Source organism: Aricia agestis, chromosome 10 (assembly GCF_905147365.1).
Source record: "Aricia agestis chromosome 10, ilAriAges1.1, whole genome shotgun sequence".
In the NCBI taxonomy this organism is placed as follows: Eukaryota; Metazoa; Arthropoda; class Insecta; order Lepidoptera; family Lycaenidae; genus Aricia; species Aricia agestis.
The window spans coordinates 4,480,819-4,624,997 of NC_056415.1; the positions used below are offsets into that span (position 1 = coordinate 4,480,819).

Sequence of the window (144,179 nt, forward strand, 5' to 3'; positions counted from 1 at the left end):
AATACCCTCATTTTTGGAAGAGACGTTTTGACAGAAAATCGTGCTCTCCTAGATTTAAATTTCGAATTCAATAACAGAGCTGCCAACTAAGTAAAATATTCGAAAAGTATAACTTAGGTATAGTTATTTTACATTAAATATTCAAAATATTATAATAGAAGAATAGAAATAGATTTTGCTATAAATTAAATGCTCGGTACAAGTTTTCCCTACGTTATAGACTAATGAATATCAGTCAGAAGAGAAACAGGACCCTTAGCTTACGTTAAAAATACAATGACAAAGTGAGAAATACAAAATATTTAATGTCATTGGTATTTTAGCGCACACAATAACTTAGTGCGTTATTATACCTCACTCTCATACTTTTTTCTTCTCAAATTTCGTCATTACAATAAGCGATAGCAGCTCAACTAAGGGCCCGGATTTTGCACTGCCATTCGGAGTTTACAGGAACATGAAAAAGTCAAACAAACACTTTAAGATCGCAGTCAAAAAGATTATCTTCCGTTTACAATTACAATATTACGTTCTCTATTTAAAATGGACCAATCATGGCAGTGAGGGTCAGTGCTGTCATTGGTCAATTTCTACCACCCTTATATGTCTAGCAGACGCCAGTTATATACCGAGATTTTATTTGCGAATTTCAATGTGCTTTACAGAAAGTCCAGAAAGATTAAATATTTCAATGTGATACCCCTCCCCCGCACTATATCCTATGATATAATTTTCGTCGACTCGATGCAGTACAATGATTAATTCATATATAATAATTACTTTCGACTTACAAATATACTCTACGAATAATATATCGATTTATACGAGTGGGTTGAAATTCGTAAATAACACCTCCGATCTTGAGATCGCGACCTCTCGAAGACCGAATTGCCCTTCCTCCATAGAATCAGCGACACGCGAACGCACTAAAATCTATTTAATCTCGTACGGTAGAATAGTGTAATCAATAATGAACAAGAAATACAACGGTCAACAGTCAACAGTCTGCGAATGCTAATTTGAAAATGAACGTTATCGCTCGTTCTACGGCGGACACCGGCGAGGCGCCGCGAGCGACTCTGATATGGCCTCAGTCTCAAGACGTTCCGCCCGCCCGGTCTTTGATACACCCCTCTCGAGCGCCGCGCGCGGGCGCCGCCCCCCGCGCCCCGCCCTTCGACGCGCCCGGCGCCGCTCGCGCGCTGATATGTGGGACGACGTGTGCGCCGCCGCCGCCCGCCCGCCGCTATATACAATAATACAATATACTACGGGCGGCCGGGGCGGCGGCGGCGGAGGTGGCCGCTCGCGCGGCAACGTACATCGCTACTCGCTCTATATATAACAAACGAAGCGCGCAGCGCGCCCGACGAACAACATAATATACAGCGGAGTCGTCGACCCCAAAAAAATTGACTAGAAAATCTCAACGTCCGCCCCGGCCTACGCGTGCGGTGACGAGAAGATGTCGGCGGCGCGCCAGGCCTCCGCCTCGGCCTCGGCGTCGTACTGCTGCAGGAACGGGTTGGTGGAGCTGTAGCGGGGGCTCAGCCCGCCGTTGGTGATGTTGTTGAGCGTCACCGCCAGCCCGGCGGACGTGCCCGGGATGCCGCGCGGCGAGTCGCGGGCGCCGTCGCGCGGGGAGTCGCGCGGCAGGTCGCGCGGCGAGTCGCGCGGCGGGTCGCGGGGCGTGCGCGGCGAGTCGCGGGGCGAGGCGCGCGGCGAGGAGCGCGGGGAGGCGCGGGGCGAGGCGCGCTCGGGCTGGCGCAGGATGGAGGAGACGGAGCCACCGTGCTTGATGGTGTCGGCGGGGCTGTGGCTGCCGCTGCTGCTACTGGGTGAGGCGGGCGAGGTCGCCTGCCGCGAGCGCGCCGCCGCCGCCGCCGCCGCTGCCGCCGCGGGCAGCTGGCCGCGCGGCGACTGCGGACGATATGGGCCGCCCCTGACTGATGAGAGAACCTGCCGACATCACACGACATGAGTGCCATCTTGAACGAGGCCAATATAACAGGACATTTCCTACTGTTATAAACGGGTCGTGAATTAAGTAGCTTATAATCACCATGATAAAGGTAAGTGAGCTGTAGAGTGTAAATGTGCGAATGACTGATGGTAGCGATTGTAAATTCGTAACGATTAACATTTTGCCTACTGTAAGAATACTACATATAAAAAATTAAGCGTGATAATATTCGTAACGTGTACGCAATTCTACGCATGTAATATGTCTGTGACTGCAAAGCATTTAAACTATAAAGGTGTAAGCAATAATTAATGTATCAAGATATGAATTCCTAATACATATATAATATTATCTGTAAATTCCGCGTATTAGTCGTCCACCTGTCAGCCTTGTGATGTCATCCTAAATCCAAAATGGTTTAACCGTTATTTCAAAACTTGATCTATGAAACTCTATAAATCTGTGAGTCTGTAAACTGTTAGTATTCATTGGTATGCATGCTGTTTTATGTTGTCATATCCAAGGCACTGATTCACAATGCACAATTCGACTTGGATTCGGAAAGTTCGTCGCGCGACATCCAATAAACGCTCCAATGGCAGCACGAAGTTTTCGAATCCGTGTCGAACGAGAATCGCGAATCGCCCTGCTGATATATGTATAATATGGATACTGCATGCTGGTAATGTCACATCCGAGTGTGTAACTTGTATAGATGCATGCTCTATGCTCTGTCGGCTTACATGTGCGGGCGGCGAGCGGTCGGCTCCGTGCCGAGCCGAGAGAGCTGGCGGCGGAGATGCTGCTGATGCTGCCACTGGAGGCCGATATGGACTGACTGAGGGCGGAACTCGGCCTGAGACACAGTAGCAATGTAGGTTGATAACTTAGTGGTTCGATTGTGGGTAGTTAGACAAAACATAGGGGAGACTACTGTCTCGTTTAGTAGGTATTTTGATATTTTAGTGAGAAGTTAGACAAAACATATTTGGGAGACATTAGCATTTAGATTTTAGAATGCAGGTAGTTCGATATTTTAGTGGTTCGATTGTAGGTAGTTGTACAAAACTTAGTTGGGAGACAATACAATCTACTAGGTCGTTTGATATATTAGAGATTTCCAATCAGCAGTATGGAATTGTAGCTATATGGCGCACTTGCCGGGGTGGCGCGCTTTGGCACACTCACTATAACTTACTTTGTGGTGGCTTACGTTGTTGATTGACATTAAGGTGTTGTTAAAACACCTACTACACTGCTATGGTATGTAGGTAGTTTAACAACGCCTAGAGGGCAATTTCTCAGTAGTCAATTTCTGTGAGTAGTTTCAAGTGTTGCCTTCGATGGATGTTTTGATATTCTAATAGGGTTTTTTTTTTCTTTTATATTATAATAAATTTTCTTGTGTCTTTTGCCTTGGTTGTTCGTAGAAATTAATATAATGCTAATTAGTAATCTAATGCCAATTTGAAACACACCAAAAAGCACGAAGTCTAATGCTCATAACGATATGAAGCACATTACACTTTTTACCTATTAGATAATAGACATAAGAATAAAGCAAACAATTTTGAGTGAATTTGGAGCTTCGCAAAGCGGTTGATGTGCCAATGAATGAAGGAATGTTACTCAGGTTGTAAGGTAGGAGTTAGGACTCAAATAAATTTGGAAAAAGGTAAAATATAATGGTGTCTTTTCGAGTCCATACTCCATATTAGGTTGAAACAGTTTTACTTGAACTTGTAACTATGCATTGTTTCGGTGATGGTAAAGTCGAGTCATCAAACAAAGTTTCCATGCGCGGATGAAAAAAGTAAGTAGCCCTAAAACTTTGTACTACCTGTGTCGATGACTTAAAATCTTTACAAGTCTAGCATTTTTTCATTACCAACTTGATTACTGATAGATTTTTCTCAGAAAAATGAAATTTTTTTGTCATATTTTTTTCTTTCTACTAATGGTCTTTTCCATCTCTAACTAAAAGCTGTCTCTTAAATATCTTCCTAAGCAACACCCATAATATAATTAGACGCTTTTCAAGCAATTGTGTGCTAACCCACAAATAATATTGTATTGAGTCCTGAATGCAGTCTTGTTCTTCAGATCATATACTTAGAATAAGATAGGTTAACACACAAATACTAAACAGCGACCTTATAATGGTCCCAGTATTGTCGGTTCTAATTAAGTGTATCCCTAGCCCTCCGTGCACCACGTGGATAAAAGTTGCACCGTGCACCACGTGGGGTTTGTCAAACCCCAAGACTTATCTGAGCAAGTAATGCGTAATTTGTATTTATTTGTTTATTTTATGTAAAATTACTATTCTTTGTCTATTTAATTGTAATGTAAAATAATAGTAAGAGAAATGTCTCCCATTTTTTATCTTTTATAGCGAAAAATAAAAATTTGGTTATCTTTTACCAAGTAAAACATAGACTCTTCTTTGGGTCAGCTCCCACAATTAAAGAGTTACCTTTTATTTCTTATTCTGCTTAAAATTTTAAAACTAACATAATAAACAATACAAATTTAATAATATTAACTTAATATTTAATCAGTCTACACGATATTCAGGCAAGTTGAAATCAGTATATTTTTTACAATGAAAGTGGGCACGGTATGTGTAAGTAAATAGATACATTATTATGCTCACAACCGTATTTGAGTTTCTTCAGTCAATTTAACTTTTGATAAACTTTGACTACTTCTTTATTGATCTTGATAATTTTTTTGATGGTCCAGGGGCTGTTTTGCCAAGAAATTCGTGAAAGCGCTTACGATAACCTCTCAGTATCCATAGATTATATTGTAACGATTTTCAAATCTTCTTATATCAAAGGCATACTTAATTTGTTCTTAAACCTGTTCAGGAATGCTAATTAAGTCGAAACAAATTTAAATACCCGTGAAATATTGATTTTTTCACATTCCACAATACTATGTGTACGTAACTTTTCAACGACGGCCTGAACTACGTGGGGTTTGTGGGACCCCAGCGCACTTTTTGCACCTCTGTTCTTTGCGTCGGCGACACAAATGCCGAACCACTGCCGTCGAACGGTAAGGCAACGTCTTAACTCCAGCTACCTAAAGCGCCAATAAAGTCACACGAGTTTGTAAAAAGTTATGAACATTTTTGTACATCTGGGGTTTGTCAGAGCCCACGTGGTGCACGGAGGGCTATAGATATAGACTAAACTATAAAATATGTTCTCAATACTACCTAAATACAAGTCGTTCCTAGGTAATCTAAGCACCAACGGGCACTATACTCCGATTCAGTTCATTATAACCTACATGTAAACAAAAGTTGACAATCGTTCAAAATAATGTTCTATAATGAAATTTTAATGTTTCACGCTATAAATATAATAATTTATTATATTTATTGCGTGAAACATTAAAATGAATACAAGCCGCGCACATTTAAGGTCGCTCAACAAAAATAGATATGACTTTAGGTGCCTTTGGTGGTGTGAGGAGTGAGCGGGGCGGGTATGTGCGCAAGAGGACACGCCATTTGTCGATCAGTGATCAGATGGGACGTTATTGGTAGATCGGGTGACAATTAATAGGTACATATTGAAAGTAAGTTTTTCGTTGATGAGTGATTAGGGGCCTGTACCACGAAACGGTTTTGAGATTCAAACAATCGTACGAGAATGTTGCGTCCTACACTAACAAACGTGAAATGACGTTGTTAGAGCAGGACGCGGCATTCTCGTCCGATTGTTTGAGTCTCAAAACGGTTTTGTAGTAGGCCTACAGGGTACTTATAGGTAGTTCTTGTATCTGAAGTTATAAGCAGGTCATTGGTAATATACTGTTCAATTTCATCGAGCGATCTTAAGTTATTTGCGAGTTTTTTTCCAAAAAGAGGTCCTATGTTCCCTGTATTTTTCGTTCACATCTAGACCAGAATGAACAGAATCGGAGTATACCTTGGGGGAGGGTGGCTGAGACCACTGGCGACGCACTGGCTCTGTTTCCACGCGGCCCGGGTGCTGGCTCGCCGCGCCGAACTGTCTACAAACAGACATGCGTTAAGGCACCGCTTAGCCATTATTAACACCAACAGACACGACATGCAAATCATAAACACAGAAGCGACGTGACAAACTTATTATCCAAGCCCCTCACTAATAATAATGAAAAAAAAACGGCTTCAAACAAAATTTCCTTCTCAAGTTATCCGCGAACAAATTAAAAAATATATACATACGGTTGAATTTAGAATTTCTGAAGTCAGTAAATAAAATATATATCTAATGGATACGCTACACAATGTTTTGTTATGTCTTTGAAAGTGTCAGAAAGAGCTTGATAGAAGACAAAATATTCCATAGCTTATTCATTATATGTAACTATAGTACCTATTAATAATACTGTATTATTAGTAAGGGGGTTAGTCTGGTAAGGCTGCGTTTCCACTGAAGCGGAGCGGAGCGATAGCAGACCAATCGTGCTATTCCAGCGGAATGACAGCGAAGATTTCGAGCATGGTGATTGGTCAATTCGGCACCGCTAAGCTCCGCTCCGCTTCAGTGGAAACGCAGCCTAGATATAACTCAGATACTGTTTTATTTCGATGACATCTTTGGCATAAAGGTTTTAATGGAGGTAAAAGGAACGGATTGTGCTTAGAACTAAAGGCAAGCGAAAGAAAAGGGGTAAAGAGCAAATAAGTTTGTCACACAAAAATTGAGTAGGTAAAGTCATGAATGAAAGTGAAATTTGTAATCATTAAACTCTTAAAAATAAATTTTACGTTATCAAGATGTAGATCTACTATTTTGATCTATGTTAAACAACTTACCAAGGGGTAACAGTGTATGCATTGTAATATTTTGTTAAAAATCAAAAGTTAAGACAAGTTTGATAGAGAAAGAAGTTATAATTAGGTACACTTGCACCAATCTAGAATAATGTAAATTCAATAATAAAATACATTATTATCTTTCTCTTTCATATTTATATAGAACGAGAGGGAGAGTTTTACTCAGACTAGCGCAAGAGGACATAAGTGAATGAAACATCGCAGACACAACAAAGCACGAATAACACAGAAGCAAATGACCAGTTTCTTTGATAGGAGTTTATCTTTTCATCAATATCACCGTTGATTTATTTACTTGTTTAAGTTTATCCAATCAAAAGCGCTGAAGCTTAAACGGCAATGGAAGTATGGAAATTCATATAATATTTTAAAATTTGTAACAAGTAAGGCTACTTAAGGGCCGGGACCTACGAATAATAAAAGGCCGGGACACAAAAACACGATACGACGTCGTGTCGTGGGGATCCACGACGAGCATCGTAAAAAACTACGACACGACATCGTTACGTGCCACGATATACGGCACGACGTCTTGTCGTAGAAGCTCACGATGAATTTCTACGTCGTATTTTTTTACGATTCTCGTCGTGGATTCCCACGACACGACGTCGTATACTGAAACGACGCCGCGTCGTGGTACGACACGACGACGTATCGTGTTTTTGTGTCCCGGCCCTAAGTTCGTGACATATACGACAGGTACCTACTAATACACAGGAGAGACCCTAGAAATACATAACTCTGACAGTTTTTGAAAACACGAGTCCGTGTCGCTTTTTTGTCAGACCTCCTGGCTCCTAGCGGGAAATATCGAAAACTTTCATTCTGTGCCTCGTCATTTTGTTTATATTATACAGGTAAACTCCTGTTTTTTTTCCTCTGATTAATTTCGTTGCAAGACAGCTTAAGCATGTCCCTCGGGCTCCCTGAGATCATATCAAAGGGTTTTCGTGGTTGGATACCGCTGTCAATCCTGGCGACACAGGAGAAACAGTGGTACGAATGTGTGGTGGGCCTAAGCCCGATTAAAAAAAAAAAAGATAAACTCCTGTCAAAAATCCTCAGGAATAGCATTAGATAATGACATTACCTGAACGTTTCGGCGGCGGCCAGATCTGGAGCAGGCATTGCAGCACATGGATCGGACGCTGATAGTCTAAATCAGTTGGCGACTGCGAGTGCAGCATGAGCGGAGGGGCCATGGCCACTGCTAGATGCTGCGGCGACATCTTATTGCGGTCCTGTGCTGCTACCACCAACGCTAGGTGGTCTAGGAGGAAGACCAGTGTGGCCCGAGCGGGGCGCGGCAGACATTCCACTATCGACGCCATCAGGCGAGCGTTGCCTTCCTTGTCGTCGGGTAGGCAGACGCCTGAAAAGTTATACAAACGTTTTTTAATGCGAGAAAGCAAGATATTTATTATAAAGGTATTAAAAATCCTAAAAGTTTCATACACAATTTGAGGCACAGAAAAATGATAATATAACTAATCGATCTTGGAAGTACGTTAAATTTACCGATTGCGGCTGTCTATAAATATATATATTTATTTATTGATTCACCAACAGAATCACATTTAACAAGGTACAAAATAATACACAGTTTTATATGGATGAAATGTATCGATTAGTTAGAACCAAAAATGGCTCATAAAAGGTTAATTAAAGTACAGCACCAAAACAGTGTCGTTTGATGATAGAAAATAAGCTAAACAAGTTTCTGAAAACACTGCAAGTAATGGCAGACAAATTATAATACATAGCTAGTCTGAGATTCGATGCCATGCTTAAAATCAAGAAATCCCTTTCGGATTTCTAATTTTTCGTATTTATGGAGATAACGTGATAATATGTAATTCAGGGTCAGTTAGCCTAGTGGGCCTAGAAGACTAAGACCCAGTTTCATCAAGCAATGTTAAATAAATAATGGCTTGTTAAATCAGTTAATGGCCTGTTAGAGCTATCGAGCGTTCCACCATGCCCTAATGTCATGTTAAATCACCTAACACGTTGTTAAATTTAATTCCTGCTATGGAGGTCCGTTAAAATATTTAACAGGCTGTTATATGAGTCAAAATAACAACTTTCAAAGACAATAATATGCAATATCAATAAAAGAATCTGTTTTGACTTTTGAGTCTTTCCGCCATGTTTCCGCTACGTCCTTATTATTAATTATTTTCATAGTTATGACTTATGAATAATTATTTATTTTCACTTTGCCAAAAATTCAGCCTTCAGATTTTCCTTGACATTGCAAATATACTAACTTGTATCAAAATTACCAAACCGAAATATGTAAATAAAAGTTTGTAATATGATTCATTTTTTCAGCTTTGACAGTAATAATTATTAACGTGGTAAATTAAGAAGAACTATTATAGCGTAACAAATGTATGCGATCAGTGATATTTTAATTTGGTCGCATTATCTACTATTATACTACTATAAAAGAAAGTGACACATTGCAGCAAACATGTCGTATTAATCTTGTACATTGCAATTTCGTCGCCTTATAACAAGAATGAACGAATTGATAGTTGTTCACTCGTTGTTCACTTAACATTTCATTTACTAATCCGCTGTTGAATTTTTAATGTGGGACATAAGTATTTTAACAGTCTGTTTAATTTTCCAAGGTCCGGTAAGTAATGCCTTGTTAGGATTTAACAAACAGAGGTTGGTGACATTGGGTCTAAAACTAAGCTGGTCAAGTGTGAAACATTAACTCACCCAAAGCATCGAGCGTCATCTGGAATAGACAGCGGCTGAACAACGGCTGCGGCAACTCCCTCAGATAGTCTTTCAGGACGCCAGTGATGACATTTATGTCCGGAACAGAGTCTGGAGTTAACTCTACTCCTCGCGCGTTTCGCTCAAACGCCTCTCGCAATATTCTCTTCTTGTTCGCTGAACCGCATAACCGGTATAGACCTGATAATGTGGGTAGATGTGCCGTGTGAGTAATGTGTCAGTTGTAGTTATGAATAGCAATATTTTATAGGGTACTTGATGCTTCCAACACTCCAGCGGGGCTAAAATGGTCGCTTTGAAGAATCATGATACGAATCATAATATGATTCATTTTTCTAAAATCGCAAAATGCAACTCTGCTTGCAATTCATTTCTGTATTTTTGTACTGATTTGACATTTGTCAGTTTGACAGTTTTGACAATACATTTGCTGAAATGATTGAGAGGAATTGCTAAATGTGACCATTTTAGCCCCGCTGTAGTAAAATTTTCTCACATGAACAATTTCTCGCTAAAGTACGGTCACTGAACAGAGTGAAATTTAGAAATACGCCTGAAGTTACACGTCTATTCAATCGCTCGTGTATTTAACGCTATCGTGTTTTTAAATAGTCCACCGAAAAGACAGAGATTGAAATATTAACGTGCGCGAGTGAAACGTGCACATTTAGAACAACAGGCCTGACGCCACTTGCGTTACGGACTCGAATTTTTTCTCTATCCAATCTTAGCCACCACGTTTATCTTGCGTTACTATTATCCTGACAAATATCCTCGCCTATAATAACCAGTCCCCGTAATTCTAACTCGTAACTCCATATAGCGTCGCACTATCAGCGGTAAGGGCGGTGCGTGCGCGGGACGCTCTTCACACTCCTGCGTCTAACTCCTTGTCTATAACCCTGACAACTTAAATATCCTCACCTATAATATCCATTATCCAGTCCCCGTCATTCAATCTCCTCGTGCGTGCCCGGGACGCACTTCGCGCGCTAGCACTGTTTCTAGCTCCGTATCTATTACCCTGACAATTCAAATATCCTCACCTATAATGTCCAATCCCCGTCGTTCGATCTCCTCCACACAGCGTCGCACTATCAGCGGTACGGGCGGTGCGTGCGCGGGACGCACTTCGCGCGCCAACACTGCGTCTAGCTCCGCCCCGAAGAGCGGTGCGGGCGCCATGCGAGACATGGCGGGCCGGCGTCGGAACAGCTCATGCGGCTCCGTGTGTCGGACGCGCACGTAGAGTGTGCCGCGAGGCTCCATCTAAAATCAAACAGTCAATTTGAATATAAGCGACCAATTAAGTAAGTGGAGTTAAGTAAAAACTGTTTTTTTTTATAAATTACGTAACGTCAAACCCAAGACGTAAGTAAAAAGTTACGTGTATTATTAGTCATCAGTCTCGTACTTTTAAAGGGTTTTGTAAGTACTTTAGTAAAAGGATTCAAGACGTCTGAAATCCAAAATCGTGAATAGTCATTCGGAATAAATTATAATCAAAGTGTGGTCGTGTAGAGTTTTTGTTCACGCGTGATCTATGAGTCCATGCACAGAGCGCCGGCCGTGCTTTGGCACTGTTGTACATGTTCTAAAGTCTAATTCCAAAGAATTAGACTTTAGAACATGACGTCATACAAACACAATAGATATCTAGGCACAAACTTACCCGTATCGCAAGCTGGTGTGACGCGGAGCGAGCCAGCAGGTCGGGTAGGGTGACGGCGCCGCGGTAGCACAGCTTGTGTCGGTGCTGCGGGTCCCACGAGTACACCAGCACGTCCAGCTGACGGTTCTCCACCAGCTCCAGCTCGAACGACTCGTCCCAGTCGAATTGGAGCTCGCCCGTTCGCACCTAGGTAGGAATTGTAATGTAGCATAGCTGAATTAACCAACCAATTCGATAACTTAACTAAGATTCATCGCGGAACCACATGGACGACGAAATATGTGATATACTAGCAGATTTGATGATTGCAATGGCAGAAGTTTTATTTAATAGAGGGTCTGTTATATAAAACTTCTGCTCGTGAAAGTTAACAAATACTGACATTGGCAAATGGTAAGTAAAAAGTGAATTCCATCTTTACATAACTAAACATTAATTGCCACTCCTTATTACAAAAATTTAAAAAGAACTATAAATGTGTAAAAATATTTAGAGATGTCTAGTTAAAAATCATATTATATTAATATGTTCCATAATATTAATTAATATTAACATTCGCATTTATATGACAGTGATACACAAATACTAACCACAGTCCTAGCTTTATGCACTCTGTCGCACTCCAGCACGCAGTACAAGTCCCGCGGGGCGACAGGCGGCTGCGGAGGTGCCAGAGGGCCCGACGGTGGCGACCCGGGTGACGAGCCCGACGGCGCCGGCCGCAGCCCCCGCCCCGCTAGCAGGTGCACCCACAGCATGCCCGACACCCCGCCCGATATGCGCGACAAGCCTGTCATGGACGATGACAGCCCTCCGGAGCCAGGTTTGCTGTCCACCTTGTATTTTAGGAACTCTGAAATAAAAAAAATGCCAATCAGTAATTTATTAACATTAAGCCGGTTCCTAGACGAGCAATTTAATTGTCAATATCACGCTTCAATTTTATTGAACAGTTTATTTGACAATTAGATTGAAGGCGCGTGATATTCAATATCAACCCAAGACGGTCAATAATATTACGCAATACGTGATATTGACGATAAAATTGTTCGTCTAGGGGTCGGCTAACATTAGCTCGAGCACCGCAGTGGGCGGACGGCCAGCTCGACAGCTGTTGTTGCTGCTTGATACTGCTAGCTACGTCGAGTACTCACCATTAGTGTTAATCTCGACGTTTCTCTGGTGTCGCGAGCCCGGTGTGGGTACGGGGCTGGGGCAGTTGAACTTGGAGCCCAGCTCGAGCAGCTGTCGCACGCGGCGGGCGGACGGCGAGCTCGACAACTGCTGCGACGACAGCGACCGTGCTGGCAAATGGCGCGGACGCTCGATGCGACGAGCCAGACCGAGAGACGAACCGAAGCGGCTGCCACTTTCCATCTGGTGGCAAGTTTAAGATGTGAAATAAATGCACAGATGTACCGTCGAAGAAATTTATTAATAGGCAGTTATCGGATCTATACCTATATCATTTTGTCGGGTTATGTGAATTTAGTGTTGGTCTTTCAGATCTGAGATCTGTCAGTTGGACTTGACATAACGTTATGTTTTGATAAAAAGACAATATCATGGTCAAAATATCATGTCAAGACGAATCTTTGGATATCATGGTCAAAATATTATGTCAAGACGAATCTTTGGATATTCCTCTTAATATATTTAAATACTACTGTTCTACAAAGTGTTAAAAAGAGTGACAATTACAAAATAAACGGTTTATTATGCTTAATGAAGTGTAATTTGTGATTAGGACACAAAGTTTGCAATAAAAACTACCCACAATTTTTTTTTCACAATTAAAATTGAGTTAGTTTCAGCATTGGAAAACTTTTTCAAGGTCTACCCGATTCTCTGCCGGGATAAGCTTCACCATAAACCGTTTAACGTTTTTTGTTTTTTGTTAGACCGAAAGTTTTAACTTGCACAAAAGATGCTTATATTTTTGGTAAAAGCCATTTAGTTTTTAGTTAGCTCAAAAAGTTTTACGCTGGATAAAGTTAAGCCGCCATTTCACCGCGGCGCACGCTGTGCACGGCCACGCCGCGCACGGAATTATTAGTTTGACTACGTGGGTCAAGTTTCCACTGCAGCACACGCTATGCACACGGCCACGACTATGTACAACTGTAGGGCAGTACAGTTTTGAATACTAAGTACACGCTTCCATGTAATGTGTATCCCGTACACAGCATGCGTAGCATGGCCAGCGTTGAGCTACGTGTGCACCATATTCGAGCAAGCTACGTGAGTCAATTCGTACGTGGCGTGTCCGTAGGTTGCAGTGGACACAGTCACATATATTTTCTTAGAAAGCGAAGCTTGACGCACGTGCGTAGTCTCTCTGAGCGCTGCGGTGGATTGGCGACGTTACTCACACAGTTTTCATCAACAGATCTATTTTGTCAAACCGGACCACACTTAAATCTTTCAGAGCGTCGTGTATGTTTTCAGTAGAGTAATTTGCTGTATAGTCTGCTTTGTTATGAGACAGAGGATATAGTCTTGTAGATAGATATCTCTACCCGAACATAAGATATAGTCTTGTAGATAGATAGCTCTTATCTACAAGACAATAAGAGTCATCATTACTTCAATTTTTGAGAGCATCGTGTATGTTCTCAGCGGAGTAGTGCGTGGGTAGGCGTGGTCGTAGGGTATCGTAGAAGGCGCTGGTTGACGGCGCCCGCGATAGCCACGCACGTCCAACGTAAAATAATGGGATGGAAACTGGAAGGCGGCGAGCTAGATTAGCCCTTATTACCAACACAATAAGATCATCATCACTTACATTTTTGAGAGCGTCGTGTATGTTTTCGGCGGAGTAATGCGTGGGCAGGCGCGGTCGTAGTGTCTCGTAGAGGGCGCTAGTCGACGGCGCCCGCGACAGCCACGCGCGGTACTCGTCCGATGTGAACACTGATGGCGATGATGGTAGACGACCTAAAAAGGGATCAGTAGTTACTACTTACAATAAAATATAACGTTTAAAAAATGTTCTCTTGACTTATGATCTCTTGAATGTGCAACATTCAAGAGATCATAAGTCTACATACATAAAAATGTAGTAGCTCCCATACCAATTACGAAGACGATCAGAAAATATAAAATATGTGGTCTAATTATAAATGCAGTCTTGTTCTAAAGTCTTAACGATCTAAAGAACATAACTGCATTCATAACTCACAACGTTATTTTTATGTGGGATGGTGAGTAAGTATTTACAACCAGAGAAGTTGATTCCTAGATGGCGGACCTAAAATATAATTTGGTCGCGTTAAGTCAATCCCATTCGACCGATCACAGCTAACATTGAATTTACATAAGCCGACCAAATAACGTAGGTCTGTCAACTCCCTAGGAATCAATTTCCTCGATGGTACATAAATTATGCTTCAGCGTCCGTATATTAAATGAAACCAAGCTAGCAGCATTATATCCAACGCAGTGGTCATTTAATAGTGTCACGTGTATGCACAATACACAAAGATATACAATACACATAATATTATTATTTTAATTATTGTATTATTTACCTCTAGAAGAACGTAGATCTAGCCGCGATGACAGCGGTTCAGGTTCATCCTGCAGAACACTTCCAGCTCGCCTCGACAGTCCTAATCTGTAAGAAAAATTAATAATAATACTAATTTTTATACACCTAATTAGTAATTACATATTATTTATCTAGATCTTCATAATATTAAATCGTTTATATCATAATATAATATAGTTTAATCGGCATCAAATGTAGGAAAGGTTTAAGGTTTGTTATGTTTCCCATTACATCCACTCCACTTTAACTCTATTTCAAAGTAATTAAAAGTATTGTAGTGAAGATAACATCTTATAATTTTCAATAATACAAACATTTTACACTATAGTGATTCAATATTCTACCTTTGTCCAGTATTCCTGACATCTCTCGGCAGTGAGTTGAACTTGGAGCCAATGTCACGTCCCAAAGTGCTACTCCTGTAGCCACTCAGCCCTGAGTAGTATGGGGTTCTGGTGGGCGCAGTGGCTTCGGTGTCCGATGAGTAGTCCAAGCTTCGATTCCGTCTTGACGTGCCGAATTTGCTGCTGTACGATGGCAACCCTAGACCTGCCAAATTCAAATTAAATCAAATATTTAATTTTGGATAAATTAGTTACTAAATTATAGTCTACTTTGTATACTAATAAAATGTTGCAACCAACCTGTGGTTCCGTATCCCGATCCCAGGGTTGAGCCCAGACCCGTGCCAGATAGTCCAGTGCCCAATCCCGGGGTTAGTCCTGATCCCACCAAGCTCGAACCCGTTAAACCGCTTAGACCCGTAGTAGATAACCCAGAAGGTAGCCCCGGACCGCCCAGACCGGCACCAGATAGACCGCTAGTGGTCAGACTACTGCTAGGTAGCCCTGTGCCTGGCATACCCACGCCACCGTATCTTTGATTGTATCTTGATAATGACGCTGAAAATGGAATCTTATTGAGAAAAAAAAGTTAGTAATTGGCACTTTTCATCGATCTTATACGTGGGAGAGCCATGCTTTCGCACGAATGGGCCGGCTCGACCGGAGAAATACCACGTACTTACAGAAAACCAGCGTGAAACAGCGCTTGCGCTGTGTTTCGCCGAGTGAGTGAGTTTACCGGAGGCCCAATCCCCTACCCTATTCCGTTCCCTACCCTTCCCTATTCCCTTCCCTTCCCTTCTCTACCCTCCTCTATTCCCTTCCCTTCCTTTCCTTACCCTCCCCTATTATCCTGTTTCCTCTTAAAAGGCCGGCAACGCACTTGCAGCTCTTCTGATGCTGCGAGTGTCCATGGGCGACGCAAGTTGCTTTCCATCGGGTGACCCGTTTGCTCGTTTGCCCCCTTATTTCATTAAAAAAAAACTTAGGCTTCGTTGCATTGAATTTGCATTGCTAGAAATGTGTTTTAGATCCTATGGAATCGTTTATTTTATTGAGGTCAGGCAAGTGAAGCAAAGACGTTGGAGTGTTTTTTGAGAACTGCGGGGCTAAAATGGTCGCTTTGGTTCATATTATGAATCATAATTGATTCATTTTTTAATCGCAGCAATTCGTACTAATTTGGCATTCGTCAGTTTTGCAGTTTTGACAATTAATTTGCTGAATTGTTTGAGTTGAGAGGAATTGCTAAATGTGACCATTTTAGCCTCGCTGAAATAATTGCTTCTTTTGCTCAGTAATTCTATGGATCTTAAAAACACATACATCGGAAGGCGGAAACGCTCATTTACTCATGAGTATGGCAAAATCCTTATGACACTGGAACTTTTACAACTTAGCTTGGGAATTCTTAAGGTAATGAAAAATCTGTATCTTACCTCCTCCATGACTAGCAGCAGCGGAAGCCTTCAAGCTGGATCTCAAGAGCGAATGCCTACCGAAGTCAGAGTGCGTCTCGGCTCGCGGCAACTGTTGCTCAGACCCTGAACGTGGGACTCTGGGACCGCCAAATCGCATGCTACAAAATAAAAAAATTGGTGTTATGTTGGTGAAAATTTTGTATATAATCATAGGGCCAGGCCACAACACTGCATTGCGGCGTCGCATCGTATAAATCTACGACGCCGCAGAACGCATCGTGAAAATTTCCGATGTAAAGAGTGCTACACATATGAAATTTTTGCGTTGCGACATCGCATTGCATTTCTGTGCGATGTTGTTTTTGCGATACGACGCCGCAACGCAGTGTTGTGGCCTGGCCCTTATTCCTATGTATTCAAGCCTTGTACTACAAGCTATTAATAAGTCTTTTTAAGCTAATTAATAATAATAATAATAGCTCCCACACCGGTTTCGGTGACGGTGGCCGGTTTCATTGAAACCAGGCCAGCTACGCAGGAGTAATTTTATAGTGCCCAAGTATGTGCGCAGTACACAAGAGCACTCTCTATTCCTTTACTCTCATAACCCAATGGGACGGACGACCGACACGACTGGCGAGAGATCAGGCGCAGGACCGACTTTTTACATGCCCATCCGACGCATGGATCATCTTACTTGTCAGACAATCAGGTGATCAGCCTGCATTGTCCTAACCAAACTTGGAAATAACATGTTTCCAACGCGGGAATCGAACCCACGACCTCCGAGTCAAGAACCGCGCTCTACACCACTAGACCACGGAGGCGTCCAAACTGGTAAGTTATAACGGTTTACAACATGAAATAAGTGTACTGAAATAAAATCAATATAAATGTATCAATGTTTGTTTATTTCTGGATTTTACTATCAAAAATTATTATTTATTACATCTTACACATAACATAAAAAGCAAACTTTCACTGATTGCGTGTTTTAACTTTAGTCGTGTGATAACAAAATCGCGATTATGCTTGCTGACACGAAAATTCATAATATTATAACTAAGTTATTTTTTATATTTAAATCATATTTTTCCTTATTAATGACCCAATTAAAGTGTTGAAATATCTTACTAGGTGGTTTAAATTAAAATACGCCATATTTACATTCTCGCTACTTTAGGTTGTAAAGTTTTTAGGAGAGTATTGAAGTCAAACGCAACAACAATTTTCATTATTTTCATTAACATCAAACTATCCAGTATCCGTGTTTTATTTACTATTGCTTTCAAAGAAAAAAAGTTGAAAGGAATTGGGCGTTCATAGATTTGTTTCTTTTATTCACGTTAAAAAATGAAGTTATCTTGTTTCTACAGCTGTTGTACTGTCGGATAAGTTGATTCATAGGCTGATGGCGGACCTATGTATTTTGGTCACGTTTTTAGTATTACAGGGGAAACTACCCTATCGTTGACAATCATCCCATTATTGCATCTTAGATTAATGTTTACAAATACTTCTTTTCTGTCGTACTAATTACTAAACTAGGACTCTTAGGCTGCCTTTCTATCAGAGCTGAGCGGAGCTGTGTTGCGAGGAATGTGTTTTTGAAAACCAATAGAATCGCTTTATTGACATGACTTAGCCATGACATCGCTCAGCGCGGCGATGCTATTGGTTCTCAAAAACACATTTCTCGCAACACAGCTCCGCTCAGCTCTGGTGGAAACGCAGCCTTAAGCTGTCAATAATTTGATATTTTACCTTACATCTTTTTGCGTTAGTAGAAGAGGCAACAAGAGAATTAAGTATCAAATAGAAGGACAACCAGAAACCTCTCACCTCGTACTCTCAGACGGGTAGAAGGAGTGCACCTTCTCCGCGAGACTCTCCAGAGTGTTGGGGTAAGAGCGCTCGTAGGGGACGAAGTGTGCCGCCGCCGACTTCGGCTGCTCCGTGATCACAGGCGGGGGCGGCCGGTAGCTGGGAGGAAAAACTAATATTTAAGTATCTCCTTACTAATAAAAATATTTAAAAAAAACTTAAGATGTGTCAAGGGACACCCGGATGGAACGAAGTACTAGTTTATTATTTCTTATGTACAAAACACCTGTATACACTTAACAAAAAAAAATTGTCGCTACACCACACTGTTCAATGCGAAATACGAACTAACGAAAATAACTTGCTTTCTATGAGAGAGAGAGAGACAAAGAGATAAACACGCGCTACCACACGACTTGCAACTATAGCAAAAAGTGTCGTTACAACTTTTCGTCTTAATTTTTTCTGTCTAGCCCACTTTCCCCTTTCGCAACACGCAATAAGGAACTTCGTTCCAATACTTAGCGTAGCCCTTGTCTGTTTCATTAGAAAGGGTGCTTGATAGACAAGGACAAATTATTTTGTCATTGTATGGCGTATCCATTGTGTAACTATTTTTATCAGTAAGTTTGATACAGGAATACGCATGTAATATTACGTATTTAGTTTTGATGTTTTGTTATTCAAAGCTCAGCTTCATTGTTAGTTCGCGTTAGGTCACAGTGTACTAATTACATATGTATTCTGTGACAGTACATAGGGATGATTTTTTTAGTCTATTACCTTGTAGGATAATACTGCACTGAAGTTAATTATTAATTATTATCACGCGAACTAAATAAAATATAATTAAATTATAGTCAGCCGTTCACAAGTAGACATATTTTTGATGACGCTACTTTGACCACGTTTATAGCGTTACCTCCAGGTGGAGTGGTCGGAGGGCGGGCGGGAGTTGTAGTAGAGGTCCATGGGCGTGGAGTCCGGGGACAGCGTGCCCAGCTGCAGCCGGCTGCGCTCCTCCCGCCCGTCGCCGCCCGGCCGCACGCTGTTGCCGCGGAGAGTGCCGTGTCTGGGGAAGATTAGATTAGATAAGATTAGAGCTAGGTAGCTTAGTCGTGTTATGTAAAGCCCAGCCGACAGTTCACAACTAACAATATTGACTTCACAAAACTCGAACTCTAAGGGCCAGCTGTTTCACCACTTCCTGATAAGTGCCGGATAGGCTATCCACAATTACTTATAGACAAATACTCCATATTCTATCTGTCAGATAAGTTGTGGATAGCCTATATCAGGAAGGGCTGAAACAGGCCCTTATTCTTATAAATTATACAGGGTGTAACAAAACAGAGTGATAATACTTTAAAGTGTGTAATATGTGTAAAATCAGCAGCGCCAGCTAATATGTATTATCAATTTTTTTGTGATTTGTATGGGTAATGAGAGTCAGCATCATGAGTTTTCCCATACAAAAGTTAAATAAAAAACTCTTTCAGCGCTGCTACTTTTACAGTGAAGTATGTACAGGGGACTCGTGCACACCCTAAAGTATTATTCTATGTTTTATTACCCCTTGTAGTTTACTTCTTCAAGCAATTATTTATTTAAATATAGTCTAAACGTAAAATTTTCTAAACGTAATCACGCTTAAAAGGTTTTTTTTTTCTTTGTATTTTCACAGAGAACGCTTATTACAAAAATAAATATTGTCACCTTATTTTAGTCTAAAATTAATAAAGTTCTCATATTTTTATTTCATTTAAAAAATTTCGCGCGCGTCGTTACTTACTTGACAGACTATAGTCTTCAATAATGGTTATTGCAACGGGCAACTTGCGCTCGCTAGAGACATACATTACGTAACGCTGTAACGTTTATCCACAATAAAGATTATGTTATTTTTTTAACGCCAGGTTAGATCACTACACACACTTTCACAGGCTTCTACATATTTTACATCTATAACATAACCAAACTGTACAGTTCTATTCAGTATACTCAGTACTCACTGTGAATACAACCCGTCGACTCTATCTCTGTCCCTGTCGTCGTCCTCCCTGCAGTCCCGTTTGAGCACCACGACTGGCGGCGGCTTGTGCTCCGAACGAGGCAACGACGGTGAACCGGGACCGGATTTACCTGCAAACAATTTTAATGTACTATCGTAGAAATTGAATCATAGGCAGATAATAATTTGACGTGGGAGAGCCATGCTTCGGCATGAATGGGCCGGCTCGACCGGAGAAATACCACGTCCTCACAGAAAACCGGCGTGAAACAGCGCTTCCGCTGTGTTTCGCCGAGTAAGTGATTTTATCGGAGGCCCAATCCCCTACCCTTTTCCTTTCCCTACCCTCCCCTATTTCCTTCCGTACCCTCCCCTATTCCCTTCCGTACCCTCCCCTATTCCCTTCCCTACCCTCCCCTATTACCCCTTAGAAGGCCGGCAACGCACCTGCAGCTCTTCTGATGCTGCGAGTGTCCATTGGCGACGGAAGTTGCTTTCCATCAGGTGACCCGTTTGCTCGCTTGCCCCCTTATTTCATTAAAAAAAAAAAAAGATAATAATAATAATAGCTCCCACACCGGTTTCGGTGACGGTGGCCGGTTTCATTGAAACCAGGCCAGCTATAATATTATAATGCCCAAGTGTGTGCGCAGTACACAAGAGCACTCTCTATTCCTTTACTCTCATAACCCAGTGGGACGGAAGACCGACATGACCGGCGAGAGATCAGGTGCAGGACCGACTTTTTACATGCCCATCCGACGCATGGATCATCTTACTTGTCAGACAATCAGGTGATCAGCCTGCATTGTCCTAACCAAACTTGGAAATAACATGTTTCCAACGCGGGAATCGAGCCCACGACTTTCGAGTCAAGAGCCGCGCTCTATACCACTAGACCACGGATTCGTAAGCCCGGCATAAGCAGATGACGGGCTTACGTCATTCGGTTGGATTACGTTAATTTAATGTAAGTCGTCATCGCACTGCTGGGTTTGATATAGCGCAACCAAATTACGTAGGTCCGGGATCTGCCTATGAATCAACTTCTCTGATAGTACAACGCTACAAGGATGATGTCATTGATAGTACAGGTCTACAAGAATCTTAATGTCAACAGGGATACGAGTGTGAAACTATTGTAACTCAAAACGAGATTGGTCTTAGTTTGGTCTTAGAACAACGTGGCATACCTAAAACATACGGCAATGGATATAAAGATGTTTACAGACAATAATTATTACTCTTTGACAAAATGTAGTAAATGATATACTTTCTGCGTTCTTTCAGTTTGAAAATGAAAAATAAATAACATTTTATGGATATACAATCTGAAATATTTCGAAAAGTTGTGATAAATATTATCATTTACGACATTTTGTCAAGGAGTATCATTTGTTGTTTGTAATTATTTTCTCTATCGGTTGACGTATGACCGTTTTATAGGTGTACACGAAAATAACTTTAGGTATGCCATGCTCCATACAAAAAGGTTCGAACTCTTTTCGGATTCATACAAAAAGATAAGTCATGTGGGGCGTTGGAAACAAGTCAATTAAAGTCCAATAATCAATTTTTGATAATATTATATTAATTTTCTTTGTAATTTTCGCCCCACGCGCTGTTACAGGTTTTATTAATTTTCATATTTCTAGAAAAGCCTTTACAACAGTTTTACGACCACTTGCAGTCGGGATTATTGCTAATTGCATAAGTGGATTTTAGGGCTGAGCCACATAACTGCGCTGCAGCGTCGCATCTTAAAAATTTACATTGCTGTGGAATGGTTGGTTTTGCAATACTCTTAGGGCCGCGCTACATCAGAATGGCAGCGGCCACGGAGGCGGCGGATTACTCAAGCGATACCATGTATAACAATAATGAAGATAAAGTTTAAAATCATAATATGACACTGAAAGTGCTCGCCTCGCCGCTGCCATTCCGGTGCAGCGCGGCCCTAAAGCTGATCGCACATATTTTGTCAGCACCGTACGCATCGAACGCATCGCATATACACGAAATGCTATGCGAACGGTGCGGACGAATGTGTGAGGTTTCACATAGTTTCATATTATAACGAATTCTAAAATGCGGCGCGTGCGTGCTGATGAAAAATGTGCGATCACCGCGAGCGACAGAAAGGAAAATAAAATGCCACTTTGTGGCAAGCTTAACAATCATCCTACCTTTCCTCTGCCTCGTGCACAGCAACAACCGTCTTGGTATCGACATGATGATCACCACGTCATCCAGCGACATCCGCCTCACATCCACCAGGTTCACCGCCAGGATCTCGTCTCCGACCTTCAGACAGCCGCTGTTGTAGACCGCCGACTCCAGGGCTATCCGGGAGATGAAGACGCCATCTGTCCGTGCCCCCCCATCCCCCTCTCGGATGTATAGGCCGAGAGTCTGTCCGGGCCGCTTCACAATTTCCACCAGCTGTACTATGTGTCGAGCATCCTATTGAGTGAACATTATTTTAGCAGAGAATAGATTTGAAGCTAATCTATAGCTGATCGCACATTTAATTGTCAGCACCGTATGCGCCGTACGCACCACATAATACACGAAATGCGGCGCGTTCGGTGCGTGCGTGCTGTTAAATATGCGATCACCTTAAGAGGGAACGCGAGTGCAGCAGAATTTAAATTAAGAAACTATTGCCATCACGCTTCATCCTGCACCGGCACGTGTATTGTAATAGAGACAGATACAGTAAATCGAGGTAACGTATTCCTCTGATTCCTGCTTCAAAATAGAGCCTATCTAATTATTATTATTTTTTTAGTATCTTCAGGAAGAGTGAGTCTATGCCTCTACGATTTTATTTTATCATAAAGATCTTTCAAAGTTTTATGGTCGGTGGATTGGCGGGGTACGGGGCATTCATTTTTTGCAATTTTTGAAGGGTCATATTTTTATTTATTTGTAAATTTAGAAAAAAATCGAACGTAGAGGCATAGATTTAACAGATACCAATATTGTATAAAAATCATTTGTCCAGACGCATTGTCCAGGGAGTAAATTGGGAAATATGTTTGTATGAAAAAATAGTGTTAGCGTACCCTCTTAAAGGCCTAAAAGCTAATATTAGGATGATCCAAAATCCAGTAATAGTTAACTTTTAAGGCATAATTGAATTATAAAGAATCGCCTAGAAATCGTCCTGATATCAGCAATACAATTTTATATTATGAGAAAATCTGATACCTAAGTATCATGAATGTCTGGTTAGCAACTAGTCGATTACTAATTATTATTGTACAACTATTATATTACTATTATAACTAGTCAGATTACTAATTGTACAAGTATCATTTCATTAACTACTTCTAGGTACTATAAAATCATGATGTGTATATTTTTTTACGACTCAATAAAACTCTCGACTTTTCAATATAGTTAACCGGCATTTTTCAGATTAATTCAATTATATTTTATGACAGTACTTAAAATGTTTATTTTACAAAATATTATTAAGCTTCGCAAATTTTATAGTCCTTAGAGGCCAATGCATTGTGCTTGTTGCAGCTTGAAATTGTGCAAAATAAATACTTGTAATGGCCCGTCATGTTATAAAATATGTTTTTAACTTTAGCAAGAAACTGAGCAATAAAAGATAATGTTCAGCGAATAACGTCGGGCTCGGAGCAAAATAAAAAGCACCTGTAACTTTATAACTTCTAATATTATAACATTAATCTTGTTAAATTCGGGAGCTTTTGGTATAACTTTCAGAGATTAGAGCGATAGTAGATACAGTTTTATTCCATGAAGGAATGTATAAATTACTTAAAAGTAACTTTACAAAACAAGACGTGATTTTCTCCATGTCATGCTGCATTTTTTTGCATTCACTACACAAAAAGATATAGGTTTTGCAGTACCCGTCGACACAGAGCATGTTGTATTTTGATGTAAGTATAAAAAATAATGAATTTTAAATCTTAATACTTTAAAATTTTCCAAAATTCTAAATTTGAATTTGGAATTTAAATCTCTATTTTACAATTATTATTATTAATGCCGCACCACGTCGTATCATCACGTATGAACAGATCTAACGTAGTTTATATCCTCTTTAAAGAGATCTTAAAACGTCCAGCTGATTTCTTTTTATTCAAGCCCAATATTTAGACACACGTAAGTTCGTCTTTACACTACTCTTTCGACAATAAGACTTTTAAATCATCACTTTTTCACAAAAACCAAATATTTCATTCCAAACGTTGCTACAATTTCAAGTCAAAATAATGTCGGTCAGAGTAATGTGGATTTATAACAGGCTGGGAGTGCACATCCCAACAATGCCTAGATTGTGCTCGCATTCCCAACGATCTAGGCCGGGGACAATAGGCTGGAGAGCTCTTTTACTGAATTCGCGATTCCAGGTCAATGAAGGAGCTATAGTCTATTCGAGTTGAGAGAATCAACGCAATGACCAATGGCAATGCTTAGTATGTTTGATCCAAAATACGAGATGAGTTACAAAAAATAATGTACAGAATGTTTCAAAAAAGGTATAGTAAGCCGAAAGGGGTCACCCCTTTCGGCTTTCTATACCTATTCAGGGGGTCATTCTTAATAACTTTTGTTCTGCATCTTTTGGAAATTTGCGAAAATAAAAATTGATTGTCCATTGAAACTTTGTCGTTCACGTGACTTTTTTACTACGGAAAAGCAACATGTTTTTGCGAATTTCCAAAAGTCGTAGAACAGAAGTTGTTCAGAAATCCCTAAGTCACCCCCTTTCGGCTGTATAATATGACTAGTCTACCCAGTACTCTGTATAATATTATGACATTGAATGATTACTCAACTTTAATTTAATTAAGATTCTGTCCATATTATATTCGATAATATGGCTTCTGTCAATCAGAGTACAGACTCTCTCAAAAGTATAAATTATTAAATGTCTCTGAGTGCCACCGTAAGCCATTGGCATAATATAGACGCCTGGCACGTATTTGGTTAATTTTGTAATTTATTTTATAATAATAATTAATAGATTATATTATACACAAATAGTCTTTTACATAACAAATCTAATACAACCGATTTCATGAAATTCGGGATCTTGTGTCAAAAGAATCGTGAAATTTTAGGGATAACAAAACATAAATGAATACTTAATGCGTCTATTGGTGTTGAACGCGAGAGAATAAAAAAGTTGGATTTTTAGGTGCTAACTTTTAATCTAGATACTTTGGTATTTTGTCTTATAATTTTATATCACGTACATAATATATTAATTGACTACTTAGAATACGCTCATTTTGTCTTAAAACGTTTCGAAAATATGATCAAATAACTATAAGGCAAAACATCAACTTCAAACGGCATCAGCTTAACAGTCATCTAATTATTGACTTCTTAGATTTTTATATATAATAATATGAAAAGTGATAATCATAATGTAAATACTAGAAATAAGAATAAGTTAGCAATACCAATGTTCAGACTAGCCAAAGTAAGCAAATCCTTTAAAGGCCAATGTATACGCCTATACAATAAAATCCCAGAAAATGTTCAAAATCTACCTTTAGACAAATTTAAGAACGTTGGTGTGCTAAAGCGTATTATAAAGTCAATGACTTCATCGAGGACAGCACACCTTGGGAATAGGGTGGCTCCATGCAGGTAACTTTTATTTTTATTTTTGTTACATAGCTGTAAGCCATAACTTTGTAATTTTCCATTTTTTTAGTAAAAGATGGCCCCGTGCGAGTTTCTTACGCCGGTTCTTCTCGGCGGGGTAGTTCCCGAACCGGTGGTAGGCAACGTAGTTTTTTCGTTCGACTTTCAAAAAGTGTATCATGATACCCATTTTGAATAAAAAGATATTTTATTTTATTATTTATTTTATTTTATGACACTCTATAGTACGAACTTTTACGGCCGCACTCAAATAGATTTAACGATTACATAATAGAAATTTAATGAACATTTCGTCATAAATTCTATACTCTGTCAAACTTTTCATGAAATAAAAGTACTTGATCATCAAATAATTGGGTAAAAATAATTGGGTGTGTTAATAATGGAACGCATGCACAAGCCTTGTACTATCAGAAAAGTTGATTCAGAGGCAGATGGTGGACCTACTTATAATGAAATGATAATGAAAAAAGGGTTTATTAAAAAAAAACAATACATAAATATATTGGTCGCGTTTTGTCAAACCCAGCTGACGGATAACGAGGTATAAATTAAGGGTCAATTCAGACCGCAACGCGGCGATGCATTTTAAAATAAGGAGAGGCATTTCGTACCCACTTATGTAGCACTTTGAGACATATACCAAATGAAAGGGCTTGAAAAGTTTAACATTTTAATATAATATAACGAAAAATCTCTAAACCATGGGAGAAAAGAGTTAACGAGTGTAGAAGTGTAGAAGGTAAGAAAAAGTCGCAACCAAATACCTTGTAGCTGCAATATGAATCAACGTCTCTGATATTAAATGAGTGGATTTCAACAACTTGCATTTTTTATATAATTTTGGTAAAAATTTTTGTTTCCACCAAAATTGGAGATTAGGTGTTTACTGTTTACGGGAAACTGGTACGACAACCACCGCCTAGACGAGTTAGCTTGTGATAGAATGAAGTGAATGGCGTATTTTTTATGCTTCAAGAATCAATGGTGTTTTGTAAAAATAACCACCAAAATTGGAATTTGCGAGAAAAATAATCTTAAAAAAATTCCCATCCCTACCCTCCTCTATTACCCTATTCCCTCTTAAAGGGCCGGCAACACACATGCCGCTCTTCTGATGCTGCGAGTGTCCATGGGCGACGGAAGTTGCTTTCCATCAGGTGACCCGTGTGCTCGTTTGCCCCCTTATTTCATTAAAAAATAACCAAAACTCTACCGATATTCAAAATAACAACATGATATTATTGCCACAAGTAGGACAATTTAAGTACACCAAAATTGCATAAAATCAGGGGTTTTGTGATAAAACGGTTTTCTTTCATTTTGAGACGACGACGACCCAGCCCACAGCCACCTCCTAAACTGATTAGCGTGTGGCTGAATGAAGTAAATGGCGTATTTTTTATGCCTAAGGGATCAATGGCATTTTGTAGAAACAACGTTTCGTAAATCCTACCAAAATTTAAAAATTCTCCGCGACAGACCTAAACTGTGTCATAAAAACTCAACTACAGAAGTTACCACAATAAAGTTCATATTATATAGAGTCAACTATATAAAACGACTGCATAAAAATAAAAATCTAATCCAGTATCAAGTTTTCTGTTAATCGGTCTAGATCAAGAGTAAAATAGTTCGGCGACAAGTCACCAAAATTGGAAATCGCCTATTTATGTTTATTTTCTTGGAAAATAATAATTATTTTAAAAAAATAAGGATACGCCCAAATTATAAGCGTTATCTTTTTCTTTTAAAATCAAAATTGAGAACGATATCTTGAAAAAATAAGATAGTTTTCAGCCTTACCGCGCAAAAAAGTGGTTTGGGAAATCCAGTCAAATACATTGCAATACGTCCGAAATTGGGTGAAAATTTACCTGTAGCGCGAAGAATTTCTTGGCGGCCTCGATGTTGTTTCGTCCGACCTGCCGGATCTCGAGAATGCGCACGATCATCTCACCGCGCCGCTCCACCGCCTGGAATACAACAAATGCCGTTTAATGTAATTCAAGTTAAAAGTAGAGGCGATTTTGGTCCAATTTCACCAACGTCTGTTAGTGTTAACAGCTTGTTAAAATGTCATGTCTTCTCTTTCATTCATATGAAAAACGAAAGAGGTAATAATATGATACTAATTCGAGCATTAACTTTAACAGTCGTTGGTGAAGAGTGCTAAAAATGCAATACGATTAATATAGTTAAGTTTAAGTTAAAAAGTTTAAAAAGTCTTTGAGTCCTAGTTAAATCGTCGCACGATTTAACTAGGACTCAAAGACTTGCCATCGCACTCAGTGAACGTTTAATAATTTTCAGCTATAATTTAATGAAGGATTCGACATAAACTTACATTATCTTTCAAACTCTTCATTATGTAAAAGTTAAATAATAATCATTAAACGTGTCTTTCAGTGCAACTGTTAAATACTTTAGTTCCAAGCTAAGTAGTAAAACTACTAAGTATAATGGAGATTAGTACGTATCCCTAAAAAGGCGGTGAAAACGCCATAAGAATTATGATTATGAAAATAAATTGATAAGTGATGTTGTAGCAATTAATTTGAAATCGGATAAGAACTTTGTCTTGTTTAATTTCGATATACGATTGCCACTAAATACGCTGAGCAATTGCAGTTAAGTACTCAGCAAAGTGGATTACACGACCAAGCGGCTTCGGTTAAACTGACTTGATAAATAAATAGCTGCTCCCACAGTATAATATGATACAGTAGACCGTTTACATACGAAATCGCCCAAACTATTATAAGCATTACATTTCAGAAGTGTACGTAAGTACTGTAATTGATGTGTACATAGATATTATTATGTCACATGAAACTTCCCAGCGATCTTTTCCAAATAAGTCCTGTCCCAGTTTATAACGCTTACAGTAGGACACAACAATGTAGAATGAAATCGCACGAACGTAAAAATTATATCCGTGAAGCACAAGTTTGATTTCAAGATCACAGCCGAATTACTGTACTGTAAATAATTTATACTATGTTGTTACCAACGAGCGTCGAGCGTCAAAACTAAACGCGAGGCTAATCTCACTTAATGAGTATTGATTTTAACCTGAAGATTGATGTGATTGTATTAGTTACTATGCGCACTGCGCGGAAGAGAGACGGGGGATTTCTCAATTTAATTTCTTAGTAGGCAGCTTTCTTTCTAATATTTTTGTATATAAAGCGTTGTTATCTGCAGTAGTAGAGTTATAAACAACTAAAATATTTACACTAGAGTAATCAGATATTACTCAAATATATGTAGTTACAATGTAAACACTAAAGTTTTTACAACTTAAATAAAATTTTGTGTGCCTTCACATTTGACCCTATACTGTGCTTTTAACTGTCAATACATTATTTATTCATTTCGATTCATCAACAGATTATCATCTCACACAAAAATCGACGGGTCCCAAGAACAAAATCTTATGGAAAAATAAGACGAAATGTATTTTATTGCGTTTTTGGATTCTACATACTAAAAACTATATGGCACCATATTTTTTTTTATTTTATATCCTTTTATTTATTGGAATAATCAATCGAACAATATTTTATTAGAAATATATACCCACGAACAAACATGTAATGACATGTAGGCGCTTGTTCTTTGCAACTCGCACTGAGCGCGCAGCGTCGCAACGTCATATACGATATTGTTCTTTAAAAATATAAATAAGTCCATCAGTAACTTATAAATAAATTAATGTAAAACCTATTTTACTTTTATATTCATAGACTATACAATGAGACTGTTATTAGACATATTTATTTTCTAGCTTATTATTTTAACATAAGTCGCTGTTCGGTAAAAAACAATTTCAAGTCATTTATCGCTTGAGCAGATACGATTTTGTTCTACAAATTATTAATAAAAAAATTAGTCGTATATAAATAAACAATTTTGTTCTCTGTAAACTTTTTTAACATGCGTGTTTGTTTCACACAAAAGTATTTTATTCAATATTTTTTTGAATAAAATAATACCATTTTTTGTAAGTAATAAGATTTTAGTTATATAATAATAATAATAAATAATAAAAGCCTTTATTAATTCCTTAAAAGATTACATCTGCATACATTGTTGTGCTCGCAGCTCGCATTTAAACATCACAGATATTTTTATTACATTAAATATTATGATTACTTTATAAAAAAAATATTACTTAATATATTAGTACAGTATTGTTTAAATTATTTGTATCTAAAATCTTAGTTTTTATTCCTTATGTCATTATTACCACAATATTTATTTATAATATTTATATTTTTTATAGACAATATTTACATTTCTAAACTTATTTTTTAATTTTTAATAATTTATATTTTCATTTATTTACATTTATGCAATATACTACTATTATAATTTTTCAATTGCTTATTAGTATTTGGTACTATGCATATTACTTATTATCACAATATTTATTTACCTACAGTTTGCGTAATGCTATAAAATACTAAATAGTGATAGTGAGTAAATTATTTTTTTTTCTTTTAATAGTCATTCCATATTTCTATATTTTTAATTACAACATGATATTTTATTTACATTTATATACAAAAATCTTGATAATATAATTTGCTAGTATCACTACATAATCATTTTTATAATCACAAAGCTATTTGCAGTTATTCTATAAATTAATGATAGTACATAAGTCAGTTTTCATTTTTATATATAACAATATACATACCTAATATATTAACACAGTATGGTTTATAGATACAACATTCACATTTCTAAATAGACATTCCATATTTCTATATTTTTAATTATTTACAACATGATTTATTTACATTTATATACAAAATCTTGTAGATGTTGTGCCATTTTTTCTTTTATAACAATATACATAATATATTAATACAGTATGGTTTATATTCATGCTAGATCTTAATACAATATATCTCAGTTATTATTTCTGTACATTTTTATTATTATTATTAATTTATTCTATTATTATAGCTCTGTGTATGTCATTTTAATCGCAGTTATTTACATGCTGTACCTATTATACATTATATTAGTTTTCAATAATTTACATTTTTAGCATGATTTATTTACATTGATGTCAAATCTTAATATTATACATTACTTTACTATATATTACAAATTTACAATTATCACAATATTTATTTCCTACTTTTCATGCTATTTTTGGTTCAGTTTAATATTTTTATAAGGACCTCTCTACAGAGTAAAGGCCTCCTCCATGCTGGTCCACACCTTTCTATCTTTTGCTTTTTCAGTCCAGTTTTTTCCTGCTATTTTCAGTATTTCGTCAAGCCATCGGTCAGCTGGTCTGCCTCTGTTTCTCTTTCCCATAGGACCTTGCCACAGGGTTACAATTTTTGCCCAACGGTTTTCGTTCATGCGTGCTACATGTCCAGCCCATTTCCATTTAAGTTTCTTACAGTGTGTTAGAGCGTCTATTACATTTGTGATGTGTCTTATATCTGTGCTTTTCTTTTTGTGTTTCAGTCTCAGTCTCAGCACACTCCTCTCCATGGCTCTCTGAGTTGTAATTATTTTATTTTTTGTGAATTTGTTATAGATCCATGTTTGCGATGCATAAGTAAGAGATGGTAGGATGCAAGAGTCCATAACCTTTTTCTTTAGTCTAATTGGTGCATTTGACTTCAGGATTTCTTTTAGGCTCCAAAATTTCTTCCAGGCCTTGTTTATTCGTCTGTTAAGTTCTTCTTTATGTCTGGTTTTTTTGAACGATATTTGTTTTCCGAGGTAAACATAGTCTTGCACATATTCTATTGGAGCATTGTTAATTTTTATGGGTATTTCTATAGAGTTCGTCATAATTTTTGTTTTTGAAGTATTTAATTCTAGTCCAACAGTATAGCTCACCAAGTGAATCTCTTTTAACATTTCTTGTAGTTGCGATGCTTTCTCTGAAAAAATAACTATATCATCGGCAAACCTCAGATTATTCAAATATTTTCCATTTATGTTAATACCTTTTTTCTCCCATTTCAGTGGTTTCATTATATTTTGAAGTACAGCTATAAAAATTCTTGGCGACAAGGGGTCACCTTGACGAACACCTCTCTGTATATCGATTTCTGGTCCGGCTCTATCTAGTATTACCTTGCTTTTGCTCTTTTGGTATATATCTTTAATAAGATTTATGATTTCTGATGGGACTTCGCATTCATTTAAAGCTCTCCATATGCTGTCATGGGAAATAGAGTCGAATGCTTTGGCGTAGTCTATGAATGCTAGATATAGCGGCCTCTTCATTTCTTGATATTTCTCTATTACAATTTCCAGAGAGTGGATATGGTCTGTCGTCGAGAAGCTGCTTCTAAATCCCGCTTGTTCCACTGGTTGGTGTTTTTCAGTATATTCTGCTAGGCGTCTTTCTATGCCAGATGCGAAAAGTTTATATAAGGTTGGTTGTAGGCTGATTGGTCTATAATTACTAACACAGTTAGGGTTTCCTTTCTTATATAAAAGTATTATGTTGGATTTTGCCCATTCTTCGGGGATTGTTTTTGTGTCTAATATCATATTAAAAAGGGTGGTTAGAAGAGGAACTAGAGTGGGTTTTCCTGCTAGGATTGCCTCATTAGGTATTCCATCTGGTCCACTGCTTTTTTCCTTTTTTAGCCGTTTTATCATTGAGGCAATTTCATTGAACGTAAATCTTTTGACTGTGTTGTGATTGTTGTGGTTTGATGATAAAACACTTGGCTGGAGCATCGTTTTTTTAGAGTATAAGTCTTTATAGAATTCCGTAGCAATGTTAACAATTTCTGTTCTATAGAATGTTTTCTTGTTTTTTTGTGAGCTTTCCTGTAAGCATGGTACCCATTTTTTACTTGCGTTCAATTCTTTCAGACCTTTTTTCATACTTCCTGATTTATTTAAGTGTTTTGTTATAGTTGATATTCTATATTCTTGGTATTCTTGTTTTATAATTTTTTTAATGTTTTTATATAAGAAACACTTCTCTCTTTTTTCTTCTGTTGTTAAGTTGTTTTTCTTAGTTAGTTCTTGCCTTCGTTTAATTAGAGTTTTTGTATTTTGTGACAAAATAGATTGTTTCTGTTTGCTTTTACTAACAAGTTTAAGGGTTTCTATAATTGTATTTTTGATTTTTTTGTAGTAGGTCTCTAAGTTTTCATAATTTTCTATTTTTATACTAGAAGCTTGTAGCTTTAATGTATTTTTGAATTGCTCTTGTTCTTCCTGAGTGCTTAGAGTGTAATTTTTGTTTTTGTATTGGGCTCTTGATTTTTTATGCTTGCCTGTCAAAAGTGTGGCTCTTAACAATCTGTGGTCGCTTGGAAATGTTAAGTTGTTGATAATTTCAAAGTTGGAGAAATATTCTTTCTTGTTTGATAGAATGTAGTCAATCTGGCTCTTATTATTTTTTGGTGAGAGCCATGTCCACAAGTTTTTGGAATTTTTCTTAAATAGGCTGTTAATTACAAAAAGTTTATTTTCCCAGCAAAACTGTAGTAGAGTTTCACCTCTTTTATCTCTTTTTCCAAAGCATGACATGCCCAGTATATTTTCTTCGCCAATTTGTTTGGTGCCGACTCTAGCATTGAAGTCGCCCATGATTATTAGATTTTTGCTACACTTTTTTAGGCATTCTGATATTTTTGAGTAAAAATCTTTTAATTCTCCTTCGTTTGCATCAATTGTTGGTGCATAGACTTGTATTATGGATAAGTCTGTATTTCCAATTTTTAGGTGTAATATGCATATTCTTTCAGAAATGGCAATGAAACTTTCTATGCTTCCTTTAAGGTATTTTTTTATCAGAAAACCAACACCATATTTGCCTTTCGTCTCTCCGTAATAACAGAATATATGGTCCTTACCTTCGCATATTTCATAACCTGTTCTACGTATCTCGGCAAGGCCAATAATGTCATATTTTATTGTTGATATTGCATCTTGAAACTCTAAAAATCTTTCATTTGATAATAAGGATCTCACATTATAGGTGCAGACATATAGTGGGTGCAGTGGAGGGTTTTGGTCATTTGACCCCTCGGTGACCAGCCGTGGTGGGGCCCTGCTGTGTTGAGAGGTCGCCTTCTGTCAGTTTATTTCTTGAGTTTGTATAATATCTGTAGACATGTCACTACTGATTGAGGGCGGTGAAGACACTTCGTTGGTTTGGTGTATAGTTTTTAATACATATTGCTCGATATTAGATTTCGAATTAGTTTTATTTCTTTCCCCAGGAAAAAATTTTGTCTTGCTTTTCTTAATTGGTTGTTTTTTGTTGTTCTGTACACTACATGAAGTTTTTGCATTTGTTTCGGGTGATTCTGAAAGCAGCCTTTTGTTGGTGGAATTTTGTGTATAGTTGTTATTTTTTCCAGGAAGCACTATGAGTTTATCATACTTCAAAAAGGCTATGTTACCTGCTTCTCTTTCTTGTTGCAATTGTGGTTGTAGGTCCTTACGTTTCTTCTGGACTTCAGGTGAAAAATCTTGTTTGATATAGTACGGTGAATCATTTAGGCATTTTTGATTTTGTAAAATCTTCATTTTGCGCCCCAATGTAATAAACGTGACAACAACAGGTCTAGTCTTTTCACCTTTTTTTCCTATTCTTCTGACAGCTTCTATACAGTTTTCGAATCTTAGTCCGAAGTATTTGCTTATTATATTTATTATTTTGTATTCCAAGTCGTGATACTTCTTTTCTCCTTCCTCAATTCCAAAGAAAACTAAATTTTTGCGTCGTAAAAATCTGTCAATCTTGTGTAGTTCCAAGGAATGTTCTGCAAGTTTATTTTCTAATTGGAGGTTTTTATTTTCTAGGTGTGTAAACTTTTCATTTATATTGTTGTTGATTGTGTTTTTTATGTCTTCTTTTATATCATACATGTATTTTTTTTGCTGTATTAATTCTTTCTGCAGGTTTTCAAGTATACTTTTTATTTCGTCCATGTTTTTTCTTCTTCCTCTTTTTATTTACAGATTAGGCATACAATTTCCTTGCTGCTTGAGAGGTAACTTTTTACTTGTCAAATGATAAAATACGCAGGACAGCGCCCTCTGATTTTTCGTTGGGTAATCTTTTAGATGGTAAGAGATGAGTCGATACTCGATAAGTAGTTTTTTCAGGGCTCTGATAGATGTCGTCACTTGTCACTTTTTTAACAATAATGCCTGAATCATGTTTTGGATTTTTAGGTTAGGTATAGCATATTTCTTGTTTTTATTTGTTTTTATTTCCACTTGTTTCCATAACCAGCCAGTTTACACTTGGTTTTTATTGTTTAAATTACACTTTACTTTTGTTCAGAAGGAAAAACAGATTCACTTTTATTGTTCACTTGTCGATTTTGAAGCAACCGTTGGCACTGAGTTTTTCAAGTTAATTTTTTAGTCGAACACTTTGTTTTTCACTGAGTCTTTTATTTTGGCACATTAAATTACGGTCTAGCTTCACATGTTTGAAACTATTTAATAAATTGACACCATATTATAATTTTAATTTCGATTAAAACACGGACCAGATGTTAACTGTGGCACAGAGGCGCCCTCTCTATATTTTAGTTATATATACTACCATAACATATACCTTCTTATTTGCTTTCTGTTAGAAACTGGATGCCAACGCTACACCAACATCAGCTCGCTGGAGCCGAGAATATTGGCCGATATTACAGAAGTTTGGCATGATATTTTTGATGAAAATAATGAAAATGATAGATTGAGGGAGAAATCAGATTCTCATAATATCCATAACCCAGATACCTATTATGATACCTGCGATCAAATTACTTCACCACCTATGTATTAGCCACCAGCACCGCTTAGCGCCTACAGATGAAGTATTTACTCCATTGAACATTGAGGTAACTCACCAGCAATATAATATATTATTATATTATTGAAGAGTTTGAAGAACCTGCAATTTCTACCACACCATCATCATCACATAATGGTATTAGGTCTACCACATATTCCCACCACTGCAACTCCTGTGTCGCCAGGATCAACAGTAGTAACCACGAAAACTCTTTGATATGATCTCAGGGGTGCCCGAGGGACAAGCTAAATCTGTCTTGGGACCCGCAACGAAATTAATCAGAAGAAAGGTAGGAGAAGTAGGAGATAAGGCCCATCACACATTCACATAACATGGTATTATAGCTACACTTATGCCTTCCCCAGGTAATGTACACAAAAAATGGAAAGATATTTTTTGTGCCGATCATAGTGGTTGGATTGATTCAGTCGAATCCCTAAATAATAGCACATCAAACTTAACGCCTGAAACTGCCCCGAAGCGAAAGTCAAAGAAACGTTTGGTACGTCGACAAGACTGGTTGAACGCGAAACGAAAAACCCGGAAAATCTTGGAAAGAGTTACGTTTCAAGAAGAGGTAGATTTGTTAGTGACAAAATGATGGGAAAACCGTGTAGTTGTAAGTATTCTTATACTTACAACTACACGGTTTTCCCATGTAGTTGTAAGTATTCTTATACTTACAACTACACGGTTTTCCCATCACACACACGTCTTCGTGTGGAGTTAAAATTCAGACAGAAGAACAAAGACTTGAATATTTTAATCGATTTTGGAAGCTAGGAAATAGATACTGCAGTACCTGTATCAGAAAATGCTTATTCGTCACTATTAAAGCTAACAAAAATAAATATTTAATAAGTATGTGCGATTCTGGCGTCATAAATTCAAACAATGCAATGCCAAATATCAGCTGGCCGATTTTGTATCGTACATTTTGTGAGTTAATCACTGAGTTAGTAACGAAACGGCGGAGTGAGTAACGGAAAGTCTCACTAGCATACAAAAGTGAGACTTTCCGTTACTCACTCCGCCGTTTCGTTACAATGAACGATACAGAATCGGCCAGCTGGTAGATAATTCGAATAAAAACTGATTTGATTTAAATTTAGGCATATCATGGTCACCATAGAAACGGTTTCTTTACGGAAGAATAGACAAAGTGACAGTTAGACAGTGGAAAATTGGAAATCCGCCATTTTTCGATAAAATCTATCAGTATGTCGATTCTTTTCCATGTCTACTGTTGTTATGCTAGGTGAGAAAAAGAGTAAAATTTATTTTTGTTAAATATTTAGCTCACTATTTTTTTTAATTACTTTTTCTATAGGTGCACTTACCAAAATAAATACAGCTAATTATTACTTACACGTTTTTATAATAATTACTACTGAAATAGAACCTTTGTAACATACACGTTTGACATTGGTGTTAATTCAAAAAGAAGGTTAAAAACTACTTTTTAATATTATTTTTGAGATCAAAATGTTCTGAATTTATTTATTTAATTAAAGTTTTGATAATTACATTGTTATTTTGAATAACAATTCGAACATTAGGGCTTAATTTTCTTTTAAGACATGAAACCGAAACATCAATTCCCTAAAACAAAGACTTAAATAAAGATATATACTAGATTGTTCCAAAGAACAACGTCGTATATTTACATATGCCCTAGATCGTTCCGGAAAACAAAACCTTATTGTATTATAAGAATTCATTTTATTCGAAAATAACAATTTAAATCTATAAAAAAATATGACAATAAAGGAATTAAGCTCTTCAATAGCTTTTGCAATTTTTTTTCTCAAAAAATGTGTACTATTTGCTTCAACAATTTATAATTATATTTACACAGAACTTGAAAACCTCATACCGTAAACCAATATTTTCATACATACGATTTTGTTCTTGGGACCCGTCGAAATATAAACGATAGTAACTTATAGGTTAAATGACTTCCAATGACACGTGAAATACTACATGTAATGGCGACAAAGAAATTAGTTATGAAAATGAGATGAGATGAAGTGAGGTGAGAAACAATTTATTCCATATAAACTAAACAAGGAAATAATTTTCAATGGATAGTCTTTATTAGTAAAAGAGTTAAAATTGCTACTAACTAAAACCAGCTAATCACAAAATATAATGAAGTTTATAACACCTAAGTATAACAAATAAATAAATCAATAATCGATTTTTTAAAGTCATGAATTAATAATTATTTTTAACTCATAACTTTTAATAACGAAGATTCCAAATTATGTGTGTGATTCTTACCTCAAGTGCAGCGGCCGTGGTGGCGTCGTGGTCATTCTCAACCATCTCAATCTGCCTAAATATTTCATTGCTGACACCCGATACCTAAACAACATTATAAAGATATTAAAAAAGCTTAATCCTAAAAGTTACAATAATACTGGCCCTCAGCATTCGCCTTTTTAACGAAAACGTATATATATTTATTTCTTTATAACTGGTTACTGTTTGTTAAATTCTTAAACTATAATTCACACAGATCTAGGATTCTCATTCGAACTTCAAACAGCACTTTTAATAAGTTATTAGACTTCTGTTTTTTCTTTTCTCGCGTGCATTTTAAATCTTATATCTTTACCACCTTTCATATCATAATAAAATATTTAACAATTTACACTTCCTACACTTTTAGGGAGTGAACCCCTACTCATATATTAAATTGATTAGATTTAAAACCACACAGGAAACACTCCAGAGCCCACCGGAAGTGCGGTAACGTTATTAGTAACGTTTGTCGTCGACGGGAAGTCGTAACCTTTTTACAACTTCCCCCGCTATCGATCGTACATCTTGGAGCCCTACATCTTCACAGAATGGTGTATGTTGCATTCAATTTTAATCAGCTTAATAAAAAGGGAGGTAGTTATGAAACTGGACATTTCTGACTAGTAATGCCATTCTTTCTACCCATGTTTTATTTGTGTTGTGTTTGTGATTGCCAAATTGTTAGGTTTTACTAGGTTCGTTTTTAAGTTGCGATATTTAACAGCCTATTTGCTTGAGAAAACAGTAAATTACATAGCCATAATCTATTTAAACTAATTTAACTGCAGCCTCTCTCTCACACTTTACAGTGCGTTCAGACGTGCTAGTTTTCTGCTGTAGCGTTTTGGATGACACCCGGCTGAATCCGTGCGCGCAGAAACTCGCACGTCTGAGGGGTGATTTCACCAAAAAATGGAACACGTTCAGTGCACACTGAACCGGTTCTAAGTTCTTCTTCTTTTAATTGCGATTAATAAATGCTTGCAAATAGACATGTGTTTCTAAAAATTGATAGGTAATACCTTCCGGAAGTCTGGCTGCAGCACGCAGGGCGGCGCGTGGTTGGCGCGCGGCGGCTGCGGCGGGCCGCCCGGCGCGCGACCCGGCGACGCCGTCAGGTCCGGCGCCGCGCGCCCATTCTCCTGTACAGATAAAATAATATTAAATATAAATGTATATTTTATGGTATGAAATTTGTGAGGGAAAGTGAAGTGTTACAAAATTTTTCAAATAGTTTTTTTTTTTACATTAAACTTGGCATTCTAGAAGTTTAGGCTCTAAATTTACTTATAGGCAACTTTTTATCCAAAAAATACTAGGTTACTGTATTAACATAATATGCAGAACTATGGGAAAGATCTACCACCTTATACCACCTGTACCACCTTGTCACAAATTTCTTGGAAATAAATAAATTGTATTCTATTCTTAATATTTTTTAAAAGAAAGCTGTAAACGTGTTACATTTGTTATAAACAAACGATAGGTTTTAACTGACACAGAGTGATATTTACTGAACACTGAATTAATTCGAAGGAAACGCTGTCATTACTTTAATAACAAACAGCTAAAACATAGATATAAGTTGTTCTAATATACCAGCATATATCAAGTAAATACAAGAAAACAAAATCAGAGATTGCATTAACCCATGATAACAATTATCGGTATATCTCATGGTGACCCACGCAACCCCATAATGGTCCTCGAAGCAATGGAATCTATTATTAGCAAATAATTCGCAGCCGTAGGGTTAAGTGGTCCAGAACAATACCCACTAGCTGCCCCTATCCACTTGGGGGCTATCCATAAATTACGTCATATGAAATTCGTGGTTTTTTACTCCTCCGTAGCGTGACGTCACATAAAGCTTTAATTAAACATTGATGTAAATCAAAAAAACATAGTGGAAATAGCACAAGCAGATTGTAATTCATAAGTGTTTAACATGAATTTTTTCAATTTCAAAATTTACCATAACCTACAACAACAGTACAATCAATATTATGTCAAATAGAACTGCAAATGCTTTAAGTATTTAATTAATAGTGCAAAATACACTCAAAATGCCACACTTCATCGACCCCCACCCTCCCACTTTACATGTGACGTAATTTATGGATGATCCCTTAGCTTATCGGCAATTTATATCTTACGACGATCTCAGCGACCCTAGTGGTTATTTACGTATCACTTCATTCCATTTGCATTTTAAGTGTTAATTAAGCTATCAACAGACTAGTAAAAAACCCCATCTAAATCCTTTATATTTAAAACATTAAATCTAACTGTAAAGAGATTTTATTGTCTCATTTATTATAATATATGATACAATTATTTTCAGGCCTGGGTAGAGATTATTCTAAAAATCATTTTCTCGTACCTAAAATAACGTATTTTAAATTTTAAAATGTATAGTTAAAATTTTATGTACTTATATACACAAAATTTCAACAACATCGGTTCATCTGGATAAGACAGGCTTCTCCGAAAAATTTCCTATATAGACTTATTTTATAATATATGCTACTTTGATTAAGGATTTTGCCTCCATTATTACATTCAGGCGCTTTATATAACATATTTTACGTTTGACGCTTACAAAACGTTTTCTATTCATCACAGCAAAAAGGATAGTTTACAAAAAGCACAGCACAAAGAGCCGGTGCACAATGAGAAATGCACAACATATGAGAGCTAACAATTTCGCCCTTTTGTGCCCTAATGGCTTAACGGTACACGCAAAAATATTTTAACAGGTCATCAAATTAAGGGTTAAAGTGGCTACAAAATGCGTCTACGTTGGTAATAAACTAGGTAGTTGATATTTTATGACCACAGGTAACATGGTCATGAAAATTTACACAACCGATTGAAGGCGTGGTCGTGAGGCGCTTAAGGGGGCGACTAACCTTAAAGTGTCGATTTTATAATTCATTTTTATACTTGAAAATAAGCCCCGAATTGTTTCATTTTCTAAAATTAAATACTACATTATATTTCCAAGAATTCGATCTGAGCAAAAACACAATATCTTAAAACTTTCTCGATAGAAAAAAATCACAAATATGCATCTAATTTTCACGAATTTTTCATTTATAACCGTGCATTGAACTAAGTTAATATTTTAACACATTGTATAAAATTCTATCATTGAGAGATCGACCTAGCGGATTTTTAAAATGTTGTATATTTATCGAGTTATTGAGAAAAAACTAATTTGGCGATGAATCCGCGTCGTTCTTTTTCACCTGGCATATGAAAGACGGGCGTGAGTGTGAAGAGAGAAGGACGATGTTTGATTTTTGGGGTTAGTCGCCCTCTTAAATCGACCAATCAGTGATTTTTTTCGATAATAACTAACGATTCGTTTCGCAATCGTACTAAGGCGACTCGTATTTTTGCGAAAACACTACTTTTTGTAAGTACGATTGAAAAATGTAATTAACATTATCTAATTATCCGTGTTTTCGCGAAAACCCTAGAATGTTCGCGAAAATTCGATTTATCAAATCATCCTACGACATGAAATTAACATAATGAAATTATTACACACACTCGTGCTTATTTAGAAGTGCGCGTCTATAGAAGCACGTCTACTTGTTGTTAAAATTATTGAAACTATATTAACTGTATAATACTGTATATTCATTTTTTATACCAATAAATAAATAATAATAATATAAAGACACTGAAGACTGCTAAATATTGTACACAACGTATGTTAATTTAAAAATACATACGCATTTATAAAATATACTCTAAAATATTATACACCGCAACTCGAGCGCGGCAATATAATATGTATTCTTTAAATCTCCGACATAAATGTGTATGGGAATGCGTTAGAATTTGGCGCTCGATCGCGGGTGGGCGGCGGGGGGTCACAAAACGCCGCGTGGGGGGGTCGCGGGGGGTCGGGAGGTCGCGCGGGGGGCCCTGACCCACTTACCGTCTCACTCGTACGCACGAGGTCAGTGTACTGCAGCTGCACTCTGCAGAGGTGGACGATCTCCAACGGAAACGTTTGATTCTTTAATCTTGATTTGTAAAGTATCTGAATTTATAAGGCAATTGCCAAAAGTATTGAAATATAATGAAATAAAAATTTTGATGTAAAATTTTAACGAGGTACAATCGACATAACTTGTACGATATAGCAGTTGCTACGAGATGTACATCTACGGTCAATTGTATTTTTTCTAGAATATATATACGTATACGTGGGAAAGCCATACTTCGGCACGAATGGGCCGGCTCGACCGGAAAAATACCACGTTCTCATAAAAAACCTGCGTGAAACAGCGCTTGCGCTGTGCTTCACCGAGTGAGTGAGTTCACCGGAGGCACAATAGACATACCAGTAGTTCGACTGCAAAGAGAGAGACAGGTTTCAATATCTGTCAAATTCGTCAGGTTTCACTAGGATTATGAACGGAATGTGCCTCGCGCTGGCTGATATAATTTTTTTTTTTGAATATTTAAAATAAAGATTTCAAAATTGGATTCTGACAATTTTGATCGCATGTGCCAAAACACAAACAACAATACGACCAAAAAGGAACACGTCCAGCGAATATATCATCGTTTTAAATTCGTAGGTAACAATATAGAAACAATTTAACAACCCTAGCGACCCTTATTTCATAAAAAAAAATATACGCATAGATTCCTTATACGAAACATTATTTCGAAATTATAAAATCTACAGTAAAGGGGAACGAATAAGGATTTCAAATGGAAAGACAAATACATTGTGGTCTCCCGGAGTCCGATATCACTGTGAAATTATGGGCGAAGTAAATCGAGTACGGAAAACGGTTTCTTGCGGTTAGTGCACATTTTAGATCTTTTAATCCAATTTTAAAAATCCAGACGAATTTCAGAGTATCATATTTGGTATATTATTTTTAGTAGGTAGATTGCTTGGTTGGCCATTGAATTTTAGACGGTATTCGTGTTTGTTTTGATGTGATGTATACTATTTAGTATTTACACACAGAATTTGTACAGTTAGTTAAGCGTGTAGCTCGGCTACATCGTAGCGCGTAGCTTGGCTACAGCGTAGCGCGTAGCTTGGCTACATCGTAGCGCGTAGCTTGGCTACATCGTAGCGCGTAGCTTGGCTACATCGTAGCGCGTAGCTTGGCTACAGCGTAGCGCGTAGCTTGGCTACATCGTAGCGCGTAGCTTGGCTACATCGTAGCGCGTAGCTTGGCTACATCGTAGCGCGTAGCTTGGCTACAGCGTAGCGCGTAGCTTGGCTACAGCGTAGCGCGTAGCTTGGCTACAGCGTAGTGCGTAGCTGAGCTACAACGTAGCGCGTAGCTTGGCTACAGCGTAGCGCGTAGCTTGGCTATAGCGTAGCGCGTAGCTTCGCTACAGCGTAGCGCGTAGCTTCGCTACAGCGTAGCGCGTAGCTTCGCTACAGCGTAGCGCGTAGCTTCGCTACAGCGTAGCGCGTAGCTTCGCTACAGCGTAGCGCGTAGCTTCGCTACAGCGTAGCGCGTAGCTTCGCTACAGCGTAGCGCGTAGCTTCGCTACAGCGTAGCGCGTAGCTTCGCTACAGCGTAGCGCGTAGCTTGGCTACAGCGTAGTGCGTAGCTGAGCTACAACGTAGCGCGTAGCGCAGTTACACGAAGCACATCGCATAGAATAGTAGTGTAGTAGTATATTTTATTATACTATTACTACTAAATATTATATATATACAACTCACTACTAAAATATACTAATATTTTAGTAGTGAGTTGTATATATATAATATATAAAATATACTAAAATATTAGTATATTTTAGTAGTGAGTAGTATATTTTCTATTCAAAGCGCGAAGCTGCGCAGCATGGCTACGGCAAAACCCGTAGCACTGCTACAGCAAAGCGCGTAGCGACATTATAGCATAGTGCCTATAATTATTAATATCATTTATCACAAAGAAGACAAAGATTAGAATCGAATTGACTATTTTGAGGAAATTTTTTCATTGTTATATATGTATAATTGTATAATGCACATGGTATTCTATTGATTGAAGATATTAAAATATACTTTTCCTTTTTTTGTCCAAATTGTACTTTCTATTTCCATGATCCTAGACACAAAGTTCTAATACTAGAACTTTGAATGGGTCTCGAGATCGCAAATACCAAAGGCAAATACGGGTGATTGTCTTTACTTAGACGGCATTCAACGTATTATATTGGACTACTTGAATTCTTACTTTGAAATACAACACCATGTGGCGTTTAATTCAGTGTGCTAAGTTGACACACAAACACAAAGAAAAGTTCGTTTTTTTATTCCACATAAGGTGTTGACATGTCTCATCTGTAAGCAAAAGCAATATTCCATATACATGTTGTATGATATTATATTGCTCTCATTACTTGTTACCTAATTTCGACATAATATATACATGAACGTAGGGAACCTTATAAAATATATATTTTTTTTTGTGACAAGGGGGCAAACGAGCAAACGGGTCACCTGATGGAAAGCAACTTCCGTGACGGAAGTTCCGTCGCCCATGGACACTCGCAGCATCAGAAGAGCTGCAGGTTCGTTGCCAGCCTTTTAAGGGGGAATAAGGTAATAGGGGAGGGTAGGGATGGCAAGGGAAGGGAATATGGGAGGGTAGGGAAGGGAATAGGGTAGGGGGTTGGGCCTCCGGTACACTCACTCACTCGGCGAAACACAGCGCAAGCGCTGTTTCACGCCGGTTTTCTGTGAGAACTTGGTATTTCTCCGACCCAGCCGGCCCATTCGTGCCGAAACATGGATCCCCCACGTCTAAATATTATTTTATTATTACAAAAAGGTAAAATAATCAAGCAAAATTGTGTAATTTAAATTAATGTAAGGTTGTAAACTCAATCCCGTTGTAAGCCGCGAGCATTAAGAAAATAATTAGGTATCGAGCCCCGCAGCTACTTGCGTAGGTATTGTTATTTTTTTCTTGATCATTATATTCAATATTTTCTGTGATTATTGTAGAAAGTAGCATTTGTATCACTAATGGTATATATAAACAGAAATACTGAGATAATTAACATTTCATATGACACGGGTGCATTCAGAGACACTAATATATTCCAGAATTAACTCCTTAACTATACGTTTATGTTGTAATATTTAATACTTAGTATTTCCTAAAACAACCATAAGTTATATACAAACATAGTCACACAAAGTATAATCCTTGCTGGTTAAAAATTCAAAAGGGTATATGCATTTTTGCGCCTTTTTAACTACCAAAACTGTACGGACGAAGTTAATATTATATCTTTGAATTCCGAAATTTCAACGTCCCTGTAAAGCTTTGTTTTGTAACTAAAATAGTAAATCAGTAAATCATTATAAATCTCGTATTTCAGTATTAATTGGGACATCATTTATTTCTCAAAATGTGTCTACAGAGACATTAAAATCATCAAGATGGAAATTAGAAGTTAAGTCTGAATGATTTTTCGTAAATATCGGCATATTAAAACTAACCTTAAAAGGTTATTTCAATAAAAACATATAAAAATAACTTCTTATTTTGTCCCAGGTCTGACCTTTAGCCACATTTCGGATTGACACAGGTCAAGCGCCTAAACTGCTTAATGTTGCGAATGGTCAAAAATAGCTGTTCAAAAATACGTAAAGATTGTGGCAAGAATATTAAGGCTGTCAAAGTAATTAGACGTTTCCCGTTCGACTAACATTCGTTTATAATGCAGAAACCAAATATTTTCAAAATCCCGAATCCTTTTTTTTATGATGGATGTGTGTTTGTTATTTCAACAAGTTACACACATCTGAAGTCATAATTTTATACGCTCTAGACTAAAACTTATTGCGAAGGTGCAGTATTCCAAGAGGTGTGTAGACAGTAAACGAAATATAGTACAAATTATTGTTTTTTTGAGAGTGTGTATCATATAATTACAGAAAATGACATATTTTCCCTCATTGATAGTATAATAAAAAGTACATAGTATTTAATACCTATCACGTAATCGCAAACATCCATCACAGAGTGTGACGTCACGGTCTCAAAACGGTGGTTTTTTAAATTTAAATAAAAGTGTATTTATTTTTATATTCATTTTTAGATGTAACAAATGTACATCTATAAAATAAATATATTTCCTAAAAATAATCTACACCCCCCCTATTACTCACAACCTTATTTTTCAGTTCTGAGCTCACAACCATGGGGTATTCTATTTGCTATGGCAAATGTTATGTGAACTACCTCAATTTTCCCACAATATATCAGACAAAAGCTATCATATAGCTATATGTCTATTATAAACTGTATAAAATAACACTATTTCCGAATCTTTTGTGTACGTAAGCTGGTACAAATTGAAACAATGCAAGAGACTGTGAGCACTGAACAGTAATACCGGTTTGAATACAAAGCTCGGCGCCGAGTTAAATACTCGCTAGAAATTAGATACTTCATACTAGTCATCACCATCGTTTCTAATGCTAAGTACTCACATATTATGGTTTTGCTCGATAGTTTTACTCCGAATCGAAGGAAATGACATATTTTACATATGTAATTCCATCGAACCGGCTCGAAGCGAGCCTTCGAGTTGTCAGTTTTGCGGTCCACACGGTGGTTATTGCTCGATTTGGAGTAAAACGTTCGAGCAAAACCGTGTGTGAGTACTAAGCATTAGTACAATTTATGACAAAAAAATTAATTTTGAACATGTATTGTCCTAACTATTGATGGTATGGATGGTATGGCATGTGCAATTGACCAATATGGGATTACTACGATACTGTCTGGGACCATTTTAGAACAAAATAATATTAAACATTCGAAATACAATATTGAGGCTAATAATATAATTGCTAAATGCGTCTGTTTGACATGTCCGGAGATTTTTCTATCTGTCCGCCTACAATCTATGAACTTTTTTAAATAACCTTTTATTTTTTTATGTCTTTAAGTAAAACTATAATGCTATTATAATACTGAAGCCTATACAAAAAAATCGACGAATAAAGAAATATGGATTTTCTTGAAATAATACTTTTCCAGTGCAAGACCTTCATATCCTGGCAACCACTTGAAGCTCGCGGTGAATCGCACGTGACTTTTCACCACTTCCTATTTGCAATACAAAGAACGAAGCTCCAGATAAACCGCACTAGCGATGCATACTGAATGGTGAATTTGGATTTCATGCCATTTACATAATATAGCATTAATATTATTGTTAATAGTAAATATTGCTTATCATCACTAGCTTAGTTCATCATCACTCATCGCAGATGTAATGAGTGATGATGAACTAAATTTATAAATATAGTGCATATTTTTTTTAACGGGCTTTGGCCCACCACATATTCCCACCACTGTATCCCCTGTGTCGCCAGGATCGACAGCGGTATCCAACCACAAAAACCCTTTGATATGATCTCAGGGAACCCGAGGGACATGCTAAAGCTGTCTTGGGACCCGCAACGAAATTGATCAGAAGAAAATAGGAGTAGGAAGAATTCCAGATTCCCTCCCCATATAAAGCGGGAGACAGCACAAAGTTCAAAGAACTGAAGGTTCCTCCCTTTTATTAACGTTTATGCCCGCACCACGGGAATAAACGTTAATAATAATAGTGACTACTACGCTATATATATATATATATATATATATATATATATATATATATATATATATATATATATATATAGTGCATATGTTAAAAATGATTTTTACTAATAATAATAATATCTATGGACGGTTCACACCACGTCAGTCTGGCCCCGTGGTAAGTACCTGATGGACTTGTGTTACAGGTACCAGACAACGGAAATATATTTAATACTTTTATACTATACACATATTTAAGATTTTTTTATTATAAGATACACATCCATGACCCAGGAACTTTGAAAACTTTTTGTTCCGTCGGCGGGATTCGAACCTGCGACCCCCGGCTTGAGCCACCAACGCGCTCACCGCTGAGCCACAGAGGTCGTCTAAGTCTAAGAAATGATAGTACTTAATTTATTTATGTTCTTCCTCGTGATCTACCTTATACCTATCTGTTTACCCAGTGACTTTAATCCTTACTTCCATACTAATATTATTATAAACGCGGAAGTGTCTATCTGTCTGTAACCTCTCTACCCTCAAACCGCTCTACCCTGAACCAATTTTGCTGAAATTTGGTAACATTTAATCCCGTAAAAATTGAATGAATTGAATGAATTTGTACGCAGCGGAGTTGCTTACATCATCTAGTATTATCATTATGTTATTCTCTAAGGTGGACCACGATAAAGAATATTTATTACGGGTACTTGCGAAGATACTCTTTATGCGCAGGTAGTCGCGAGAAACATCAAGACGTGCTTTTATTACTATGCAGTGGCGAAGACTGTTTCGGGTTTCCTCTTTAAAATAAGTGGTGATTTAGATAACGATTTTCAAAATGTTGCGGGTTTAAGAAACCGATTGCAATAGATAATATAAAAGAAACAGAAACGCGCTACTCATTGTATGCTGTACCTATAATCCAAGTTAATGGTTTATTAACAATTGGACTAGAGGCGATAGGCGTATCATAGGCTATGTGGTTTGTGCGTAAATCTATTATCCGTGTACCAACAACAAAGGTATTTCGCAGTGCTTTAGCCGTGAAATGTACATGGTTTTCACGGTAATTTTAGAATATGGGATTAATAAAGCGCCAAAATGGATTAGAAAATATATTGTAACTTCATTTTAGATCGCTATTTACTTCCCTATTTAGATACAACAGTTAAAATAAAACGACCAAAGAAGGCGAAATTAATTTTAATTTTAGTCTACAAACTGGTTTACATTACCTAAATGGTGAAAATATAATATTATGGGTCTAGTCACAAAAATTATCTTTCACCTTAATGGGCTGAAAAACAAATACACGTATTATAATTATGATTTTAAAATTCAGGAATCGACATTTACTTTAACGTAACACCAATGTAATAATTCAAACTACCCTTAACAGTAAACAGCCCCAAAGCGGGCCATTCTTTTTTAATTATATTTTTTACTTCGCCATAATATTCATATCTTTTTCTGTAATTGATATATTATAGCTAGTAAAAGAACATATTTTCCGGTAGAACACACAGAAGGAGGCGGAAGTAATTTTGCAGTGTCCAAAAACCATCGAAACTTTCGGACAATAGTGGGATTCAATTAGAATTGTCTTGGCTGCTCGCCAGCGCGGTTGTTATCACACTCACTTATGTGCGGATAAGTTGTCCGAAGCGATTAGAAACTCCAAATCACCGACATCTTTGGTTTGTGCGGGCCGACCAATAAATATGAGCTTTTTATTTATTCTGGTGAAGTATGATTTTATAAAAAAATTACTGGTATATGGTCATCATACAGTACAGACAACACTTATAATTTTTATGATTTTTAGATGTTACATCTTTATTCTCGCGTATTCCTACATTGCATACATTTTAGGGTTATAAAAACTAATGTTTATCCCTTTTCGAGCATTATAATATCTGTATAATATTATTATTAAGTTTCGTCTTAATTTGTTTAGCGGTTAAGCATAAAGACGTGAGAGACCAGTTAATTAGAGCAGTGTTTTTCAACCACCAGGACTGGTTCATATCGATCTAGAGGTCATAAACATACTATAAACATGAGAAAAAGCAAAGGCGGGGAAGGAAGCCGCGAAGTATTTTGATACCGGGGGGTTAGCATTATAAAAAGGGTTGAAAAACACTGGAATCGAAGTTTTGCGGCCATACTTACGCGCCAAAAACAAAGTATTTAATGAAGTTTAAAAACGAATTAGAGTTAGCATTTATCAGCCTCCAGCTAGATATTATTCGTATTATATTTAAATGTAAAAAAGTCAAACCAAACGTAAAACGTAAAAAAGTTAGTTACATTTGAGTTTTTAATATCATGTTGTTTCATTCACATCATAAAGAAAATGAGAAATAGCAGAAACCCACGGTAAACTTTAACCTAGATCTGTGGAAGTAGGCCTTACTAGGAGTATGTAAATGCCATATGCATTCATCTTTGATAAGATAAGCGGATCAAAGCTTCCTGGAGCAGGTAAGGTGGTGAATATTAAGCGTCAATTAGAAATGTATACCTTAGTAATTAGTATATTACGGTAAACTGTAAAGCTATTTAGGATGCTATCATAGCCCATATTAACGTATTAAACCCAGTTAAAATTCAAAATGGACGAACCCTCTGCCTAGTTTTGTCAATAACATCAAAACAGATACAACCTCCGATATATATTAAAGCAATCCGACAATAGCGGGAAATCCGCGCTACAGATTAAATACGAGACAATCGAACAGCTCAAAAGACAGTCTGAGGTATATGGGCGTACGACGGATCGATACGCGTACTACTTGGGTGAATGGACTGCGCGCGCATGATTACGTAACGCACACCTGTTGAGCTACTAACCTATAACCCGGCGAAATCGGATCGTGCTACCCCCGAACCGCCGCCGTTTGTCCCCCGGCCTCCGCGATTCGGCAGGATTCTCGTGTCAATGCACCGCAACCTTCGGTTGCACTCAAGGGTGCAATGATAACTACATTCGCTAATGAGTGGTTAATGCCAATACTCGGGTGGAAAGACGGTCGACATGTTTTAATCCGTTTTATGGGTTCAGTACTTTGCTTAAGTAGCACAAGCTTTTAAGACAGCGTAGAGCACTCCCGGTAACTCTTTAGTAATGAATAAAACCGCAACGAGAAAACTGCGAAACCTTTATAATTTTAAATTTATACTAGCTATTTGACCGAGCTTTGCTCGGTATTCGATAAAACACGAATAAAATGACATTTTCTAAAAATGATTCCTAGCTAGATCGATTTATCGCCCCCGAAACCCCCTATATACTAAATTTCATGAAAATCGTTGGAGCCGATTTCGAGATTCCAATTATATATATACAAGAATTGCTCGTTTAAAGATATAAGATTATAAGCAAAGTACATTTTTTATTAGCATACTCCTTAATATTATACCAACAAAATATCTTCTAATAAAATAATATAAAAGGAAAAGATTCGATGGATTATCTGAATCGAAAAGTTTCTTAACAGCATTAACAGCTAGATATTTATCGCTGTAATTTTCTCAGATTATAATTCATGCGGTATGCCACGAAAGATGGCATTGAAATTTTTTTAATGGTTTCTTATTACGAGGAGTCGCAAAAAAGTCTAATAATAAAATATAGTTATATAGTAGACCTTATGGTTATTGAGGACTTGCTTTACATTCCGTTCAGAGTTATTCTACTCCTCACAAGGCTTTTATCTCATAGACATAAGGATACGCCCATAGAAAGGAAATATAACACTGAACGGACTTCATCATTTCCATCCTTTGTTCTGCTATTTTAAGTTATCCGAAATTACACTTATGTGTGCGTGCGCCTGATCTGAAATAGTCCGCTGTGTATTGTTTTTATTGTGCTAGCCGTCTGTCGTAAGTATCCTAATTTCATGGGCAATTGCTTGATTAACTCACATACAACATTTCAGCGCCATTAAAATTTGTAATAGTACACACGAAATAACATCACGCGATTATTTCGTAACGTCGAACATCACAGTAATATTCTGTGCTAATTATGTCAAGAATTTTTGTGCGTGTCTCGTAGTTTAACTATGCATTATATTTTTTTTCTTGTAGCGTCAACAAGCAGATTTGTACCATTACAGAGTGAAATCAGAAAGTATGCAAAAAATTGTGTTTTTTTGCATGGGAGTCCCCTTAAATATTTATTTTATTTAAATTTTAGTATAAATAATTAAATTACAAATATAATTAAGGGTTTTGTGAAAATTTAAAGCGTTTAGCTGTTGACGTTACTGATTACGAGCAAAAAAAGACAAAAAAATCACGTTTGTTGTATGGACGCCCCCTTGAATATTATTTTTATTTTAGTATTTTTTGTTATAGCGGCAACAGAAACACACAATCTGTGAAAATTTCTGCTGACGGACAGACGGACAGACAGACAACGAAGTCTTAGTAATAGGGTCCCGTTTTTACCCTTCGGGTACGGATCCCTAAAAAGGATCAAAATAATTTATTCCGATCACCCCGGTATTACTAATGTCTATTTATTTTCTCACTTTTTGTCATCAGATTCTGATAGACCTATAATGAATAATAGTAAAATTACTCTGAACTACATCACGAAAAAACCCAGCAGAAAAACATGACGTAAAAGATAACTGAAATCTACAAGCTTTGCGATAAAAATTGATACGATAGACAGCAAGATAACGAGAGTCCCACTCAAAATCGTGAATTTAAATGAATGCTTTCTAGGACAATGGATGCAATCTATATAAACCCTGACATAGTTGTCAGAAATAATGACCGAGTTTCATCCTCCGTGACCCACCAACCTATATTTAAATAGAAACGTATGGATAATGAAGCAAAGAGCTGTAATTATAATGTTCTTTGTTCGTATCATCTCGATTTAACTTTGAATGCAAAGCCTTTTGATGCGAGTATTCAGTAGATGACCGTGCAAGCTGAGCATTGTACAGATATCTTCACTTGTTTTATTTATCTAGTAAACATAGCCTGTAACTTCTTAAAGGAAGGAATCGTCAATTTTTTTGCAAGAAATAGTAGCCTACATCTTTTTTTTTATTTTATTTAAGGCCTTTGTGAAAATATCAAGTGCCTACCTGTTACCATTATTGATATCGAGCAAAAAAGGCCAACAAAATCACGTTTGTTGTATGGGAGCCCCCTTTAAATATTAATTTTATTTTGTTTTTAGTATTGTTGTTGTAGCGGCAACAGACAGACGGACAAACAGACATCGAAGTCTCATGAATAGGGCCCCGTTTTCACCCTTTGGGTACGGAACCCCAAAAAGGAATTAACACAACGTACCTACGAACATCAACAATCAAAACAAATGTTTTGTCTCAGTACATAATATAATAAAATAATTATTATTATGATAACGAATTTATTACAGTAAAATCTATCATTTGTTAAAAATTTCTTAGAATACAAATCACAACAAACAAATTTTGTAAAACCTTTCACCTTTGTTGTACATGAATTTCGAAATAAGCCAATGATTTCGCGGCTTACTTTATGGTTTAGACTAATCCCATGAATTAAGGATACAGATTTCGAAAGCATAAATTATGATTAGCTTATTGCCCGTAAATCTGGGGGCACGGGAGTGCCCCCCGCCAAGATGAGTTTATTTATTACTGGATGTATTCCGCTACTTGGTAAAATAGGATTCTACGCATTTACTAGAGATGATATTATAACTAGCCTAATTAAATTATAAATTAACTTTAAATAAATGAAGATTATGACTCTGTCACAATAATCATTAAATTAAAGTTAAGTAATCAGATTTAAATGTCTTTGAGTGCAGCCGTTGTGCGGCTTTATACGTCTTAACATAATTTTCGTAGGTCATCACGATTAAAATAGCTTATTAGTACATAATAAGTGTTTCTAAATGACCTTCTAATATAATATTATACTCATACAACATCATAATTATAATATTATAAACTTAAAACTTCAATGTTTATCTTCACGTTCACGTTTTAATAAACCTGTGGGAGCATATTAAAACAGTGGCGTTTAGTAAGTAAACACTACATGACCCATTTAAATATATAAATATTCATAAATCAATTCTCCCTTGGCCCTTAACATTGCCCGCCCTTATGTCCCCCTGTTCCTTGTTCCAATTCCGAATCTCAAGGCCGTGACCTACTTGTCCCAGCCCTTAGTACTTTGATTTACACGTTTTGTAAGTGTATGTTATAAAAACAAGGGCTTAAGCCGTGTTGTACGAAGTGGAGAAAATTTTCTAAAAAAGGGTTGCCTTATGAAGGTAACAAATTATTAGGACTACATCTACAATTTACAAATGCCAAAAATATGAATCAATGCAAAAAGTAGCAGTAACAAATTAAAAAAACCGGCCAAGTGCGAGTTGGACTCGCCCATGAAGGGTTCCGCAGCAGCAATAAGGTTTATATTTATGAAATTAAGAGATTTTTGATTTATTTTCATATTTCAGTTGATTTAATAAAAGTTAAATTAAGGTTTACCATTTATGCCGTGTAAAAAAAACTACTGGCTAGATCTCGTTCGAACCAATTTTCGTTGGTAGTTTTTGAAGTTAGAGGGGGGGGGGACACACATTTTACCACTTTGGAAGAGTGTCTCTCGCAAACTATTCAGGTTAGAAAAAAATGATATTAGAAACCTCAATATCATTTTAAAGACCTATCCATAGATAAGTCCACACGCATAAGTTTTTCGATCCAATTTTTCGATCCAATGAAATGAAAAACTATGTCTATAAAGAAATTTAGAAACCACATTGCTTTTCCTGATCGGAAAAACAATTTTATCTATCTTGTAGAACAAATATTATGATGCTAATAGTACATACATACTTTCATATCAATGAAACCATAAGTACAGTATAATGTATGCCACCCCCCTACCTAGCGTCTAGACACACGGCGACGGGATATTACAACATCTGAGATGAGAGCTGAGACGTCGTGATAAATGAAAACACAAGAAGAACATGTGGGTAAGGCTTGGTATTCTGATAGTGCTTACTTATCTTTACACTAATTTTATAAATGCGAAAGTGTATATATCTATTAACTCATCCGCTAAATCCTTAGTAAGTAAACAATAAACATATACGACTACAATAGTTATTAATCTACCTGCTTTTAACAGACCTAATAGGCGCGTGGGTGTAATTGCCTGACGAAAAATACCATCAAATTGAATTCTATTATATCTTCATACCTCATTAAAACATACAGCCATTTCATAAGCTCCTTGATATTATAAATTAGAACTAACCATAGCATGAATAATCTAGCATCTAGATGACGGGCATAGGGTGGGTGTCTAGACAGGCGTCAGGCGCCGTGTGACGTCATCGGTCGTCCTTCATGCATCATGTCTTGCCCTGACCCGATACTAAACTACTTTTAGCTGGTACTCGTTGGGAGTAAGGCCTTAGATCTGAGCTGGCACGGATCTTAGGCCTAACTAATATATTATGTATTAGAGAAGTTTTATAATTTCTTAATTATAAAACGAGACTAGCTGACCCGGCAAATGTTGTTTTATCATATAAATTATTTCTAGTATCAATATAAAAAGTAGATAAAAACCTATTCTCAGGCCTAACGAATGTAGGCCTGAGAATAATGAAAATTTCCTCAAAATCTTTTGAGCCGTTTTGCGGGAGTTCGCGCACAAACAACAACACGAGAATTTTATGTATAAGGAGATAGCTGGTACTTATTGGGAGTAAAGTCTTTAGATCAAATAGCTTGCTAATATTTATTTTGGTGAAGTTTTATTGAGATGCAATCAAAATTTATTTTATTCTACTCGTTCATGCATTGCATGTCTTGCCACCTGATACTAGTAGTATACACCTAATATAGTAGAAGCAGATACTTATAGCTGGTACTCATTAGGAGCCAGGTCTCTAGATCTGAGAGCTAGCTAATAATTGCATTGTAGAAGTGTTATAGAGAGACACAATCAAAAAATTAACTTATTATGGTTTGTACTCGTTGGGAGCTATGTCTATAGATCTTATATCTAATATAAATTCTAAAATGAAATCCTAATGACAGGACAACAGATAGTGGATAGCGTAGGCAAAATAATAGAGGCAAGAAAGGAGGGTATAAAAGTAGAAAGGATAAGAAAAGGGAAAGGGAGGAAAGTAATTTAGGGACAGAAAAGAGAGAGACGAAGTAAGGAAAAGGATAGAGATATGTGCAAGGGATAAGTTCGAAGTGGAAATAGTGAAAAATAAGGACCCCCAGGTTATTCTGTATGGGGTGCTGAAGTCGAACACGGACGACGACATTTGTGACGCAATCCGTGTTCAGAATAAGCACCTCATACAGCATATCCTGGATGGGGACGAGGACAGGATAAGGGTTAAATATCGAAAGCGTGGTAAGGATGCCCATACTGAGCATGTCCTGCTGGAGGTGTCTCCGGAGATATGGCTGTGCCTCACTAGAGAAGGCCGTGCATACATTGATATGCTGAGGGTGCGGGTCGCCGACCAGTCCCCCCTAATACAGTGCTCGCACTGTTTGGGGTACGGACACGGGAAGCGATTCTGCGCCGATATTGCTGCGGAAGTGAGGTGCGGCCATTGCTCCGGAACACACCACAAATCTCAGTGTGAGGGCTTCGAGGGGGGTACCGAGCCATGCTGCATTAATTGCAAGAAAAATAATTTTAACGCAAACCATGGCGCGTTCAGCCGAGAGTGCCCGATAAGACGAAAATGGGAAGCCATAGCACGTGCGGCGGTATCGTATGATCCTGAAGACGATGCATTCGTGGAACGTACATGGCTCTACGAACGCACACGTAACGATACTACGATGCCGTCGCAGTACAGCTGCTAACAAAAATGTAGAGCACGATAAGCGCCTAAAATAAACACAAAAGTATTGTTAGTAGTAAATATGAATTTATGGCAGCAATAACCAAAATGTAGAAATGTAGTTAAAATATGTAGATAAATGTAAAAAATTTAATTGGATAAGTAAATATGTATAATGTACGGTATAAAAAATATATATAAAGGTATGGTATTAAAAAAAAATATACAAAACAAAATACAAATAACTACTTTGCACTTATTTGATATAGCAAATATGGCAAATGTAAACAATGTATTGCAATAGAAAAGGTAGCATGAATGTAGTATATTATGTAGCATGTAAGTATAATAATATATAGTATATAGTTAATATAGTATTGTCAAATGTATAGTATTGCCAAATGTTAGGTAATATAAGTTATATTATTATTTATTATTATTGTTTGTTTAACTGCATTGCTAATTGTTAACAACTCTGGCGCATCTGATCGGACACTCTTGGCTGAATGCAGGAAAAATCTGCTCTGAAAATTGTAATGGCTAACATTTTTATCTTAACTAGCTAATAGAAATAAATAACATTCTCACTAAAATCACTAAGAATGTAAAATAAAGTATAAAATAAAACAAGGTATATGTATAAAATAATGTCATAATTATCAGTTCAATATAAGCAATAAAATTTTGTAAAGCAAATGTAAAAAAATAGTGAATTATAACACGATAATAGAAATGGAAAACTATGTATATTGAAAGGAAAACAATTGTGATAGTAAAAAAACCAGGTGTGAACAAAAAAAAGTAAAAGAATAATGTCTTAAAAAAACACAAATATATATAAATGTAAATAATTATGACATGTATAACTATTATATAAACGCACATGTAATAAATAAACAATTGTAGAAATTGTCCCTTATCATGTAAGGGGGAACAAGAGGTCCCAAGTGCGGGGCCATTAAAAAAAAAAATTAAATCCTAGAAACTTAGTTAAAAAGACAATCCAAATTAATGTATTATTTTTAAGCACGTAGTTTAAAATATATCGTTAATTGCCTACGTGTTTTTCGCCTAGTTTATTAATAATACAAATCTTATTGAAAACCCCAAACTATAAAACGCTCTATTCGACTTGTTTTATACATTGGTTTCAGTGATGTCCCTACATAGAACATTCATTACTTAACAATTATTGTTATTAATTATTTTACTCATGATAACAAAACTATGACTCTCATAAGATATTGGCAACGTGGCAACGTGGAAAAGTGGCAATTCTTGTTATAATTTTTAATGATTTAAATGATGTTTAAAATTACAACAAATGTGGCATAATATTTTAAATTGTATCCAGTTTGTTGAATCATTAAATCCATATCCATACTAATATTATAAATGCGAAAGTGTTTCTGTCTGTCTGTCTGTCTGTCCGTCTTTCTGTCTGTCTATTACCTCTTCACGCCCGAACCACTAAACCGATTTTGCTGAAATTTGGCGTGGAGATACTTTGAGTCCCGGGAAAGGACATAGGATACTTTTTGTCCCGAAAAAATGTACAGTTCCCGCGCCATACACGAGTTTTGGCGCAACGGAGTTGCGGGCGTCATCTAGTCGAGTATATTTTAAAATATGCTGAAGGTTAAAAAGCATAATGTCGTTTTTTAACTTTATTAAATTCTAAATAGTCCCGTTAAGCAATATTCTGAGTGCTCTCGAATTAATTAAGTCAGGACACGAAGCTTTAGTATTTTATCGATACCTTAAAGCTTATTATATTGAACATTATTAGATTAATTGGTATTATAATATCACGTAGATTTTCTATTTAATGTAGTAAACATTTTAATGAGGGGTACTCATCAATAAAGTAATATAACAATGTTATTAACGAGATAAAGCCAAGATAAACTAGGTTTATTGTGCGATACGTTGTTTCCATAGATAAGATAGAATGCCTTGAAAATAGTTTATAGTCATATTGTGTTCGGACTTTGATGTGCACTAGTATTTTTTGATGTGCAGCTGCACTCAATTTTCTACCGGCATTGCGACCCATGCCGCTCCTGCTTTGTTGTGGCGTAGAGCACAATGAAACCTATAGCTCAGGTCATAAAGTAGCATTTTATTTGAATTTTTGTCGGTGATGGCGCCGGTGAATAAACGGCCTTCCACATCATATTTTGGTTGTACTATCAGAGAAGTTGATTCCTAGGCAGATGGCAGACCTACGTTTGGTTGCGTTAAGTCATAAATAGGGTTAGACTTAACGCATAAAGTTAATATACCTAGCGGAATAGAGCAACAGTCTCTAGATGTCAAACGAAACCGAAATTGATTTACATCTGTGTTTAAAAATATACACATACACAAGCATCTTTCTATGGGATTAAATTGTCAACGTGCCGATAAGTGCCGACGGGACGTCAAAAAAAGAGTTCTGCTGTCATGTTTCACACGTCGCTTTTTACCAGGCAGTGTTACTGATAGTGACATCTCGCTGGCTCAGGCCTTTGTTTCTCTATTCCGCTAGGTATTTTAACTTTATGCGTAGCGGAATATATTAACTTTATGGACCCATCACAGCTAACATTGAATTGACACAAGCCGACCACATGAGGTAGTCCATCATCTGCCGATGAATCAATTTATCTGCTGGTACATTAACATGAAACATAGAGTAAACACAAAAATAAACGTGTCGCTTGATGAAAATTCCCAAAGTCATGTAACTCAGCGCCGGCAATCACTGCACTTAATGTCACGTCAGCTCACCACGCTCATACATTAGGCTTAGGACGTCGATCGACATACGTGCCCTGGAAAATATTTACTGTCAACCATTTATGTATAATCAGTAAAAATTCCGCGCGGCTTCGCCCGTGTAAATAGGAGTTCGGCGCAAACACCGAACAGTACATTTTTCAGCAAAAAAAGTAGACTACGCCTTCCCCCTTAATCTACTCTATGTTTGTGTCACGTTTCATTAAGACGCTCTCCCTACGGAAATGCCGTAATTTACCGTTTCTAGAGTATTATTAACTCATAATTTGAAAGCTACTACATTATTATAAAAAAATACAGCAATAATCTGTAGCATATGGACACTCCTATCCCCGTTGTAATTTCCTATTTTTGTTTATTGTACTCATAATAATATCAGCTTCCAAAGTAATATCAATTTATTTAAATTCAAGCACAAATTTATTATCTCCCTAGTATTTACAAATCAGGTTTATTTAAAACACACGCCAATAGATCCAACGTTTTCAGTAACTACATATTTGCCGTTAGAATTTTTTTAGGTCAATTTTGAACTAAGATAGGTAAAAAAAAATTGGATTTTGGTGCGATCTCAGCAACGCGGTAAATGTATGGTCATGGTCATTTGCTCAGAGGATGGCCTTAACACGGTAGTTCGTGAGATTCTGACGTGGGAGAGCCATGCTTCGGCATGAATGGGCCGGCTCGACCGGAGAGATACCACGTCCTCACAGAAAACCGGCGTGAAACAGCGCTTCCGCTGTGTTTCGCCGAGTAAGTGAGTTTACCGGAGGCCCAATTCCCTACCCTTTTCCTTTCCCTACCCTCCCCTATTTCCTCCCGTACCCTCCCCTATTCCCTTCCCTACCCTCCCCTATTACCCCTTAGAAGGCCGGCAACGCACCTGCAGCTCTTCTGATGCTGCGAGTGTCCATGGGCGACGGAAGTTGCTTTCCATCAGGTGACCCGTTTGCTCGTTTGCCCCCTTATTTCATAAAAAAAAAGAAAAAAAAAAGATTAGCGCGTTCCAACTAATACTTCAGCTTTATAATTCGGCTCTTTTCTCCAAAACTTCCACATCTTGTCAGTCCTTCTCTCTCGCGAGGTAAAAATAAGAACGTTGCGTTAAGGCGAGGATAAACCCCAATTTGTTATTCCGCGACTTTCGGTTTACCTAGTTCAAATATAATAACAAAGTTTTAAAAAATATGAGGTATAAAGCACAATATTTAAAATACCTTAAACCATAAACATTTTAATAAAACTTAATACTTTGACTGTAATTTATTTACAAACTCACCTCCGATAAAAATCTATTTCATCGAAATATAAGTATTAACCAGGATAATTAGACATGTTTTTTGAATAAATTGTTAGTAAATCTATATTAAAAATTCTTTAACCGAACAATTTTGTTTCATAATGTTTATTTCCAAAGATATTTAAAAAAAACATGAAAAATAGAGAAAATCCGCTCGAGTGACATCAGTTTTATGCTAAGCTAAAATTAATCTTATTGCGATGCGTATACGCTTGGTCTTTGGTTGTGTGCAAAGTTATAGTTTTGGATTGAGATTAATCCCCGCCTTAAGACTACAAGAATGACTTTGGGCAACTCCCATCAAGCGCCCAAATTATGTTTCTCCATATTTCATCACAGCTCATACATTAAATTCAAGGCTTTGATCGACAACCAACGCCCTTGATAATATTTCTGGTTATAGTGGCTACAAAGGGTTTATAGTTTATTACTAAGTTCACACGTAAGCTTCATAAATTCATCGACAAGGCGCCCTTGAACATAAGTACATTATTACTTAATGTAGTAGCCTGTCAGTAGTGTTCTTGATGTATGATTAATTCATACATCAAGAACACTACTGTCTTTAGTTTGATACTAAATTCATCTATTATTTGAAGGCATTGATCGATACAGCACTTAAAAATCCCTAGTTGTACCCAAAACCAAAAACAGTTGATGTTTTTGGTTTTGGGTACAATTTTAGACTTAGTTCTTTGTTGCGTTACCTAGATTTATAATTTGCTTCATTTAATCAGGGCCTCTTTGCTTCAATTATCTTAATTTACCAAGAGCAGATTAATATAATATTCTATCTTTTCTTAACAATATAACAGAAGAAGAGAATTAAAATTAATGTACAATGCAAATTCAGTGTGAATTTCAATTATGAAGCTTTTATTATGATGAAACGGTATAATGTAGATAAAACGAAAAGAAAAAAATTATTTTCAGGAACCCGGTCCTGCGGATGACATATTCTTGGAATCGCGATCGTTACAATGCAAAATAAACTTAAGACCCTCGTAAATAAGGCTCCGATCACGTTGTAACGGCGAGCTCATTAAGGCCGTCTGCGACCACGCCCATCGGGAGACTCTCTAAATGGAAAACGTTGGTTCCCATCCAACAGCTTTTATCAATCGATTTTAAATTACATCATGGCGTTTAACTTGGATATGATTTATTAGATTTATAGTTTGTGATAAAAATATTAAATAAAATAAGTCCTTCCTTTGCAGCTTTGGTGTGTAGGTTGGTATTTTTTGTAGGGTTTATATTTGGAGAGAACTTTGTAGGGTTTATAATTGGAGAGAAATTTACGCGAAAATTTCCGTTTCAAATCTTGCTTTAGTAACAGACCATGCTATCACTTTCCTTCGCTCTTTATCTATGCGTATGAGCGCGTGCATTTACATTGAAAACTTGTTGTGAATTGAACAGAAATATTTACCTTAATTGGGTTTCTATAGGCGTGAAGTTCACCGACTCATAAGGGGCTAGTGGCGTTCCAATTACTTTATAATAATTATGAGGAAAAAGGATCGAAGAAGATGTCCTTATGTTGTGAGGACTTCCGTCGTCTTAGGCCTCAATCAGAACTGGACCTGGAATCAAGGACCTAAAAACTCTATAGCGACAGTAGGGAAAATTCTACCACTTAAAATGCCTTATTTCCTGTAGGTACTAAAATAAAAATTAAATAAAATAAATTTTAGATTTAGTACGCAAAAATATCCGTTGTCGAAAGTTTTTTACTGAAGTTTTTTTGTCTGAAGGCAACACACTCAGCTCTTCTAATGTTGCGAGTGTCCATGGGCGACGGTAGTTTCTTTCCATCAGGTGAGCCGTTTGCTCGTTTGCCCCCTTATTTGATAAAAAAAAGTTTTTCTATTCACTAGCGCTTTTGATTGACTAATGTCAATAATTAAACTTTTTATCGGGACTTAACGCGACTTATTTTAGTAGTAATGCTACTGCGAGTACATACTTTTTCTCGACGTTTCGGCCGTGTTGCATAAGGAATATATTGTTCTCATTGAACACTGTTTGGACGGTAATTACCTTCTCTTCAGAGATCAGTACTACCTCCAGATCGATGGCGTTGCAATGGGTAGCCCTCTGGCACCGATAATTGCAAATATGTGGATGGAGCACTTTGAAGACCTAGCTTTAGCTACTGGACCATGTACTGTGAAGCTTTGGAAGAGGTACGTTGATGATGTTTTTCGCATTATTAATGGAGGTCAACAGGAAATAGAACAGTATGTTAATTACCTTAACTCAATCCATCCAAAAATAAAGTTCACCTACGAGACGGAGAAAAACAGATGCCTCGCATTTTTGGATGTGGAGATCAAAGTGAAGGAGGATGGTACATTATCCCACACTGTGTACAGAAAACCTACACACACTGACAGATATCTACACGCATCTTCTCATCATCATCCTCGGCATCTTCAATCTGTTATATCATCATTAGCAAACAGAGCTCATAACCTTTGTGACCCTGAACATTTGCCCAAGGAGCTAACACATGTTCAGGAGGTACTTAGACGTAACGGGTATAAGGTGTCGAGGGGATTGAGAAGACAGAAGGAGAAAACGAGGTATCCAGAGGTGAACCGTCAAGCAGCATTTTTACCATACGTCAAAGGCGTAACGGACAAAATTGGAACAGAGCTGAGGAAATACTCCATTAAGACTGTGTATACTCCGTTACGTAAAATATCACAAGTACTTCGGTCACCAAAGGATTCCTTACCTTTCCAAACTCCTGGGGTTTATAAAATAGATTGTAGCTGTGGTAGTTCGTACATTGGCCAAACGAAACGTACTATTGGCGAAAGAGTGAAAGAGCACATAGCCGCAGTGAAAAATCGCCAGACAAATAAATCCGCGGTAGCAGAACATCTGCTCGATATGGGGACTAATCACTGGATGGAGCTACACGACCCTAAAATCCTCTCTACGGATCGTCATTACCACACGAGAGTAATACGTGAAGCAATAGAAATTAGAGAGTACAAAAATTTCAATCGTGAGGACGGATTTAAATTGTCGCCCGCCTGGAATGCAGTGATCAATAAGTGCAAACCGCGTGTGTCACCTCTGTCTATAAGTGTAAACCCGGATACAGTTAGTGTTGTGTGTCGCAGTGAACCTACTGACTTTCAGTGTATTGGAACACAAATATTGGACAACTCGAGGGTAGTCGTAGAACCGACCGCCCGGTGCAAACGAAGACGTCGCGCTCCTGCAGTCCCCTTGTGACCACGGCCGTTGCAACACGGCCGAAACGTCGAGAAAAAGTATGTACTCGTAGTAGCATTACTACTTAAATAAGTCGCGTTAAGTCCCGATAAAAAGTTTAATTATAATGCAACGCGAAAGTTTAAAATGTTATAATGTCAATATATTAACCAATCAACAACGTTGTTGAAAACATAAACTCCTGTCAAACTTCGAAACCAGTAATTAGACCACAATAATTCTGAACATCTGTATGATCCACTCTACATCGGCTACACTCAGAGACTACACGATTACTTAACGAAGAGAATGGCCGAATATTTATGGAGTTTATGTCAAAACTTTAATTTAGTAGAATCAAGTAAGCGTTTAATGTCTAGGTCCTGCATTCACTTCGATTTAGTGCGTGTGCAGGTGATTAGTGTTAGAGAAAATAAAGGACTTGCACTAATCAGTCGCTGTCCACACTTGCTTTCTCCTGATTATTATTAATCACCTGCACTTATTACTAATGAGCAAAAAAGGCATAGCACAAGTTGAAAAGATCAAGAAAACACGAGTAAAGACAAAGCTTATAACGTCGTTACGCGGAAAATAAGGATATTATTCAAGGAATTTGTGGGTCGATATTTTAATATTTGGCAATAAATCTCGTCGGCCGCCATCAAATTGCGTCGTAATTGCGCCATAAGTGGAGCGCTGAGCTCGTGTCGTCTACCTAGATAGCTTCTTGGTGGTTATATTAAGACTATTAATAACATGAAGTTAACTTAATACGTAAACAAAATAGCGTATAAACTATTTGCAGTATTCTGAGTATGGAAATCCATACTACTATACTAGTAGTGTGTCTGTCTGTCTGTTACCTATTCACGCCCAAACCGCTGAACCGATTTGGCTGGAATTTGGTGTGGGAAGTCTTGAGTCCCGGGAAAGGACATAGGATACTTTTTATCCCGGGAAAATGAACGGTTCCCGCGTGATAAACTATTTTTGGCGCAACAGAGTTGCGGGCGTCATCTAGTGAATTTATTAAACCTTAAATCAATATTTTGCGAGTAACAAAAAGCTGATGTTTCCATTAATTTTGTAATTTTTCATAATACAAGTAACTGTTACATTTTAAGCAGAGGCTAAAGCTTTGCCGTATCAATTATACGGGGCCCCCGAGTCACAGAGGCCCCCAACGTGTGTAAGCAAAAATTAGTAGCAACTCTCCATTTCTCAAAGGTAAAAAAGGCAACTTAGGGCCCCCAAATAACTTTTAATACGGAGCCCTACCAAGGCACGCTTTTGATTTTATTTGAGCCCATTATATTCAACCCATTATTTTAATATTATAATGTCATTGGATACACAACATTTTACGACGTGTAAAATGTCAGAGTTAGAGTCAAATATTTTGGACTCTAACCGCCGTTCTCAGAGACATTTAATTACGATTAACCCTGAATTTAATGAAGAATTTGACAAATAATGTATGGGGCTTATGTCAAAATTTTGAATTAATTATAATTAAGTAAATATTGTTCCACTCTGAGTGCGGCAGTAAGCACAATAATGATAAAAAACATGCACATAGTTAGTAGTACATTGTACTTAATACGCTTCAAAAACCCGACACAAGTGCACCGGCCTACAATACCAAAACAAGGCACGCTACTCACTAGGACAATAGCATGTATTCTAGGCAATCAATCAAACCACTGACGTCGGGAAACCCTGGATTAACCCGGCTTAGCTTGCAGCATTACCCCGCCATGAGCTGCTGCCCATATTCCCGGTTGTGAGCTATTGGCCAGGATTTCATGCTTTTGAGCTGTATTGCCCTGAAAATGTGGACCTATAATATGGCATGAGCGGTTGGGTACCATTACCCTTGTACACCTACAATTTTAGGCTATTGGCTTAAAAAACCTGTTCATGCTTTTAAGCTGTAAGTTCTGATAGGGGCTTATAATATTATGACTAAGCGAAAATGTAGAACTGTGAACAAAATATTTACGTCACGTCTTTTCTCCAACAATATGTTTCTTACAATAAATAATAACTAGCTATTTGACCGAGCTTTGCTCAGTATTCGATAAAACACGAATAAAATGACATTTTCTACAAATGATTCCTAGCTAGATCGATTTATCGCCCCCGAAACCCCCTATATACTAAATTTCATGAAAATCGTTGAAGCCGATTCCGAGATTCCAATTATAAATATATATATATATATATATATATATATATATATATATATATATATATATATATATATATATATATATATATATATATATATATATATATATATATATATATGAAAATCATAATCATCATCATCTATGTGTGAAAATCAATCAACATAAAAGTAATTTACAGAATATCAACTTTGGCATACCACAAGGTAGTGTCTTGGGCCCTACACTTTTTATTTTATATATTAACGACATATTTAATACAAGTCTCCATAGAACCGATATAATATGTTACGCTGATGACACAGCAATAATTTTTAACGGGAACAATTGGACTGAGGTAGTTAAAACCGCTGAAAACGCACTTAAAATAATCGCTAGGTGGCTCCAAGACAACCTACTTACATTGAGTGTCCCAAAGTCAAAACTCTTATTTTTTCATAAAACTAGAACATCAGCTCCTCCTGCAAATCTCAACGTTAAAATACATACATGTCCTATAGAGAGTGAGCAGATAGTGGAGTGTAACTGTAGGCAGCTAAGTAGAGCTAATTCAATAAAATACCTAGGTGTTACGGTTGATGAAAAACTAGATTTTCAGGAACATATTGTTAACACTGCCAAAAGAATCCGGAAACTTATTTACATTTTTAAAAACTTACCTCTGCTACTTTGAACTTACTGAAAACGGTTTACACATCAATTTGCGAGTCGGTAGTATCTTACGGCATACCAATTTGGGGAGGAGCAGCTACCACTAAAATTATAGTTTTGGAAAGAGCACAGCGGTGTTTTGTAGCAGATGTATTGTTGTTTTCAATAAATTATTATTATTATTATTTATTATTATATATACAAGAATTGCTCGTTTAATGATTACTAGATATTTGACCGAGCTTTGCTCGGTGTTCGATAAAACACGAATAAACTTACATTTTCTAAAAATTATTTTTAGCTAGATCGATTTATCGCCCCCGAAACCCCCTATATACTAAATTTCATCAAATGATGATGATGTTACCAAAATGTTACCTACTTACTTTTTTGGCAACATCATCATCATGTTTGGTTTTTAGGGTTCCTTACCCAAAGGTTAAAAACGGGACCCTATTACTGAGACTTCGTCCGTCCGTCCGTCCGTCTGTCTGTCTCCAGGCTGTAACTCAAGAGCGGTAGTAGCTAGAGAGTTGAAAGTTTCACAGATTATGTATATCTGTTGCCGCTATAACAACAAATACTAAAAATAAAATAAAGTTAATATTTAAGGGGGGCCCCCAAAAAAGAAACATGATTTTTTTGGCCTTTTTTGCTCGTAATCATTAATTGTAACAGCTAGGCACTTGAAATTTTCACAAAATCCTTTATTATATTTGTACTTTTGTAATTAATAATAAAATTTAAATAAAGTAGATATTTAAGGGTGGCTCCCATATAAAAAACACAATTTTTTGTCTACTTTCTCTCTATACCGGTACGGAACCCTATGTGCGCGAGTCCGACTCGCACTTGGCCGATTTTTTTTTTACATTATGTTACTATTGTAAATAAATTTTAACTACTTATTCTAATTCATCCTTGATCTCATAGGAAAAGTATATCAATAAGTACTAAAATATGCGATCAAGACGAACATTGAACGAGGCAAAAAAGAATCCAAGAGCCAGAAGCCTTCTCTAAAAGTAAAGAATCCCATGACTCGAGCGGTTCAAATTAAAAAATTAATTAAAATGTGTCGGACGGTTACCAGACGGTATCTCTGCTAGTAGCAATCCGTAAAAGATTAATTAAGGTCTTATCTTGTAACGCCGATTAAAAAAAAACGACAATATAAAATTACTTTGTGGGTATACTCAAATTTCCTTTGTTTTTCTTAATTTCTGTTTAGTTAAAAGAAGGAAAGTATACATTAGTAGATATGATGTTGTACAGCAATATATACAATCTAAATCGTAAACAAACGTAGCTTTGCACAAGACACGAATATTCTTTAAGAGAATTTCTCTTGAGCAAACGGTCTTGCTTGACTGGAGGCAAACATTCATTATAGGCGTCCCCGTTTTTGGGTTTGCTTTCATGTTTCGTCAAATCAAAGATGCTGTATTTTAAAATATGGTTAGGAAAGGTAAAAAATTATTTACAAATACAGCGTCTGCCATCTTGATTGACTTTTGTACTTTGAACCTCAAGGACAAAGAAGACATTATAAAAGTTTACCTTTATTGAATATCTTTAAAATTGTTTATTTAATAAGCAATCGCATTGACCATTTAGCACAACAATAATTTGTAACAAAGAAATGTTAGTCGTATTACACTAGAATCAGCCTTTAATTACTTTATACAATAATAATAATTATAAGTTGGTTTTAATACTCGTATAACACAAACAACTACTGCACAAATACATCAAAAACATTCAAGCTATAACTACCGAGATTCAAGCACAAGCAATATACTCACAAAGAGAAAGGTAACACAGCGCGAGTCGGCACAATGCCCCATCCCCCGTCTGAACGGGGCCTAACGAGAAGCGTAGACTCGAAATTCGGTGCCAACTCGAACTCACGAGAGATCTCGATCGTTAAGAGCGAGGCATTGACTGGATGTGGAGCACGCAATGATCAATACGGTTCAGACGCACTATAATGACGTCATAATATTACGTAGGCATTGTTTCGTGACCTGAAATTGTTGGCTGCTGAGAGCTTTTAAATCTTACTTTAACGCCATTTGCGCCAGTCTGAGTTTAAGTTATCCCTGGGTTAAATAATAATGTCTCGGTCGTGTTTATAACATAAAAAACATGCAGACTTTACTGTAAACTCCGATTGGCAAAAGTGGACCTGAAACTTTTTGAAAGGGAGCTCCTTATACGATTTTCAACAATTTGAAATCTTTTCTTTTTCATTTTTTCATTATATTTTCCAAGTTATAAACTACATTTTTAATTGGCAAGAAAACGTTAAACCCTTGTTAAACCATTTTATTAGTCCGCTTTGCATATGTATAAACATTACTATACTAATTTTAACATAAAATTTAAAGCAGGAAACTATATTTCACAGTTAAAAATAAATTATATACCTTTATTTTTATTGCGCTTTAAATGTGCATGCCTATTCTGGAAATTGTATTCAGAAATGAATCGTAAAAGTTATCAGGAAATCAAATCTAAACCGGATTGCTTTGGAATGATATAATTCGATGTTATTATTTTACCATTAGTGTGTTCATAGAAACATTTGTAATGGCGGTGATGTATTGGGGTAGGGACATTGCTCCGTCGCGATGCGTCGTGTTGTCTCGATAACTAATGTTTCTTAAGGCGGGGACTTATCTCAATTCAAAACGATAACCTTGCACACAACCAAAGACCAAGCGTATACGCAGCGCAATAAGATAAATTTTAGCTTAGCATAAAATTGTAGTTACTAGGGGCGGATCTTCTCTACTTTTCATGTTTTTTTTAAATATCTTTGGAAATAAATATTAAGAAACAAAATTGTTCAGTTCAGACGTTTTTAATATAGAATCACTAACAATTTATTCAAATAAAATGTATTTTATCCTAGGTATTACTTATATTTCGATGATAAAGATTTTTGTCGGCGGTGAGTTTGTAAATTAATTACAGCCAAAGTATTACGTTTTATTAAAATGTTTATGATTTAAACCCTTTTAAATATTATGCTATATATATCTCATGTTTTTTACATTTCGTAATTATATTGGAACTAGGTAAACCGGGAGTAAAAAATGACAAAATGAGATTTGTCCTCGCCTTAACGCTATAACGCTCTTGCGAAAACATTACCTAACCAATGGCTACGCGGCCATAACACAATTTTGGCCAATCAGAACATGTTTATTTTCCTCTCTTCTCAAACTTCGTATTTTCTCAGTCTATCCGTTGCAATATTACAACCGACAAAACGACACACTATAAAATCTGAAGGTAATTATTTATTATTAGTAGTATCAGAAAAAAGAATGCAACGTTGTCGCTGCGACAATTCGCGCCACAAAGAAGCAATGTGGCTTCGTTCTAATTACAAAATAAGTGTTGTGTGTGTCAAGTTGTAATCGAATTGATCCAATTTAAGCTTAAGTTATAAGTATAACACAATTGATCAATCGTAAATGCTTTTATAGAATTGTCTGGTTGCATATTTTACAATTAAACATGCTCAATTTTTTCTGAATAAATAGATATTTATGATAATCTTAGCTGTAAGAGACGTTATGAAAGAATCTTCCAGTATCAAAGAAATGTTTCAGAAATCTTAAATAGTAACTATAGATGACTATGCTATACCTATGGGCTATGAACAAGCCATAGTTTCAGTGACGGATTAGCCCTTAATTAAATTAAGCAATTGCCTAGGGCATCACGTCTTCAAGGGGGCACCAGAAGAGTAAAATTTCAAAGACCGATTCTAGTTGAGATATGGATAGGGGGATCCACAGGCATGGATTGCTTGAGGCATAAAGTAGTCTTAATCCGTCACTGCATAGTTTGAGGTAGTTTGGGAACGTTTAGAATTTCCGTCATGTAGGTATGAGCGGCGGCGCGCAGCAACCGCAATAAGTTATCATTAACCGCTACACTTTGGCCGAATTTTGAACATGCCGTAATTTTACATAAGTGCCGGCTAATTTTAAAAGTCGTGACTCATATTCCGTTAAATTAGCTCGTGAGTTTAAACTTTATGGTCGTTTTACCAAGCTCTTACATGAGCATTACGGGTAATTGTAATACGAACCGCACTAAATGCAAATTTTGTTTGTCATCATTGAACAAAACCAAGTTTTGTTGATTACAGAACCCTATAACGAAACCCTAACGAGCTGATTTTTTGTATATTGATAGATTAATAGTCATATAATTTAAGAGTAACGTTGTCCTACAAATAGAATAATCCATATTTTAGGACCATCAAGTCAAAGTATGAAATCCTTTCTATTTCTGTTAGCTACCACTTTCAAGATTTTTCGCAAATAAAAATGTAAAATTTGCTTGATAGTAATAAAAAAAATATGCTACTTTCAAATCAAAAAGTACAATTGCACTCCGGATTGAGTTTAAGTTTGAAACATTCAAAGGTACAAAAAGTGACAAACCTCAGGCATCAAAGCAAGAGGAGATACGCTGGAGTAAACATACAATCTAACTAAAATCAATACCCTTCTTTTTTGCTTTTCCAGACAAAAAGAACTCTATGTTCTTATTATCTCGCCTTTTTCCACATCTCTGAGCTCGCAATAGTAATTGTTCGTAGCACATCTGCTACGGGACCTGTCTCGTAGCGCTTCGTAGCACTCCGTAGACAGTCGCACAAAATCAAAATGTACTAAGCGACATCATAATGTGCTGTTTAAATAGCAAAGTTTGTTCATTTGAATCATTACAATTTTCTACATATTATATTGGTCTTAAAACAGCAAATTGCCTTTTGATATTTGAAGACGTGAGTGCAAGATATACACGACTAACAATTTAAAACATTTTACGGATTTTACTTATCACTAATTATCGCGCGTTGCGCCTTGGGCTAGACTGAAAAAGTTGTAACGATACTTTTTTATTAGTACCTGCATGGTAGGGGCAGAGGGCGTTGATAGTATTCCTGTGCGTCAACTAGATGGCGTCTTTTTTTTTAGAATAAACAGCGACGCGTTGTTAGTATTCCTGGGCGTCAGTAGATGGCGTTTTTTTTTTTTAATTTTTTGAGTTTATATTATCATGTATGTACAGGTTTTTTGAACATGAGAAAAAACTTCGTTCCATTCGGGTATCCCTTGACACCTCTCAAGTTCTTTGAATTTCAAATCATTTTCCGGCCCTAAAGCCTCTATTTTTGCAAAAAAAACGTCATTTTTTTACTGTTAGTTATCATGTTCATCCACTCACGTCTTCATTTGTTGATGCTTATAAAACAAATATTAATCATGTTAAAATATCAAATCAGAAGGGTAGTCTACTCGTAAAGGATAAAACGAGACACAAAACTTCATAATATACTTATATAAAATGACAATGTTTCTATAATATTAGTATGAAATTCTCTGTTTAGTTATTTTGATCACAGTATAGTCCTTTAAATAAAGAACGCCGAAAAAAGTAAACAAAATCATCCGTTTGAGTGGCTAGACCGTTTCGAATAAACGTTTTATTTAGTTTTTCCTTCCGGGAAAAAATGCGACAAAGTTTAAAATGCTATTAACTGCAATGACATTTCAGTGCACTTTATTACAAAGTATCCAAAGTATTTTATGCTGGTATCATCGTAAAGTATCGGGTGACGTCACCCTTGAAACCTTTTAGTACACAGCGTGCCTTCGAACCCTTTTATTTACTACCGCCGCGTTTTTATTTTATTGCGATAAACTGTAAAAGTATGATGATCGTCCTTGTCTATTGCCCGGTTTTTTGATTGGGTGAGATCAAAATATTAACCAATCAACGACGTGTAGAATAAATGTATATGCAGATAGCGGACCTAAGTATTTTAGTCGGGTTATGTCAAACTCAGCCGACAGATCATGACAAAGGGCCAGGCCACAACACTGCGTTGCGGCGTCGTATCGCAAAAACAATATCGCACAGAAATGCGATGCGACGTCGCAACGCAAAAATTTCATATAGTCAGCACTCTTTACATCGGAAATTTTCACGATGCATCGTAGATTTATACAATGCGACGCCGCAACGCAGTGTTGTGGCCTGGCCCTTACATCGTCTTGAAATAGCCCGACCAAATAGTGTAGGTCTCCCATCTTTCAATCAATTTCTACAATCGTACTACATCTCTAAGAATTTTCTGTTGCATATAGAAAGTCGGGCAAATATCTAGTACTCTATTAAACAGTATATTAAAACAAAAACGCTCAAATTGCTTTTAAAAAAGAATTTATGGCCGTGAAGCAATTTTAAAACGACTCAAAGTATTCGACAGATCCATTAAAGAGGACAGGTTTTTAATAAAACGTTATTGGACTGTCACGAGCCAGGACATAAAAGAGATACAGTTTATAGTACCGAGCAGTTTATAGGATAATGGTCCTTATGTCACTGGTATTATAAAGGCTCTATTGGACTTAGACGGATACAAAGTTGTTCCATGATTGGATTTAGAGTTGTGATCCTATGATGAACTATATCATGGTTATATTACAGTTGACAATACATTAACCCCTATAATAAACCATATTGTGTAAACTAACGTCTATATACCTATAACGAATAAGTACTAAGACTAGTTATACAATGTTTTGTCTTTGTCAAGTCAATACCTACTAGCTAAAAGCCGAGCTTTGTGAGGGCTCGCGTCGTTTTTCTGCGTGGTAATAATCTGTAATGCTAAGTACTCACATACGGTTTTGCTCGATAGTTTTACTCAAAATCGAGCAATAACCACCGTGTGGACCGCAAAAATGACAGCTTGAAGACTCGCTTCGAGCCGGCTCGATGGAATTAAATATGTCAAATATGTCATTTCCTTCGATTCGGAGTAAAAAAGGTGACCACAAAAGTGCTCAAATTATGGGATATACTAGGGCTCGCTTCGCTCGCCCTGATAACATGTCACACGAGGAGGAAACAAAACGTTTAAAGACGTACACAAATAGGATATTTTCATTAATTAAGCTAAACTTGTGTGTGGGTCACCTTTTCCTCATTTTTTGGCATAGCACTGCCATAAACTGAAAAACATTCTGTTTAGTTTAAGTTTCTTTTGTATATTGTGTTTTTTTTTCTTTTACATATTATGTTTTTTTTAGTTTTCTACTAAGTTGTTATTTTATGTTTGTTTTAATATGGTTGTGTTATGTTTTTAAAATGGGAATAAATTTTTATATATTTATTTATTTAATAATTTACAGTTTTATGTAAAGTAGCTTGAATATTATGTTACGGCCGTCCTTAGAGACATTAAATGATGATTAATTAATTAATTAAATTTAATGAAGAGTTTGACAGATAATGTACAGGGCTTATGTGATTGAATTACAATTATTTAATTAATATCCGTATCTAAGTGCGGCCGTTAATAGTTATAATTAATTTGCAATATAGCTATTAAAGTATTTTTTTTTGGCATGGACAATTTCCTTTTTCTAAGGACAAAATATGATGACAATGTACCATCGAGCAAATTGATTCCTAGACAGTTGATACACAACGGCATGTGGTCGGATCAATGATATTGTATGTTACTAACGTAACTAGATTGGAAGTTTACGGTAGCAACGCGTTGCCACTTCGAAGATGCCTGCAGGCATATCTCACATACATAATGACATAACGAATATATGACTTGACATTGTCTTTTGAACAAAAAAGTGGTTACGCATTTCTGAGAATCTTTTGTAAGACATTGCTACTCTAGTATTTTAGAAACTCATTGGGTCGGATCATGTCAATTCAATGTAAATTGTGATCTGTCGACTGGGTTTGACGTAACGCGATTAAACTACGTATCCCTCCATCTGCCTAGAAACTTCCTCGATACTTAGTACATATTATAAAAAACTTATAATAACCAAATGTCAATCAAACACACATAAAATAAATGACTAACAATAAATAATTTGCTGGCAAAAAATTCAGTCACAAAATATGTGTTTAAAATCTTGTGTCTAATAATTTTGGTATTAATATTTTCCTTCGCTAAGCAACATCAGTATCCAATAAACAAGCGAGGTTCAAACCAATATTAAGTTTAACCTAATTCCTTATCAACCAGATAAAAACTTAATTTGGCCGCCATTTTTGACGCGAAGGATTTTATTTCAGACGAAGTCTTCGGATAATCGGCTTAGGCGGGTAACTTAAGTATTGTTTGTAATCCATCAACTTTGCTCGATTAATACCTTAGGGACAGCTTAAAAAGAAGCCCAATTGTATATAACACTATGTAACGATTAATCGGCTCTTGACATTATGTGTACAAATCTACAAATCCATGCTTCCATATCTATACTTACTAATATTATTATAATGCGAAAGTGTGTATGTCTGCTGCCAGTTACCTCTTCACGCCCAAACCGCTAAACCGATTTCGTTGAAATTTGGTATGGAGATACTTCGAATCCCGAGAAAGGACATAGGATACTTTTTATTCCGGGAAAATGTACGGTTCCTGCGCGAATAACGAATTTTGGCGCAATGGAGTTGCGGGCGTCATCTATTGGAGATATCTTTAAATAAACTTTTGCATAGGCAGTCTGATTTAAGGCTTGTTCAAAGGTTTCTAACAAGCTGAAAACAGCTTTTATTATACCTCTATATTATCACAACTCACAAGCGAGACCATTTGAATGCAAAAGTTCATTTTTAACAACAATAGTTAAATTTATTTGTAGATTTTGTACCTATGTGTATTACTTTTGATCTATATTAAAACAGGAACGAGAGAACACTGTTTTATTCTCGTTCAAGTAAAAAGCCGTTTCGCTGTTTGTGCTGGAGCAATGGCTGACAACTGAGTGATTGTATAAAAACAATAAATACTTTAGTATAAGTTAGTAGGTTCACTACATAAGTAGGTAGAATGTATAAATATTAAGTAGTTATGTAGATAAGCTGCGCATGACTACTTAACTCTAAGCCCTAAGGTTTATTGAGGAGGCGACTAACCCAAAATTGACATTTTTATACTTGAAAATAAGCCCCGGATTGTTTTGTTTTCTAAACTTAGTACATTATATTTCCAAGAGTTTGATCTGAGCGCAAACACGATATCTTAAAATTTTTTCAATAGAAAAAAATTACAAAGACGCATCTAATTTTCACGAATTTTTCATATATTGCCATAACCGTGCATTAAATTAAGTTAATATTTTAACACATTGTATAAAATTATATCATTGAGACACTGACCTGGCGGATTTTTAAAATGTTGTATATTTATCGAGTTATTAAGAAAAACCTAAGTCGGCGATGATTCCGCGTCGTCCTTTTTCACCTGGCATATGAAAGACGGGCGTGAGTGTGAAGAGAGATAAATGATGTTTGATTTTTTGGGTTATTCGCCCTTATAAGGAAAGTCTATTTAATAGGATACTGGTCTCCTATGTTTATATAGCGTTAGCCATTACGCCTTACTCACTTACCTACTTATAATGGTAACTCTACACTTATCTCCCCTAAGCGAGAACGGTGTTTCGGAACTCGTAGGCTTTCAATTGGGTTTGTAAGTTTGGATTAGATGTACTTAGAATATGTTTCAGGTACCTATTTCACAGTATAGTGTAGCTATGTTTTTCCCAGTCCCAGTCCATTTAAAAAACCTCCACTTATGAGTTTTGTGATACTTGGGGGTATAAGAGCTATGTTTAGCTATCAACGATTATATGTTTATGGGTTTATGTGATTTAGGTTTCCACTAGATTATTTATCTTCTCTGATGTGGTTGATATTTGGGGGTATAAGTGATAGAGTGAGGCCGTATTATATAGCTAATTGCTATATTTTTTATGTCACATCGAATCCCACTCAATTTAAAATACCCTACTTATGTGGTTGACATTTAGCTGGTTATAAGTGGTAAGCGAGGCCGTAGGCGTCGTTGAATACCTATCGGTTTTCGAAGTTGTAAAATCTCACTTGATTCTTTTACCTCCACTAATGCGGTCGATATTTTGGGGTTAGTATAAGGCCTTATTATAGCTATGTTTTTGGATTGTGCCATTTGCATATTTTGTGATATTTCGGGGATACGTTATATAGTGAGGCCGTAGGAAGTGGGTCGTTGAACAACGTCGTTCGTCACAAAAATCTGCTTTTGGATCATATCATTTGAAATCCCACTAAATTCATTTATCTACCTCTATGTGCTCAGTGACATTTAGGGGTGTGTGTGGTAGAGAAGAAGAAGAAGTGTTATAGATGATAGAGTAAGGCTCTATTATAGCTATACTTTTTAAGTCATATCGAATCCCTCCCGATTCTTCAACCTCCACTTAATATGTTCTATTTATGTATACTCATGTGGTTGATATTTGGGAGTGTAAGAGGTAAAGTCCTATTATAGCTATGATTTTATTTCATATCCACTATGTGATTTAAGACATTATATGAGGATATCAGTCTGTTCGCGCCAAACTTTAGCGCGACGAATGTGGCAGTTGGCAACACTGCGCATGAGTCTGCGCTGTCAGCTGTCATACGTTTGACGCAAGTTTGACACAGTCCATTACCGGCGCGCGATCGTTATATACGAAAAATATCGGCTAGCCGTTCCCGTGATTCGCGATAAATCCTCAGCTCAGTGAAATAGAAGGTGACAGTGTCGTGTGACTACGAGCATCAGCACATCAGCACATCAGCCCTATCAGCCCATCTGCCCAGCTACCTCAACCACCAGGTAACCCCAGTTTCCTTTCTGCCCACCGTTGTAGTGTAGGGGTCCTCGCCCCTACACAGTCATAAAGCAAAACCTATAATATGACTTTGGGTTGTCATTTGGAATCCAACCGATTCACTTATGGTACCTCTATACTGTGGTTGATATTTAGGGGTGTAAGTGGTAGTGAGCTAAGGCCTTAGCGGGTCGTTGAACGACGTCTTTGAATATACCTATAACACAGAACTAAGCCTTTAATATGACTTTGGGTTGTCATTTGGAATCCCACCGATTCACTTATACCAGTTATACCTCTATATTGTGGTTGGTATTTGGGGGTGTAAGTGGTAGTGAGGCTTTAGCGGGTCGTTGAACGGCGTCGGCGTGGGGCGGAGGGGTGGGTGCGCGCGCGGGGAGTATCGATCCTACCTTCCGGCGGCCGCAGCACAGCATCCTCCGAGCTCGCGACTGTCCGCCCGGCGAAGACTTCAACCTTGTCAATTTTCGCCACTGCATCGGTGCTACTAGCGCGGCGCGTCCCGCGGCGGCGTGGCGCGCATCGCGGACGCGACCGGGGCGCGCGAGGCTGCCTCGCGGAGTGCCCGAGTGCCGGCCGCGCCTGCGCGCTGCCCCACCCGACGCGGCTCGACGCGCCCCGACGCGATCCGACGCGGCCCGACGCTCGCGATTAATAATTCCGGCTACGCTGCCGGTGCGTATGTGGGTTAGTTTTTTGGCGATCGATGCTATTATTCTCCGGTGCACCCTGATTGATGCCGCGACCTACATGAAGGGGTTGCCGAGGATCCATAGATCGCTATGGATCCTTCCGCCCCCCGCTCGTTGGTCGCCCCGTACTATGCCTCGTAGCGGTACTCGTTTTCGAATTGATCGATTGCTCCTGTCGCTAACGAGGCCTCAATATTTGTATGTTCAAACACATTTACTTGATTATACTTATTATTTCACTACTACATTAATGCTTCCAAATCTCTTATTATATTCCGATTATAAGCTATCAGCGACTACAAAGTAAAAAATCATGGAAACCGTACCTTTTGGGCAACAAAATGGTCATCTCATTAAATAATAGGACATTCCCCATGATCCAGATCGTATCTGTATCAAATTTCATTAAAATTGATCCTGTAGGTTTGTACACTATTTCATGAAATAAACCGTCATTAACAAAAACAGATCCCTTAACTTTATTATTTTAGTTAGATATTTAATCATGAGACGACATATTTTAAAATAATATAACTATTTTTACACAAACAGATTGGTTAATGTTCCAGATACTCTATACTTAAATTCTACAAGAAAATAGCTAACATAATCTCAAAACCTATAAAATAACAATTTGAGCCAAACAATGCAATAATACCGCGAGCTGTGAGTGTCACAAAACCTCAACGAAATTACTCTTGAAAACGATTTGGTACCTCAAAACGTTTTGTAAGGAAAACGAGGCATTTCGTGTCAATTTAAATATATAATGATGGCGGAAAGAGCTTAGGAGCAACCACCATTAATAATTTTACGGAATTGATTTCGCCGGGTATAAATACATCCGCTGAGCGGTTGTAAACGGTTGTCTCAAGGCCGGGGTGGCTTTAAATTAACTCATTTTTCGAAAAAGTTCAGAGACGAGCGACAAAGTTGGTCAGAGGTGTGGGAATATGCGTGGAGGCCGCAAAGGAAAATCTTCCGACCGAGCGAGGTGGTATACTCGGTCAGACCGGAGCCTACGTGATACATTTCAGCTGTCGTATATATGTTGCAGCCGACTGGTTTAAATAGCCGTTCAATCAAACAACTAGCCCTTTGACTGAACAACGCCATTCAATCACACGGCTATACGTCGCTTAGCTGACTTGTTGACTACAACGTTCAACACTACAGCTAGACGGCGCTTAGCCAACTGGTTTGTTTTTGTTTTGGCGGGGGGCTGCGCCCCCGAGCCCCCCTTTTATTTGACGGCGGTCGCTGCGCTCGCTCGGCTCCCTCTGCGTTGTCGTCTAAGTTCTAACCTAACCTAACCAACTTTTGGACTTTCTGGATTGTGTTTGTTTTTGTTTTGACGGGGGGATGTGCCCCCCGAACCCCCCTTTCGGGGGAGGCTGCGTCCATCTATTTCATAATCCCGTAATTTCTCCTCGAATATTTGTTGAAATTTTAATTCACTCTTATGTGCCTCCACAATTTTTGTCTCTTTAATAACACTTGTAACTTTTATTAACTACTTTCTTTCCGAAAAACAACCACAAACACCAACAAACACCTGCTAGTTGACGCCATATTGTAAATATAACGCACCGCAAATAAAACGCGCTGCAGCGATGCGCGCTGAACTACTTCAATTAGACGGCGGCTTTTGAATCAGCTGTAGTGTTGAACGTTTTTAGCGACTAAAATATTCAATATAAAAGCTAGACGTGTGATTGAATGGCGTTGTTCAGTCAAAGGGCTAGCTGTTTGATTGAACGGCTATTTAAACCAGTCGGCTGCGACATATATACCGACGCACATAGAAAACTTCGATAGCGCGATGCAAGAATGTTAGGCGAATTGTGGGTACTGCCACATCACTCCCCCCTCGAAGACCGGAGGTCGAATCTTGAAGTCTTGTCGCTTGAGTCGCCAGTGCCAATAAGTTGCAGTGAGTCGGAACTGTTGCAGTGAGTCCCAGTGAGTCGGAACTGTGAAGCTGCTGCATGGGATCCAGTGGGTCGGATAGCTGCAGTGCGGGGCCGATGCTACGTGCTGACCTGCCTGCCCAGCATACGCCAACGAGATATCTCACTCTCGAGATAATTAAAACTACTCGTCTCATAATTTCAAAATGTCGACATTATCTCGACAAAACTCTATAAAAATGTGTTATTTCGATGATAGATCTACGCGAGAAAAAAATGTTTGTCATGCTAGGGTCAATAGAGATGAAGAGACAAACCATCAAACATCGAGAAAACATGTAGAGTGAGATATGTCGTTGGCGTATGCTAGGCAGGCAGGAGAGATGTGCTCAGCTTGCTGACCGGTCGGTGTAGTGAGAAAGCCCGATGATGCCGATGCGGAGTCGCCCCGGCCGCGGTACATTGCGGCTAGTGGACGAGGCATCCGATGAGGCGATGCTGGCTGGCGCGGTGCGGAGGGCCGGGGAGTGACGATGATGAAGGAGGCATGTTCTGTCGAGGGTCACCAATGTGGGAATATAAGCGTGGTGGCCACAAAGGAAGATCTTCCGACCGTGCGAGGTGTTATGCCCGGTCAGGCCGGAGCCCACGTAATACATTTCTGCTGTCGTATATACTGATGCACTTAGGAACTTCGATAGCGCGATGCATTCTATAAAGAGTCAGGAGTTCTCTCAGCACCTTCCGAACCATGGTTACATACCTTGGTGCAAAATCTTACTTGTTGGTAGCATATGCTTAAAATACGGCTCAAGAAACTGAATTCACCACATATTTCCATATAAATTTCGAGGAGTTCAATTTCTTGTGGATCCCTTCATCAGATCACCAATTTTATGAATATGGTACAAAATTGTAATGATAACCTTTAAACCAAAAGAAAGATTTTGAAAATCGTTTCACAAACATCGGAGTAATCGTTGAACACATAAAAACGACCATAACACCTTCTCCATTTTGAAAGTCGGTTAAAAATGTAGCACATTATGTGTTATTTTGATGTATAAGCTATATTATTGTAAAGTTTCATTAAATCCATTCAGTAGTTTTTTCGTGAAAGGATAACAAACATCCATTCATCCATACATACATACATCCAAACTTTCGCCTTTATAATATTAGTAGGATTAAAATACTTACTGGTTACTGTAATGTCGATGGAATTGAGAATTTCTTCATCCTAAATGAAAATAATCATCTTCGGGTACACCCACTGAAGCTATGGAGAATACCACATAAGAGCTGCAAGACAAGCTACCTGAAAATGTAATAATGGCACCTACAGTAAATTCTCTAAAAACAGTCTAAGTAAGTCTAAGTAAACTTTAAGTCGTATGATACACACGCATCAGCTTATTTTTTATTTTTATTTTTTTTAATTTCTGTATGGGCTTTGTATGTATGACTCTGGGACGCTTGCCCATACGAATCTCAAAAAAAATTGCTCTTCAGTGCTACTTCTTTCACAGTGAACTCTTTACTGGAGACTCACACACCGCAAAAAATAATAACACTTTGTTTTTTTACACCCTGTACAAAAATAAATTATTCTTCATTTTCTACAGAATGAATAATATAATAATGGTTACTATATAATGAATCTATTATAATGTTTTATTTGTGTTTAAAATTAATTTCCACCAAGAATCGACAGTACAATCAAAATCAAAATCAAAATTGTTTTATTTCTGAATAAATTTAAAATAAATGTTTTCAGAAAGTCCTACATGATGCCTACCACCGGCTCCACTAATCAATTACATATTATACCTGAATAGGTGTTTATTACACTCTGATCTTCTGTTACCTATTCAGGATAACTACAGAAGACGTAGTGATTAAGAATTCGTAGCTTCAGCTACAGCGTAGACCCTCTACGACGTAGCGCCCGCGTAGCATATTATTTTATACTTAAAAGTGCTACGCGCTTAACTAAACCTTGACAACCGAAATTGTTTAGCAAATAAATTGGCTAACATATTACAAAATACACATACTAATTAAATTAAGATATACCTATAATTGCATCAATTTACCTTTACCAAGTCTAAAATCATAATGTTTTTTTAATTTAATAACTTGTGTGTATAATACAGTTGCATAGTAAGTGCCTTATCACACTGGCGATTAGCGAGCGGTTTGAAAGCGACTAGGGAATGCAATCTCGTACTCGCGAGATCTCGGCCTTTTTTAGCGAGATTGATCTCGGACGAAAAAAAGGCGAGATCTCGCGAGTTTGACGAGATTGCACTTGAGCATAAAAATGTTTTATTGACTGACACGGACGGAGATGCGATCACGGAGTCAAAACAAAGAGGAGCTGGCCTAAGCAACTGTGCATTGATTCTCAACTAGGTCCTGAATTTTGACTTCTCGTTGTTTTGTTAGTTATAAAAGAACTATTTTAAGTATCACTAAAAGATTTGTGTTTGATAGTGCGCTTTTATAATTCCGGACGTCACGTTATCGTGGACGCCGGCTTCCACGATAAAACGCTGGGTGTACGTTAAATGCCCTTTTGATTTTACGCACCGCGGACGTTTTTTGCGGTTCACAAGTGTTTACGTTGTGATGTCCACTAACGTGCACGTTAAAAAGTTATCGTCGACGGAAATTTACAAGCATCTCCATATGTTGCCATACATTTTATTCACCTATGTTATCGTTTTACCGCAGAGGTCCTCGATATTACTGCCACGTCAGAAAATAAAAGCGCATAAGAAGAGAAGACTGGCTGTTTCTTTCATTTGTTATTTGATAGATAGATAAGTATGTCAAAGTTTAGTACTTAAGAATTATAGACAGATGATACATCAAACAATGTTTGATGCATAAAATTCTATTGAAAAAAAATCATGAAAATGAATGTTAATCTTTTAATACTTTTTTTCATAATTTATTCAAATATTGTGATTATTTGCAAAAAAAAAAACAAAATGCTAATCCCGCGAGATCTCGAAATTGGCGAGATCTCGCGGTATTGTATTCATAAACCCGCGGGATCTCGCTTGAGCCCCAATCTCGCGAGATTTGCATTCCCTAAAAGCGACGCGACTGCGCAGCGCACACGCCGCGATTGCGCGGCGTGCACGTCGCGACAGCGCAGCGTCGTCGCGGCGTGACGTGGACGCTATTTTGTACACTCGTCTACACAGATTATTATTACATATTATATAGTAGACTCGTCTAGGGAGTGACGTCAGAATCCATTTTGCTACTGAGTGTCCAAAACGCCGAAGGCAAGCTGCGTGCACGCCGCGCAATCGCGACGTCATCGCGGCGTGAGCGCTGCGCAATCACGTCGCTTTCAAATCGCTCGCTAATCAAAAGTGTGATAAGGCCCTAAATGATAGTTTCATACGACCTTCCAAGTTATAATGAAAGTCATAAAGGGAACCACGCTGACCGCTATACCACATCAAGGCGGCGAAAACTTCACAAGCTCATACCGGTTTAATCTTTTTTAATTACGTCTTTTGTGCTAGGTTTTTTACCACATGAATGTAGTTTAAACGTGGGAGAGCCATGCTTCGGCACGAATGGGCCGGCTCGGCCGGAGAAATACCACGTTCTCGCAGAAAACCAGCGTAAAACAGCGCTTGCGCTGTGTTTCGCCGAGTGAGTGAGTTTACCTACCCTCCCCTATTCCCTTCCCTTCCAATCCCTACCCTCCCCTATTACCCTATTCCCTCTTAAAAGGCCGGCAACGCACCTGCAGCTCTTCTGATGCTGCGAGTGTCCATGGGCGACAGAAGTTGCTTTCCATCAGGTAAACCGATTGCTCGTTTGCCCCCTTATTTCATTTTAAAAAATGAGATTCGTTTTATAAAGGGTGTAAGCTTGATAATAAGTTCGAATTACGGGATTCCAGAATTCACTTTGATTAACATACAGTAAATCGCCGATAGATTATATTATCCGAATTAATTGGGAAAGACGTCGTTTCCAAAAATCTAAAATTCGGATAATCAGATATAGACTGGTTATACAATAAAATATGTACAGGGTGCAATTAAACTTTCCGGAAAAATTTCGATGTGTTGATCCTTGTTAAAAATAAAACTACACAAAATTTTTCTTTTATAATCACTCGGTACTAAAATGTTGAGGAATAGCATCCGATAGTTATACTAGAAAACAACACAATTAATGGACACTGCGCGTCGCCGGCGCGTGACGTGCCCCGTCACCCCCGCTCTACCCACCGCCGCGAAGTGACCGTTCTGCAACGATTTCAAGTGGGATAAAATATGCTATTGTAAAAAAAAAACACCCTATTATTATTTTTTAAATGGGCCCTCCTAATGATACTTAAGTCCTAAAAAATTGACGGTAGGTTTAATTGCATCATGTATTAATAATGAGATTATTACGTTTTAAATGTCGGTATACTACCCGGCATTCTCATCAACTCTGAAGGCTTGCTTTGAAGCTTATACAAGATCAATATTTTATATACAGCTATCTTGTAGCTAAATAGGTGACTACCAAACATAGTGACACAAATCAGAATGCCAAGTATCTCGTAAGCAATCACATATGACTACATCCTTTTCAATATTATTATAAATGTGAATACGGGTATGTCTTTACGCTAAAACAATTGAACCAATTTACATTTTTTGGAACGAAGCTCCTTATCGCGCGTTCGGCGTAAAGGAGGCTAGACAGAACGATATTTAACCTCGACACTTTTTATTAGTACCTGCATGGTAGTGGCAGAGGGCGTTGATAGTATTACTGTGCGTCAAGTAGATGGCGTTTTTTGAGAATAAACAGCGACCCGTGGCTAGTATTCCTGGGCGTCAATAGATGGCGTTTTTTAATATTTTTTCGCAGTCGCTGCTTACGCTCTATCTATTTTTTTGCTGTTCCATTGCTTGTTTCTATGAGAGGCCGGGCTTTTTACTTTAACGCGGCGTCACCTTAATATCTATCTAGGTAGGTCGTAGCTACATTGAAATGTAACTATCCACCACGTAAATACGGGAAGTTTGGTGGCAGTGCTTGATTCAGTAATGGCGTGCCCCCTTAAAGCGAGGATAAACCCCAATTTGTTATTCCGCGACTTCCGGTTTACCTAGTTCCAAATATAATAACGAAGTTTTAAAAAAAATGAGGTATAAAGCACAATATTTAAAATACATTGTGGTTGGCACCATATAGTTCAAATGTTCAGAAAAAAATTTGTGTTAAAAAAATAACTATGAATAAAAATTATTTGATTGATTTATTGATACTGCATTTTTTACATAAGTTCTACAAAAACATGTTAAAAGCAAAAGATGATAATATTAATTACTTATGTGTAGTTTGTTTACAATTTATTTGCGTAATCATAGCAATCAAATTTAATAATCTATATATATATAAAAATAATCAAAATTAAGCAACAATATTTGTTCTGATGATCGATTATAAAACTTTGATATCATTAATTGTCCATATAGCTCAGTCAACATATAATAATTATAGTCAACAGAAGATAATCTCAGAGAAATAAGACAATTTAGTTTATTTCAATAATAAAATATAGTTGTTTATTAGACATGCAAATCTTATCCCTAAATAGTAAGCATAAATACTTAATTTATTGTGTTATTTATTTGATCGAAGATGGGCCCATGGGTCTTGTAACATTGAAGGATGTAAGTAAGCATCAATACCACTTCTATAATCTTGTCCAGAGCTGTTGTTGTGATCACTCTGAAAGCATTATATGAAATAAATTAATGTGTACTTTACTTGAGCATTACAATTTAGTTTCATCTCAGTGTTAACATAAAGAAATCATTACTGGACATAATGATATTATGCACTTATTATTACTTATAGAATAAACCATTGGTAAGACACAGACTTCTACTCGTAGGAAGATATCCCTTACATCCGATTTCTCTAAAATGTACAAAATCGCGCTCAACAGTGTGTACTTAGATGAAAAGGTATCGAAATTACTTACACCAAAACTGTTACTGCGGTGTGAATTGTTACCCCATCGATTAGATCTGTTAAAATTGTTGCTTCTTCTATTCTGATACTTTTGGTTCCAGTTACCAGAGCCTCTGCTCTGCTGTTGCCTTTCAAAATTTCCATGCACTGGCGTACTTTGATTTAATGGAATAAAATTGTCTGACATCTTTAGATATCAAGTCTTTAATAAGAATTGTCGATTTATAACAAAATCACGTGTTATTTGTGAAATTAAACCTGTTTACAAAACAGAAAACTTTTTATTTTATTATGTAAACTTCTTCTTCTTTTCGGCTGTCTAATTTGACGTATATATCAGCTGTCAAATGTGTCAAATATTTAAGGCTCTCACTCTGACATTGGCAACCATTTATTCATTGTTGGTAACTTACCAAGGAGCCATTATTAAAAAGAAGAATAATTATTTACGGCTCTCGGCCGTCTCCACTCTCGGTGCGGTGCGGCGGTAAGCAGAGAGGAATAAATAAGAGAGAGGTAGGCAGGTATTAATTAATAATGTCGATTGTTGCATGATAAGTTATAATTCAGGGCTTCAATTACCGGTATTTTTTCATAACGTTACTGCTTCAAGGGCATAGCTGATAACGGTATAAAAATTTACCCGATACTAGAAACTGTAAAAATTGGAATTAATACCGGTAAATGTTATAACGGTAAATAGGATTTATAACGGTAAATATATGTTATTTGATAACGTTACCTTTTGTAAAATAAGTACTTAATTTAATCAGTTAATTCAGTATGCAGTGTGCACAAAATTAAACTAGACGTGTCTGGTGACCAGTAGGTATATATTATAGGAAAAATTACGTCTAATGAGAATGACATTGTCAGTACTCAGTAGTTCAGTGCTCAGTATCTTCGTTCAAATATTACTAATTTATGGTTTGTATAGTTAATTATTGTATTGCCAGCACGTGCGCTGTGCGCTGGCTGCCGGGCAGACTCTGTTGTTTGCAGACAACGGGGCGAGGCAGGCTTTTTGTCCACGAAGGAATAAAGACCGCGTCTACCCATCGAGGTCTGCAGCTGCCCTCACCGTGTAGGTACACAAAGCACACGACAAGTGGAGGCAGTCAGTTCAGGACGTTCATTCTAGTGGAGATAGAGAGAATAGAGCTAGCTGCCGCCTCGCACCACCGCGCCGTCTGCGTTACTGCATGTAAACTGGTTTGTGTGATCCACGGCGGGCAGCTGCGGATATGCCGCGCCGCCAGAGCCCGCCGGGGACCTGTGGAGCGGTATTTTTGACCTTGGTGTGCGTTGGTAATATAATATATTGTAGGATTCCCTTTGTGCTATCGGTCCGCCGCACCCCGTCGTGTGCAAAGCGCCTCTGATCCGACGGGCTACGCTCCTTAAAATATTCTCTGTGTTAATACCTACATATTTTGTAAATGCTATCATATAATTTTGTGCTTCCTTTTTTGAATGTGTTGATATTTTTAACTATAGTCTACAAAATATATATGTATTAAACTTAGAATTCTAGTAATAAATACTAAGACATACAAATAATTATCCATATTATGCCCATCCCCCGCATTCGCCACAGTAAAAACAAGAAAATAAATACGGACAAAGGTACCTTGCATAATTTTCTGCATTCATTGACTAAACAAATTGCAGCACTATCTTGACTTGTTAAGTCAAAGTTTTTTTTAATTAAAATAAGGGGGCGAACGAGCAAACGAGTCACCTGATGGAAAGCAACTTCCGTTCCATGGACACCGCAGCATCAGAAGAGCTGCAGGTGCGTTGCCGGCCTTTTAAGAGAGAATAGGGTAATAGGGGAGGGCAGGGAAGAGAAGGGAAGGGAATAGGGGAGGGGATTGGATCTCCGATAAACTCACTCACTCGGCGAAACACAGCGCAAGTGCTGTTTCACGCCGGTTTTCTGTGAGAACATGGTATTTCTGGTTGGTATTACGCATCTTCTGTCGATCTTCGAAGCGGAGGAATTCTGGCCGACTGATGTGGTTTACCGAAGGTTCCGGGGGAGACTCCAGAATGAAGCGCGCGTCACGTCGCCGATAACATCGTGATAAAGTGTAGTTATTAAGTGAATATCATTTATATGTATGTTAGTCATTAAGGTATAATATATTGTATGGGCCTATGTAGCCTGATATAAATAAATAAATAACTTCGGTCGAGCCGGCCCATTGCCATGCCGAAGCATAGCTCTCCCACGTATATAAAACTGGTGCTCGGGAGTCGGAAGTTGGGCTGTGAGTGAGATTTGGTGCGCGACGCATACCGCATACCTGATACCAGAAAATGACGTTATATTTACTGGTATTTTTATAACGATATTTGATGGTTATGTTACTAGATATCGATAAAAAAAATACCGTTATCTGCCTGCCTAGCACACGCCAACGAGATATCTCACTCTACATGCTTTCTCGATGTTTGATGGTTTGTCTCTTCATCTCTATGGACCCTAGCGTGACAAACATTTTTTCTCGCGTAGATCTATCGTCGAAATAACACATTTTTATAGAGTTTTGTCGAGAAAATGTCGAGATTTTGACATTATGAGACGAGTAGTTTTTAATTATCTCGAGAGTGAGATATCTCGTTGGCGTATGCTAGGCAGGCTGGCTACCATTATGAAAATACCGGTACGTAACGATATTTTTTCGGGTATTCGATAACGTTAATGAAGCCTTCTTATAATTATTATTTTGCCCCTTTTTCTCATACAGCTTTTTTTAACTCAACCTTGGCATTAAAAAAAATAAAAATTTAAAAAGTACAACTGTCAGTTAAAAACATCAATCAAATCAACAAAAGCGAATCTCTTGGTTTACGATTTTTCATTGATAAATAAATAATTGTTACTCGGATTTGTTTATAAAAATGATAAGATGCTTTAGTTCGCCAAATAATTAAGCTATATATCGCTAGCTACACCATCAATATGTGGATTCCTTCCAAAAGCTCGAAGCTAGCTGTCGGTAAGTTAATGACTTATTGAATCTCGAATACATCCTGCCTTATTGCAGGAAACGTAAAAACATGCTATGAATGTATAATACTTTAGAAGTTACTAATTATATCTTATGTCCTGCCTTTAATTGCTGTGAATTACGTCTATCAACTGAGTTTATTGATTTTATGTAATCTCAATGCTCAGATGTACAGAGACGTCTTTGTTTGTGTTTCATAAAATGCATCTCAATAATGTTTTACTACAAAAAAATAAATAGAATATATTAGTTATGGTTTTTGATATGTTATAGTTGTCGAGTGTAAAGTTTCCTTATAATATAATTCAAGTTAATCCATTCAGAAAGTGCTTCAGACAGATAAACCTCTTTAAAACTAGTTTTATTATATATTATAATAATTATGCAGTAGCTGACTCATACACTTAATATAATATTGAGACCCTAATATTAAATACTTAATTTGGTAACAAGCATTTTGCCCTTGCCCACTTCACTTTGCCAAGATTTATTTTCATGGTTTTTTTGTTAGGCTTTATCACTGTAAAACATGATAAACTATTTATACATATAGCTTATATATAGCTTAGCCTACTTGTTCCAGTCCCACTTGTTGCTAATAACTGGGCAATATTATTCCTTTCTTTCATAAATATAAAGAGTGAGGAAGACAAAAAAAAATCATTTTACAAATTACTTAAGTCCAAACCAGTAATCAGGGGCGTAGCGTACCTTGGCGGGTCCCATATAAAAATTAGTTTGGGGGCCCTTAGGAAGGGTAAAGATTTCTCAAAAAAGAAAAAAATGTTTGCATAAAATTAAAAGAAATATTTATTCATCATACTTAATTATCTATCTGTCACATTTTTAAAAACAATTTAATCAAGTCCCGTATAATTGATATGGCTGATACGGCAGTAGCTACGCCCCTGACAGTAATGTACACTAGTTAATGGCTACAACAATCTGGAAAGTTAGACAAACTTTAGTACTGTATACTCTCATGTATTAGTGTAGTAATTTGTCATTTCCTTTGAAACTTTCAGCTGTTTATAATTGGAAGGGAGATGTGCGGTCTGGTCTGCCCCTGGAGATCGGAGAAACTGTCCAGATATTAGAGGAAAATGGAGGTACAGTATTTGAAGAAGTGTAGGCATACTATTTGGAGGGAAATACTTACCAATATTTCATATTTAACTGTTTGTCTAAAAACCAGAATGGATTGAGTAGACTATTATAGTATTATTATATTTAATTTTCGGAATTTTTATTTTAGATATTATCATTCTAAGTTCTAAAATACCCAATAGGCCTTCTCTAATTTTCATGTCATAAATTAAACATTAAAATAACTGATTACCCATGATATAACTTCTACTTTACATTGAATTCTATTTTCCAATCTAAATACAAATTAAAATATTTTCAGGCTGGTTCCGTGGATTCAGCACCAAAAATAGATCAGCATGGGGAATATTTCCGGCTAGTGTGGTGTCAATACGTCCTTGCACCGTCAAAGGTTTTGGTGCATCGGTGATAGCTGAATTCAAAGATGATCCATTGGTCCGTGAAATTGCTTGTGTACTGCGAGAATGGGCGAGGCTCTGGAAGAAATTATATGTGGTATGTAACAGGCTCATCATTTTTCTCTGTGGAGAACTATATCTTGTTACAGCTGGGCCCAGGGCCTTGTTTCTAAGGCCTTGAATCTTTTTTCAACAAATTAGACAAATGTTAACTAACGATTTTTTTTTAACTTCCGTCCTCATTGTACATAAAAAAATGTTTAAATAATTTTCGTAAAAATTTTTCACTTCAAGGAGCCCTTAAACATCCTACTTCCTACTAATATTATAAAGGAAAAAGTTTGTTTGGATGTATGGATGTATGGATGTTTGTTACTCTTGTAACAAACATTTGAATGTTTGTTACAAGAGTAACAAACATCCATTCCGAAATTCGTCCTTTCGCGGTCCGCACACGGACCGCGGTCCGCCTGTTGCCTGCCGTTGACTTGAGACTATAAAACAAATACACTTTTTAAGTCGAGTAAAATAAAAAATAAACATTACATTTTTTTACTGATAGTTGTTAAATACCTAATAGAAAACTAATTACCTATTAAAATTTGTATAATTATTTTGTAAAAATCAAAATTGTCTGAAACGAGATGGTTGTCCATAACAGGCATAAATCATAATATTCATCCTACAGCACACATACATACTACATAGTAATTTCAATGTCCATTACTATTACTGAATTCTGATGAATATAATTTGCATATTAACATATACTTTCCGTTCTTAAAACAACGCTGAAACCCCCAAACTTGTATCTATAAGGAATCAGTTTTGTCAGCACCTTCTCAACCATGGTATACCTTGATGCAAAATCTTACTTTTCGCTTGCGCACGGGGTGGCAACGTCGCGCGCGGCTAATTACCGGTTAATTTTCAATACCAAAACCGAAATTAAAGAAAAACCGGTATTCTGCGTTTACCGGTAAAGTGCAACCTTTAACCGAAATCGATTTCGGTTTGGGGTCAATGACCGAAACCGGTTTTGTTCTGCAACCGGTTTCCGAGCCCTGATGAGAACAATAAATCCAATTCTACTACCTCTGAATATAAAAGTTTGTGAGACTTTTATTAAACAGTACTTTAATTATATTTCTTCACTCAATTTCAGGAACGCGAGACATACAGGTTCAGTGCGGTGGCGAAGGTCATGCGAGAGCTACTCAACGGACGGCGCGCTTTGCTCACGGGGACGCTCACTCAAGATCAGACGCGGGCGCTGCGACTCAAGCTCGTGGCCAAGTTGGACTGGGGCAATAGGTGAGTCTGCATGCTGTTTTACCCACAAAAAACTATTTTTTTGGATAATGAGTCTGTCTTTATTATTTACAGTATAATTTTTTACCCAACTTTGGCGAGGCAAGCCTTATTTTTATTAGACAGTCTGTATCATATTTATGTGGAAGGTATAAGGAATCTAGGGCTGATAAGTAAGCGCGGGACTGTGACTAATATCACAGAATTCCTGCACACATTGCACAAACTTTACACTGTTAATGAAGGCGTAAATTGTTTCGTAAAAACGATTGGGGTATGAACTGTGCAATAATAACTGTAAATATGAACTCTATATTAATAATTAATTTGTCATACTCATATTCTTGATTACGGTAAGGCCAATCGCAGTACGTCAATATTCATGAGTTGTTGGTTTGAATTATCAGCTCAGTTATTCGTGTCTACTATCTCTGCAAAAAGCTAATGTATTGAAAATTGAGTGGTGGATTTATAGAATTTTTGTACTGTATATTTTTTCACTTAAAGCCTATTAAACTTTATCAGAAATGTTGTGTAGTTAACATTGATGCTTAATCCACAAATATACGGTACTTAAACATTGAAACAGTTCCATTTATGAATTTTGTGAGTTTAGACTTTAGACTTGAATCTTCAAAACAACAAACAAACATATTACAGTATGCCATGATCCATGAGTCATACATCAGTCAACTAGCAATTTTGTCATGTGACTAGTCTTTCCTTATTTTATCTCAGTCTTAGCAGCTGTGGTACATAACCTTTACGGGCCACAAAAAAGTTTTAGTCTTGGTGTCATGGGCCGCAATCAAACATTTTTAGGGTTAAACAATTACGTTTTTCGAATTATGCGATTTAAAAGCGGAAAAATTTTCACGACTTTTACTACGACCGCACTATTTTGTCGGTGGTGGTGAATTTCAAAAATCTAAATGGTTTGATCGCACGCGGGCCCGACGGGCGGCGCATGCGCCCGCGGGCCTTAGGTTGAGTATAGCTGCTCTAGAGTAACTCTTATGTTCAATGTTGTTACCATGAAGGCTCTGCTACAGGTAAAATAACTATGTATGGACTATGGTCTATTAGTTCTATACTCTGTAGGTACTATATTATTATGTAACTAGCTATTTGACCGAGCTTCGCTCGGTATTCGATAAAACACGAATAAAATGACGTTTTCTAAAAATGATTCCTAGCTAGATGGATTTATCGCCCCCGAAACCCCCTATATACAAAATTTCATGAAAATCGTTGGAGCCGATTCCGAGATTCCAACAAAAAAAATAATGGTGTGATTTGTTTATTTAGCACTCTTCAGCCTTTCCTACGCTAGTTTCCCAAAACATCTGCCTAAGGGGGATATTAGATTATCATATAATATATTGAATACGAGATCATTGAGTCAATGATATTGGATAATGTAATATAGACATATGATTCATTTTTTCCTTGATCATAGATTTTTGACATTTGCTGAGAGATTGGATCCAATACGGTCATAGAAATAGGTGTTGCCAGTTATTTAATATAAAAAAGAGTTGTTAATTTCTTGTTCGTTAATGTGTTTCAAATAATGTAATGTAATTATTTTTCTAATTATATACTTGGATTATCTTGCTGAAATAACAAAAAACAAGCCATATTAAAAATTACGATGTCGTTTGACAAATCGAATTCTCTGAGATCTAGTAACCCTGACGTCAATACCTGTCAGCGTTAGCGCTCTCCATTGGCTATTGAAACCACATAATATGACGTAAAATAGGATCAATGAAATATGATAATGTAATATGCAGATATGATCAAATGATCATATATATTGGATCCTATATATGACCATAGAAATGATCATATATAAATGATAATGTAATACCCCCCTTAGCTACCCAGGACATTTTGGGATAAGCGATGAGTTTATAGTAGAAGTTGCTCGGGAAGGTTTAAATAATGTCGTTAAAATAAAAAACCGCTGTATATTCATATATTTTTACATTAATATTCTTTTATTCAATATCACTTAAAAATTCAAATTTTCAGTATTGTCACATGAACAGTCTTGATGTTATTATGAAAATATAGGAATGATAAAAATACTAGAACTATGTCTTTTTATACTTGCGGTTGACAATCGAAAATTTATTATGATAACAATACATTCTTACGTATACTTAATTGCATATACACGTAGGAAAAATAAAAGCAAAAATCAATATATAAAATATGACTCACGATCTCATAATAAACTGCATTTGCGCTTTAAACATACATTAAAATCATTCCGGACTTACACTAATATTTATGTAACTAATCTATTTCCGAGATTCTTGGAAGTCAATTTACTACTACTTATAACTACAGCTAAAACATTAACCTAAAAGAATAGGAAGATTTAATTTTAAACAAATGCATTTCGTCACATATTCGCTAAACATCTGATGGCACAATTGAGTGGACTCGAATAGGCCCTTGTTGCACCTAGGAACCGGCCAGCACTTTACAGAAGTATTATTTTAAATTAAATTACATTTTTATCTTATGTCTAAATATTTTGTAACTTTCTGTAAAACATGTTTTACAAAATATTTAATCCAATATTATTGAACTCTCAAGATTGTTTCTCGAGTTACACTTCTCATTAAAACTTTCAATTATTTCATAGGAACTTGACGCATAAATTTATGCTAAAATCTATGGTTAAATTAAAATAATCCTTCTATAATTGAAGGCACGATTCCTGCTTAAATCTAACATAAGCTTAAAGGCAAGCGAATAAGTGTCATACATAACTGTATTGTCTTAATAGTACAAGTTTTTGTACTGCAAACTTATTTGTTATTATATTATTTTACAAAAATATTTTAAAATATTACACTAATTTTGTCACCTGATATGTATCTTGTAAAAAATCTACATTTTTTACAAAAATGTCATAAAATATTTTGATAACCAACTTGTGCCCAACACGCATACATCTCAATACTTTGGCCATTCCATTAAAACGACACAATTTAACAGTCTTCAACCAAATTAGTATGGAATATAACAATAATTGTCTAAATTGTATGTTAGCAATAAAATAAATCGTACAAAAACTAGTCGTTGTATTGTATAAAATGGCAAAAATAGTCTACGGTAAAGGAATGTCATGAACATGAATTTTATTATTTTCTATGCTATTGAACTTAAAGGAAAATAAAAAATAACATGCAGTATACGAGGTGTATCGAAAAGATACAAATATATTATATTTTGAAAAAACTTGATTGGCAGATGTATCGTTTTCTCAAAATATAACATAGTCTTTTTACCGAGCTATAACCTATAGAGCAAAGTTTGTCAATTCTTACGGTGCTTCTGTTTTGCTCTTTCACTCACCAATAAAGAGATAGCACTAATCGCGGTTGCTCTATAAGTAAACCTCAGATGTCAAAGTATTATAAAGTCGGATATACTCTTTTTATGTTTCCGTCTCTTTCGAGTATTTGATGTCGGGGTAGATTGGTGCCATTTCTAGTGTAGATGGAGCAGAAGGTGCGTTGGATTCCATGTGGATTCGACGCGATAGTTCGTCCAACACTTCGCCGAACACACGCAGAGACATATTCTGGCCCAATAGATGGAGTAAAAGGAAATCACCAACCTGAAAATAGATTTTTAACGTTAGGTTGCATTGTTTTTTTTTTTAAATAAGTTAAAGGTACAAAGGGCCACGACGGTATCATATATCGCAACATAATATATGCGTTACGTTATGAACTTATGAGTTGTGACAAAGACAGAATAAATGTTTCATACTAAAAAATATATCGGTCTCAGTCATTCAAAACGGTGCGATAACGGATGTAATATCAAGTATTGCCAGTCATCGCGACTGTTACTACTTAACACGGGCATCGTTGCAGGCTGTTGCAGGTGACTATTTTAATAGTGATAGTGGGATAAGATGAAATTCTTAAGGTTTAGAGCTTAGTTGTAGGTCTTAACTCTTGAGAAAACAAGACTTAGGGCCAGTTTCACCACTTCCTGATATGTGCCGGATAGGCTGTAGACAACTTATCTGACAGATACTCAATACTTTATCCGTCAAGTTAAGCTGTGGATAGCTTATCCGGCACTTATCAGAAACAGGCCCTTATCCTCTGAAACTATCTTAGTTTCATTCCATCTCGCTCTACCATAACTCACCTGAGTCTTCCTAACCAATGCCTCCACGCCGTTGGGAGTCCCGAAGCGGAACCGGCGCTTGAGAATGGCCTCTCGAGTGCTGGGCAGCAGGATCACAGCTGCGGAGTACACCAAGGCCAAACCAGATACCACCGATAGGATGATGAACCTAAAAATATTGCTTTGTTAGATAGGCTCACCTGTAGGTGTGGTTAAAACGCACCCACTAATCACAGTTAGGTGGTTTCTTGAAATATGACTTGAAATATTTTGAATTTTAATGCTATGCTCGATGCATTGATAAATGCATCGCTTCTTTTCTCTGTCTTTCACACACATATTATAGGAACATGATACTAGGAACCTTTCTCATAATATAAACAATCAGCAAAGGGTATACGAAATACATGCAACCAGACTATAGTTCACAGCTTATACATACCAGAACCACAGGAAAATGAAGATCTTTTCGTTCAGAATGTTGAGCGCCAAAACGCACAGCGCGTCGTGCTTCTGAATGGATCCCGAAGGACCGAACTTGTGGAATGTACACTTCGTCATTCGGGGAAACACTTCGATCTGAAAACATGCGGTTATTTTCTTTGGGTTTTGTACAAAGTTATAGTTGGGAAATAAAATCAGTAATGCTTCAATAACGTTCATTCCCTCAACAAAAAACAACTAGCTAAAAGCCGAGCTTTGTGAGGGCTCGCGTCCTCACATCTTGTCTGACTGATGAGCTAGGTACATATTATAAATAAAAATGTCTATGTTAAAGCAAATCAATAGGCGTGATAGTCTTTCCGTAAAGTGTACCACAAAATGTACAGGTTGTGGGATATAATAATTACTATAGGTAATTGTGCCTTGTGGTTATGTTGTCGGAATATGGTCAAATTATTTTTCCTCAACAAATGTCACGTAAGCATAGGCGGGTCAATCAAAGGGGTGACAGACGTGCGAGTAAGTACGCGGACTTATGGCTCGACGATCATAATCGCCTGTGTGTCAGCAAAGAGCTGCGAGCCGCGGGCCGCGAGCCGCGAGCCTGGGGGCATGGTAATCCAGTGTGAGTGATTCTCGTGTGTCGCCGACGCGAACCGAGTACCGTATGTTCGCGAACTTAAAACCCGCGTACTTTAAGTTCGTACGTCTATCAGGCACTTAAGAAACCAACTCACACAAGTTAAATCCATCGTTAATGTGTGGTCATCATAAGATAAATCTAGCACACTGTTTCATTACGTCGTAACAATACAGTAAACCACAAATTGGTTTGATTTTATGGGGTTAGAAATCCCTGGCTTTTCCTTACGTCTTAAGTTAGTAATCAATATCTTGGGTCTTACCATAGGATCCGTTCGTTGCTCCTGGTTCATGTTGGAAAACTTGACCACGTCAGTACCATAACTCAAAAACGCACCACCCAAGAAAGTGTCTAGGAAGAAAATGTTGCCAACCTGAAAATTAAAACAATTTATTGTTGCACTGTTCAGAATAAATGTGGTCAACGTATCACAAAAATGTTTAGCAATAGGGATAATGATCTATTCTTATGAATGAGCTAACTAACGATAGCTTGGCTTTACAAAAGTTTTACTTACGACATTAACGAAGTTTAGGACTTCACAGAAGAAGTAGCCAAAGGAGTAGGTGTTGTGCATATGCAGCGTGTCCAATAGGTACTGGACTAGGCGACTCTGAAAAGAGAACAGATCACATTAGTTAATACGTAAAACTGCTTCTCTATATCAGAAAGTAAGTCATCCCAAAGTATGTTGGTGACTAAGGCTTTGTTTCCACCAGAGATGTGTTGCGAGGAATATGTTTTTGAGAACCAATAGGAACGCTTCATTGACGTGAGCTTGCCATGACATGGCTCAGCGCGGCGATGCTATTGGATCTTAAAAACACATTCCTCGCAACACATCTCTGGTGGAAACGCAGCCTTATTGGATCTTCAAAGAGCCCCAAATGGATAGAAAAAGGGCATTAATCATCTACATAGGTAAAAAAAACATGTGGCCTAATTTTCGCCGTTCCTTATTGGCTTATTAAAATTCTTTATAATAATTTGTTCCCGATTAAATTACAAATGTCTTTGGCTTCTCCTTACGAGATACACAAAGGACGTCTCTTATTAGTGACGAGGTCTTATCTTAATTGTGACAATTGACGGGACTAGACGACACAGAGGCCGTATTGAAATTACTCGCATTTTTGTCGCCGCAAGCAATAATAACATTGCTCAAGATAAGGACGAAATGCTTGAAGATCTTTCGTCAGGAACTGGGTTTTTCCTTTTAATCCTTTTCCATTTTAATATGTGCGTACAGTTCTTTTGAGGTTTCCTTAAGAATAGGGAATGCCCCTTTTACAGGAGTAAATATTTTACCTGGCGGTTGGATTTGTCATCTGCCATGTTAGCCATCACACCGCGCATACCGTCGGAGATCATGCGTACTTTCCCCTCTTCCCAGTTCTTCCAGATCCAATGGGGCACGTAGAAGAGTACTCCCTGAAATACATAACGTGTCGCTTAACTTTCAACTATCAGACGCCAAGTAATAAGAAAATATCAATAATTATTAATGGATTATTTGTATGAAACTCATATAGAGTTTCATACAAATAATTCAACTTGCTCAAAAATTTTCAAGATATCTAAAGAATACTCTATAAACAGCAAGGAAATGTTGCCTTACGTGGTAAGTGCGCTATATCGCAAGGTTATGTAGTTTATCCCCTCAAAGTTTATCCACTAAATACATTATCAAGGAGGAGTTATGAAGGAGGGCAACCCTCCTTCATAACCAAGGTAATAGAAAACTTACCTGGAAGAACAGCATAAACGGCACCCATTGGTAGTAGGAATGGTGGCGTTTCTCTTCCTCGTAGTCATTTCCTAGACCTGGATGCGCGTATTTGCTGGACCCGCTGTAGGGAAGGGTAAACGTGTACGTGATCCAGCAGTATGTGTTCAGGATGTGTCCGGGAATGGCTCCATCGCTGATGCAGGATATTGGGTCACCTGGAAGCGAACAATTATGGTGATTAATATTGGAATGATGTAGGTAACGGAAGATGACTAAGTATGGACGTGGGCGGTGCCAGAACTTTTTAATTTTTAGGAATCTGGCGTTTGGTAGGTAACCTGTTATGCGGTTTAAAATGTGTCGTCTTGCAAAGATTTAAAGGAAGGAAAATGTAAGTCTTGCAAAGATATTTTAAAGAAAGGAAAATGTAAGTGAAGACATAATACGGTAGATTATTTCAGCATGAAAAGTTCTTTCAAAGATTTAAAGGAAGGAAAATGTAAGTGATGACATAATACGGTAGATTATTTCACCATGAAAACTGAAAAGCTTACGGATTTTATAAAAGTGCCGATTTACATTGATACAAGTACCAGGTGCCAGACTATGGATTTTGGATTTAAACATTTTCATACAAAACTGAATATGGATCAGTACGATCCAGAACAGATTACTGGCACTCGCTACTGTATCGATGCAAATCAGCGCTAATACACTATGTTCAACAAGAGCGTAACCGGCAAAATTTATGTTAGAAGTTAATTAAATGAATCAAAATTTATTTTATATAATTGTTTATTTATTGCTTTAAAATGCTTTGTCACTAATAAGCGGTCCAGTCCCCTCTATTATATATTATGGACTGACATCTCCGAGTCATACTTTTAATTAAATCTTCAGCGTAGTCACAGGACAATGATCTCCATATCGCTTTTATATTGCGACTTAGCTGTGCGACAGTTTTTGTATTACTCCTCCGTAGCTTTAACTTCATAAGCGCCCAAACATTTTCTATCGGGTTTGAGTCTGGTGACTGTGATGGCCAGTCTAAAACATCAATACCGTGCTCAGTCTTCTAGGCGGTGCAGACACGGCTTCGATGTTTGGGATCATTGTCCTTCTGTAAAATCCATTTTACGTTTGGGTTTTTATACAACCTTTTGGCAGATGGTAATAAAGCTTTTTCAAAAATTTTTTTCATTTTTGCTGCATCCAGTTTGCCCGTAAATACATACAAACTTCCAAAACCTTGTTTTGACAGGCACCCCCGAACATGCACCTTTGCTGGGTGTTTCACAGTGCGTACCAATAATTTGTTGCTGGAGGTTGACCAAGCACGAGATGTTATATTCGATGCCCAAAAAGAAGCTTCATCTGAAAAGACTACGTGGTCCCAGTCGCGGTCAAGATTTTCCTGCGCCCACGCCATTCTTTTTTTAATGTGATTCTCGGAGAGAAGGGATTTTTTATAGTGCTCCTGTATTTCACTTCCGATTCCGCCAGTAGATTTCTTATGGTGTTGAGAGACACATCAAGCCCAAGTTCTTACAGTTTTTCTTGAGCTGAACGTAGAGATAGCCGAGGATTTTTTTTAAACATTTGGACAATGCGCTTGTCTTCGGCAGGGGTCGTCTTTTCCATTTTCCCTCTTTTTGGCAGGTCATCAACGCTCCGGGTTTCAGAATATCGTTTCACTCACTTGCTCACGAATGCTCTTGACTTCTGCATGTATTTGGCAGCTTGAGAATGCGACATTTTTGGACCTTTTGGGTGCAAACAAAGAAACACCGCTTCATATCGTGACGCGACGGCGGTACTCATGGCGGGAAACATGTCGTCAACTCGGCGCATGCACACAGACTGCTTAGTTTTGTGCTAAGCATTTTAGACAAAGAGTCACTGAACGTGATTAAGTGTTTTTTTTCAATGTTGGTTATGGTTTTCGATGTAAAATGTCGGCTACGCTCTTGTTGAACACACTGTATATCTGATATAGATACTGTATATCAATTTTCTCACGTCCTCGACATTGAATCGCGGATGACACTAATGCAGCATCTGCCCCCACCTGTCGGCCGTGACTAACCTTGATCCTACCGAGGGATATGCACGTGTCATATCAGGATCGTGATACAAGTGCATAGGATGGGAGGATGATACTTACGTGCAGAGTGCAACTGCAGGGCTAGCATAACAACAGTAGACATGGGAAAGAATCGACATACTGACAGATTTTATTGACAAAATGGCGGATTTACATTGTCTGTCACTTTGTCTTGTCTAACTGTCACTTTGTCAATTCTTCCGTAGAAAGAAACCGTTTCTATGGTGACCATGCTACGCCAGCAGATAGATTCGTAACGGGAAATTTCCCAACAACACGCCCAAAATTATTTTCAAAATGTTTAGAGGGTTGGGTTGATGGAGTTATTTAAAGGATGCCGAATCATGCCGAACTTTGGCCGCGTTTTTTCGGCCTACTTTACACTTTGCTTATAATGTCCAGTTTAAACTATACAGTACTGATTAATAATAATTTTACAACTAAACACGTGTCTCTGTAACTATTCTAATAACCTGACACCGTCCCTGTTATAGTCCGTAAAGTCTCGTAATGGCTTTTGTTACACTTCCTTCAGCGTATTATATTCGTTCATTCAGTATTTTGTGCAGTCGACAATGTGGCATCGCGTCATTATTTAACTTTAATTCTATAATAATAAGGTCGAAAATGAGATACAAGACTGTACGTCATATTGATGAGGATTTTACAATACACTTGCTATGACAATCAAACTATTAGGCCTCATTGAGGATGGGTATTGGGTGTGTCTGAGCAGATGCGTGATATTCGACCTAATGCCATCTCGCACGCTCACTGTTCAGTGGTACTCTTATGGACTGATAGAAATTAAGATATTGGGGTCAAGAGAACTCTTTGAAGTCGAATAACAGTGTGTAGATGGAGCGTCGCTTTCGTCTCATCGAAAGTAGCAACAAAGTTAGGAAAACGAAGAAATTTCAAATTAGACTAATGTAAGAATAGAACGAGAGCTGGAGGGTCCAGAGAGTCTTTCTTAGACAATATGCTGCCTTATCACCAAACAATAATAAAACAGGTCTAAGGGTCTATACAGACGAACTGCAATCCAACCGCAAATTGCAGTTCAAGTGCAGTTTGAATGCAGTTGACACGACTGCAACAGAACTGCAAACCGTTATCAACTGCATTCAAACTGCACTTGAACTGCAATTTGCGGTTGGATTGCAGTTGAAATGCGGTCCGTCTGTATAGACCCTAACTGATTCATGACACTGTCAAATGGCTTCTGTAACACGTAAGACAAAGACAGTAACATGGATCAGTCGGCAGTCCTAACGTATTCTTCGTTTATTAAGAAGTCCGCTCTGCTGGAGTTTAACTAACGACATAGAAAAATATTAGACAGGTTTTGCGAGTTGATTAGTCCATCTAGAATTAAAAATGTACGAAAAACATCGATTAATTGATTAACTAGCGATAACTGCTACGTCACAAAACGTTTAGAGGTTATCATCAGGATGTCGGTAATTTGTTACATAATACATGATGAAGCAGTACGCAAGAATCGGGGTTCCGGTACATCACCAACTTTGTAGGTATCTGATGCTTCAAAAATGCGAGAAATGATTTCGATTTGCAGATAGTTTGAAGATTATTCGAGATTTGATGCACTTTATTAATTGGAAAATCCGTTACGTACATTTCTGTCAAGGAATTTATTGCAAACGACCAAATAGCTCGCCTGATAACAGCAGATGTACATGATCCATTAATCATTATCTACTTATATAGTATAGTGGAGGTTAACCTTCGTAATTAGTGATACAATACGAATTAATAAAATTGCTCATGTCTAATATTATATTATCATATGAATTCTTATGTAACAAGACTTACCTATTATCTTGATTTCAATTATAAGTCAATATAAATTGCATAATATTATTGTTATTTTTATTACTTCAAGTGATTTAATTACCGGATAGAATACTTCTAAGGCGAGCTCCATTGCTATAATTTATATTATTTATGTTTGTATAATATTATAATTTTTAATATTTAATTATAACATGATGGTTAAATAATTAACTGTTGGTAACCTATATAATTAGCTTCCGCTGTTAGGAACTTGAGTTAGGTTAGGATTTTGATTTTGTTGTCTGTCTGTTTGTCTGTCTTTGAAGCTTAACCGCTAAAAACTTGGAAGGCATAATATAATTTTGGTATGATGAAAGGTGAAATCTATACTTGGACAGAGGACAGTTATTGCTGCGGAATATATAGGTATAGTCAGTACTGCCGACTGCGTGACATACAAGACGAAATTGTGGATTACTATTACTACTACTTATTAATAATAATCTGTGAGATATTGTAAGGTACTAAGGTTGGGTTGCACCAACTAACTTTAACTATAACTGTAACTTTAACTACAATGCAAAATGTCAAATCTTTGGTTAAAGTTAAAAATGGACGCCATCAAGACTCCATATTTAATCATAACCTTAGAGCTCAACAAGATTTTAAATGCACGTGGCGAAAAAAGGAAGTAACGCTGTCATCATACAAATACGCCATTTTTGACAGTTCTCCTTTACCAGCAGCACCCCCGCCCACGTTCATTTATAACCTTGTTGGACTAGCTGTCATCTGTCAATTTCTCCGGTTTAGCCTTAACTATAACCATAACTTTAACCACGCCTCTGGTGCAACCCAACCTAAGAACTTAAGAAGTAATATATCAATTAACATTTTCACCTCAATTATGGCGCCTTGTCTACAGGTTTCGCATTACGAGACATACTACATAGACATCAATTGAAGGCGTACGCTCTAATTAGTAATTAGCTAGCATTTAGCATCGTTAGAGTCATAAAGCTTCTATTACACACTTCATGCAGAATGGAGTGATGACAGCTTTAAAGGGCCCCACACATTAACAGTTCGCCGGCAGGCTACCGCCTGGCAGTTAATCGGAAAAGACCACAGACTCACAGTTCCCCTGACGATTTTGTAGATTTTGATCGACGATTGACCGTCGATCAAAATCTACAAAATCGTCAGGGGACTGTCAGGCAGCCTGCCGACCAGCCTGCAGGCGGACAGCGGACTGTATCAACATAACTTGGTTGACTACGGAAACCTAAAACGGAACCCTAACCAGCAGATTTTTTGTATATTGATAGGTTAATAATTATATTTTTTGAAAGTAATTGTCCTAGGGAACCCGGACTATGATGTCAATGCAATTGTAAGAAATGTTCTTATAGGAACCTACTTAAAATTACTATACATCTTATTTTTGGATACAAAACTCCTTACATCATTATATTTTATGCATTTATGAAATACTTACCATAAATATGAAAATTCGTAATGTTTCGTCGAACACGCACTGAGGTCTGAGACTCGATTTCATTGGAAGTCGTTTAATCGCTCAATTCGATTGCTGAACGTAAATCGATTAAATTCGGATAAACCTAACCTTGATTGTGGCCTTATGAGCTTTTTTCAATTGTTTTTATGGCTCTATTCGACGTTTTGTTCTATTTTGTGCCAATTTGCGTTTGTTTACAATGACATGAGTATTGGGTACGTCCAATATGATTCATAGTTTAGTTTCAATAATAATTTTGTTGAATTGCAAAGCTTATCGACATTTCAACAACTGCGTAAAACTTTTGTCATCGTAGGCTATTTGGTTGGTTTACATTTTACAAATACGATTTGTTGTAATTACGAGTACTAATAATATTTTGGACGCAACAAATATATTGGAAAATACCTAAAAAACACAGTTTGGACAACCCTAGTCAAATCGAAAAGAATTTACTCTAACCTTAAGTTAAAAAACTAGTAAAGCTGAAGAAGTTAACAGAATGAAAAGTCTAGAAAAATATAATAAAATCTATACCACTTAAGTCTTAATACTTGGTATCTCTTGAAAGCACACTCTTGAAAGTAGTATAGTAATAACGACAACTCAAGTTACTGCCATACAATATTTCATCATAGTTCGGTTAGTAGTTTTTACGAAAATTGTAACATTTATTTAGTAACTTTGGGTTTATATTATGTATTAGCATTTTCTATGACAACTTTTCAGCGAAATGGCAACCCTAGATCTTCAACAATCACGTTGGACAAATACTAAATATTTACGTTTTGATTCACACGTGGAGGATAATGTGGGTCTAATACATGAATTCAGGTTATATTTGTGATGGAAATAAACGTCGTTGACAGAAGGGTCGACACGTGTGGAGTGACCTGGTTAGGGTAGTTTATGATACTTTATTATGAAATTTTGAAAGGACATAGGCAGTTTATGCCTTTAAATAAAAATAACTAAAGGCATACCTACTCTGTTTTGCTTAGCTACTGCCTACTCAATACTCAATACAATAAGGAAAATTACAAAAATCATTTTTGTGGAATTCAAACAATGATGTAGTCCTGTTAAAAGTAACATTTTAGACTAGGCGTTTCGCGCGGCTTCGCCCGCGTTCAGGGACTCTGCCAAGTGCCGGAACCGCACACTTTACCCCAAAATAGTAGCCTATGTCCTTCTCTGTGCTCTGCTCTATATTTTGCAAAGTAGTTCGGGAGATCAGAGGGGCTAAAATGGTCGCTTTGAAGAATCATGATATGAATCATACTATGATTTATTTTTCTAAAATCGCAAAATGCAACTCTGCTTGCAATTCATTTTTGTATTTTTGTACTGATTTGACATTTGTCAGTTTGACAGTTTTGACAATTTATTTGCTGAATTGATTGAGAGGAATCGCCAAATGTGACCATTTTAGCCCCGCAGCGCGTTCAAACACACAAACAACTTTATAATATAAGTAAAGACAAGTAAAGATTGCAATATTAAGTTTTCTTATAAAGACTGTTCATAGATTCCAATCTACTGACCGTTGATCGAAGTCAATTGAACAACCTTTAACAATGGCTAATGACGTTAATATCCACTTATGTTCATCATCATCACTCTCGAGCAGTGATCACGTGTTTACCTTATGTGGTTAGTTTGTGTGTCAGGGCGAACTGCGGTACTAAAGTTCAAGCGAACACCTGTCGCCGTTCTTAGCAGCAGATGTGAGTCGCTTATTCATCATCATGATTATCAATATCGCCATCATCATCATCATCACCATCAACACTACCTCCTAATACTTATCATACAAAAGGGATGTTACTGGTGTAGCGCTGTGTGACAAAATAACGCTTGTCTAAGTTTTTTAAGAGCCCATGCTGGGCAAAGGCCTCCCCCAAGGTTTTCCACTTCTCTCGATCTATTAGTTATATATCTACTTTAAATATTGATTCTATTTTTAGAATAAGAGTTACGACTATTAATAAGCAATAAAGTGGATTACTAGGTAAGGCACCTTTTAGTGTAGGTTCCAATGACTTGTAAATTATTTTTTTAGAGTTTCCACAAAATGTATATTCACTGAATAGACAATTTCATTTGTCCTCGATAAAATAGCTGATGAAAATAAAAGTTTGACAAAACAATGCCTAATTAATAATCGTTTTTTAACCGCTCTTACACAATCGTTGGGCACGTAACGTACAATACTGCAAAACTCTGACATTTAGTCATGTACGTTTAAAAGAGTTCTCTATGTTAATTTTAAGTTTGTTGCAGTTGCAGTTATTTTTTATTTGTGCAATCCATATCTACATAATTCCATTTCATAAACAGGAAACGCATATTAGCTATCCTTTGCAACGCTAATCATTTTTAAACTAACATAACATAATGTTACAGATAAAGTTGTAAAAAGTTTACGTAAAGTAGCATCCTACTGGGTTCAGAGTTATTTGCCATTTCTCAAAAACGTATATAAAATTCCAGTTGTGAAAGAAACTAGTAACCGACAAATAATAATATAAAATATGATCTAGACGGTACCGGTTTAGAGAAAGCTATGTCGTCTCGTCTAGACTCAGAACGAGTTGTAAAAATATTGCATAAACGGATTTACCAGATTAGAGAGGAATTCACGATTATACATGATCCGTTGTAGTGTGGTATTGTCGCTTTAAACAGATAGTCGAGAAAATCCGAAAAATTATTCTTTCGTAAACCTAGGCTACTTCCTGACTTGTCACCCTGAGTTTGAAACCTACACCAGCCGTGGACGATGAAACTGCGATGTCCAAATTAAAAGTAGATAATATAATCTATTCCAGAGGTTCTTAACCGGTGCCGCGGTGGTCCGCGGACCGCTGTGGTCCCTGAAGGCATTCCAAGTGGTCCGCGAAGTCATCCTAATAATATGTGACGTGACATAATCAGTCGAGTCGTAACAACTTTTAGATTTTTGCCAAATAAAAAATAAATGAGTGCTAATTATAAAGTTGTGCTTGTCTTCTTTATGAAACAATTCTTAATTTTGATAAACCAACTGGGTGGTCCCCGGCAATACAGAAATTTGGTAAAACGGTCCCTCATTACTAAAAGGTTAAGAACCACTGTTCTATTCTATGAACACTTGCTTCATCAGAGGATTTGATTTCTTTGGTGTAATGCACGAAGTAATATAACAATTCCACTTCTATCCTAACACATTACTGCGAAAACATAGTCATGTTATTAAAAATAAGTACGTTCACAAACCAAAGGACTCATAAGGAGTTAAGTACAAGACTGAGTCTGAGTATTACAAAAGGAATTGTGTCACGACTTCACGGTTTTAAATTATGCTATCGATAATCTTTATCGGCTGTGTTTTGTTTAGCTGCACCTGGCTCGCAGATGTGAGCTATTGCTAAGCAGTTTATGCTGCGTCAATAGAACCATATTCACGAATCATATTATGAAATTATATACCGACGACATTCGATAGCTCGGTAACTGGGTGTCTTGTTGTCATCTGCAACTTTCTTTGAAGGGATCATCTTATGATCCAGAAAATATTGATTTCGTTAATTTTGGCTTTAATTGGAAGTAAAGCTTATAGATTATAGAGACAATTTTTAATTGGTTGTTTCAATGATATTCTATGTTACTAACGTAACTAGATTGGAAGTTTACGGTAGCAACGCGTTGCCACTTCGAAGATGCCTGCAGGCATATCTCACATACATAATGACATAACGAATATATGACTTGACATTGTCTTTTGAACAAAAAAGTGGTTACGCATTTCTGAGAATCTTTTGTAAGACATTGCTACTCTAGTATTTTAGAAACTCATTGGGTTGTTTATATTTGAATTGCATCAATGAAATTTGATTCAAATTAATATGATACCTAATTGATATGTTACAAGAAAAACAAAAAATTCGTAAAGCTACTTTCTAGCGGCTGCAACAAAATGTCATCCAGACCATTATCACGATGATTATCATAATTAAATAATGACTAACTTATCTTCAGCTTTCCAAACGACAAAACGTCTATCGTAACTGGAATTCGCAGTATTGTGATTCACGCTTTTAGCGGACATTTAAATAATATGTGGGCAAAAATCCAAAAGGAACAAAACGGCAATCCTTCTGATTCATCACCATGTTATCTTCGCAACACTGTGATTTTAGAATCCGAGCCAGATTGATTCGCAAACAAAAGCTGACTTGCACGGATCTGGGTTACTGGCTTACTGCTTATCCTTTGTCAAAATATAATGTCTTCCCTTTCATTCACGACGAATGAGATAATGCTTAAACCAGGGTTAACTTAAACCTAAACCTGAGCAAGTGGACCTTACAGTAGCAAAATTATCATTTAAGTTGACGCGTAATGAATTACGAGAGAGCTACTGATATCTGTTGAAACTTTCCTTTAGCAAGTAATAAATAACTTCCAAACCTGTCTTACAATTTATGGTAGCCTGTGGGAGGTAAACCACAGAGATTTTTTGTACACAAATGCTTCAAGCCCTCTGGCAATAGAAGCAAAAATACAAAATTAAATCTGCTATCAATCTTGTTAAGTCATTGTTGAACAAGCGAAACGAAAAACTTAGTCATCCATACTAATATCCATACTTCCATACTTCCATATCCATACTAATATTATAAATGTGGAAGTGTGTCTGTCTGTCTGTCTGTCTGTTACCTCTTCACGCCCAAACCGCTGGACCGATTTTCCTGAAATTTGGCATGGAGATACTTTGAGTCCCAGGAAAGGACATAGGATACTTTTTATCCCGAAAAAATGTACGGTTCCGCCGCGATAAACGAGTTTTGGCGCAACGGAGTTGCGAGCGTCATCTAGTTGCTTATAAGTTATAACTGTAGGAGGTAGTCATTCTTCCAGGAAAATCGGTTAACGCTGTTTACAGCCTACAGCCTTGCTAAATATATTCAATACTTTCACTGCGTGTCGTACGAAACATAATACCAAGGCTACCAAATTTCGCCCTGGGCGGTAAGATTGGCAATTTGATTTATTAACGCCTAATTAGAAACTAACACACGAGCATATCCGATACTGGCCATGTGGCTTCTGTTTTTGACCCTCATGTTCCTTCGAGTTTTTTTTTCTGAACAAACGTACTATTACGAAAATAGAACACATAAATGGGTCCGATACGATAAGTTCACTAGGTTAGTGTAATATAAACATATCGTTGATTGTAATTTGTACCAGATGTCACAATATATTACATCATGATATCCAGATTCGGGAAGGGAAATCAGATTTTAATTCTGAAATTGTTCTACTAGTTACTTTTAAAATGTGAAGTGATTTATGGTTATTATAGCTTGTGTTATTGTAAGTTCTAGTACTACGATAGATACAGCTGTATCAAAACTAAGTGATATCACTTTAGGGTATGCATTTTGCACTTGTAGAGTGTACTTACTGTAAAAGTACAACTGAAGTAGTATTTTTATTACTTTTGTATTGGAAAATTCATGACGCTGAGGCGCTTGCCCAGGCAAATCACAAAAAAAAAATGCCCTTTCAATGCTGATTGCTGATACTTTCACGGTGACCTAAATACAAGTGACACATCACAATCCCTAAAGTATTAACACTTAGCTTGGTTACACACTATATACTACACTAAATTTAAAATGTATCTATGAATATCGCGTCGTTTATTGATCTCAATGATCGATATCGCGTCACGTATTTACTCGGTGCTTACTGCTTGTGCTAATATTTGACGTATCGGCTGGTGACGTATAACTGTTACATTACCCGGTCAGAGGAGGAACAATGAACTGAAAATGACTCAGTTTACCGTATCACCCAGACCGACTGTTTTCATGACTAGGTTTATAGGTCAAGTTTTTTGGTCAATATCAACTTTCATTGTAGTGTACCTCCTTTCTATGGCTTGTTTGCTTATCGTAATTAAAGGATATCCTATTTGGTAAATGAATTTGGTTTTCCAAGTAGCGGATTTTTGCGAAGTCACGAATTTTTGCATTTGTTTTTTTTTTATCAGGATGGGTAATTAGAATCCTTGTACTTATACTGTCTTAATGGTCGATGATTTTTTTTGGCAATAGTTATGAACGTATCTTACAAGTAAACAAAAAATTTAAAGAAGTCATTCAATTAAAAGTCTACGTACGGTACTACGTTTATAAAGTAACACGGAATTAACTTTTTTGTTTAAAAGCCTAATTAATTCAGGGTCGTGTTATGATGGCAGACGCTTTATTCTTTTGTTTCCAACATGCTGATTTTAACAGGCCCATTGTCAAGATCGAAGATTTAAAATAAAAACCATAATCTCACAGATCAATAAACAGATGACACTTGTAGAAGAAAAGCAGAAAGGACTTACCAATGAGATTGTTAGCGGTGACGAGTATGCAACACAGGAACATGATGGCCGATGTTATCCTATAGTGCATCCTGAAGGCCATGTTGTCGATGACAGCCTTGTCGATGAGGTAGCGGACTTTGACGAAGCCCGCCACCGCCGAGGCCATACCGAAGATCGCCATCTTGGTCCCTTTCTTCTACCTCTGGAAGAAATAAAAGTCAAGGTGAATCGATTTTACATTTCGCAATCCGATCCGATGCGACCCGCTGAATGCGGGACAGGTAAAAAATCTCTGGAATGCAGGCCTCGTTAGCTTGCGCACAGTTCTCTTATTGGTCGATTTGGAATTCCTTTGTCAATTATTCTGGATTATCTCCGTTATTTTATTGTTAATATTTTCCTTAATTTAGTTTAACTTTACTCATAATAAGTGTTAAAAAGTAACATGCCAAATACGGTATCTGTGGCGTAATAAATACTTATTACTTCGATCGAGCAATATCGCGCCTTCTCCTTTTATGATTGTATGTCGCCACTGCTGCATTACATCAACGATAATTATTATTATGACCTAATATTGAAAAAGCTCTCAGTCGGTCGGCGGACGACCGTCTGAATCGATCGTATCGACTGCTTATTTAACGTGTCTTAGAACGTCATTTTCACATTCATTGACCCCAAACCACGAATGCCTCTCGCCCACGCGTAATAAATTCAAATTTTTTGTTACTGGCCAACATTTGCATACCTCCTATGTTCGTATCGTAAATTGCAGGAATAAGAGACCATTCTTCATAAATGGATCCAACCTTGACGACTTCTTGATCGTTCCTACGCGTTATCATGTGGCCGAGATAAATTAAGAGTAACGGGGGACCGGGCAATAGCAATTTATTATTTAATTGTTTACGAACGCGGAGGTACTACCGAACTTAATGAGGTCTATTTCGCCTCACCTACCGTGACTAATGGGCGTAATAGCGTTTAGAGTCTGATCGCGTATTCGGTTTGAGCTTTATCACGTAAATCTTATGGTGGGAATGGTTGAGCTTGTGCAGGACATGCGGCGACGCGGGTCGTCGACCGGGGCCGACCGAGAGGGGAGGGAGGGGGGAAGACCGCAGTTTGGTGCAAGCAGCGGTCTTTAAAGGCTCATTATCCACTAGGATCGCAGACGACGTGTGAACTAAAAACATGCGTCGTCATCGTATTCGTTAGTACCATAGATAAACGTTGAAGGTACACACGTTCTATGTTAAATAATATTTTGACGAGAAAGTATCACGATGTAACTTAGAGTCAAAAACGCCTTCGACCTTATAAAAGCTAATATCGTGCCAACATTCAAGTTCTTTCCAAACAGCGAACAAGAGTCATAGACACCCGGCCCACATGTATTGTACATACCACCTACTTTCCAGTATTCAATTGCATAGCATTAGCGTTACAAAAAACAACGCTTGAACCAGTAACAAACTTTTGCATTTAGGTACTTACTAAACAAGTAACTAGGAAGTGTAAATTCATTATAAAAAGTAGACACAATAGCTGTGTTTAAAATATTTAAACCAAATCATTAAATAGACTGTTGTTTTAAATTAGTCCTTCGGACGTGTGTTTTATAATTTCCAAGAAACGTCTCAAGGGGTGTAGCGAATTTGAACAAGGAACCAGTTTTCTCAGATTGCATAGCAACCATTCCTGTTTGATGCATTGGTTTCTTGACTTGTCGATATATTCGATACCACCTCTTTATAAATAAATTCAAATAAATTTTCGTTTGGACCTTGATCGAAATATTCTATTTGAATGTAAAAACATCTTCAGATTTTCACTTTTAATCCTAATGTTCGTCAATTTGTTTGAAATTAATAAACATTTTATATCCATATCTGTCTCGTTTAAGCTCTCAATAATGTAGTTGTAGAGGAAGCGTGGTTTAGTTTACGAATGTAATAGCTCATTTTACGACTAACGCTGCTTAAGTTATTCGATCTTTACTACTATTTCCTCAGTAGGGCAATGATCTCTCAAACTTCTAAACCACATAAATCTTTTAAAAGCTGTCCAACAGTTGTTTAAAATGCGGATTTATGTTCCAAGTAGCCAAACGGCAGCGGAATTTATTTACCGAATCTGAATATGAATAAATTTTACGTAATAATTTAGTGAATCCTCACGTTACATACGAGTAACCCCCAGGCAACGAGCTCATTATTTATAGAGAACATTAACCTTACTTATACGACCTTAATTTTGAATATATTAGTTTAAATTTTGAAGTTAAACCTGGTTTACACGATTTTTAAAGCGAAATTTGAAGCCATCTGTGATAATGAACAATAACTGGAGCATTTTAAATGTCCTTCAAAATATGAAAGTGTAATATTACAAAATATATTATAGCAATTTGCAATTCATTCAATGCAAATACCTACTGCAATGCATGCATTCAAAATATATCGAAAGTTTTAAAATGTTTGGTCTAATAATTCGTCTGGAATTTAGAATTAAGTACACGTATTTAATTAAAAGTAAATTTTAAAAAGTTGAAACTAATAATTATGATGAAAACATTATTTTAAATAAGTAAAATGTTAATATTTTAAAAGCTAGAAGATGTAATCTGAAATCTTAACGCCACGCGCGGTTGGAACGAAAGTAAAATTTAGGATCCGAATGCGTGTTACATAAAAATCCAGAAACAGTAACAGAGAGTGTGAACAGCTGCCGGGCACGCGTCGGATCTTATCAATGGTCTCTAATTGCGGTGGCCGGTGGACGCCATGACTCCATGAGCATCGCTGTGAGAACGTTCCCTCAAATGCCAGTGCACGACATGGGAACACTTTTTATGACTATTGTAACCTTTCCTAGATATCCGACAGTACAACAATGTATCGAACTTTCTGTTTTCCAAACAATTCATAACAAAGGTTAAACTTTGATTTCGATTAGGCCTTCGATTGCGTACATCATAACAAGTTTGTTGGAAAGTTGAATGGTCTTGTTAAATGTACATGATCACACTATCCGTTAGTCGGGCGTCTTGTAATTAACTCCATTGACTGCTGCGCCGCTCCACATTGTTTGGATTGTAGAAATAAAACACGTGACCTACGCATGCAATAGTAATTATGAGTAGATCATAATAGAATTTACAATAATCATGATTTTACTGTCAGCGGGTACGTATGCTGAGTAATTCTTTTACAGGGTAATTCTTTGATATTTGCTGAGATTGTAATTCGTAATATAATATTTTGTTTGTATTTTTAGAGGAATATCTATCGCCTTATTAGTACTTTACTCATGTGTGAATAAAAATGTTTTAAATTAAACAATGTATTTTTTTATTATTTTAACTTACCATCAATGTAGTATAAAATTATTTTATCTAAAAAATATCTTTGGAAAAATAATCTGTAAATCTACAGATTATTTTTTCCAAAATTGGGAAGGTGTTTTATGACTTTTCAAATTTTTATCAAGTGTAACTATTTTTAGGTACTTATTTAATAGTAGTTAATTTTGTACTTGAAGTGCCCTTAAATATGTCAGCTAGATAATCATTGTGTACACAGATAAGCCATATTTGGTCATCATAATATGCTTTGACGCTTGTGTCTGTCGCAGAATCATAGTATGGAAACGTACTTGATAAATTTGGTTCTGGAAATTTTTGATTATTTGCATTGATAGTATTTGCTAACAGACAACAATATTTTACTGGTGATGAATTTTATTTTGTGACGTCTGCTTTTACTTCTTTACTCATACTTACCAGAGGAAGTGTTATATTTTAATGCCCGTATGTATTATTTTGGAAGTTACTTTAGCTTTTGTCATAATATTAGTGTAGAATGTAGTAAAATTGTTGAAATATGTCTTACTATATTCATTATTCATTTAAGTATTTATCTGTAGAAAAGAAATGTTTACTAAAGAATTTTACCATTCACGAACCAAAAACGAATTTTGCTTATAAACATTAAAAAAAAACGAAATTAATGGTTAGAACTTAGAGGTTTACAAATTACAAGTGATTTGTTAAGTTTTTTTTGTAAAAGTTTGTTGCGTAAGTGAATGACGTGATTATTAATCGAATATGTCAGATAAAAAATCGTTTGATTTTAAGACTAACCCTACCTTACCACCGAGTAATATACAGTTTTGCATAGATATAAGTTCTCGACATCGTAACTTAATATGTGTTATATCCTTGGATGTACAAGCTGTATTAAAAACATTGTGGTTTTGTATTAATTATATACAGACCACAGATATCAGAATTATTAACACAGTCAAAAAGTAATTGTTTACCTTTTAGAATACTGTTGAAATTATTGGAGAGAGATTAATAACGTTTCATATAAAAATTTAGATGTTCAGGACCATAACGAATTCAAAATATGTACATATTTACAAATATTTTGATCAGTTACTTGTTAAGTATTTTAAAACAAATGCAATGTCTCAACAAGTTCTTTGATAATCGTGACAGTATTTCGTCTCGTTGATTATAAATATATCTCTGCTGGAGCTAATAAAACCATAACTGTACCTCGCCGTGAAAGTAAACTTTTCGTTGCATCATAAGATGTTTTAAATGTGACTCATCAGCCTTTGCAAAGTTTTGACAAAGGTATTTAGGTCTGAGCTTAAAGGTTGTAAGTTTTTATAGTTGACATGACTGAGTCCAGAATTTTATTAAATAATAAAAATAATAAAATACAGTTGATGTCGTTTTGATATTATAGCTACTTTAACTTGGGTGTTGACAAATTTTAATAGACTTAACTGTAGCTCAACTGTTTGTTTGTAACATGTGTTTATTGATATTAATCCATGTTTTAACTTCTATATGGATATCATAATAATTATATTCTCGCATTACTGACTAAAATTAAGTATGCTGTAAACGTGACTTTGAAATGAAAACTTCAATTAATTTCTTAATTTATTTGTGTCTGACAAGTATGGGCTTCCTATATCCAATGGTTTTTTAATCACTAATGTTGCTACTGGTCGTTTATATCTCCAACATTATGCACGGATGACATAAGATAGGGGTTATCGTTCGTTCAGAGATCGACCATGCAGGTGGTGAGCATAAGCCGTGACAACAATTCCCTTGTGGTTCTTATAACTTGAAGTAAAAAATTATTCATCCCTCGATCGTGGAAAAACGAGACACAATAGAATTTCTATTGTGTCTCGGTCACCGGTGACCGTATGGGGCTTATTGAAATATGGATAACTTAAAATAATTTTCATATGTGCATTGAATACAGGTGGTTTGTCAGAACTTATTCCTAAGATTTTTAGATAAAGAAAATAGACTAGTTTTAATCTAGTTTCTGGAAGTGAACTGGTTCCATAAGTATTGGAATAACGGTGTCCAAAATAAAATTAATAGCTCTGTTAAATACCTATTTTACAGTCAGTTGTCGTACCGAATAATATGCACTAGTTGTGGCCGACATGGGAACAATATTCCCGAACCGTGTCCAGCATATTTGTTATTTAAATATGTTTCGAGAATTCGTGTCTCGTACCCGCACGGAATAAATGCTGTTCAAATGTCGGTTTACGGTTTATTTACTTTCATAAATAAGTGTGACAGCGAAGCTATCATCACATCTAGAGGTTATTTGGCCAATAAGCTATCTATAAAACTGTCTGTAATGTCTTTCGTTATCGACTGTTTATAATTAACGTTTCAACAATTAAATTAATGGAACAATTCAATTTTATTAATTGTTTCATTAGGTAATTCTCACGATGTATTAGGCAAATATTTTTTTACACACCTCTCAAAAACTTCTTGTTAATTTTCTTTGTTTTTGTAAATTGTTCCGATATTGCATCATGATAGGGGTTTCGGGGTTATTTTGAATTTTTTGTCGTTTTTTTATTAATTTCTTACGTCAAATGTTACAATTAACCTTAAAAAGTTTTCTGTATGAACATTATATACTGCGTTAAAAGTAGGTCTCATATTATTATGTTTTGAGTTAACAATCAATTTTAAACATTTTAATTTAAAATGTGACACAATGATACCAAAAAAACTCCAGGTATTGACAACATTTTTCGATTATTTTAAGTTCCAATGCAAGTTTAACAACTCGTTTGAATATTCAGTAACAAAGAGATGCACTCGGTCAACAGTCGAGCCAGGTAAAGGTGGCCACACGGGTTGGCTTATTGCTACCTGGGTTAACTTGTAACACATCCGTACTTACTCGTTTTCTAAATTATGTCAGTACACGGGCGACGTTCAACCGACCGCCCAAACGAGAAAGCGAATCGAACAAAAAAGCCTATATGACACGAGGCTTTGTTCCTGCACATATTCATATGCCGTCAAACTGGATTCCTACGTTGTCGATAGCCGCAAAGCGTATCTTAATGCAACCGAGCTTTTGTGGCATAACTTACCTTTTCAAAAGTAACTGTTACTCCGCCCGCCGAGAATTCGTCGACGTCTACCGCTTCGATAACTTACAAAATGCACAGCCTAAATTTCGGTAGCTCTACGTCGATTTTACATCATAACATCTGGATGTAGAGACGTCTATTTTTTTTAAACGAACTACAGAACGAGCGACGCACAACACACCTGCTGCTCACGAGTAGGGGACGCGAACTGGAAAGGGTACCACACGGCCCGAGCGTCGACTTGCGCTCGCAATAAACTGAACTCCAGCAGCGTATGCGCATCCTCCGTCTCTTTCGTGTCCACGCCGGCCGTCTAGTCTATCTCTCTCTACGGGTACATGTCCAAGTAAAATGCACAGTAGTCGATCTCTAGAATTCACCCGGGGAACGAGTTTTGTCTCGACTCGGATATCGACTACATTTCTTCGCGCGACGAGATTTCATATGCCAATTTTTTTGCCGAGCCTCATTACGTATCTGTAAAGTGGAAATGGCTTGTAATGAATCATTGACAAGACAAGTCGTTTATTAATTAAATACGTAACTTAAATGTTAATTCTTATTTAAAAATCTGAAAGTTAATAATTTTAGGATTCTTTGCAAAAATTTTAATCCCTTCATTTTTTTTATATGATTTTAAAAAATTGCAGAAGTATTTTTTGCTGTTGTGCCTGTTTATTTAAATATTTTGAGTAATTTTTAATCATGACTGGTCAGTGGTCTCTTTGGCACTTTCATTGTTTCCGGTTCTTTTTATAATAGCATCTTTGCCTACTCATGTATCTGTCCTACGCTAAATTTTCGTCAAGCTTTTCTGTAATTTATTGCTTTTGTTTGTTTCATGAAGATATAATTAGGTCTTAAAAATGTTAAAACGATCGTATCATTTACAACCCTCTCAATTTCTGTACGTCCTTATTGATCACCAACTGTTTCATCATACTTTGAAATAGCATATTATAATTATTGTTGTATGACTTATATTTTTTTACAATAGGCCCATTTTTTCTGTCATTATAGGACCGTTATATTTGCAGTGTTAAGTTTGCAAGTTCATTGAGTCTTGAGACAGGTCGTTGTTCCTATCATTAAAAGTTCTATTGATATTGTTTTTATCTGACGGTATTTCTTCCTATTTGCTGTAGTCACTGAATCGATTTTTCTTTTCAAATGCTATGTTTTATTATTTCCTTTTTTCTGGTTTTATTACTGTCGTATGTGGAAAGTTTAAAAGCTCGTCAAGAATTTTTCTGTTGATTCATATAAATTTATTGGCCTGTTACGATGATAATTAAATCATTAACGAGCATAAAACTTGTTCTCACGCCGACAATCATAAATATTAATTAAATTTTACCATCGCATAATCTTAAGATATTGCTACCTATCATGCAGCATGCATTAGATGCTAATTTTATGCAAGTGATGTTTAAAATATGTTTTTTTTTTAATTATATTAGCCTAGTTTTTAAAAAAGTAATCAACATTTCCTGATTGTAAAACAACCTAAATAATGTTTGAAAATTCTACACCTAAAAGTAGAGCTTCAGAACGTAACGTATGAAATAAAAATATAAAATATAAAGTTACGTTAAATATACAAACTGTTTGTATTAATTTGCTGGATGGCTTTGAATCTAGATCCTGAGTCCAATGGATCTTCTAATGCGTCTGCAAAATTTAAATGATACAATCTCTACTTTGCCCAGTCAATTTCTGCGTTCGTGATAAGAATTTTAGTAGAAAAACAAGCGTGTCCTCATTACAAAGATCAACAAAGATGGACCTCGCAATTAATAATAATTTATCGGCCACAAAAGGTCTCGATGTCTCGGCCTGAGGTCAGCTTCGAGTCTCGCCATTGGTTCATGTACCGTCTACCTGTTAGCTGTTACACGGTATGGCCCATTTTTTCTACGCCTAAAATGACTAATTAATCGATGATCTTTCATCAGCAAATACCTGGTCCTGGACCGTCTTCATGGTTATTGTGCTTCACTAAAATCTTTACTTCATACTTATAAAGTCATAACCAACCAAAAACTAAATAAATCATTATTCGGACTTTATTCTGTAACTACCTTATTAATTTTAATTCTCTATAGCATATATTATGTAACAAAACAAACATGATTTGACAATTCTATAATCATACACTACGATTAATTGTTTTGGCTTGAATATCCTGTGTACAGTATTGAGGTTGTGTTGCTAATTAACGGTGAAATTCTAGTTTAGTTTGATTTGCAATCTCTATTGTCCTTTCGATAAATATTTATGAGCATTTTTGTAACAGATATTTTCCTTTTATTTTTACACCACTTTTATCTTTAATTCAATTATAGTAAGGGTCTCTTTCCATTAGCGTATCTTGTTTATGTGTTACTTCGCAAAGTTACTGTTTTGTGTTATATGCAAATTCGAAATCGCCCCGCCAACGTTACCCTGAGCTGAGCATAATTGAGGTGCATGTAACACAAATGAATAATTAATGTTTCTTCATAAAGATAACGTAGTTAAATTTACCTTGAGTTCATAAAAATACATTTTAAATATTTATAAAGTTATGATTATAATTTATGAGATTGAGTAATTTACTACCGATACCATGTCGCGACTCACGGCATGCCTATTGCTAACAGAAATACGAAGGCAAATATTTTGTTCATGCAAATTTTTTATTACCAACGAATATAGTGATCACAGGTCGGCTTGGCATAACATCCGGCTTATTTAAATTCTGTCAGCATCTCGGCTCATAGACATCCCACCAAAAACACATTTTAAAAATGTAGAGCCAAGTTCCATACAAACAATATTCTTGTCTATGGACTTCGCCGTAAAAAGGACGGAGATCTAAATGAGTGTCAAGTTCTATGGAAAATTGAAATATGTATGTATAGGAACCAAATAACATTATGAACAAAGAATAGTCTATTTCTTTGCTTTACTGAATATCTATCTATAACTATTGACGCTATTTAAATAATGTGAGATCTTAAACTAGATTGGATCTAACTCGCGTCTCATTATATAAGCCAAATTTGAAACGTTTATTGTGAAATAGTTTCTGAATTATGAGGGGGTTAAAAGTAGCAATATGACTCATATTGCTACTTTTAACCCCCTCATAAGAAGCTCGTGCAATATGACACACGGTGCTGCTCGCCAGTTCTGTTATGCTGGAACTTGGCTTGACACGCTACCGCGTGTCTAGTTATGGTGCAGCAATTATTTCTGAGTAACGTTTTATTAATCAAGATAAAGCTAATGAAATAAAAGTTGATCCAATCGAGATGAAATTGGACGAGTCGGTGACAGGACATGATGCCGCGGTCGAGCCAGACTCATCGCACATTTCCGCCAGTGGAACCAGTTACGAGACCGTTATGCGATGGAATTGACGCTGAAACACACTCACGACGAAACTTAAGTAAATATTAAATACCAATTGCGAAATACAAGAGTTTATTGGACATAGAAGAAAGATATGTAAGAAAATTTCTATGAAAGACATTTCATAATATATTCCGTTTCGTATATTATGATTTTCATGCAGAAGGCAGCCTATAGACTTGATTTCATATAAAGAATGTTTTACATAATATCTATAAGTACATAATAAAATACAAATTGTATTTTTTCCCTAATGGGTCAAAGACATCTGAAAGGTCAACAATATCGTAAATTAAGACATACAAAGTATTAAATCACTTAAAATAAAATAAAACTTCTCCTTAATCCTTAAGAACATTGACATTTTTTGCACCTCTTCGCATTATTAGCACATTTATTTCGAGTAGTAGTGTATAATGGATGTAGTCGATTTTGTATTTTATGTGCATTGTTTTAAGGTTAGTTCTTTATTGGCTGTTTTGGTCATGCAAACATTTGCGTTGTAGCTTGTAAGCTCGTCTGGACTGGTAATTACTTTATTATGCTATCGCACGTTTTTTTAGCAATCTAGTCTTTTGACATAAATCTTGGATGTTCCACGATTTACGAAACAGACAATTTGTTTAATTTGTCGAATTTCTAAATCTAAATCTGGATTGTGAATTTTTATATTCGCTCCAAGGAACTCGTTTCGTTTTCGATTAGTTATATTATTTCCTTTTTTTCTGGTCGTTATCTTTGTTTTAGATTTTTTTATTTAGAAGACAAGATGTAGATTAGCAGATTTCGAAAGTAGTCTTAAAATCTTCATCAGTCAGATTTTTAATCGTGGTGTTACCTAATTTAAGTAAGAAATCTTTAGCATAACATGTCAATAAATAATAAAGTTATTAAAACCTATTTATTTATGGTAATAAGTATGCACATTGTCTCGACGTTTCTCAGAATTCGTATGCAGCAAACCTGGTTAGAATATTGTGTGTGTTTAGTCAGAAGTTGTCGGGACAGCACCTTAACCCTGATTCCAAAGCTTTGGTTATTACGTTTGTGGTCATTCTCGGAATTAATGTTTGCAAATATATGAATTGATACCTCAGATCACGTACACTTGTTATGTATAGAACATAATTATAGGAAATTATAACCATCTGCACCATATTTATAATTTCTAATCTATCTTTTTTGGTTAAAAAATAAAAACATAAGAAATGTAAGGATACGCTTTATGGGTTAATTTTTGCTGTGTACTTAGATATTATATTGCTTCAAAGTTGGTATAGAAGAAAAATAGGATCACACGATCTACTCACTCCTCATGTATTCACTCCTTCAATATGAAGTTGTGGCAAGCGTCCGTAGCAAGCCTAAAATTTTGTTATAGCTGTTCATTTGTAACACAGAATAAAAATGACTCGACAAATACTATAGTCTATATTATTGATTTCAGAAAGCTCGGCTTGGAGCTGGTGCCTCGGCGAGGCGCGGAGGCGGTGGATCCCGAGGACATCAGCTTGGTGGAGCTCTACAGGGTACACGCTGAGAGCGCGGAAAGGGCTGCAGCGGTTAGTAAACATTATACCTACAAGGATAGTCTAAAGTCTAAACCGAAGATCATAATATTTCCTGTTTTTTCAATTGCAGAGCATTTTGCGACTTGGTGGCGATCAATGCCGATGTACTAACGTGAATTAGTTAGAAAGTCTTTGATAGTGCAAATTGTTCCTTACTTTCGCACATTTACCAGCGTCCAGCACGTAGCAGCACGAAGTTCGAACTCGCCGCATTTTAGAATTCGTGGTATGAAATCATGTGAAACCTCGCACATTCGTCCGTATGCGCCGCGCCGCATTTCGTGTACTCTTTGCGTGTACTATGCGGTCAGCGGGACGTTCGACGCGTACGGCGCGTACGGTCGTGACAAATGTGCCATCAACTTAATTAAACATGTTTAGGGATAATGCCTACTTTTAACATGAGATGACATTTTGCCAACGCATTGTTTACCTCAAGAAAAACCGATGACACAAGACATAAGACTTACGCTGTAGGTACAGTGTGTATACAATATATTTTACCAATGAAGTACAATATCTACTAATAAAATGTCACGGTCTGATCCGTAGTTCTTATAGGATGAAATATGTTTGCAACCTTTTGATTTCGCCGTTGGTAAATCATCTAAACCGTTTGTTATAGAATGATGAATCTTTGCATGGATTCATGATTGATGTGCACATGTACTACCGACTACGCTAAAAAGTGATAAAATAAAATCGTTAAAAACCATTATTTTGGTGCCGTTTGATCATTATATAAAACTATAACATCTTATGCTAAGTATGTACTTACATGCGGTTTTGCTCCGAATACTCCGAATCGAATAATAATTACTGTGTGGACCGCAAAACTGATAGCTCGAAGGCTCGAATCGAGCCGGCTTCATGGAATTAAATTTATAGATTTAGAATAAAACTATCGGACAATGCTGAATGTGTAGACGAAATCCCGAGCCGCGGGTTTTGCTCGTCGTTATTGCTCGATCGAGCAAAACCGTATGTGAGTACTTAGCATTAGATTAGGAGAACTTTAACGGTCTTACCACAAAAGATGTAAACATCTATTGAACAGTTGTTTTGAGACCATTTTGTACTGAATTTTTTTCTAATCAACTGTTCAACAGGTGTTTAAATCTTTTGTAGTAAGACCGTTAATGTTTAGGAGTTATGAAACAGACAGTGTTCGACAATCATTTGGCCGATTCTTCATGTTTTCCATCATCATTTCATAGCCATTGAGTGTTAATCACTGGCCTCTATAATACACTGGACAGGCGATCGCTATCAATAAAATAAGGAATATTTTATTGATAGCGATCGCCTGTCCAGTTTATAGTATTTGAAAGTCGCCATATTGGCGCTGATTGCTATGTGAAAGCAGTAGTGAGTGTACTTGGAACTACGATTTTGCAAATGGCGGTTGCAATTTTCTATGTAATTAGTTCACAGTACGCTCACCGCGGCGCTTCAAATCGGCATAAGAAATAGCTGTCATTTTGCACGGCATAGCCTGTCCAGTGTATTGTAGAGGTCAGTGGTGTTAATAGACTCACATCAATAAAATGTTCAAAGGCAATGTTTTATCCAAAGTAGGCGACTGACGGCAAATTCTTTTGAGATTGCTCACGGCTGTGACGGAGCGCATTTTTGTGTTGTTTTGTGCAACTTTCCTTTTTTATCTCGTCTTCTAAAGTTTATATATTTTGTGTTTTAAGTCTTTTAACACCTTATTTCTCTCTTTTTGTCATACACAAATGTAATTTAAGATTCTAAGAAATTAATAAAAAAAATCGAAAATGGTTTAGTTGCGACTTTTTCACAAAACCTAAAAGATTTTTACAAGAACTTGCAAATATTAGTCGAGTGCCGAGGCAGACTGAAGTACTCAACCCTCTCTTGAAATATTAATCTTTTGTTAACTAACCCTCATTTTAAGAGGGCGTATGCTTCGCTTGCCAGAAGTCCTTTGTATTATTTAGGCAACACGTGATTTCGGTAGATTTGGGGACACGTGTTTTAAGGGTCCTATTATACATACTTTTAATCTAGGGTTAGACTGCTTTATGAAACAGTCTGGTATAGTTCCTATGTCCACAAGTATTGAGGATAAACATCATACCTAAAGTATTTGCAAATAACAAAACTAACTGCTAGTTTTTACACCTCCTGTGACTTCGATAACCAAGTCATTAAAACTTTTAATTGCTAGGTAAAGTTAAAGTTTAATGTCTTTTAATTTTAGTTGTTACTTACTAGATGATGCCCGCAACTCCGTTGCGTCAAAATTCATTTATCTTGCCTTTTTCGGGTAAAAAGTATGCTTTCTCGGTACTCAAATTATGTATCTCCATAGTCCATACCAAAAGATGTGGGAGAGCCATGCTTCGGCACGAATGGGCCGGCTCGACCGGAGAAATTCCACAAGCTCACAGAAAACCGGCGTGAAACAGCGCTTGCGCTGTGTTTCGTCGAGTGAGTGAGTTTACCGGAGGCCCAATCCCCTACCCTTTTCCCCTCCCTACCCTCCTCTATTTCCTTCCCTACCCTCCCCTATTCCCTTCCCTACCCTCCCCTATTCCCTCTTAAAAGGCCGGCAACGCACCTGCAGCTCTTCTGATGCTGCGAGTGTCCATGGGCAACGGAAGTTGATTTCCATCATGTGACCCGTTTGCTCGTTTGCCCCCTTATTTCATAAAAAAAAAACTCCTTTCAGCAAAATCGCTTCAGCGGTTTGGGCGTGAATAGGTAACAGTAGAATACAAGATACAATTTAATATATTATTTGTTTGCTTATTGATATAAAACACGGCTATTGTGTGTCATCCAGTATTCATTGCTCAGGTATGATTGTAACATTATCTGTGACATATAACACAAATATATTAGTCAATACTATGTGAGGTGTACTAAGTATTTGCATTGTTACCTGTGTGCGGATTTTGCAAGATAATTATAATCGTTTACACTGCAAGATTTGTTGAAAAGAATGACTTGATATATTATATGAAATAGTAAAATGGGTTATTCAATTACATAAAGATTAATGGCCGTACCCATATTTGATCTATCTCTGGTTTTACCCTACTAGAGATAGTAATAGCTCACAATTCACATAAAATATATGTCTCTAATGTCTAATGTAAGCTATTCCTATCTCTAGTAGGGCCAAACCAGAGATAGATCAAATATTGGGAACCGCCGTAAAAGTCTATCAAAATTGTTATTTTTTTAGCCTGTTTAGTTTTACCTTTTTTAAATTTCAAAGTTTCATAGAAATAAGATTAGAAAGAAAGAGTAAATAATCGGCCAAGTGCGAGTCGGACTCGCTCACGAAGGGTTACGTACCGTTGTAGAGAAAAAAATAGGCCTAAAAATTTGCTCAGAACAGTAACAAATTTCATGCAAAGGACCAAAGTACTTACTTAATCAACAGGACTTCAAAAGCAAACATCAAGGAAACGCTAGAGTGTGCACAGTCGACCTACTCTTCTCGACTAGTCGACCTAGATTTTGATACTTTTTGCTACTTTATTGTTATCAGATCTCAAAAAATATGTAATTATTCAAGGTTAACGCAGTAGCGTTAACCTTGAATTTATATTATAAACAAAGCAGTAGCTTTGTTTATAATTATAACTTAGTTACGTCTCAAATTATATTTTAATCGGGGCATCATTCATTATCATTATACATCCTGCCTTACGATAGGCACTAAATGTCTACCAGAATCTGATGGCAAAAAGTGAGAAAATAAATTGACTCAAGCAATACCGGGGTAATTGGAATAAAACATTTTGATCCTTATTATCCTTTAGAGGCTTATTCTGTGTGTGAAACATGCAAATATAAAAATGTATCCAATGATCAAGGACATTTTTTGAAAATCTGCCTTCAAAATTTTCTATCAGATTCTAGACCTATAAGTACTAACATAAGTTTTGTAAACGTGATGTATTCATCTATATTTATGTTATAATTGAGAAAGTATGTTTGCCTTTCTATCTGTTATATTTTCATACATATACCACTGACCAGTCCTGGGTGAGGTTATATAAATATATATAAAATAGTTGGTATTCCAAATGTTTACGGTTCCCGGCTCTAGGGCCCCCGTAAGGTATTGCAAATGTTTACGGTTCCCGGCTCCAGGGCCCCCGTAAGGGCTACTGGCGCCTGTGTGCAATAAAGGATTTTGGCGCCCCTTTAGGCAAATTTTTTGGGATCTTGGTTATGGCGCCCCTAAAGATGGCAATTTGGCGCCCCTAGAGGATGGCGCCCGTGTGCATTGCACACATTGCACATAATATGGTAGCGGGGGCCCTGCCCGGCTTAGATAACTGAACGATGTAGTTGCTGGCAACAATATTATAATTCTCAATACTTTCGTTCCAGTGGCGCGGCACGCTGCGTCGCACAGGCGGCTCGGGTAGTAGCTTCAACTCGAGCACTCTCAGCAATGGCTCCACCGTCCAATCCCACAACCTCATGTGCAGCATGCGCGACTTCGGTCACACGGCCGGTGGGGATGAAGCAGAACTCCTACTGTGGCTCCACGACGCGAGAAGAGCCCAGCCGCTGTCCGAGCGATTCCGGATACGGATAGCACGGGACGGGTTCTCGAATTACGTGGATAGGCTGCACGCGAATAGCACGCTTTTTGCGGTGAGTATAAAGTGAAAATTACATCAGTAGCAACTCTAGAGATGAAACAGAGTTACTACTGTGGCCACACGACACCAGCCGGCCTAAGATGCGCAAACGAGAAAATGTTGTCTACATGTTTTCTCGATGTTTGAGGGTTTGTCTCTTCATCTCTATTGACCCTAACAAGACATAGTACATTTTTTCTCGTGTAGATCTGTTGTCAAAATCTATCGACATAATATCAAAAAATATTTTTTTGACATTATGTCGATATCGACAATATAACTACACTCGAAATGCATTGAAAAGATATACACATGTAATTAGTTTAACTCCACTTTTAGGACCTATCAGCGACAGATCTCTCCCGCGAGCTATGGCTGGTGGCGTGGGTTGTGCGTGTCGGACGGTGGTCGGGCGGCGGCAGCGGTACGGGCGAGTGGCGCGGCCCAGTCGCTCGACGTCCTCTCGGCGCTGGCGTGCTACCGTTGACAGAGTTCCTGAGGATACCGGAGCCGCAGGCGATGGAGAAGGAGTTTACGTTCAAGGTATTGTTGTCTCGCTAACACAACAGTTCTACATCGCTTGGAAGCGTAGTGCCTCAGTACGCAAGTACTGATCGGCGCAGGCCAAACGCCGTACACGACCATTTATGTTACCGCTCTAAAAACTATGGGCACTACTTTAGAATAGCTGTAGTAAGATGCTAACCATAATTAACGAAATATTGTGGTATTTTAGGTGTATCAATGTGAAGAAAAAGACTTTCATCAGCTCCATGAAATGTTAATACGAAAACAGATGAACAAATGCAATATTTTGCCAGGACAACCAAATTATGGTAAATATGAATTTAATGTATTCTTCGAATAATAAGCTGCTGCCCTGCTTTTAAACACTCTCCCACTTAGTAACAAAAATATTTACACAATAGATTGATGCTATAGTTAACTTGTCAAATAGCTTCTAAAAGTTGTAAAAATAATCAAGGACAAATTTTGTACAGCATATTTATTTTGCAAGATTTTCTATTATTAAGAAGATTAAGACATATAATTATTATCTATCTCTAAAACCCTTTAAATAATAACATAACTATTTTTTCAGGTATCGTAGTAGCACTACGACTTCTATCTAATGCTAGCAGTATATCGGAGGCGATATCGTCCGGTGCGACGGTCACCGCTAAACGGGGATTCCCCGACGTCATCATGCCAGGGGATGTCCGCAACGACCTCTACTTGACCTTGGAGAAGGCGGAGTTTGAACGAGGCGGGAAAAGCACCGCTAAGAATGTTCTAGCTACAGTCAGCGTTCATGACGACACGGGACAGGTTATCAATGTGAGTTGGAATTACTGTTTATATTGTGAAACTTTAGGCAAAAATAGTCAGAACCGATATAAGAATGGAACTAAAATAGTGCATGAACAATAAAAATTTAATTGTAACTTAGGGCTATAACTCACCGGGAAGCCAACGCGACGTAGTCCGTGTCATTACCATGTCACCTCTACGTCGCCGCAAAGCGCATTTTTTAAACTTAGCTTTAAGAAAAATACCACTTTGCGGCGACGTAGAGACGCCAGACGTTGCTTTGACGTTGCCATGGTAACATCACTGGCTACGTCGCGTTGGCTTCCCGGTGAGTTATAGCCCTTAGACCCAGTTTCATCAAGCAATGTTAAATAAATAATGACTTGTTAAATCAGTTAATGGCCTGTTAGAGCTATCGAGCGTTCCACCATGCCCTAATGTCATGTTAAATCGCCTAACACGTTGTTAAATTTAATTCCCGCTATGGAGGTCCGTTAAATATTTAACAGGCTGTTGTATGAGTCAAAATTACAACTTTCAAAGACAATAATATGCAATAGCAATAAAAGAATATGTTTTGACTTTTGAGTCTTTCCGCCATGTTTTCGCTACGTCCTTATTATTAATTATTTTCATAGTTATGAATAATTATTTATTTTCACTTTGCCAAAAATTCAGCCTTCGGATTTTCCTTGACATTGCAAATATACTAACTTGTATCAAAATTACCAAACCGAAATATGTAAATAAAAGTTTGCATTATGATTCATGTTTTCAGCTTTGACAGATAATAATTATTAACCTGGTAAATTTAGAAGAACTATTATAGCGTAACAAATGTATGCGATCAGTGATATTTTAATTTGGTCGCATTATCTACTATTATACTACTATGGAAGAAAGTGACACATTGCAGCAAATATGTCGTATTAATCTTGTACATTGCAATTTCGTCGCCTTATAACAAGAATGAACGAATTGATAGCTGTTGTTCACTCGTTGTTCACTTAACATTGCATTTACTAATCCGCTGTTAAATTTTTACTGTGGGACATAAGTATTTTAACAGTCTGTTTAATTTTCTAAGCTCCGTTAAGTAATGCCTCGTTAGGATTTAACAAACATAGGTTGGTGAAATTGGGTCTTAGTCTCAGTCTTGTCTCTAGTACGAAACAAAATAATAAGTAGTTGATATATCATGGACATAGCCATCGTTAGCATAGACACAGCCAGACGTTACATGTCAGTTTTTGTCTTTTCAAAGTGAGTTTATAATTAATTTATAATTTAAAGTTAATTGTGCTGGTAATACATCACAATTAACATTTTTTTTCTTAACTGGTATAATATTTTTAAAACATTAAGGGCCTGTTTCACCACTTTCTGATAAAGTGCCTAATAGGCTATTCACAACTTTTTTGACAGATTCTCCATACTTGATCTGTCAAGTTAATTGGTGGATAGCCTTATCAGGAAGTGGTGAAACAGGCCCTAAACGTAGTATTTGAAACAGGCCCTTAGTGAAACCAAATTAGTTTCCAATCAGCAACTTTGCGAAGGGATCCCTAACGCTGGTGTTTAATGGCTAAAACATTGTACCATCGAGGAAATTGATTCCTAGGCAGTTGACAGACAAACGTCATTTGGTCAGATCATGTCAATCCAATGTAAATTGTGATCTGTCGGCTGGGTTGGACGTAACGCAACCAAGCTGTGTAGGTCCCCTGTCTGCCTAGGAATCAACTTATCTGATAGTACGTGCGTAACCAGGATTGCGTGTGGGGAGCCAGTGGTTGCGGCGCGACGCGTTTCGACTCGCTCGTCCTGTACCACAACAACGCGCCTGCGTGGGCGGAGCAACTGCGTCTCACGGTGCCGCTCGACACGTTCACGCACGCGCACGTACGCATCGAGTTCCGACATTGTTCCAGTGAGTGTAATAAATAAATACATTATGAGGCTATAGCCTTAAGGTTGTCACAGACAGCAGGTAATGTATATTAATGTACATTACATCCCGGGATGTATATCTTTACATTATATTAATGTATCACACACACAACAGGTAATGTAACGTATCTTTTCCTATATTTCAATGGTAGCCGCCCCGCTTGACGCACATTTCAGCTGCTAAAGTGTTATACAGGCTTTTCTTATTTTTAATGTAATACTATAGCCTTTCGAGTTACTTGGTATTAGATTCACTAGATAGTTCATCAGAAGATGATTCGGATTGTAATTTTGATGCGCGCATTGTTACATATTGTGCCAAAAACAGAACGATGTGGATTGAAGATATTTCATTGAAAATATAGGCACTGGGAAACAGACTGCCTGCAGTACCTGCTGTGAAGTGCTGTACTGCTGTGCTAAGGTGGCAAGTGGCAACACTGTGTGTATCTGTCTATCATACACATCTACACTCATATTATAAAGAGGAAAACTTTGTTTGTATAATTGTAATGAATAGGCTCAAAAACTACTGTACTGATTTTTAAAATTCTTTCACCATTCAAAAGCTACATTATCCACGAGTAACATAGGCTACATTTTATTTAGGAAAAAATAGGTTTCCGTAAGATATTTCGGTTTTTCGGAGACAAGGTGCAAAAAATCGATCAGAAAAGTAACGTATTTTGCGTACGCTGCCTAAACTATAAAAGATAGAACCATAAAATTTTCTAATTAATTGTAGATCTTATAAATACCTACAAAAAAGTCCGCGACACACTATACCTATCTACTCGTATGTCGAGTGAGGCACAACAACAATTTTTTTATTTAAAAATCTTGAATTTTTTTGTACTACATTTAAACGCGTTTATTTTACTCATGCTATTAATCCTTATTAAAATAAATTATTTAATCACTAAGTACAGTTTATGTAGATAATATTTGGTCTTTGAATGACTAAAATTGGACGTTTGGTTTTGAAGTAATGGCGAAATTAAAATACGTATTACGATTTCTACTGCACGGCCCGTTGCAAAGTGGGCGTCATCAAGGTTAGTTTAAATCTATTAGTTCTTTTCAGAGCTAGAATATTACACGCTATTAACATTTTCTTAAATATTTGAAAATGCCTAAGAGAGCCAGGTCGGACGACCATGGCGCCATACTTATTTATTTGTTACTTTTATAAAATAATATGGGCAAAAAAACGTTTGCCGGGACAGCTAGTATAATATAATCACAGAAATTTTTGAACACCCTATGAAGAGAAGAGATGTATATTTGTACATACAGAAATATAATGAGATGTATTGAGATGTATTTAGATGTATCAAAATATAAATGTATATTTTCATATAGCTCGGTATCTTAAGATACGATGATGTAAAAATATACATTATAGCTGATGTGTGTGGTCTCCTGACGATTTCTATAGAAAGATGTATTGAGATGTATCGTGCTATAATATACATCTTTACATTACCTGCTCTGTGTGTGACAAGCTTTAATTGGTTAGTATCATTTTGTCTTAAAGCTATGTTAGAAATTTTCTGAAGTTTTATATAAATTTAAATTAATATAAAAATAAAAAAAAAGCCTTAAAAAGAGATTTAACAGTAGCAAATCATGTTTGTCAGTCAGCATCTTTCACATACGCGTCAATTTACTAAAAAATATTATTGATTGCTGGTATCTTTTGATATATGTATCAGAGCTTCCCGAGCTGTTTGTTGCGAGTTGCAATGTATTAGTTTGCCCCAGCCTCACAATATAAACACTGAGAAATCTAAATATTGCAGCACGAGATAAGAATGAGAGAAAGCTATTTGGCTTCTCTTTCGCACGTTTGATGGAAGCGAGCGGCGCGACGCTCCGTGACGGCGCGCACGAACTTTATGTGTACAAATGTGATGACCCTAGCAAGTAAGTGTTATTACGTTTCTGTAAAATGTTACCCTGTTAAAAAATTAAACATTAATTATTCAATGTTCCTGTTATAATATTATTCAATTCTTATTTTCCTTACCCATAGGGTAAAAATGTTAAATATAACCCTAATATTTTTGACTGTTTGTCACCAGCGGTATCTCAAGAATCGCGATAGCTATACAGTTGAAATTTTCACAAAATAATACGTTGTTCTATTGCCCCCTTATTTTCTGTTAATGTTATAGTTGTTTGACAAGAGTCAACTTTCTCGCTATAGCCTAAAATCCCAATTTCACATTAGCCCAATCATCTCAAGAAAAATTAATTGCTAATGATATATATATTTGTTACAGATTACTATCAGCCAGCTATCTGTCCCTACCGTCATGTGCCACGGACACCGCGAGAGCAAACACCAACGGCGTGCTCTCCGCATTCCCTAGAAGTACCAAAGAAAACTGTATTATCAGCACCCTGCTGTGTTCCACGAAACTTACACAGAATGGTTAGTATTTAATATATCCAGTTTCTTTGCAAAAACAACGACTATTTACTTTTGAGTGATGTATCATAGCGCTGAAAATTTTACGCTAGTTAAAACTTAGATCATATTGTACGGTTTTCTTGCACTAATCCGGGAGTTCACTTAATAAATTAATTAAATATAATAATATTTATTTCAGGTGGATCTAGAAAGATCAAATGTTTTAGTTTTGATTGAGCAAAATTCGGGTAAAGAATAAATATAATGGCCAAAAGAGTGAGCCATGGTCACAATAATACTTGCCATTTCTTTTTGCATAAGAGTTCCTTTAAAAAGTTTTTTTTTTATTACAGAGGACCTTCTAGCTTTATTACAATGGCGTGCGCATCCAGAGAAAGTCCAAGAGACACTATTGCGAGTGTTGCGTCTCGGTGACGGATTGAGCTGCGAAGAACTTATAAAATTCCTCAGAGATGTCCTAGATGCTCTTTTCGCGTTGTTTTCTACGGAAGATGGAAACAGGTAAGCTTGAAACGTAGAAATATGCGTAGTCAGTAGTTTTGCATTTTCCGTTATGTCTGTACGTTTTTTGTTCTGTTTTTCTATCACAACAGGAAGATATAGACAAAGAATATTTAAAGCCATCTTTTGTTTCAGCACTCCCCACTCGGGTACTGTATTTCTTGTGCTCGTATCGATCTGCAGCCTTCTCGATGAGAGTAGATTCCAACATTTCAGACCTGTTTTAGACGTTTATATCGAAGAACATTTCTCTGCTGCGCTTGTTTATAAGTAAGTTATACTTTTAAGTAAATGATGGGAAAATAAAGAATTAAATAACAATATCCTTAAAATTATAGAGGTAGCAAAAAAAATTCCAGCCTATTAAAAGAATTGCCGAAAAATTATATTATTATTGTAAAAAGTTACAAGTTGCTGCTTGCTTTACTTTAAGATTCCAGCTTACTTTCTGAATCCTTCTGAAACAATCCATTTTTTCCGTATGAATATAAAAAATGTATAGCTATGTTCACACTATGCAATTTCATCTTCAATTTTCGTCATATTCTTTTTATTCAACTTTCGTTTGGCATATTCAATAATTGAATGCGTCAAAATCCACCCGCGTTGGAAAGAAAAGTGTCATAGCGTCACGGGCATGCCTCACGTGCGATGTTGACTGCGCTATGCCCTTGATGAACAAAAAAGGCACAGTGTGGACAAAGCTTATTACTAAGTACTTTAATTACAATATATTCCGCAGGGGTCTCCTTTCATCAGTTCAACACTGCGCGGAGTGGGCAGCGGGCGCGGAGGGTCAAGAACCAATACGCAAATGTCTACGTTCACTCGGCTGCGTATTCCGCCTCGCCGTGCGCTCGCGTCGTCTATTCGCACGCGCGACCGGCGGGCAATATGAGGACAGTTTCCGACGAGACGTGAGAGCAGCACTACACGCGTTACGGCAGTTAGCGCATCACCCACATAGGGATCATTTGGCGCCGGCGCAGGTATTAATTTTAATTAACGCAATTTAAAACCGTAAAAAGTGTTTACTCGTGTTCGAAATTTACATTAGTTAATTTTAGTAGTGTGACGTTTCGCTTGCTTATTTTTTTTAATACAGGTAAAATTATCTCAATGCAGACTTGTCAAATCCCCATTTCTAAAGCGTCCCACCTCATTTTCTTGTTTATAAAGTTGTTGCATATAATATAGTGTTAGAAAGCATATGTTTAATAACAAACACTTGGTTTTGAGACAAAAAAAAAAGAGTTCAAAAAACAAATTATTGCATTGCCATTGGCTCAATACATATACAAAGTTTCGAATTCATGAACCTACTGGATATATGTAAAATTCGTGCTCAAAGAGTCCGTTACATACATACGCTAGTGAAAAACATCACTTCCACTGGCACTTCCCCCAGGTGGCGCTAATGTGTTCATGGGCGGGGGTAATCCGCGAGGTATGCGCGGCACTCGGCGCAGTGGAGGCGGCGCGCGCGGCGGTTGGCGTACTCGACGCGCCAGCTGCGGCCCCGCCCCTAGCACGTGCCCGCCTTGCTGCCGCACAAGAGATACTGAAAGGACCTCTGGGAGAAGATCCAGGTGAGTGTGTGTGCTGAGTTGTGAGGCTTTAATACTTTTTATCGTGAAGATGATGACATTTTTTTTTGGAACTCAATCATTACTGGTACTATATTGTATAATAGTATGAGAATGCTGTACCACAATCTTTCATAAACATTCATCCTACCTTGCACACACACAATATGAAATGTACTGTAACTACTTCACGATGATAATTGATAAGTGACAAAAACTCACACTGATCACACGATAAAAAGTATGCACATTGCACCGAGCAACAAAAAAACAAAATCCATTGAAAACAGTAATTTGAATGTCTGTTTCGTTATGTATATATGTAGTTGGTTTCACAGAGGCATGGATGAATTGTTTATAAGTAGTCTATAAACACGAAAATCAATTCCACGCTCACATTAGGACTTACCTTTTTTCAGAGGCCCGCAATATAATACTAACGACAGCGTGTCACCACTTACGAGTTCATCTCGCGCGTCGCGACGAGTTGCCGCAATGCGCCGAAATGTTGGGAGAGCTGGTCACCCTGTTGTGGAAGAAGGAAGACCCCGATGAGCCGATAGATGAGGATGAGTTGGACCCGGATGTGGATGTGCTGTGTCTGAACACCCTGGATGTGCTGGTGGAGACGGTGTTGCATCTGATTGGCGGAAATTCACCGGTGTTGGTGAGAGTCTTATTTTAGCCTGTTTTCTGATGATATTAATATGATTAATAATTTTGTTTTATGTCATGCTTTAAAAATCAAAATCAAAATATTTATTTCTAAATAGGTTAACAAAGTTAACACTTTTAGAACGTCTATATGAGGCCTACCACATGCGTCTATGCGTCATGCTTTGTATTTAAAAACTGGCCACACGTAAGAGTCGGAGGGCTATAACTGCTATAAGCGAGTCATTGAAGAGGAGGGAATTTTGTTAAAAACTCACTACGTCTCTTCCAATCGCGCACGACAAGTGAGGACAACGTTGCTATCGAAGTTATTGTGACTGACAACGTAGAGTTCGCATTATACAGGGTGACAAAACAAAGTGTAATACTTTAGGGTGTATGTGTAACTTATATATGTAGTGTGAAAGTAGCAGCGCTGGAAGAGCTATTTTTGTGATTTGTATGAGCAAGCGCCCCAGCGTCATGAGTTTGCCAATACAAAAGTACTCTTTCAGCGCTGCTACTTTCACATTCAACTCTATACAGGGACTCATACACACCCTAAAGTTTTATCACATAGTTTTGTTACACCCTATGGTATCGTTGCATCGATAATTTAAGAATTATGAAAAAAATACAATTATCAATAAGTAATTGGTAAATTGTCCCAGGGTTCAATGGTAGCTGGTCTACTCGGTGTGATGGAGCTACTGAAACCTGCGCACTACCAGCGACTGTGGAGCCATCTAGCGCCGCACCCGCACGACAGGAAGCCGCTCAAAGATTTCCTCATGCGAGCCTTCCTTGTGTTCAGACATTTGATTGAACAAGATGTAAGTACTTAAGAGATGATACAAGGCAATAAAATTAGCTCGCAAGGTACTTTAGATATCTTTAATTGCTTAACTTAATGTCCTATAATTTATTGGCAGTCTGAATATTTTAGTTCTGATGGAACTGATGGAAAAATATAGTTGTATTGACTATTTTCGTAGTCAAACCACATATTATAGTTGTGAAGTTTTGATTACCCTCCCAATAAAATCAATTAAAACATGTTTTACTTCCACTCCAGGTATTTCCATCCGACTGGATGGTATTAAGGGTGCAAAGCTGTAAAGTTCTGCTAGCAGCGTTACAGGAACTAGCTAAACCGTTGTTGGAGAGATTCTTGGGCGACGAACCTCCGCAGTTTGATTCACAGGTGTGTTTAATTTTTCAACAGTTCTTCGTGTGATATAATAGTGTCGGATAGGTAAATGTCGGATAGGCGATCCACAACTTTCTGACAGATACTCAATACTCCATCAGTCAGATAAGTTGTAGATAGCCTATTTACGGCACTTACCAGTAAGTGGTGAAACAGGCCCGTCATCTTTTAAACCCTAGAATTTTTACGTGGTTATAATAATATCCACCATCGGACAGAATATATGTTAGATACAATTATTATTTTTTTGTTTTTTTTTCCAGCTATGGTCAGGATACCTAGAGCTAGGTGTGGCCTTAGTTACTGCCAGTGCGCTTCAATCGGAGCGCTGGGTGTCTCGCGGTGGGGAGCGCTCGCGCATGCGCACTGCGGCCGGCTTGCAGGTGCTGGCTGTATGGACTCGGCTAGGTAAACCGACAAACTCTTACATGTTAATACTTTTTGTTTGAAGTTCTGTGTTACATCTGTGGTTGTACGTATTTACTATGACATTAAGCAGACACTAAACATGTCCCAATCAAATGACGTAGGTCCGGCATATATAAACCACTTTCTCTGGTAACAAGCGTACCGTACCAAAACAAGATACAATAAAGATACTTAAATTTGTATGTAATATCACATAATATTCACTTCCAGGCAACGCGCAACTGCAGCTCATAGGCCCGGCGGTCGGTGCGTTACTCGAAGTGACGCTAGTCGGCGAACTGCGTCGCGCGGCGCTCGGCGCTCTCGTCGCGCTAATGGCGGCGGAACGGGCGCATGCGGGATCCGCGCGACGCACGGAAGCGGCGCTAGTGGACAAACTAGACTCGCTGGTCGCTGATAACAAGGCTGATGATCATTATCGACGACTGTTTGATACTGTGTAAGATTTATTTGTGTATTTACTAACTTTTCCCGCGACTTACCCACTTACTAACAAAGACACGCTTGGTACCCAACCAATTTGTCAGACAAAGATAAGCAGACCTTATAACGTTATTTACTGTATAAATATTTTTATTAGCAAGAGGCCTTATGTAATGCATAATATGAACGCTAGTGACTATTTAAATGGTCAAGAAAATATATAGATTTTTCAATATTGCAAAAGTATAGTTAAAGTCTAATAATTTCCTTTCAATTGCCATGCTATCTAACCATCTTCAGGGAGCATCTAAGTTCGGTGTAAGTATGTAAACATATTTTGAAAAATAACTTCATAAACGGCGGCAAAAAATTTAGACATTGGCTGTTAAAAACATAATCATTCAACCCTGGCGTTTAAAAAAAACATTTCAGATTGATGGAGCGTGTGTCATCGGAAGGTTGGCGTGAAGCGGGAGCGGCGTTTGTTGGCTGCGTCACGAGACTGCTGGAGCGGCTGTTGGACTATCGTGCGGTGATGCAGGGAACAGAGCACAGAGATAAGAGGATGGCAGCTACTGTTAATTTGCTAGTACGTGCAGTATGCATTTATGTAGATATTTAGGCCGTTGAAAAGGACATCGGCTGCGTCACGTGACTATAGAGCGGCTGCTAGACTATCGTGCGGTGATGTAGGAAACTGTAGCTCTATCATGAGTTTAAAGCTATAGTATTTATCCATACTCGATACCGACTACGTAAATATTTAGTATGGCGATTTTACTTCCGCAAATAACCGCTGTAGGCGCTGTAAAATTTACCTTACTAAAAATTTATGGTAGTCGGTATCGAGTATCGAAAAATACTATAGCTTTAAACTCATGGTAGAGCTACAGAGCATAGAGGTAAGAGGATGGCAGCTACTGTTAATTTGCTGGCACGTATTGTATGTAGGTACTTAGGCCGTTGAAAAAGGTGGTGCAGAGTGGGCGTGGTATCATCGGCTGCGTTACGTGATTTCTAAAGCGGTTGCTGAGCTATCGTGCGGTGATGCAGGGAACAGAGCATAGGGATAAGAAGATGGCGGCTATTGATAATTTACTGGTACGTGCAGTATGTCTTTATGTATGTATGTAGACCGTACAAAGGGGCGGCGCAAAATGAGTGTGGCATCATCGGCTTCGTCACGTGACGTGACGTGAATGCTGGGTTTTTGCCCAGTTTTTACAAATGGACACTAAAGACTAAAGTTCACATACGCTTCTTATAGAACTTCTACAAGAACGAGATAGACCGCAAGGAGATGTATCTGCGCTACGTGTATAAACTGCACGATCTGCACATCGCATCCGACAACTTCGTTGAAGCCGGCTGTACCCTACTGGTAAATATTAATTTTCAGACATCAAACTTGTTAAAGAACGTGGCTCTGCGTCAGCTACACAGCTACAATGATGTCATTGAATAAATTCATCCCCCTTAATAATAAGGTTAATATTTAAGCCGCGTATAACTATTTAAGTTCCGCTGTCTTTGACTTTTCCAATATGCCAGACAAACACAAGGAGACCTTTAAAAATGACTCGCTGTACTACATGTTTTTTTTTTATGAAATAAGGGGGCAAACGAGCAAACGGGTCACAAAGCAACTTCCGTCGCCCATGGACACTCGCAGCATCAGAAGAGCTGTAGGTGCGTTGCCGGCCTTTTAAGAGGGAATAGGGTAGAGAAGGGAATAGGAGAGGGTAGGGAAGGGAAAAGGGTAGGGGATTGGGCCTCCGGTAAACTCAAGCGCAAGCGCTGTTTCACGCCAGTTTTCTGTGAGCCCGTGGTATTTCTCCGGTCGAGCCAGCCCATTCGTGCCGAAGCATGGCTCTTCCACGGCAAAATGTTTATTGTAAGAGGGTTAGAGTAAAATGACAAAAGAAAACATGTCACAAAATAAAAAGTATAACAATGTGACCAAGAGTGCTCGATATAAATACAATCATACCAAACTAGAATTTGAAGATACTTTACTTTTGCAGCTATACGCAGAAACTCTGAGCTGGGATAGTGATCAACTGGGCGCGGACCCTGAACGTCCAGAGGTGGTGGAGTGGAAGCGCAAGGAGGCGCTATACAACCAGGTGCTGCAGTACTTCGATAGGGGAAAGGTACGTCAATACCGGAGTAATGTTATAAACTAATATTATAGTAATACTCTTACTGATAAACATATTTTATCATCTATACAATGCTTTTTCCTTGTCCTGGTTACTTTGGATAAGTTGCTTGATAGAAATAGATATATTTGCATTCGATACTTTTAAGACTGAACCTACTATAGTTTTTATTATTCGTAGGACTGAACTAAGTAAAAGTAAAATTTTACTAACGTAACCAATAACGTTACATTTTGTTTTGAAAGAAAAACAGAAAAAAATGAAAGAGATTTCGAGCATAGTGATTCGTTAATTCGGGCACCGCTAAGCTCCTCTCCGCCCAGCTCCGCGTCAGTGGAAACGCAGCCTAAGTGTTTGTTATAGTCTACAATTTACATGCTATATTTGCTTTGCCTTATATTACAATCTATTGTTAATATAAAGTCTGGCTTTAGTGCTGGGAGAAAGGACTCCCTCTACTGGGTGAACTGGCAACACTTTACGAGGTGAAACTATGTGACTACGCCCGTCTCGCTCACACACTGCGTACCAACGCGACGTTCCTCGACTCAATACTGGAACAACTGAGACCTGAGCCAGAGTATTTCAGGGTCGGATTCTACGGGAAGGGATGTCCACCGTTTGTAAGGGTAAGTTTAATAGCTGTCTTGTATTTGACAATAAATTATTGTCTTTGCGGCAGGGCATGTTTTGTCTCATTCAGCAGTTTTTTTTTGTATTACAAGCTGTAATATGTTGTAGTACATGTATGACTAAAGAGAGCTTAATAGTTAACTCTAAACAGTAAACCAACAAAGTGAAAATTAAATTTTGATATAATTATTTATTCTTGTTATTATCAAACAAACAAACAAACAAATATACTTTATTGTGCACAAAAATTACAATAAAACTTAAATATAAACAACAATAATTATTCATAAATAAGACATGTACACAAAGGCGGGATATCAACATAATATATCATATGAACATTTAAAGTGGGACTGTACTAGGCTATACTAGAGCGGAGTAACGAAACACGTTACGGCCAAATATTTTTGGTACGAAATCTTTTGGAGTAAAACGCACCACGTTTCAGCCGAACTACGCGACGCGGGACTCCAATACGTTGTGAAATGTCGCGCCTGACATTAAGCCGATGGCATAAAAACGCGGCGATTCCGATCCGCGTTTCCATATTATGCGATACGATATAATATTGTTAACTATTCCAGAACAAGCAGTTCGTGTACCGTGGGTTGGAGTACGAGCGTATTGGCGCGTTCACGCAGCGGCTGCAGGCGGAGTACGCAGCGGCGCACATACTGATGCGCAATACGCCCCCAGACGAGTCCGTCGTCGCCGCTGATGGACAGTGTACGTGTTTAGACCCGCTAAATTACTACTTCAAGTTCTTCAAGCCTTCATATTAGGCAATTTTTATGATACTCTTAACGTGGTCACGTAAATTGCGGACCCACTTGCACCGGAACCGCCAAATAAAATGCAAAAAGCTTTGTTGAGCAAAATGAAACTATTTCATATTGAGTGTTGTATGCGACACTCAATATGAAATAATTTTCTAATATTGTGAAGGTAGTGGGGTAACTCAAAGGGGGGTAATCGGCTACGAAATTGCAAGACCTATTTTTATTCAATTTGGCAAAACATATTTAAAGTAGATGAGGAATTTATCTCCACAACTTTTTCCATGTCCCACTTACACGCATAACGTCTGGGATAAAAAGCTACATACTGTTTTTTTTAAATTCTAAATCCCCACGTACATACGGGACAATAATTCAGTAAGTATACAGGACAATAATTATTACAATACTTATGTTATTTACGTTATGTTAGTTCTTATTTTACAATACTGATTACTGCTACATACTATTTAATGTCACAGACATACAGATCTGCAACGTGAAGCCCGTGCCCGCACGTCGGGTGTGGCCGGCGGGCGCGCCCGAGCAGGCGAAACGCTTCTATGCGTGCAACGACGTCGATACGTTCCTTTGCGACCGCCCCCTACACAAACCGCCCATAGACAAGGATAATGAGTTCAAGGTATATGTTCCTAATGTCAAAAGGAATCTTCTTGGTGATTCTAGTCCATAGACAAAGCTTTTAAAACAAATATAGTTTGATTGTAGCTCTTAGGAAAAGTAACATAAAAACTTTTTTTTGTGTTTTGCACTTGTGCACAATAATATTGCTACAGAGCCCTCGTTGCGTATTCGTAGAAACGAATTGTCATTATTTCGTACGCGAGTGAAAGGGAGAAGTCGCGATATGTCAATTTACGCATTTCTACGTGTCACGTGACCTATACCCTAGATAACAAATGCAAAAAAGTGCTTTTTAAGTCTTTGTACGTTTTATAAAAACATTTTCAGAGTTTATGGATCGAGAGAACAACACTAGTCACAGAAAGCACCCTGCCTGGGATACTGAGGTGGTCTGAAGTCATTTCGAGATCGGTAGAAGAAATTCCACCTGTTGAGGTTAGTAACCAGTATGTTAGCTGTGATTTAACTAACGCCCGGGAACATATTATTATTATTGTATTGTAGGCTATATTATCTGCATTGTCCATTGTTTCTTAGGCCGGTGTACTGACTATTTATACCGGCCTTATTGTCCTTATTTTAACAGTTCGCCTGCGAGACGATGGAGGCTACCGAACGCGAGCTACGAAGCCTAATCTCCCAATACACTGCTGATCCCACTCAAAACATCAACCCGTTCTCAATGAGACTCCAAGGCACCATAGACGCGAACGTGCAAGGAGGCATCACTAAGTACGAGCAAGCGTTCCTGACTCCTGAATTCGGTCGGACTGCCTCGCCGAGAGAGGCGGCCGCCGCGGCTAAATTAAGAAGACTCATCTCGTCGCAACTCGCTGTAGTAGACGCGGGGCTGACTCTACATGGTCGGTTAGCGCCCGATGAAGTTAAGCCGTTGCATCGGTAAGTGCTACCTTTAAAACTAGAAAATATTTACTTGCTTGAACGGCAAAAAAACGTTAACCCAACTGTCCCTCAAATTATTATAGAGGTAATATTCCGAAAATCATTTTCGATCAAATTGTAAACGTTACTCTATTTTTATTTCAGGCGTTTAGTGGAACGCTTTACTCAGCTCAGACAGAACCTGGGACCAGGCCTTGCACGCGCCAGACGACAACTCTCCGAGAGTATAGTCAAGTAAGTGAAATAATTTATTACCTTAGCAGTTAGCTTATATTACATAACAATTTTACTTTGGAACATAGAAACCAAAGGAGCAGAGGATTAACACAAACGTTTTCTAAATATAAAATTAAGATTTATTTGTTACTTGTGTCAGGCCTGTCCCACTCGCGCCTTTAGGTATCGAACTGTAAGTACCCCTTTAAAGGGGCAGATCACAAGGGACTCACAAGCGAGCGGTGACGCGCACGCAAGATTTATTCAACGTATATATCTACGTACTGATTTAACCGCTGTGACAGAATCATTATTAATCTGATAAATATGAACAATTTAAAAAAGTCAAAGAAATATTTCAATAAAGTAATTTAAGATTTTAAAATACAAAAAAAGATAAAAAATACACAAACATAGCAAATAAACCAATTTGTTACAAACAAACCGCATACTACACATAAATAAACACAAGTTACTATGTTTAAGTTGTAAAAAAATCCTGACCAGCTCCTACACTATAATCGAATATAAAACTATTATAAAATATATAACGTTGGGTTACTAAAATTCGATTATTACTATAAAAAAGTTTGCTATTAGTAGCTATAGTAATTAAAAGAAGATTATTTTATTTTCTAAAAGGTGACAATCTTGATTTCGTCAGAAAGGGTACCTCTTACGCGATAGAAAGAAAGCGCACATGTAGGCAAATACGGTGCCTACAATTAAGGCACCTAGCACTGCGCGCTCGGAATTTGAACTTTATAGTATCGCAGCAAGAGTTGTTATTTTTTTAAACGGGTTTCACGAGTTGGACTTCTGTTGGTACTACTAATATATATTCTGTGCTTGTGTAGAGAATCCAATCAATAAAGTAAAAGATTCTAGCTACCTACGTATGTGTGCATGTATGTAAGTTCTAATCATAATGTCTAAACTAGATTCTATAGATTTATAATAATGACCTGAGTAGTGTCACTTGTTGTAGACGGGTTTTTGATTCTTAAATATTTGTTTTCAGTACACCGCTCCCTCCAGTGCCATCGTTGGACAAGAGATCTCACAGCATACAACAGAACGAAGGATATTACGAGGACGGACATCTGTATAATAAGCCAATTGTGAGTGCAATTTAGATACAATACTATACTATCGACTGCCCCATAACTGTATTAAAAAAAAAGATAAAACCGACTTCAAAATTGCACGTAATTGAGAATTGAAACTCCCTATCTCCAAAACTACTGAACCGATTTTGATGAAACTTGCACTGTTCCCTAAGTTGAACAATATCTAGTACAACAAAAAATACTGAAATCGGAATGGTAGTTCCAGAGATATGCGAACACAAACATAAAAACATACATACATACACACACTTTAAAAATTTGACACATTTGTTCAGACGCTGATAACATAATATACGAAAATTGGGGAGTTCTGGAAATATTACATACATACGCGTCGAATTGATAACCTCATTTTTTTTAAGTCGGTTAAAAAAAGATAAGTTTCTGTTACGCCTCAACAGACCGAGATTGCTGTAACCAAACTGATTTACCGTCACACTTTCTAC

At 37.1% G+C, this 144,179-nt stretch overlaps 3 protein-coding genes and 1 long non-coding RNA gene across 7 annotated transcripts in view; 2 read left to right on the top strand and 2 right to left on the bottom strand.

Moving 5' to 3' along the window:
• Positions 1-1,334: 1,334 nt before the first annotated feature.
• LOC121731158 (rho GTPase-activating protein 100F-like) lies at positions 1,335-45,727 on the bottom strand. The gene is made up of 23 exons (XM_042120514.1): positions 45,716-45,727; positions 42,111-42,215; positions 39,181-39,300; positions 38,135-38,218; positions 27,918-28,016; positions 22,566-22,842; positions 20,381-20,510; positions 19,291-19,440; positions 18,387-18,527; positions 16,563-16,702; positions 15,424-15,681; positions 15,124-15,328; positions 14,760-14,845; positions 14,015-14,166; positions 12,384-12,606; positions 11,820-12,082; positions 11,230-11,415; positions 10,604-10,826; positions 9,537-9,737; positions 7,894-8,175; positions 5,908-5,988; positions 2,707-2,819; positions 1,335-1,959 (listed from the first exon to the last, which is right to left on the bottom strand). The coding sequence occupies exons 1-23, from the start codon at positions 45,725-45,727 to the stop codon at positions 1,444-1,446; spliced, it is 4,047 nt and encodes a 1,348-aa protein (XP_041976448.1). The 3' UTR covers positions 1,335-1,443.
• A 995-nt stretch (positions 45,728-46,722) lies between these two features.
• On the top strand, positions 46,723-63,996 carry LOC121731136. Its single transcript, XR_006036197.1, has 3 exons — positions 46,723-46,833; positions 52,619-52,622; positions 63,987-63,996. It is a non-coding gene; the product is annotated as an uncharacterized LOC121731136 (long non-coding RNA).
• Positions 63,997-88,954: 24,958 nt separating this feature from the next.
• LOC121730837 (dedicator of cytokinesis protein 4) overlaps positions 88,955-144,179 on the top strand; it is a 57,985-nt gene continuing 2,760 nt past the window's right edge. Inside the window, exons 1-32 of one of the 2 annotated variants that reach the window (XM_042120016.1) lie at positions 88,955-89,124; positions 90,162-90,245; positions 90,545-90,738; positions 91,807-91,955; positions 122,010-122,124; positions 126,511-126,780; positions 127,107-127,310; positions 127,504-127,603; positions 127,870-128,105; positions 129,849-130,008; positions 131,831-131,954; positions 132,314-132,465; positions 132,798-132,966; positions 133,102-133,236; positions 133,709-133,955; positions 134,375-134,555; positions 134,972-135,219; positions 135,878-136,039; positions 136,282-136,410; positions 136,680-136,824; positions 137,056-137,284; positions 137,569-137,586; positions 137,701-137,857; positions 138,536-138,649; positions 139,293-139,421; positions 139,865-140,059; positions 140,648-140,789; positions 141,322-141,482; positions 141,812-141,919; positions 142,071-142,384; positions 142,532-142,621; positions 143,625-143,724. In XM_042120016.1, the coding sequence (XP_041975950.1) occupies positions 89,088-89,124; positions 90,162-90,245; positions 90,545-90,738; positions 91,807-91,955; positions 122,010-122,124; positions 126,511-126,780; positions 127,107-127,310; positions 127,504-127,603; positions 127,870-128,105; positions 129,849-130,008; positions 131,831-131,954; positions 132,314-132,465; positions 132,798-132,966; positions 133,102-133,236; positions 133,709-133,955; positions 134,375-134,555; positions 134,972-135,219; positions 135,878-136,039; positions 136,282-136,410; positions 136,680-136,824; positions 137,056-137,284; positions 137,569-137,586; positions 137,701-137,857; positions 138,536-138,649; positions 139,293-139,421; positions 139,865-140,059; positions 140,648-140,789; positions 141,322-141,482; positions 141,812-141,919; positions 142,071-142,384; positions 142,532-142,621; positions 143,625-143,724 (4,998 nt within the window). In that variant the 5' untranslated portion in view covers positions 88,955-89,087. The remainder of the gene's footprint in view (positions 89,125-90,161; positions 90,246-90,544; positions 90,739-91,806; positions 91,956-122,009; positions 122,125-126,510; positions 126,781-127,106; positions 127,311-127,503; positions 127,604-127,869; positions 128,106-129,848; positions 130,009-131,830; positions 131,955-132,313; positions 132,466-132,797; positions 132,967-133,101; positions 133,237-133,708; positions 133,956-134,374; positions 134,556-134,971; positions 135,220-135,877; positions 136,040-136,281; positions 136,411-136,679; positions 136,825-137,055; positions 137,285-137,568; positions 137,587-137,700; positions 137,858-138,535; positions 138,650-139,292; positions 139,422-139,864; positions 140,060-140,647; positions 140,790-141,321; positions 141,483-141,811; positions 141,920-142,070; positions 142,385-142,531; positions 142,622-143,624; positions 143,725-144,179) is intronic. The other variant, XM_042120017.1, reaches the window with a different exon arrangement.
• LOC121730838 (innexin inx3) lies at positions 93,959-117,411 on the bottom strand. Of its 3 annotated transcripts, XM_042120020.1 has the most exons (10): positions 117,167-117,411; positions 110,741-110,924; positions 98,951-99,147; positions 98,512-98,634; positions 97,721-97,816; positions 97,466-97,576; positions 96,559-96,695; positions 96,138-96,285; positions 95,582-95,592; positions 93,959-95,484 (listed from the first exon to the last, which is right to left on the bottom strand). In XM_042120020.1, the coding sequence occupies exons 2-10, from the start codon at positions 110,901-110,903 to the stop codon at positions 95,463-95,465; spliced, it is 1,008 nt and encodes a 335-aa protein (XP_041975954.1). In that variant the 5' UTR covers positions 110,904-110,924; positions 117,167-117,411; the 3' UTR covers positions 93,959-95,462. The 3 variants fall into 3 exon arrangements, with proteins under 3 accessions (XP_041975954.1, XP_041975952.1, XP_041975953.1); XM_042120018.1 differs by having other exon boundaries at positions 93,959-95,592; positions 117,167-117,410; XM_042120019.1 differs by having other exon boundaries at positions 93,959-95,592; positions 117,348-117,367.

What these genes read in the sequence shown, in the direction of transcription:
- LOC121730838 (XM_042120018.1), bottom strand. Translation starts at nt 110,903, where the DNA reads ATGGCGATCTTCGGTATGGCCTCGGCGGTGGCGGGCTTCGTCAAAGTC. An exon ending in AGCAACGAACGGATCCTATG is followed by an intron (nt 96,696 to 97,465) that starts GTAAGACCCAAG and finishes GCATGTTTTCAG; the next exon opens with ATCGAAGTGTTTCCCCGAAT. An exon ending in CATTGGTTAGGAAGACTCAG is followed by an intron (nt 95,593 to 96,137) that starts GTGAGTTATGGT and finishes ATCTATTTTCAG; the next exon opens with GTTGGTGATTTCCTTTTACT.
- LOC121731158 (XM_042120514.1), bottom strand. An exon ending in AGATCTACGTTCTTCTAGAG is followed by an intron (nt 14,167 to 14,759) that starts GTAAATAATACA and finishes ATCCCTTTTTAG; the next exon opens with GTCGTCTACCATCATCGCCA. An exon ending in CACACCAGCTTGCGATACGG is followed by an intron (nt 10,827 to 11,229) that starts GTAAGTTTGTGC and finishes GTTTGATTTTAG; the next exon opens with ATGGAGCCTCGCGGCACACT.